The sequence below is a fragment of the Mytilus trossulus genome, chromosome 14, assembly GCF_036588685.1.
Source record: "Mytilus trossulus isolate FHL-02 chromosome 14, PNRI_Mtr1.1.1.hap1, whole genome shotgun sequence".
Lineage (NCBI taxonomy): Eukaryota > Metazoa > Mollusca > Bivalvia > Mytilida > Mytilidae > Mytilus > Mytilus trossulus.
This window is the reverse complement of record NC_086386.1, coordinates 49,876,269-50,020,447: the sequence shown is the minus strand read 5'-3', so window position 1 is coordinate 50,020,447 and position 144,179 is coordinate 49,876,269. Positions and strand designations below refer to the sequence as shown.

At 32.4% G+C, this 144,179-nt stretch overlaps 1 protein-coding gene across 1 annotated transcript; it reads right to left on the bottom strand.

Annotated features, from left to right (window-relative positions):
- Positions 1 to 36,209: 36,209 nt before the first annotated feature.
- LOC134696014 (uncharacterized) lies at positions 36,210 to 112,088 on the bottom strand. The gene is made up of 39 exons (XM_063557535.1): positions 112,018 to 112,088; positions 107,904 to 107,974; positions 107,225 to 107,311; positions 103,396 to 103,483; positions 102,293 to 102,505; positions 100,736 to 100,907; positions 97,077 to 97,174; positions 96,649 to 96,831; positions 95,398 to 95,495; positions 94,326 to 94,497; positions 93,733 to 93,922; positions 90,796 to 90,899; positions 88,115 to 88,294; positions 81,169 to 81,224; positions 80,321 to 80,474; positions 79,444 to 79,550; positions 78,703 to 78,796; positions 75,083 to 75,195; positions 73,249 to 73,495; positions 70,132 to 70,169; positions 69,077 to 69,205; positions 67,805 to 67,898; positions 66,727 to 66,861; positions 65,654 to 65,766; positions 62,935 to 63,038; positions 62,303 to 62,600; positions 61,729 to 61,814; positions 59,916 to 59,964; positions 59,144 to 59,275; positions 57,265 to 57,510; positions 54,785 to 54,959; positions 53,585 to 53,744; positions 52,297 to 52,538; positions 51,607 to 51,688; positions 45,017 to 45,050; positions 43,201 to 43,257; positions 42,603 to 42,635; positions 39,403 to 39,544; positions 36,210 to 37,093 (listed from the first exon to the last, which is right to left on the bottom strand). The coding sequence occupies exons 2-39, from the start codon at positions 107,967 to 107,969 to the stop codon at positions 37,071 to 37,073; spliced, it is 4,794 nt and encodes a 1,597-aa protein (XP_063413605.1). The 5' UTR covers positions 107,970 to 107,974; positions 112,018 to 112,088; the 3' UTR covers positions 36,210 to 37,070.
- Positions 112,089 to 144,179: the final 32,091 nt, after the last annotated feature.

Genomic DNA, 144,179 nt, shown 5'->3' with positions numbered 1-144,179 from the left:
CAAGACACTTCAACAAAATTGCACTAAACTTGGATTTCATAAGAGCTTTATTTAAACTGTGAAGCAAACGCCTTACAGCTCTGGATACTATACTCTGCTGAGTGCCAAATTTTTAGGGGTAGGTCAAAATGAAGTTGATAACTTGGTTGGTATTGGCTCCCTGATATTTTTCCTAAAAGAATGGGTCTCTAGCACCACTGCATACATTTTTCCTTAGAGGAAATTCTATCAACTTCAATATCCTTTGAGGAAATTTTTCCCAAACACTTTTCCTTAAAGGAAATTTAATGACTCCGAGTTTCCCTTAAGGAAAATTTATGATTTCAAATTAACCTCAAGGAAATTTTATGATTGAAAGTTTCTACTGAGGAAATTTGGGGTCACGAAATTTCCTCAAATGAACTGATGCATCGGTAAATCTTCCAGAAAAAAGGACAGTGTCCATTGGTCTTGCGGTCCTGATTTAATAATTCATGCAATCAAGTTGACACATAATTTTGGAAAAGATTAAAATAAAAATAATTCTTATAAAGTAAAGCGTTTTCCTTACAACCAACTAAATGTCATTTTAGGCATGAAATGTAATAGGAAACACGCATGTATTTCATCTTTGCCTATTTTAATGAGATAAGACATGAACATTCGAATACAGTGTAATAATGTCATGAGAAAGCATATTATATTCAATGTCTAGAAAGACATTCTTTGAAGACTCAGTGTTGATACTGACGCATGCTATAATTTCAAAATTTGCTGGTTTAAAGCATCCCTCAGGGAACTGTCTAGGATTGATAGTCTTGGTCTGGCATCTTCACGAAATTGAGGTAGAATACTAGGCAGCGGAATAGAAGGTCCTCTTCTTTCATTCAATTCAGTTCCTTCTAGATATATTGTCAACCAAAGGGCGTCATCTTCGCCAAGACGGCCAGCTGATTAATATTTTAGAATGTCCTGCTGCAGTGATCTCAATATAGGGAACACCTTTTCTCTTCTTGGCTCTATTACATCAAGAATATTGGGAAAATCTGAAATAAAATAAATTTAAGTTTATATAATTCCATTGCTTGATTTTGCTAATAAAAATTTTAATATTATGTAAATTTCAAATTGATGAAGAGAATACTTTTACCCAATGTCATATTGTATCATATATGATTAAGTTTTGAAAATATAAGCTATAAACCGATAGTGGCCTTGGTTTATGTTAGCCATGGCGGCCAATTTTGGGCAAAACAAATAAAAAAAAACTTTAAATATACTCTAACTCCTAAGAATAATCACTTATACATGTTATATAAAGATTAGCATAAATTGGTAAACAATTATATTGTCAGAATCCTAATAAACTAAGCCCTTTTAATAATAAAACTGAAAGAGAATAGTGAATGTGGTGTGTATTTTATTACTTGCCCTTTTTAGTTTTGAAGGTAAGGAACGTTTGCGTTGAATTTGCAACTAATGAACCGGGTGTCATAGAAGCTCCCATATGGACTTACAAAATATGATATGTAGTTTGCCATTAACACATCAACATGAGCCAACTGGGGAAGTTTCTGTGAAAAGTTACAATTTTAGGATTGCATCTACTAAGTGAACGGTTGAATTCCTTTCTTGTTTTAGTTAAAGTTAGAAATCGAACTAACTTCGGGCTATTTGGACCAAGTAACATATACACCTCTTTCTCTTCTTGATAATCAAATGTCATCTTTAATGTACTATCAATTGCCATATTTTCTGATGCAACATTTTAAACGTCCTCCCCCAAACATATGTTAAATATCAACACAATTATCGATTATGTGTTTGATGAAGGTAAATCCAGAAAAGCGCTTCGGACGCAATAAATTATAAAACGTGTTGTTTTCCATTTTTTACATCACTGGGTCGATAACTCTGCTGGTGGACTATCAGTCCCCGAGGGTATCATCAGCTCAGTAGTCAGTGCTTCGGTACTGACATGATTTAACAAACTTTACTTAAATTGTCTGTTTATAAATTTTTGAAATTATTATGAAACTAAGGTTTCAACTCCCTCAGGCAAAGTTGGCCTTAGACGAATTTGACTATTTATTTTAGGTATTTTTGACATGTAGCTCTTCAACGACGTTCGGTACTTATACATCTTCGGATTTCAAATGTTTGGCTTTGAGCGTTCCTGATGAAGGTAAATCCAGAAAAGCGCTTCGGACGCAATAAATTACAAAACGTGTTTTTTCCATTTTTTACTATAATTCAAATTGTAATTGTACTGATCCTAGGGGAGTCTTGATTGACAAATATAAAAATGTTGTTGTCATCTTTGCCTAATTTGATGAGATAGACTTGAACATTCGAACCTTAGTGTAATAATGTCATGAGAAAGCATATTATATTCAATGTCTACAAAGACATTCTTTGAAGACCAAGTGTTGATACTGACGCATGCTGTAATTTCAAAATTTGCTGGTTTAAAGCATCCCTCAGGGAACTGTCTAGGATTGATAGTCTTGGTCTGGCATCTTCACGGAATTTAGGTAGAATACTAGGCAGCGGAATAGAAGGTCCTCTTCTTTCATTCCATTTGATATATTGTCAACCAAAGGGCATCATCTTCGCCAAGACGGCCGGCTGATTTATATTTTAGAATGTCCTGCTGCAGTGATCTCAATAGAGGGAAAACTTTTTGGCTCTATTACATCAAGAATATTGGGAAAATCGGAAATAAAATAAAACTAAGTTTATATTTTTTCATGGGTTGATTTTTTCGAATAAAATGTTTAATATTATGTAAATTTCAAATTGATGTCGAGAATACTTTTACCCAATGTCAAATTGTATCATGTATGCTTTAGTTTTGAAAATAAAAGCTATATACCGATAGTGGCCTTGTTTTTTTTAGCCATTGCGACCATTTTTGGGCAAAACAAATAAAAAAAAACTTTAAATATACTCTTAACTCCTAATAATAATCATTTATATAAAAATTAGCATAATTTGGTAATGTAATTTCAAAGAATATTTGTTCTTTAAAGTTAACATTGAAAGACAACAATGATGGTAAGCAAGGTCAGTTAAATAATGGACACTAGCATGATTATTCACATGCTATATAATCGTCTTGATTTACTAATAAAATATTCGTATTATCAGCTATGGACCACAAAATTCCCTTCTTTTTTTATACGACTGCCTTTATTCAGCATTTTCATTGACATTTCCATTTTAAGAATCTCATAGGCCTATTTTTATTCGTCCATCTCTGGTCAGTAGAGTCTTTCAAGGTTACTTGAGTGACAACCAAACCTCCTTAGTTTGACCTTAAGCACAGTTATCAGCTTGCACATACAATGTGGGTGGCGGAGAGCCGTTTCTTTTCTGAAAAAAAAACCAATATAATTTTTTATTAGTAAATAAATAATTTGTCAGAACTTTTTTTTAGCAGTTCCATACTTCTTTTAAGAGTATGTTGTATGAAGTTTACTGAAATTAGGTCACAATCTACTTAAATATGTTCACCTAACAACCATTCCATTCCATACATTAAATAAATATTGCTTATATTTTAGCATGAAGGAATCTTAATTTTTTTCAAGCCGTAAAAATTCATACGAACTGTTACAAAAACTATAAGTAGTAACTGTATACAAAGAAAACAGTCTCTGGGCCTTAAAGATTCTGAAATATATAGGTTCTAAAATAGTTAATGCCAAGGTCTTATAGTAATACTTATAATACACCTTATTCTACTTTTGTAACAGCCGTAGACAAAACCAAAATATATTTCAACAAAACCAAAATATATGTCAACAAAACACCATACCATACTAGTTGCGCTTTAACACACAAGCCTTTCGAGGTTCAGTAGACAATGAAATTAAGATCAAAAATTTATTTTTACAAAATTTTCAAATTGTGCGTTTTAAAAAAGTGAGTACATGTACCATGATAGTGATAATTGTTGCCAAGTTTGGTTCCATTTGACTTTAAAGTTTTAGAGAAGATATTGTAAACGTGAACACACAAACAAGAAGTGCCGGGTTAGAATATTTCACTTGACCTTAGGGTAAGGTGGCCTAAAAATAATTAATGGACTTCAAAGATCACGATCTTGATCATATCCCAATATAAGTGAATTATCATTGACACCTATTTTTGATATGTCATCCAGCACTCTCATGAAGCAGTTTATAGTCACATCTGCATCGGGTGCAAATTGGTCTGTCCAGGTGAAGGAATAGGGATGAAGAACACTAGAATTGCACAATACTCCCGTAAGATGGTGATGCATCTTGGAAAGCTTGCAATCTGCCTAAAATAAAATTATTAAATTGAATTAAATTAAAGAAAAAGAATCAAATTAAAATTATGAGATACCAAGACACCATGCACCACTTGCACTTTCATTTACCTTATTAAATTTTTAAACTTCATAATTATCTTTATATATATGTCAAATTATTTACAAGATCATTTGACAATATTACATCTACCCTATCAAGAATGTACTGAATTCAAACAATCACATCTCAGTAAGACTGGAGTTGAAATCCATAACATTTGGCATGTACTTGGAAAAAATTACAGCATATTCATGTTCCATCATCATAAAACAACTATTTTTTACTATTTGTATATAAATTGGTAGGATCACATAATAAAAGTCCTTTGGTAATGCAAGGCTATAGTAGGTTCTATGAGTAATGGGTTATGTTCATTGTTGAAGACTGTACTGTTACTTTAAAGTTGCCTCTATATCATTTGGTGTCTAGTAGTTAGCTGTTTCATAAAATAGTTTCTTCTTTCATAAAGCAATTAGAATTACCTTTGTAACGTTATGGAATCTTGGCAAATTTGTCTTTGCTTGATCCATTCCATCTATAATTAGAGAAAGATATTGATCTGGATCTTCCTGTGCCTTGTTGTTGTGCTTGTAATTCTTCTGTCTACATAATCTGTAATAAGAACATTTTTTTTAAATCGAAGTCAATAAAGTAAATCCTTAAATTGCACAACATTTTGAAATGGAATTCTGATACACTTTGAAAAACATGAAATTAAGGAAATTTTGCTGTTTTTGGTTATTATCTTGAATATTATTATAGATAGAGATAAACTGTAAACAGCAATAATGTTTAGCAAAGTAAGATTTACAAATAAGTCAACATGACGGAAATGGTCAGTTGACCCCTTTAGGAGTTATTGCCCTTTATAGTCAATTTTTAACCATTTTTCATAAATCTTAGTAATCTTTTACAAAAATCTTCTCCTCTGAAACTACTGGGCAAAATACTTCCAAACTTTAACTGAATGTTCCTTAGGGTATCTTGTTTGTAAATTGTATCCGAAGTTATGATCTATCAACAAACATGGTCGCCATTGCTAAAAATAGAACATAGGGGTCAAATGCAGTTTTTGGCTTATAACTCAAAAACCAAAGCATTTAGAGCAAATCTGACCAGGGGTTATATTGTTTATCAGGTCAAGATCTATCTGCCCTGAAATTTTCAGATGAATCAGACAACCTGTTGTTGGGTTGCTGCCCCTGAATTGATAATTTTAAGGAAATTTTGCTGTTTTTGGTTATTATCTTGAATATTATTATAGATAGAGATAAACTGTAAACAGCAATAATGTTCAGCAAAGTAAGATTTACAAATAAGTCAACATGACGGAAATGGTCAGTTGATCTCTTTAGGAGTTATTGCCCTTTATAGTCAAATTTTAACCATTTTTCGTAAATCTTAGAAATCTTTTACAAAATTCTTCTCCTCTGAAACTACTGGGCAAAATACTTCCAAACTTTAACTGAATGTTCCTTAGGGTATCTTGTTTGTAAATTGTATCCGAAGTTATGATCTATCAACAAACATGGTCGCCATTGCTAAAAATAGAACATAGGGGTCAAATGCAGTTTTTGGCTTATAACTCAAAAACCAAAGCATTTAGAGCAAATCTGACCAGGGGTTATATTGTTTATCAGGTCAAGATCTATCTGCCCTGAAATTTTCAGATGAATCAGACAACCTGTTGTTGGGTTGCTGCCCCTGAATTGATAATTTTAAGGAAATTTTGCTGTTTTTGGTTATTATCTTGAATATTATTATAGATAGAGATAAACTGTAAACAGCAATAATGTTCAGCAAAGTAAGATTTACAAATAAGTCAACATGACGGAAATGGTCAGTTGATCTCTTTAGGAGTTATTGCCCTTTATAGTCAAATTTTAACCATTTTTCGTAAATCTTAGAAATCTTTTACAAAATTCTTCTCCTCTGAAACTATTGGGCCAAATACTTCCAAACTTTAACTGAATGTTCCTTAGGGTATCTAGTTTGTAAATTGTATCCGAAGTTATGATCTATCAACAAACATGGTCGCCATTGCTAAAAATAGAACATAGGGGTCAAATGCAGTTTTTGGCTTATAACTCAAAAACCAAAGCATTTAGAGCAAATCTGACGTTGGGTAATATTGTTCATCAGGTCAAGATCTATCTGCCCTGAAATTTTTAGATGACTCAGACAACCTGTTGTTGGGTTGCTTCCCCTGAATTGATAATTTTAAGGAAATTTTGCTGTTTTTGTTTATTATCTTGAATATAATTATAGATAGAAATAAACTGTAAACAGCAATAATGTTCAGCAAAGTAAGATCTTCAATTAAGTCAATTGATAAAAATTGTCAATTGACCCCTTAAGGAGTTATTGCCCTTTAAAGACTGTTTTCACAATTTGTTCATCATGTTGACTTACTTTAAAAAATCTTCTCCTTTGAAACTGCTGTATCAATTTCAGCCAAACTTAGGCTAAATGAGTTTCAGAGTATCTAGTATAAATTTTATATTTTATTTCCTTGTATGTCAAGAAACATAGCTACTATGGCTAAAATAGAACATAAGGAGAACATGATTATTTTTTTTTGGCTTTTGAAGAAAATAGGACGATCCAAAAAACATTTAAATAAATTGATAAGCCAACATAATCATTGATGAGAGATTTAACCAAAAGAATTAAGGTGAGCGATTCAGGCTCTTGAGAGCCTCTTGTTTTAATTTCAATTAGTTCATGTAGATATAATGGACATTGTTTATTAATAATTTTATATACCTCTATTGCTATCATTCTAATTCTTCTAATTTCTAAGCTTGGTAATTTTGATTTAATTAATAATTGTTGATAGGTACTACCATAGTCTTCATATATAAATCTTAGGGCACGCTCCTGTATTTTCTCTATTTTTCTGGTGTTACAATCACCACAGAAGTGCCATATTACAAGACAATAATTAAAATTTGACATTATAAATGAATAATATATAGTAAGTTTACCTAATTTTGTTAAATGTTTACCAATACGTTTAAGTACATGTAATTGTCTTGATGCCTTTTTACAAATGTTGGGAATATGGGCATCAAACTTAAGTTGATAATCAATTGTTACACCCAATAATTTTATTTCTTTTTCACAATGTATAATATTACCATCTAAATTAAATGAAATGTTTTATTTTCAGTTTTCTTGCCTATGGCTACTGCCTGAAATTTGTCAGGGTTGGCCTCCATGTGATTTAGACTGAACCAATTTATTAGCTCTAAGCTTTCTTTTTCTAAAATATTTACCACCGTGTCTATATCAGAGTGTGAATATGATAAAGTATTGTCATCTGCATAATTATACATTGAACTGCTTGAAACAAAATGAAAATTCAAGAAAATGTTAAAAAGTGCAGGTCCTAATATAGAGCCTTGCGGCACACCTTTATATATATCTTTCCAGGTACTAATATCTATACAAACTTTTACACATTGTTTTCTTTTGCTTAAATAGCTGTCTATTAAGCTTAAAGATGTTTCAGATAACCCATATGTCTTTAGCTTTACAATTCATAAATTATGAGGAAGGCAATCAAAGGCTTTCGAGAGGTCCATCAACACAGCAGCAATATATTGATTAACATCAATAGCCTTCTTCCAATCCTGAATGATTTTCAAAAGTGCTGTCTGGCAGCCGTATCCTGCTCTTAAGGCAGACAAATATGGGTGAAATATATTTTAAAAATTAATGCACTAGATGAACATAACTATCATAAAAAGAAGCAATTAATTTTCCCCATATTAACACATGATTAAAGTATAAAGGATCTTGTTTCTTTTCTCAAAGTCTGTTCATAATTGTAAAATATATTTATGCTTGCATCAAAGAAAGTTTTAAAATACCGTAAATTCAGAAATTATTGCATGCATGCCATTTATTATTTCGATTTTGTCATTTTAGACTAAAAGACAACTTTAAAAGTTTGCGATATTAAGAAAAATCCCGTTTAACTTATATAATTGATTTCAAAATCTGACGTTCAAATTATTATGATTACAACCCTGTCGCCTTTTTTGCAATGATTAAAACATCGGAATAATTTCTGAATTTATATATAGTAAACGAGTTAGCCAAAATGATGCTGGTAAAACAAATTCTGCAAGTCCAGGTGAGCAGTTCTCATTTCTATTATCTTTTTCATTTCATTGGTTAGATGGCTTCTTTAATAGCGCTGTCTTACATTACTTGTCCGTTTTCAAATTTTCAAATTATTATTGAATAAAGGTTTCAACTCCCTCAGGAAAAGTTGGCTTTAGATGAATTTGGCTACACATTTTAGGCGTATTTGACATATAGCTCTTCATAGGTTTCGGTACTTATACATCTTCGGATTTCAAATGTTTGGTTTTGAGCGTTCCTGATGAAGGTAAATCCAGAAAAGCGCTTCGAACGCAAGAAATTATTAATCGTGTTGTTTGAAAATTTTTACTTCCATATTCACTTAATATCAAGGTAAATGATTTACTTTCCTCATCCATAGTGAAATGAATTATTTTAAGGTGATTGCTAATTCCAGCTGCGCATCGGAGACTATACTCTCTCTCGTTCCCTATTGGAAAATCTGCGGCAATATTAGATGTAAGCAAATCGGCATGATTTGGGCATTGTAAATTTTTGCCTTTAGCTCTCAATTTAGAGGAAAAGATTTAAATGTTTGGAATGTAACAACTTTTTATTACAATTGAACCAGATTCTACTTAAGATGTTAAAATTAAACCATCTGAACTTCCAGCCAAGAATATTTGAGTTGGATGTATAGCAAGTCCACTGCGCTCAACACAAATATTTTTTGATTCATCAGGTTTTTTTTAAATTTATATATTTCAATAGTTGTATCATCTTCAAGAATACCTTTTCTAGTGTGCCGAGTATAGAATATTACGGATAAATTTAGCTGTAAGAAGTGACTGGTTTCGTTTGACAATAGATCCAAAATTAGATGCTGTAATTATTTTTTTTTCTCTTAGAATGCCAAAGACCAGATTGTGTTTGTAAAATTGTCAAACTGTCATTTTTTAGTTTTTCGAGATTATCAGAAGAAACATCATCAGTAACACCTATGGCTTCTGGACCATAAGCTTTGCGAGCTTTCGTTCAATCGAACCTACACCTTTTTGTTCAATCGAACCTGTTGAATAATAGGTTTAGACTTGTGCCCCCAACACACTTGGTTCGGATATGCATCCAGATGTTTGCGAGATCGGATTTTCTAGCAATCATGCATAAAAGGTTTGTTACGTCTTTTATGATGTGCTGCTCAACATTACTGTATGCTATCGTGATACCAAAGCCAGCCTGTTCCTGCACTGAAATAGATGCCCCTCACTCATGTAATGTATTTGTTGGCCAATTAACTGTTCTTCAATACCTGATTCAGATGTGTTGGTAGATATTTGTAGAAATCTATTATCATCATTTGTAGTTTGGAGCTGCTAATTTTTGCCCAACAGAAATCAGAACATTGGCTATGGTTGCCAAAAACATAGTTAGTTTTCTTATGGCATTGTTTTATCAATTGTTTTGCACTTACAAGTCAAACTCAAGTATTTTTTGTCAAGTGATGTTTTCCTTTATAGAGTGGATTATCTGGTACCAATTTTTCTAGGTTTGATCTTAAACAGTAACAAAGGTGATTTGCACATTCCTCTTTTGAAACAGACCGTCCCCAACCTGGTACTTCTTTGATTCTATCAAAAACAGAGGAATCCCCATCCCTTATCAGTCTCATATATCCAAGTCCGTGTCTGTTTTCGGCCTCATGAAACCCTTCCAATAATATGTCACTCTCCATCTCCAATGTTTGAAGCAAGTGGACAATGTTTCTTTTTAAATAATTATAGCTACATCACCATCTGCATTGTACGAATGTTTATATGTTCTTTAGACCACCAACCATCTGCTATATCTGCAATTTCCGGAACTTCTTCATGGAAATCATTTCTTTCAATAGCTAGACGCCTCTCTTTGTGGCCTGCAATCATCATCTGTTTATATAGAACGCTGTGCCACCAATTTCATATCTATCTCCGTTTCAATTGCGCTAAAGGACGGCTGTGATAACCCTGAGGAATTTAGAGTTGCTAAGAACTCATTTAGAGGTGAGACAAGCCATTGCCGGTTACCATAGTGCCACAAACTGCACGTACATTAATGTCATATCTTTTAGATCCTGGGACCTTTGAGACTGCTTTCAAGCCTAAATTTCTTAACTGGACACTTTGTAAGGATGGATAAAAACTCTCTCTGTGATAAAACGTCGCATTCACCAAATGAAAAACTGTGTGAACGATAAACCAAATTCCGTTTTCAGTGACAAAGATGCCATGAAATGTATATAATCTCTTCTTGATAAGTATGGTGTCGTTGCTGCTGACAAAGCTTCAAATAATATTGTAAATCGTATTACTAGGAATGTCTTGAAAAAGAATTGAGTATAAAGTAGCAATCATGTACTCCCACATACAACGACATATCATTTGACAAGGATGACATTTTAGAAAATCATCCTTGTCAAATTATAAGTCCTTCATGGCTTTAATACACATTCCAATATTGAACACCAAATCAGAGGACTTAGATATAGGAAGATGTGGTGTGAGTGCCAGTGAGACAACTCTCAATCACAATAACAATTTAAAAAAAGTAAACTATTAAAGGTCAATGTACGGTGTTCAACACGAAGCCTTGGCTCACACCGAACAACAAGCTATAAAAGGACCCCAAATTACTATTGTAAAACCATCCAAACGGGAAAACCAACTATATAAAAATAACTAGAAATGAGAAACACGTTTAAATTACATAAACAAACGACAACTACTTTACATCAGATTCCTGACTTAGGACAGGTGCAAACATTTGCAGCGGGATGAAACTTTTAATGTATCCAAACCTTTTCCTTACTTTGTTAACTTACCTTGTTTGTATTGGATACCAAAGCTTCATAAAATTCCGTACAAACAACGGTATATTGCTGGCTCATCTTCATGTTCCACTAAAGAATGTCCATCAGATTGACAACATATTTGTTGAGTTTGGAGGTAGACATTTCAAACAAATTGTCGGTATTCCTATGGGAACAAACTGTGCGCCTCTTCTTGCCGACCTCTTCTTGTTTTCATATGAATAAAATATTGGACAGAGAAACAAACGAATAATAGCCAACATAAGGTATCAGGTTAAAAATTAAATACGCCAGACGCTGACATAGATGATTTATAGATCAAAATGTTTTAATTTTTCTAGACACTCATGTCCTTTTGGTCCATTTGCTACAGTGTTTTTTGTTTTGTTTTCTTCTTTAGGTCTCCTGTAGGTTTGTAGTAATGTCAGCAATTGCTTGCAATGGCATTTCTAATTCTTGCCGCTTTCTAATGTTCATATTACACGTCGGCTGTTCTACAATATGGTGGACCTAGTATATGTATAGGTGCATTCATGTGTCAATGGGGTCTGGTCTATACACCGGTATTTTTTAAGCAATAAGGAGCGTGTTGTTTACTATGGAATTCTTCCATTTTTGTTACACTTTTAATAAAACTTGAGAGTTGTGTGTGACATGTCGTCTTCGGTAATGATTGTGTGACTATTAACTAATAATTTCCCCCTTAAAAAAGAGAAAAAGAAATGAAAACATGAACATCGTAAGTATTATATAACCTTTACTTTAATTTCATATGAATTTGACTGCAATATGAAAAAAGTAAAATTTCAAAAATAACTCTAACTTATAAACGGAAAGTCCCAAATAAACAGGCAAAATCAAAAGCTCAAACAAATCGAACAAAAGGACAACTTTATATTCCAGACTTGGTACCGGCATTTTCCTATGTAGAATAGGGTGGATTATGACATTTCATGTCCATTCGTTTTTTATGCGTTTTGTTATTTGATTTTGCCATGTGATAATGGGCTTTCCGAAATGATTTTCTTCTTAAGTTCAGTATTTTTGTTATTTTTACCTTTTAACCTGGTTTTATAGCTAGCTTAACATCTCACTTGTATAAAATTGAGAATGGAAATGGGGAATGTGTCAAAGAGACAACAACCCGACCAAATAAAAAAAACACAACAGCAGAAGGTCACCAACAGGTCTTCAATGTAGCGAGAAATTCCCGCACCCGGAGGCGTCCTACAGCTGGCCCCTAAACAAATATATACTAGTTCAGTGATAATGAACGCTATACTAATTTCCAAATTGTACACAAGAAACTAAAATTAAAATAATACAAGACTAACAAAGGCCAGAGGCTCCTGACTTGGGACAGGCGCAAAAATGCGGCGGGGTTAAACATGTTTGTGAGATCTCAACCCTCCCCCTATACCTCTAACCAATGTAGAAAAGTAAACGCATAACAATACGCACATTAAAATTCAGTTCAAGAGAAGTCCGAGTCTGATGTCAGAAGATGTAACCAAAGAAAATAAACTAAATGACAATAATACATAAATAACAACAGACTACTAGCAGTTAACTGACATGCCAGCTCCAGACTTCAATTAAACTGACTGAAAGATTATGATTTCATCATATGAACATCAGGCACAATCCTTTCCGTTAGGGGTTAAGTATCATACCATCATAACATATATGAGAAGAACATACCCCGTTTCATGCCAACAACTGTTTTTAGAATAAATGTGTTTAGTTCCGACGCAAAGACCTTATCAGTGACTCAATATTAACGCCAAAATATGCAACCTTTAATGACTTGACAACAGTATCGTAATTATATCCCTTCTTAATAAGTCTATTCAAAGGTTTTGTAAGTTTCTGAGGTGAATACTGACACCTTTGTGCATTATAAAGAATATTTCCATAAAAAATCGGATGTGAAATACCTGAACGTATAAGAAGTCTGCATGTTGAGCTATATTTACGAATGATGTCTTTATACCGATTATAAAATTTAGTAAATGTTTTGACTAGTTTGTGATATCGAAAACCCTGGTGTAATAATTTTTCTGTAATACATAAATTTCTCTCGCTAAAATCTTAAACATTGTTACATACACGAGCGAATCGTACACGTTGAGATATATAAACACCGTACGATGGTGACAATGGAACGTCACCATCTAAAAACGGATAATTAACGATAGGAAATGAAAAATCATCCCTTTTATCATAAATTTTAGTATTTAGCTTTCCGTTAGTGATATAAATATCAAGATCGATGCCAGTTGCATAAAACACGTACATCTTCACTGTAAAGGCAAACAGAATTCATGGGCTTTTTTTTTTTACATGTTTAAATTTATTTTTACTGGTATAAAGGCTTTGAATATTAAATATAAATTCATTGCAATATCCAACAATGAATAAGTATAAAAGAGACTCGTCAGATGAAAACTAGAAACCCGCCAAAAATGCAAGATCTTTCAATGCCAAATGGTTGCAATTGTTCGCATGGCTTACCTTTGAAAGTATACGTATGAAATGCCATGTTCTGCACCATCTGCCAGAAACACAAAAAGAAAAAAGAATTTTGTATTTACCGGGGCCTGCAACTTTAGAAAGTCCAGCGTAGTAGAACATGTAAGTTCCAATGACCATGTTTAAACCTTAAAGTATCATGATGCAGCCAAAGACAACAAACTTAGGACGATGATAGAAAAGGTTTACGAGAAAACATATGATGCCATGACAACACTATTTAGAAATGCGTACTACATTGTTAAAAAAAAATTACCTATCGACAAGTACCAGTCCCTGAATGAGCTGTTCAAGATGAATGGAGCACCTATAACATCGACAATGTACGAAGAAGATACAGCTTGCTCTGAATTCATCAAAATTATTTCCTCCTAGATTGAGCATCTTGGGTTTGCAAGATGTTAAAGACAGTCCAGCATTCTTAATAATGATAGACGAGTCCAATGACCTACACAGAAACACTTGATATTGTACCTCAGCTATTTGAAAGAGCTATTTGAAAGATGGAAAACTTAAGGTCACCTTCTCCGAACTGATATACCTTTACGGTATGGGATCCGATGGTACAACTGTCATGATCGGTAAACACGCTGGTGTATTCCAGCTTCTAAAAGAGAACAGTCCATTTCTGATAGTGATGCATTGTGTTGCCTATCGTGTAGCCCTAGCGTGTGTTGACCTATCCGAAGATATTCCAGATATTGTAGAGAGCATCATCAAAACAGTATACACTTATTTCAAAAGATCACCAACCAACCTGTCGGATCTCGGAACCTGGCAAACGATCCCAGACGATCCACAGCTGAATCCAATAAATGTAAACAAAGTCCGATGGTTATCTATGAGCCTCATTAGACAACTTAAGAAGATCTTTAGTTTCGCTTATCCGTAAGGTGACAGTGATATAGTTGCCAGTCCCATGGTGCATCACCTGACATCTTACAAGTTCCTCTTCCTGAGTGATATATTCAGCAAGATCAAAATCCTCAGTAAGGCATTGCAACAGAGAGAGTTTATAACAGCACCGTTCAACTGCAAGTTGACGGGTTCCTGACTGCCTTATCAGCCGATTACCTCACTGACAACCATCTTTTGTGCAACTTCTGTCTCAGTTTATCCTAACAGCTGAACAAGAGAACTTCAAAGGTATATACTTCAACTGCTTACCAAGAGATGCCCACCTTTCTGACACATTTGTTCATTTGGTATCAACTCTTACTGAAAACATAAAAGACAGATTTCAAGATATTCGAACCAGCATCTTTTCAAGTCATCATTTCCGACTTACCCAACTACGGAACCAGTCAACTGTCCACACTGACAAGTCATTACACCAGTTTTGACGATGGCACCACCTTATAAGAATGGAGTACTATACAATATATAATTTTCAACAACTTTAGACAACTGAGCTTATCAAAAAAAGTGACATCAATGAAAGTCCAATTCTTTAACATTGTCAACTTAATTGAGATCGCCAGTGTCCTACCAGTTTGTAGTGTAGAGTGTAGGCGTGGGTTGTCTAGGCAAAACCTTACAAAGACAAATCTCCGATGGAAGACCAGCACCGATACTCTGGATCAGCTGATGCGCATAGGGGATGTTCCTGGAAAAGACTTCGGCCCAAAACAGGCATCCCGTCAGTGGCAGTCTAACCGTCAAAGACAAGTGTACCAAAGTAACAAACATAATGCTTTCTCTAAGCTATAAACATTAGATAGACTAATATTTACTCTGTGTATTGATGTGTTACAATTAATAGACTGTCATTCGTAGAGTATTACAATGTTTTGCATTCAATTGATGTAATATTGTGTACAAACTTCTATTCCGATAAATTGTTTATTTACTTTAAATCATGAACTATGATTTTTCTTTTAATTTAAGCAACTTTATAGGGTTATTGCATACGACCTCAGAGATGCGAATACCCAACCACCAAACGTCTCCTCGTGAAGTTTCGAACTCCGGTACATCACCGTTACTGTTACTTCAAGGTGCAGAAATTGAATGTATTTATTGAATATCAATGTTTTAAGTAGGGAAAATTTAACATATATGCTTTAGTTAGCTATAGGAAGATGTGGTGTGAGTACCAATGAGACAACTCTGCATCCAAATAACAATTTTAAAAAGTAAACCATTATAGGTCAATGCATGGCCTTCAACACGGAGTTGTGGCACACACCGAACAACAAGCTTTAAAGGAAGCCAGAATTACTAGTGTAAAACCATTCAAATGGGAAAACCAACGGTCTAAGTGATTCAGAAAAATGTGTTTTGCTGTTCCCTTGACATAATCGATGCGGGTATTTTAACATATTTCAATTCATGAAAATTCAGAAAATATCTTTGCTGTTACTGGAAAAATAATTGATATATATAGATTTACGGTTTCAACATTTGGTATTACTTTTAGCTCCAAGGCTTTACACAAAAGTGTTGAAACCTATGTATGCCCTTTTTCGACAGAATGGCTTCAGATTTTGTTATTGTATTTAATTTAGTGATTCTCCATGATGAATCAAGATTACGAAAAATGCCCTAAAGAAGCCTCAATAATGGCTCATGTTATTGAAAAACTTGGTATTACAGTCAATACACAAATTCTGTGGTAATTCTAATTCAACGTATAGTTTTCTTTGGTTTACTTAATCACACTGACAAATTTAGAGTCTTTTTGATGCTCTCCAACTTTGACCTTGTTTGACTTTTGAACTATTGACTGGTTAGCACTGATGAGTCTTTTTTCAAAATACGCATACAGTCAGACTGTACATGTACGGTCTGTGTGATTTTAAGAAGGTAGTTAAGTTAATTAAATACAAAAATAAATTACAGATCAACATATATATATTAACTGAAATTTCGGATTAATATAATTTCCATTGTAATGTGAATAAAAACTATTTAAAAAAGTCGTGTTAATTTAATATGTTAATCTCCTGTTTTTAGCATGCCAGCTATAGGTTAGACTATACTTGCTCATGTTTTATGAACTTGTCTATTTAAAAAAAAAAGAAATATCTATGATTCTAAAATATTATCACCACTTACATGTATTCGACTGGCGATCTCAGATTGTTCTGGATTTGAATGGTTATCACGTGTTATGTATGTGTACAGAAAATTAGGTATAATGAACAATGTATGTATATTTCTTTCTATCTTGTTGATAAATTATTACTTTATCATTTGTGTGCCTCTTTTTACAGTGTTAACTGTATATAGTATCAATGAAGTTATAAATAGTTCTTATAGTAAAATAAAGAGAACAAAGATGGTGGTAAGTTGATATCACAAAATTGTGTATGTGTTTAAACACAGTTTGATATGCGAAGTGAAAGTCGCGAAGTAAAAAAATATGGATCTGCCTGGTTTTTAGTGACAATAAGAATAGATTTTCAAATCCAGTTCAAACCACAGAGTTTGAAAACCGCATAAATGCAAAATACCAGCAAAAACTAAAAGTTCTACTTTCTGGAGTGTAAATGTTTGGCACACACGGGTTGAAAACAGAATCTGTAACCCTATAATCGCTACTGCACATTATACACATGTGTTCCGATTGAAATATGCAGATTAACCGCAGATGGACTTCTGAATGTCAATATTTATAATTGAATGCAGGCGCGAGGATAGGTGCCGATATCCACCTAAAACACTTATTAACTAGACAAATGGACTACAGCATAACTTAAGAGAGAATGGTCGTTCTAAAGTATTGTTTTCTGCCAAAAAAATACCTCCTTGTTTTCGACGTTTCGAAATTAGAAGGCATTAGATGCAAGAATGGAAGAATTAACTCCTGATGGTATTATTGTCATATTTGTTTTAAATTTTTTATTATTAATGTAAAAATATACACCTATTCTACGCTATGGCATAAAAAAATCAATGATGTTGCCCAACATCCAGTGAGAAGTATTAGATGCACATTCAAGATGCGATTCAATTTTTAAAATATAATTGACAGAAAAAAGCAGTCACATACTATCTTGTTGAGAGTGCATGCTTGTTTTATACATCTACCTTAATTAGTTTTTCAAACAATTTACTCTTATATATATAGGAAGATGTGGTATGAGTGACACTTAGACAACTCTCATTCCAAGTTACAATTTATGAAGTGTCTCGAACTTATAGATTTAATCATGATTTGTTTATCATTTTTCTTACAATTATCAAAACTGTATTTGTCTGATATCCCAATGTTTTATCTCAATTCGATTTGGTAAATATACTCTATTCTTTTTCATATGATGATTGTCACTGTTCGTCGTCCGCCATGTTTGTCGTCCGTTGGTCCGTCTGTCATAACCTTTTCAGTATATTTGTTTGCTCATTCTAATGACCAACAATTAAAATAAAGGAGAAAAAATACTTTTGCAATTAAATATTAATTCAAATATTCAGTGGTATTTGGGGAAACCTTAATACAACCCGTTTGTTAATCACCGCAAAATTGAATCGAAGCAAATTACCCATTGCAAAGATACTTCAAACCCAAATGACGTTGTTAAATTGTTAAGCACATATTTGAACTAAACTCCGAGTGAAGGGTCCTTTTACAGAAGGCCAATCAGGAAAATGGGTTTGAAAAACGAAGGAACTAAATTGACTGCACAAGTCTTTGGCGTGAATAAACCGTCTACATACATTAAACTTATGTTTGATAAAGCAGGAATATATTGTTCAAACCGTAACATTTCAAACCATTCAGGAAAGGTTTCATGTGTAGCACCCTATGCAATAGTGGTTTTGATGAATCGGCAGTAAAATCACGCAGTGGTCATCGTAGTAACGCGGTTGAGACATACACAAGACAGAGAATAGAAATAAGCAGAAATATGAGTGACTCATAACAACCCTATCTCCCAGCTGTAGCTGATGACAAGAAAAATATACCTAAGCAAGCAATATATTTTGTTCGCACCCGACGTACCAAAAAACGCAATCCAACAATAATGAAAACGAATTGATTATGCATGTATCCAAGAGCGTAAAGCGTTTGAAATTTGTCTCCAACGATGGCAAAGTTATGTCATTTGACATGTAAAATACATTCAACGTTTTTCAAATTGTGTACCCTTGATGTTAAAAACTATGTGTATGTTAGACTCATATATAGATATAGGAAGATGTGGTGTGAGTGCCAATGAGACAACTCTCCATCCGAATAACAATTTAAAAAGTAAACCATTATAGGTTAAAGTACGGCCTTCAACACGGAGCCTTGGCTCACACCGAACAACAAGCTATAAAGGGCCCCAAAATTACTAGTGTAAAACCATTCAAACGGGAAAACCAACGGTTTAATCTATATAAACAAAACGAGAAACACGTATATATTACATAAACAAACGACAACTACTGTACATCAGATTCCTGACTTTATATAATGAAGGTAAAAAGAGGTAAAATATTTTAAAGAAATAAATTTTAATATTTCATATAAAACTTAGGAATCTTCTATGTAATTGTAAAAAATAACTAATTCTTGTATAAAGCTTTTTGTATAAATATATAATGAAGGTAAAAAGAGGTAAAATATTTTAAAGAAATAAATTTTAATATTTCATATAAAACTTAGGAATCTTCTATGTAATTGTAAAAAATAACTAATTCTTGTATAAAGCTTTTTGTATAAAAAAAAAGATATAATTAGAAAGTCTTTAATATTATGTAACTTTTAATATATAAGTATTAGATGTGAAATTCTTCTTATTTGACACTTAGCGACATAAATAAGGTTTGACAGCTTAAATTCTTAGAAGTATTTCCTTTAGCAAATATATCTGATTCTTTTCTATTGTTCACCTAGAATTCAATCTAACCAAAATAATCGGATTCCCGTAATGGTCGTAAAAACAAAGTATTAAGTTATTAAAAATAGTAACCCCAAATTATGCAAAAATGAAAATAGGGTTAAAGAGATCTAACCAATAAAAACGGTCCTTATAAAAATAAGTATTCTAAAAGTCATTTTGATTGGTGAATAAAACAAGTCCAACCAGCACGTGTTCTTAGGGTTTAAAATAGGAAACCCTAAGGAATGAAACATTAATTTACTCGTATGGTTGGACTCCAAATAAAACAAGTCCAACCAGCACGTGTTCTTAGGGTTTAAAATAGGAAACCCTAAGGAATGAAACATTAATTTACTCGTATGGTTGGACTCCAAATAAACATATATTGACATCTTTGTTTTATTCACCAGGAGCCTCGAAAGAACGCAAACGATAGTCCCCCAATTATCGTAGGTAAATAGAGAACACAGACATGTAAAACAGCAGACCAACAAAATATATAACCCTTCAATGGGAAAGGGGAGGCAACTGTCTTAGTCTGCGCTTTCCCCCTCTTTCCCGCACAACAGAAATGGTGGAGGCAAGTGAAAAGATTCACGGTACCCGTAAAGCGAGTAGTTTCCCGAAGAATTATAGTGTATTTGAAATTCGAAAAGAAAATCAGTGTGTTAAATATATTTTAGAGGATAAACAAGAAAGTAGTGCGGAGAAAGGAGAATCGATAAAGGAAAATCGAAAAAGGAAACAGGAGAATAGAGATGGAGCATTTAGAACGGAGAAAGGAGATTGGAAAAAAATGGAGAAAGGAGACAGGAGAATGGAAAAGGAGCATGCAGAACGGAGAAAAGAGAAAGAATAAGCAGAATGGAGAACGGAGACATGTGTAACATTACGGAGCTTAATTCGGACATTGATTCTGAACAGTGGGATTTAAAATGAACTATGTTGTTTCATTGTTTGTGTATATATATTGTATATATGTTCTATTGTTAAAAAAATATGTTTCTTAAATAGCAAGTAAGTTAGTTAAAGAATATTAAAAGAAATAAATCAAATAGCAAATAAGTTTAATTTGAAGTTAAAATAGATAAAATAGCGAATGTACTCAAAAAAAAAAAAGATAAGATAATGAATAAGTTAAAAGTATTAAGAAAAGAAATCTATGTAAGAATTGGGTTAAATTGAAAATATGGTAATTGATAAAGCTAAATTTGAAAAGAAATGTATAAATTGAGATAAACGGAATATGACTTATTATATTCAAGTGCAAAACTATGTAAAAAAGTATTGATAAAGAAAAATATTTAATTTGGAAGACTATAAATGGCAAATAAGAAACTAAAATAAGGATGACTAATGTAAAAGAAAACAAAGCAATATGAGATGAGAAGTAAAATATTTATAGTTAACTGAATAGAAAATACAAAATATAGAAAGTAAGAAAAAGTCACTTAAAGTAACATTGAAATGTAATATCAGAGAAGTTAATGTTCAGGCGATTCAAATTCATTTAACGTAAAAGAGTAGAAAGAAATACCCTTGTTTATATGAGAATCGTAAAATAATGCCTTAAACTTTAACCTTCAAAAGATAAAAGTACAAAAAAAAATAAAATGCGTAAGAAGAGGTTGGTTGTTTAAAGACTTAAAACAAAAGGAAGCTAAAAAAAATGCCGAAGTAAGGCACAGTGTCCTATAAGAAATAAATAAAGAGAAATTTAAAGAGAAATGCACGTGTGTAAATGAATAAAATGTTGGTAATTTGTGTAAGTTTTTAATGGTTCTATAGCGATTACGATAAATGTTGAGTAAAACATGTGTTTTAAGGTTCCCGTATGTAAGAATTTAATGTGAGTTTAATCATAAGAATTAGGACGGTACAAACCTAATTTAGTGCTAAATATGTTGACCTAGCTAGTCATCATGTAAAATCTTGATTATAGCAAACATAATGTATTCTAGCATAAGCAAATCATTAACCATAATGTAAAATCTTAACTGTAATCAAATGTTTTAGAAAACTATCCATTGTAAAACAAACAACAAATCCGACTAAAGTAATATAATAGAAAATGATGGTATGACTTGCGGTAGTTCTGGAGTAGGAGCAAAGTACCCAGGAAATGAGCATACTCCAGCGAGAGGAAATGACTCGGGTAAGTTTGGAGTTCGAGTAGACTACCAAGAAAAGCGGGCTTACCACATATAAGAAATAGAAAAATAATGATAATAATGATAATAATAAAATAAACAAAACAACACCAACACTCCTAAAATACAGAATAAAGAGATAGAAAAATGTATAATATTAAGAATAGCATTGTTTTTTTTTAATAAGAAAAATAAGAATAAGAATATCTAAAACGTAATAAGTCATCTTGGTTATAACAACTTGTAAAACCGATATATACATTATCAACTGATCATAAGCCACAAAGTCAAATAGTCAAATCCAGTTAAGAGAATATTTAAAAAAAAAAGATTTTTAAATTTAAACAAGTTTTGAAATAAATAAATTAAAATGTAAAATTGCGGAGCAATTTCTTCGAACAACAGGGATATATAATGAAGGTAAAAAGAGGTAAAATATTTTAAAGAAATAAATTTTAATATTTCATATAAAACTTAGGAATCTTCTATGTAATTGTAAAAAATAACTAATTCTTGTATAAAGCTTTTTGTATAAAAAAAAAGATATAATTAGAAAGTCTTTAATATTATGTAACTTTTAATATATAAGTATTAGATGTGAAATTCTTCTTATTTGACACTTAGCGACATAAATAAGGTTTGACAGCTTAAACTCTTAGAAGTATTTCCTTTAGCAAATATATCTGATTCTTTTCTATTGTTCACCTAGAATTCAATCTAACCAAAATAATCGGATTCCCGTAATGGTCGTAAAAACAAAGTATTAAGTTATTAAAAATAGTAACCCCAAATTATGCAAAAATGAAAATAGGGTTAAAGAGATCTAACCAATAAAAACGGTCCTTATAAAAATAAGTATTCTAAAAGTCATTTTGATTGGTGAATAAAACAAGTCCAACCAGCACGTGTTCTTAGGGTTTAAAATAGGAAACCCTAAGGAATGAAACATTAATTTACTCGTATGGTTGGACTCCAAATAAAACAAGTCCAACCAGCACGTGTTCTTAGGGTTTAAAATAGGAAACCCTAAGGAATGAAACATTAATTTACTCGTATGGTTGGACTCCAAATAAACATATATTGACATCTTTGTTTTATTCACCAGGAGCCTCGAAAGAACGCAAACGATAGTCCCCCAATTATCGTAGTTAAATAGAGAACTCAGACATGTAAAACAACAGACCAACAACAATACATATTAACCCTTCGACGGGAAAGGGGAGGCGACTGCCATAGTCCGCGCTTTCCCCCTCTTTCCCGCATAACAGAAAGGACAGGTGCAAACATTTGCAGCGGGATTAAACGTTCTGTAGTGAAAATCCTCTTACCAGATGATTAAAGTAATATTATTATTATTATCATATATTTAAAATTTATAGATAGACTCATTGAAGACTCCTTGCAATTAGGTATGATTTGTATGCATCTCCTTTAATCTTTTCTGTGAGGGAGTCAAATTTTAATAGATTGTTTCATTAAAATTTTAATAGAATAAATATTTTCATATTGTAAATGAAAAATAATTCTATTCATTTGAATTTAAAACGGAAGCGTATATAGAGCAATAAATGTTGTTTCTGTTTCTGTTAATTTGTTTGGATGGCTTAAGGGTGAAATAATTGCATGGATATACTTTATAATAGTACCAAAATTTGACTTGATTGCTTGTAATTAATTACCTTTTGATCCTTGAAAAGTGTTCACATTTATTAGATAGTTATGTACAATACAAAGTTAATTGTTCATGACGAAATAAAGAACATGGTTTTACCATGAACTATGAACAATAGGGTCTCAATTCGACACTTTGATTGGACGAGGAGAGGCGAGAATGTTCTAATATTATATGAACATAAAAAAATATTGCTCACCGAATTAAAGTTTGGGGGAAATAAAACATAACGTGGGAGGAAAAGGATTCAGAATATTAAGAAATTTACTAGAAAAGTCGTCAAACCAGCGGTTTACTTGTGAGCAAACTGATAGAACTAAAAAAAAATGAGAAATGAGAAAAATCTTTTTTTCAGGATTCCGACATGATGGCTGTTGATGAATTGGTGATTACTAATTGACATTATAGCTGATCCTCCCGATCAAAGTATTTGTATTGTGACAACAGAAGACGGACAAATGACGACTTGCGACATAATACAAAAAAATACTGGACAGAAATTATAAAAAAAACAATCTTTTGAAAATATAATGAGAACATATAAAAATCTTTTGAAAATACAATGAGAACATATAAAAATAGCTTTGTTACTGTGGAAATTCCAGTTGCTGATAGGGTATAGGGATATTTTACACGGTTACTATGTAGGATTTGTGATATTAATGGTGAAGATGCAAGTTTGTACAAATTGTTTATTTGAATCTGGCGTATTGAACTCTTGTTACGATATGCAACTTTTGACACGCAAAATTGAAACAGAACATTCATGACATTGGAAAACTGAAAGAATTCCATTGCCCGCTGCCGCCAAAAAAAAACCAGCTTTTCTCTTGCAAGCCAGAGATGCAAATGCAAAAGAACATGCATGAACAGAACACGTAAATGGAAAAAAAACTGACGTTCCTTGTGGATTTTTCACTTTAATTTAAGAAAAACTGGCTCTTAAGGTTCTTTTGAAAATGATTTTTTCATTTGTTAATGGCATTTGGCTGTTAAGACTTTGAACATATTTTATAAAGAAATATTATTGTAACAGGTAAAAAGTTAACCAGTGTTATACTGTTATTAATTGGATTATATTGTAAAACTATTTGTGCTTATGTTGTACTGTTATACCAATGTCCTAGGTTTGGGGAGGGTTGGGATCCCGCTAACATGTTTAACCCCGCTACATCATTTATGTATGTGCCTGTCCCAAGTCAGGAGCCTGTAATTTAGTGGTTGTCGTTTGTTTATGTGTTACATATTTGTTTTTCGTTCATTTTTTTACATAAAGAAGGCCGTTAGTTTTCTCGTTTGAATATTGTTTTACATTGTCTTATCGGGGCCTTTTATAGCGGACTATGCGGTACGGGCTTTGCTCATTGTTGGAGGCCGTACGGTGACCTATAGTTGTTAATGTTTGTGTCATTTTGGTCTTTTGTGGATAGCTGTCTCATTGGCAATAATACCACATCTTTTTTTTTATATTTGGATTGTTCGTATATAGAACTTAAAATCCTAACCAGGTTAATGTGACCAGGCTTTTCATCATAAAGCAAATTGAATAGGCTTCCAAACTCAGTTTATAGTTTTTACTTGAAACGAGCGGATTTTTGTTTTATGTCACTTAAACGGAGAGTCAAAACTTGAAATTTACGGATTACGAGATAATAATTTAAAACAAAACTTACTTACTTAGAAACCAAGTTGTCGGACTGAGATATTAATATGCTTCTTTATATCGTATACTCCAATTTATTGATTGATGATTGATTGATGATTGATTGTTGGTTGCTTAACGTCCAGTGGCAAATATTTCATGCATATTCAGGACGAGAACAAGTTCACAATAAATACAATAGGTAGGCTGATACAATAGAGGCCATCTGGGTCGGTGAAATTAGGACTGCCACCGGAAAAGGAGGGTTTATTGGATAGGGACAGAAATTTTGCCTTGCAACAGGCCATCTATGGACCCCTCAGAGAGTTGTTGCAAGGGTTCTTAACGTGCAAAGAGCGTGGCACTCTCTTTACACGAGGCAGCGGATTTAACGTCCCCCTTCTGACCGGACGTGACTGCGAACTTGATACATCCCGCACAGCAAAACGGACGCCCCACTTCGGCAAGCGTTTTACTGCCGGTCGGAAGAAAACCAAGTGACCATATTTCTATACCCCAGTCACCCTTGGGGATTACTCAAATTGATGAAATCAATAATGGTATGAAACAAAAGAGTGGAAACTCGTTTTGCGATTACAATTTACGCAACTCCTAACAGTCTCAGCGTACTAAAGAAAAAGTTAAACAACAGTTTCGAGTTTTAGTATTTATTGGGAACTTTTCTTTTTATATTTGATATATTAGCAGGGGATAGCGCGAACGCGGTCCCACACACTAAAATATTGCGTACCCGAGTTGCCCACATGTTGGGCAATCGCAGGCTTCAGCCTAACGGATGCTACAACAGAAATGTTCTGATCACTATGCAAGGAAGATAGAACCTATGTCTCAGGAACCACCAGTTTGGACACCATAGAACCACCTGCCCGGAGACAGAAGCCTAGAGGAAGACCTCTAACATACATACACCATAGAGAGATAAGTGCACAGGAAGCAATGTTTAGAGTAACTGGATTGAGATTTAGAGCAAGCTCAAGGAAAATTCACCTGTTGGTGAATATCCATGTCGAATGAGCATTCATTTGAAAGATCTGGTTAAACAACAAAGTATAAAGTCTTCAAACAGAAAAATGCAGAATAGTGAAAAGAAACAAACTAAAGTGTTCCAGCTCCATGATAAATAAAATAAGTTCCAACGACAATGAACGCTACGAAATATTAGATTCAATTTTCGGTTCTACCGGACTTAAGACAGCCCAAGATCAAGATGAGTTTAATGAAAAAGCAACAAACATCTCTGTCGGTTATCCAAACTTCAACACGTACTTTCACAATACATATATATAAATGTGAATTAAAATATTAAAAAAAATATATATTTCAGTAACTTATTTAAGTATGAACATCAAATAAAAATCCCACATTAGATATATTGCTCTGGTAACAAATTTATAACAAAATACATGTACACTTGAGAAAATACTTCTTCATTCTGAAAAAAAGTATTAATAAGATTTCAACAACAATTCATTTATAAGTATCCAACTTGACAAAACTTGTCGATTAAACACAACAGATAAAAGGATACCCGTGTAATCAGTTATGTAATTGACACGTGTCAAACGGTTCATTGATTTTTGGCTTCATTGATTTTTGGCTTATCAAGGAAAAACAGGCACGTGTCTAAATAATGTTGAATATCTCGTTTATTTATAATTATTTTCTATAAAATTTGAAATTTATGCATCAAATATCCATTTCTACCATAAAATGAAAAGAAATAACATGTAACAGCACTCCATCTAGTCCTTAGTGGCATGTGCTAAGTCCTAATTAGTGCACCAAGAACTCCTTAGCAGTGTTTAGACTAAGTTAATTAAAACTAAAAGATAATTTGCTTGGTGCATGGAAAGATAGGAAAGATAATGATTCTGTAGACCACATGACAATTATTGGCATCAACACTGGTGAAGATGATATTTGGCAAACTTTTAAAATCCCGTAGCGCAAAGGGACGCCACGCTTCAGTGAGGATTTTATTGCCGATTGCAGAAAGACCAACGGTGACCATATTTCTATTTACCAATCACCCTCGGGGTTCTACCATCTTTATGAAGCCTTCAAGTTCGGATACACATTGAAACGAGATATAAAAGACAAGTGTCACCTTTCCAAGTATACAATTCTTAGAAGATTTGCAAAATCAAGCAGGAAACAATGATTGGATACAAGGATTTCAATACCACTTCCCAGTGGGAAGACTTATTTCTTTATCATTATGAGGCTGACTTCATGCAGGAACTTCTTAGGAAGAAAAATAAGTTAGCAATATCCTTTAACTCTACTTTCCGCTATATCTAGATTCTAGATGATGTTCTTTCACTAAATAATTCAAAATTTGGTGACTATGTGGAACGCATCTTTCCCATTGAACTAGAGATAAAGGATACTACAGATACAGTTAAGTCGACTTCATATCTTGACTTAGGGACGACATCAAAAGATCAATGAAGGATAAACAACTTCATTCAAGTTGTTTGTGGGGGGGGGGTAAACTTGCTGTAAGTTTTGTTTATCCTACATCGATTTTACATATATCTATATGGGTAAATCAATTTTTCCCAAATTAAGTTAAGAGGGGGGTAGGGGGGTCAGTAAAAAAACTATCTGAATTAAGTTTTTATCCTACATTGAACTTTTGATGTCGTCCCTTACATCTAGAAATTGACAATGAGGGTCGGTTGAAAACAAAACTTTACGACAAAAGAGATGATTTCAGCTTTCCAATTGTGAACTTTCCATTTCTAAGTAGCAACATTCCAGCAGCACCTGCATACGGGGTATATATCTCCCAATTGATACGATATTCCCGTGCTTGCATTTCCTATCATGATTTTCTTGATAGAGGAATGCTGCTCACAAGGAAGCTATTAAACTTAGAGTTTCAAATGGTGAAGTTGAAATCATCCCTTCGTAAATTTTACGGACGCCATCACGAGCTGGTTGACCGTTATGGAGTAACCGTTTCCCAAATGATATCGGATATTTTTGCTTACGTCGAAACTACAATCCCCTTCCCTTTCATGAATGTGACCTACCGAATTAGACTATTTACCGGATTTGATATCACATGAGCAACACGACGGGTGCCACATGTGGAGCAGGATCTGCTTATCCTTCCGGAGCACCTGAGATCACCCCTAGTATTTGGCGTGGATCGTATTGTTTATTCTTTGGTTTTCTATGTTGTGTCATGTGTACTATTGTTTGTTTGTCTTTTTTATTTTTAGTCATGGCGTTGTCAGTGTGTTTTAGATTTATGAGTTTAACTGTCCCTTTGATATCTTTCGTCCCTCTTTAAATAATAAAAAAAAAATTGAAGATTATTATTTTGTTAAATCGACACGGAAAATAAATTAAACCGAAACAAACAGATGTACTAAAACATTGATAGTCATAAGGGTGGACATACCAAGCTATATTTAGTTTGGACACAAATTTCCTTAGAAGTTGGAACAGTTTGAAATATGACTTTTCAGAGGAAGTTGATGTGTCTCATTTGTGTCACCATAAAAGCTGCACCAACCCTAAGTACCGCCTTGTATCAATCAAGACCGTCCAATAAAGTGTAAAAAAAAAAAACACAAACCCTACCTAGACTGTTTGTGTTGAAATAGTAAAGCAGTAATTGTATTTAAAGATAACTAATATCTTTTCTCAGCAAGCAAACAAATTTGCAGAGAGAGAATGGTCAGATTAAAATATAAAACAAATAGCTAAGATGGGCAGTTAACAAAACCAATACCGCATTGCATTTATCAATTTATAACACCGAGTCCACCTTTATCATACCTGTACAAGTAACGATAACCTGCAACTGGTTTGCTATAAAAAGTTCAGGTAAAAATTTAATCTTGAATATCATCCGAAATCGAAATAGTTTCCGAAATACTTTTAAGGAATAGTTTTTATATTTTCACTTGAGAAATAAAAGTGTACTATCAGCACAAGAAACTAGTATATAAAATTAATGTGAAGTAGACAATTAATGTATTTCACTATGATATCTATAGTTGTTTACATTTGTATGCATTGTGATATAATATAAGACTTCGCAGGTTCATATCATTTACTTTCAACGTTTTTTATCGGATTTTTTTTACTATCAATGTTGAACAGCTGAGTCTTATAAAATCTGTCTTTATTTTCACGTAGCAAAAATTTAAATATAAATAATCCACTGCCAAAACAGATAGAATTATTAGAAACAATGGATCCCCTGTAGTTGGTGATCGCAATACTGGTATACAAATTTTGTACCATTATTGTATTCCAGTATTGTACCAGTATTGTGTTTTTTTTTTGTAATAAACAATACATATAGGTAACCACTCTTTTATTTAATGTGTCACATAATGCAACTAATTATGACATGACAATCATAAGGTATTTAAATAATTAGACATATAGGTAGTTAAGCACTAAATACTAATAATAAACATTATGATATTAAATACTGATATATATTATATATGATAATGTTCTCTTAACACTAATAATAAAATGAAAGGATGATGTATAACAATTGTTAAATAAAAATTCACATGTTTAAATGGTGATACACTGCAATTGTCATCAAGAAAAACTTTAAGTCTTTTGGCTACCGTTTCACAAAAGGTCGACCAATATAGAGCTTGTTCACACAATTTTCTACAGTTAGAAACCTTATTTTGCCCTCTAGATTTCCTTTCTAGTTTTGATGTGATCTTGTCCTTCTGTCACCATACTATCCAATCATTTCTACCTCGGGGTTTCAGCCCTTTAGTAGCGATTTTATTATAAATCATTTATACCTTGTGATCAAATGCTTTGTTGTATACAATGTTAGATTATATGTCGTGTTTGTTCAATTTGTCCTTCTATCACGTATAGCCCTGTCTGAAAATATTGAGTTGTTGGCTCGTTTACGTTGAATAAACCATTTACTTTTTTAAACAGCAGATTGTATTTTTTTTCCTCTGTTATTTTCTTTTTTCCTTGTTAAGCTCGGCAAGGTTAAAATCTTTTCAGGACATGTTCCCTAACAATAAAATGTATACGTAGATTTTTCAGGATTCTTGAATGTAGTGTTCAAGAATCTGCTTACCGATTTCATATTAATGCATTTGACCACATACATCTGGCATTAATTTACAGGCGTGAATAAGATGAGACCCTTATTTTAACCTAAGTGTTTCACCAACTAAATTTTATGGCGTTGATTCTCTGCATACAGGGCTACATGCCATATGAACCAGCAGTATCGGATTCGATTTTTTAACTGACTGTCTAAGATCAAGATTGATGTACGATTTGTATGCTTCATCCAGTGCAAGTTGTTGCCAGTTTTTCCGGTAATTTTGGTCAAAATGAAACTGCTCCTTGTCACCTGGGTAATTAAACTTAGACTTTTTGTGAAAACAAAACTAATGTTTGGGAAGACTCAAGTACATACGACAATCACCTGCATGAAAAGGTATAGTTTGTCTCTTAAATGCAACAACCAGCACTTATCTATTTGAAATCCGAAAGTTTAGACCAAATGAATGCAAGAGAAACATGAATAAAATCATGCAAAAACTTGAAAGTGTTGGTAGTGTTGTGTAATTTTTCTGTAAAGACCCAAAATATTCCTAAAGAAGTTCTTCATGTTTGTAAATCTTATTTTCTTCTAGTCTTTTGTTATTCTTTTAGCCTCTATTATCAGTTAACCCAAGTCTTTCAAGATTTGAATTGTCAACTCCAGAAAGATTCTCACATATCTAGGAGAAATAAATGCATTTATCTAAAGTGTGTGCAATGCTGGAAAGTTTTTCTTTGTGTATGTGTGTGTTTGTTTGGCAATTTCTTATAATTTTCCATCGATGTATGTTTCAAACGGACACTTAGGACCATTGAGGGTTAATCTGTATATTCATTGTTTTACATGTAAAACAGACAACATATATATATCGTCTAAACATCAACCCAACAATGTTAGATCTGTAAATTTGCTTTCGCAAATTTTTGGTTCTTCCCTCGCCGGGATTCGAACCCATGCTACTGTGATATATAAATATATGTTCACAGTGTTGGAACGGAACTATACGGTTTTATAATGTTTTGTTCATTCGGGAGACGGTCAAGCGGGGCTCCGACATTAATAAATTTTATTGTTATATGCATATACACATTCATGGGTCTTCAATCTGTCGATACCTTTATCTTGGAATTGCACAATGTCATGTTTTTCTGTAACTGTGTATGCCGTCTATGCACTAAATCCATTGGATGTTGAATGTGTACTGATTGATAATTTAGTCTTAGACGATGATTTTTATTATTAGTTGTTACTGGCTTTGAAATAGCTGTCAGAAATTGCGATAACTCTGAGATATGTACAAGTGCCCGGCCACGTCAATTTGTCTTTTTATCTATCAGTCCGATGAGTTAAGCCTTGTCAACTGATTTTTATAATTTGTTCCTATGTTGTACTATGACACCACTGTCCCAGGTCAAGGGGTCCCGCTAACATGTTTAATCCCGCCACATTCTCTATGTATGTGCCTGTCAAAAGTCAGGAGCCTGTATATCAGTGATTGTCGTTTGTTACGGGGACTGTTATAGCTGACTATACGGTATGGGATTTGGTCCATGTTAAAGGCTGAACAGTGACCTATAGTCATTATTTTTTGTCATTATGGTCTCTTGTGGAGAGTAAGAAAAATGGAATGGACTGCTGAGACCCTTTAGCTCGTTATTAAAGATATGCCTTATACCTCATTCGAAAGCTTTTAAAGAGAAGAACCTAATTTAAGGTATATATTCGATATGTTCCACAACGCATATTAGAGGAGTAAAGAAAGACCTCAACATCGAAATACGCTTGAACATTAAGACAGCTTATTTTGAATAATGGAATGGACTGATGAAAGCCGTCAGCCCCTAATCAAGGCACAATTTATACACCAAATTAAAGCTTATTTATAGCGGAACAAACTTAAGTATAAACGTTATGTGCCGCAATGACCATTTAAGGGGTTACGGATGACCTACATGTAAATGTCAAAATACACGAGAAAATAAAGAAATGGCCAACTTAGAATAAAATAATTTTGGATGTAACGCGTCTTCTGATTGACTGACGTCGTTTTGTTTATCATCCCATAGAAAAAAATTTGTCAGGTGACCAACACGTCTCAACGTTTTTTCATGATTTTCTTGGTTTGAAATGGAATTAAAAATTTAATTATAAGAAATTACTGGGTTTTTTCTACCTATTCGAAATAACATGAAAAAAAATGTGGTGCACACTACGCGGTTTATTCAGTGTGCACCACATATTTATGTTATTTCTTCATAGACAGAAACAATATTACAGTCATTCCTTAAATAATGAAATGGATATTTTGAATAATGGAATGGACTGTTTCGACCAATTAGCCCCTAATTATAGATATAGCTTATACCTCATTCGAATGCTAATTAAGAGAGGAACAAGGTTTATATATAGTCAATTTGTTCCGCAATGCATATTAGAGGAGTAACGAAAGACCTGAACTTAAAATACGCTTGAGAAACATTGAGAAAACGATAAAGAGAGGATCAAGGGTATATAGTCAATTTGTTTCGCAACGCATATAAGAGGAGTAACGAAGGACATTAACATCGAAATCATGACTAAGATTTAGCAGATAAGTCAGTTGCCGAAATAAATGTTCGTTTATATGTCGATAGAACAACTTGATAAGCTCGACTTGTCACGTTTTTGTGGTCAATGCACTCCAAAATTGCAACACGTTATTCTGTTGACAAAACCCTTATTTGAATCATACATTTTTACAAGATCACACCATAAAGAATATATCGTTTTTCTTTTTAACATTAGTAGTGTTAGTTTTTTTTTTCTTGTAGGATATTTTATTTTCCCTGATTCTGTGCGTATATAATGCCCGTCTTGTAAGAGTAAACATAATTATAGTATTTCAGTTTTTAGACGTTGTCAAGACAAAATATCTTGAATAATATACATATCCGTGGTCTGCGCATTTGAATCAACACATGTTTCTGAATATATCTTTATTAAAAGCAAGAATTTGGCAATGTACCTTTGATAGACATGACAAAAGAACTCATTATAATATAAAAAAAAATATGAAAAACATTTTTCTCAATATAGTTGACATCTGAATAAAATTTGAAATCGTGGATGATCGTATGCAGGTCAGATAATAGGTATAATAGAAGCAAACACAAATGGTATGAATGACAAAGCTATAATCATAATTGATTTAAAATATGCAGACAAACAATGACAATCTATTGATGTGTCCCCTGAAACAACAATGGTTTTGTAAATGAAAAATAGCTGTAAAAAATACACTAATATAAGTAAGTTACAAACATCATTTTAGATAAACACAAAAAGTAACATCCTCTTGTTGGGTGTAAGTCAGGGTTTCCCCTTGATCAATTATTTTTTTCGCCACCTCTATCGCCAAAACAATATATTTTTCGCTAAGTAACATAAATAAAGTTTCATTTAAAATTCACCTTTTTTCTACCCCCACTCCCATTAATAAGATGAATTTGTCCCATTGTGCCTAGGATTATTTTCTCAAACTTATTTTAAGAGTCTACATTGTAATGAATAAACAATAAACATTTACTTTAAAACAACAGATTGTTTTTTACTTAAAAGGGAAAACAATTCATTAAAATTTAAATGACTTTTCTAAATGAGAGGGCCACTATGCTTTTAATCATAAATAAGATATAAGTCCTGGAATATAACAAAATTCATGGACATGTTTTGATAATATAATACCAGACTTAGTATAGTTTTCCGAGAAACCCGGAAAAATGTAATGGAGGAAAATAAATCAAAATTTTTCTTTCGCAAATGACGATTTTTTATCGCCACAATTATTATTTTTTCGCAAATTGCTGCGACCGCCAGAGGAAACCTTGGTGTAATTGCTATTAATGGGACATTGGCTGTAAAGTTCATAATTGCCGACTTTACTAAAATCTCATATTCAATTTATAACTTCGTTTTATACGAAGAAAAACAAACAAAAAATCCTACGCATGGACTCGTTATAAAATATCAAAATTCCATGTGCATCTGAAAATCGATGCAATCTAATTAACCATCGGGATGATCTCATAAGAATTTCAAAGTTCAGATGACCTGATGAAAACACAACTGACATACAAATAGTCAGGCTTTGCAATAGCATAATGACTTGCAATTGCATAATGACGATGTTACTAGGTCTCTTTGATTACATGTAATAGATCTTAAATATACGTATATCATCGGGTTACTTGTGTTTAAAAAAGTCAACAACAGAGATTGTCCCGGTGGCTGACTTGTTTACGTTTTAATCTTGACATTCTTTTGTTCTTTTTAAAAAAAAATTAACTTCAAGTCAATGCGTGGTCAATCCCTTATCAGAAGGTCGAATTATATTACACATTAACACGGAATAAAAAAAGCTTTGAATAAAAAGCAAATACTACAACATCGAGTTTTGCTATTACTGGGACATTGGCTGTAAAGTTTATAATTACCGACTCTACGTAAATCTCATATCCAATTTATAACGTGTCTATCCGTTTTATACAAAGTCAAACAAACAAAAAATCATACGCATGGACTCGTTATAAATTATCAAAATTACATGTGCATCTGAGAATTTTTCGAAAATCTAAGGATTTTTTTACCCCAGGAGTAGATAACCTTAGCCGTATTTGGCACTACTTTTTGGAATTTTGGATCCTCAATGCTCTTCAACTTTGTATTTATTTGGCTTTTTAAATATTTTGATCTGAGCGTCACTGATGAGTCTTATGCAGACGAAACGCGCGTCTGGCGTATAAAATTATAATCCTGGTACTTTTGATAACTATTTGTTAGCTTATTATGACAAAATTGAACTAGAATGATAAGTTGTAGATCAATATCCTTTCACAATTCCGCTTTATATGTTTGACTTTTATTTTTTGTAAACGTTGTAGCTAACACCCCTTTAAATTATATAAAATGTTGGAAATTTACTGAACTCGTACATATCATAAACAATAATAACAATGACATAAATGATCAAGTTATAATCAAATTTGATTCAAACAATGCATAAAACGTTTTTTTAAACACTGAAAGCTATCAAAAAGTTGAACAAATTACATAGAAAAAAAAAGCAAACTACGAATATGAATACAATTAAATCATTATCATCAAAACACATATAGCTAATATGAATACAATTAAATCATTATCATCAAAACACATATAGCTAATATGAATACAATTAAATCATTATCATCAAAACACATATAGCTAATAAGTACATCCATCCTTTCCAGATGAATTTGAATTAATGTTTATATATTGTAGAAAATCAACTGAAATGGAGGTTTATATACATACATATAATTGGCAATTTTGTCCCCTCAAAAAATATAAGTATGATGACATCAACATTTCTTTTTGTTTAATTTCCGACGAAAAACGGAACAGCAACAAGGAAATAGTGGAAGCAATATATTTTTTAGGGGTCTACGAATATATCACAAACTATCTATCATGTCAATAGAAGGTTCATAAACTATGTGAAGTCAAACGTTTTGATCAATATAATAATATTTTACAAGACCTTCCAACAAGTGAGCATTTTCGCTAGCTCTTAATTAACATGTTCTTATTAGGAAATGCCTGTTTCAATTTAGGAATATGCCAGTTGTTTTCTATCCTTATGAAGTCTTTGTTGAGCTATTGATTCTGCCATTTGATAAAGAACTCTCCGTTTTGAATGTTCAGTATTTTTTTCTCCCTCTTTTTATTCACCTAATATCATCCTATCTTGTTATAGTTGTTTTCAGTTAAAATATTTTGTTTAATACTTTGCATGAGGAGAACTAAATGAAGAATGATAGTTTCATCATTATTGTTAACAATGCTTGCACGTTTGAGCATGTATCAATTTTAAAAACAAATGTAATTTTCATTATAACATTCGAGGAAAGAAGAAAAATTGTTATAATAATTTTATAAGATTACGGTATTATAGTCGTGTAAATGACATGCTTTCTTTCGGTTTATATTTATTGCGTTATTCTCAATGACATTTTTACTTTTACCTTCTTGAAAAAAAAAATCTTTGTGTATTTTTGTTCTTTCGTGGTGTTTAAAATTTCCAACACTTTTGTTTTTTCTTAGTAAATACTTATAAAATTGCTGTATTTACTTATAGAACATATAACAAAAAATCAATAAGTAGAATCCAATAAAATCTGACAACATCAAACGCTACCTATCAACGGAACCAGTGCATTAACCTTTTCAATATTCCTGACTAGATACAGGCATTTCCCATAGAAAATGGTGTGTTAAATATTGTTAAACTTTGTGTGATAGCTTGCCAAACCTCCCACTTGTATGAATGGCATAAAAGCATTGAGGAAATTCGGACAAAAGTAGGCACCAGGCCGTTCAAAAAGACAATATTTAATGTCAGATTATGAATAGAGATGACTGAATGGTTGATATACAACACTGCTCTAGTCTGTTTTTATGATAACAGAACAACTTCCATTTCACGATGTCATATCGATATTTATATGATTACCCTCATTAAGTATCGGATATTTTAGAATGTTGAGAAATTTTGAATTGTGAGATACAAAGTTATTCAGTCTTAAGATTTACGTTATAGATACTTGTACCATTTACTCTTTTATTTAAATTAATTTAACACCTCTAACATGTCTAAATCGATTGTAGAAAAATCACCAATTTAATCAGAAATACTTATAACTTTAAAACTAAAAACGCCTTGTAAAAATTACTTGGATGTAGTTCTTTTTACTCACAAACTGTGTTTTCATAAATACTGTTAATTATTGGCTGAAGCTTGTAACACTATAATCAAGCAATTGCACATTAGACTTCAATAATGGCGACAAATCGTAAAATGCATACATAGTTTGCATTGGTTCGACTAGATTTTTTACTTGAATTGTATTCATAACCAGTGATGATTTCGTCCTGAAATGTAAAAATAGTTTATGTGCAATTAATACATATGTCTGTTTAATTATATGTTCGAACATGTGCATATGTTATCTTTATTGGATTTCATTTCTTTGAAAAGGATAAATTTTCATGTGTTGGATTAATTTGGTAAATGATCAGTAATTTGTTCATATTGCGTATTTATTTGTGTAATTGAATATAATGTACAGATCCTACGAAAATGGATTTCTGGTCCTAAATGCATTCACAACCTTATTGTGCTAAATAAGCAGAAAAAAGCCTCAACTATTTATTAATCATCTTCAAATATTCCAGATTAAACTTATCTCTCAACTGTTTTAATTCGATTAATGAGTGTTAAAAGGAAAAGACGCACGAATGACGTACTAGAACCTGTATATTTGACGAGTTTTTACCTTGACAAAATATCATTGACATCAATGTATAACCAAAAAAACAACCATGTTTATACTTTAGTGTGATGAAACAAATGTATAATCGCTCCAACAAAATGGCAGAGAGTACATTATGTTTGTTTTGGTTTTATAATATAGTGCATAATTGAGTTTTTTTTTAAAAATTACATTTAATTGTTCAAATGTATTGAAGTAACTAAAAGTGAATTCATTTTTATCGAGGAATTGACACTTATAGAACAAAGAAGATGTGGTATGAGTGCCGATGAGACAACTTTCCATCCAAGGCACAATTTTGTTAAAGTAAACTATTAAAGGTCAAAGTACGGTCTTGAACATTGAGCCTTAGCTTAAAACACACAGCAAGCTATAAAGGATTCAAAATTGACAAGTGTAAAAGCATTCAAACAGAACAACCAACGGTCTAATCTATATTAAAGACAATAAAAACAATAACAATCAAAACCAAAGAGTAAACAAAGACCAAATGACATTTACATCAGTTATAAATAATTATAAAAACCGGGAGTGAAATCAGGTGCTATGGAAGGGTAAGCATTTCCTGCACCGTATACGGCACCCGTCGTGTAATTTCTTTGATCTGTTCGGTAGTGATGAAAGGTTATTATGACTGAGGAAGAATGTTAGATATGATTTCTGACACACTTTTGTCATAATGGCCAATCAGCTCATGATTGCGACCGCAGAATTTCTTGAGTAATGACTTTAATTTGATTGATTCATAGTCCCATCTTAGCAATTTTTCAGAAAGCAGTATTCCTCGTTCAACATAATCAACGTACTTTGAGCTAGCCCTAGAGTAACGTATCAATTGAGACACATATATTCCATATGCTGGTGCCGCTAGGATGTTGCTACACAGAAATGGAAAGTTGACCTTAGGAAAATAAAAATCATCGCGTTTGTCATAAATTTTGGTATTCAACCTACCATCAGTAGTCATTTCGAGAAAAAAGGTCTAAATATGAAGCAGATTTATCTGTGTCGGTAGTATCTTTAATTTCAAGTTAACTTGGATATATTAAATTTAAGTGATCACTGAATCTATTATTATTAAGAGACAGTACATCATCAATATACCAATAGGTGAAATTAAAAGACTGTGCTTATTTCTTTTCTCCTTTCTCATTTGTTTCTGTACAAGCCCTTGGAGCAATTCTGCTTCATAGGAATATAGAAACAAATCTGCAATTGGTACCCATTAGGATTTCAATAGTTTGTTGGAAAACCAAACCTCCTATTCAAAAAGTATGTTGTCAATTAAAAAGTCCAGCATGGCAGTGATATCCTTGTCGGTGTATATGATTGTTCACAAAGTAAGCTGAATTCAAGCCCCAAAATAGATATTCAAAACGTTAGTTCCCTTTTTGTTAAAGAAACATAAGCTGACGAGTTCTTTCAGTCGAGCTTTAAGTTTAGTATGTGGAAATGTGGTATAAAGAATTGAAAAAAAATCAATGGTTTTAATGTTGGTATAATGTTTTAATGATTTAGATTGTAAATTCACAAATAACTCTTGAATTTTTCAGTATCCACATCTGATTAACTCTACGTCTTGAATATACCGTTTCGGAATATCCATGAAGTCCTTATTTGACTGCAGTGAGCATGGCAGTTTAAAATGAGACACACTTATGAACCACATTAATACACGACAACTACTGAACATCACATTCCTGACTATAGATAATAGAAGAAGTGGTATGAATGTCAATGAGACAATTATCCATCCAAAGTCACAATATTAAAAACATTGTAAAAGTAAACCATTATAGGTCAAAGTACGGTCTTCAACACGGAGCATTGGCTCACCCCAAACGGCGTTATGAATGCATTATGTTCATTATGAATTGAAACACCATTTGTAAAATTAATTTTACTTACTTCTAGTATGTCCAGTATATTCCTCTGATGACACAGACTGACTGTCAGAATCATCATCTGATGAAAATGTAAAGTGATGGTGGTCGTCTTCATCTTCCGTGTGTTCTTCAATTTTGTGTACAGATTTGGCAATTTTAGATAACTTAAACGAAAAAATATAACATACAGTATGTATATATATGTAGGCTGTCTTTATATTCAGAAAAAAAGATATGTGTATTATATATGATTAGTTAAGTAAAAGAGAACCATAAATAGTTTACACATTTACAGAGGGAAACAAGTATGCTATTGCCGATTTCCTGACTATTTTGGCGTTGGATTTTTTCAATACTGAAACTTTTTTCGTTTATCAAATTTGTTTATAATTTTGTAGTGAGGCGTTTAAACTTTATTGATATAATAAGCACGAAATGCTTTCTCCTAAGCGTCTACAAAAAAGTATTTTAAAGGCAGGCTGCACAAAGAACAATGCACATAAAGCTTTGATTTCTAACTGAAGTAATTTATATGAGGTTTTAAGACAGCACAGGTGTGCTTGTTGGATTCATGATAGACCGCAAAAAGAAGATCTGGTATAATTGCCAATGAGACAACTATCCACAAAAGACCAGAATGACACAAACTATAGGTTACCGTACGGCTTTCAACAATCAACAAAGCCAATACCGCATAGTCAGCTATAAAAGGCCCCGATAAGACAATGTAAAACAATTCAAACGAGAAAACTATCGGCCTGGTTTATGTAAAAATAAAAAATGAACGAAAAACATATATTTTACACATAAGCAAACGACAACCACTGAAATACAGGCTCCTGACTTGGGACAGACACATACATGAAAAATGAGACGGTGTTAAACATGTTAGCGGGATCCCAACCCTCCCCTTAACCTGGGACAGTTGTATAACAGTACAACATAAAAACGGACTATAAAAATCAGTTAAAAAAGGCTTAACTCATCAGATGGACACAATTACAAGTGGACATGACCTGGTACGTGTACATCCCGACACAAAAAGACACAATGAACAGATCTGAGAGTACTCGCAGTTATCTTACAGATAGTTCAAAGCCACTAACAACTAATAAAAAAAAAATCATGCATCTTAGACTAAACAATCAATCCGTACACATCTAACATCCAATGGATTTAGTGTAAAGACGTCATAAACAGCCAGAGAAAAACATGACCTTGTGCAATGCCAAGTTACAGGTATCGACAGATGGTAGATCCATGAATATGTATATAACATACTAGTCTAGTGATATTTAGTTAGCTTTTAATCTACTGATAACAAAATCAATATTTATACTAATAAAAACAATATTCAATGATCTTATTACAGTGTTGAATAGGTAACCTTTTAGAATAAGTTTATTCAAAGGAACGACAAGTTTACATAGATCATTTCTAAATTTCCGGGCACGGTTAACAACATATCCGTAAAGATGAGGATGTGCTATCTTGTTTCAAATGAGGTACAACCAAACTTCAAAACCAAATCTTAATATCTATTGAAAAATTTAGTAAAGGTTATAAGTCCTTTCTCTGCTAAATCATGTTTTATTGGAATTAAACATCATTAGCGTGCAATGTATTGGTATTCGTTATCTAATAGACTATTGTAGGGTACCATATTATCATACGAAGTTGTTAGATATGTAAACTTGCATATAACATATTGGACTAGTATAAAAGTACTAAATTGTCAATGGTAAACTAACATCATTTAAACATCAGAACGTTTTATACGGCTGAAAGTATTTTGGATTCCTATTTTATTATTCTATTCTTCTGTTGATTCATTATTAATTGTTATATATAAATATCCACGAAAAGGCAACTTTTATTCCTCAACGCACGAATATTTATATACGTGAAATTAAATGAAACCACTTACATGTAACACAGAAATACTTTTCATTGAAATATCGAACTCCCATGTCGTCAATATTTAGATAAAGAGATAATACTTGTTTATTGTTTGCTATAAAGATAAAGGTTTGTTCGCTCAAATAGTTCTAAGAGTTTAACGAATAATGTATGCTAGTTAAATAATCCCGATCCAAAGAAAAAATTGTATACATGTACCTTTCAATAAGATTCGATACACTGTCCCCTTAGATAGGTTGCAATACACTGTCAACTTACTTTGATCAATAAGATTAAGTATGGAACTTGGGACGTATGTGTGCGCCGAAAACATACCGTTTACTTTCCAGAAACTACTATTTACTATACAAATTTATAAATGAAATAGCTAGGTCAGTCGTCTTCATGATATAAAGAGTTTTGAATTATGAAAGATTTGTACACTTTTGAAGCAAAATCCTTATAACGTTCTATTCAAATAAAACATAGTGTTGTCAAATAATTTAAATTAAGGCTTTTGAATCAACAACGGGGAAAAAGTCTATAAGAGAGTTACTTTTAGAATAATAAAAAACAGAAGTTTATTATTTTCTAATACTTTCTTTTACAATATGGATCATTTCATGATTAGAATAACTCAATAGCGTTTCAAATAAAATTACTCATAATTTCTTAGTATCATTCTTTAGTTACTGTAACATAATGATACGGTTGATGAATCACATATTTTTCAGTCATTCTATTTAGCTGCTTCTTTTTTGTCTTTAGTGATGTAGATCCTTTTAACTTGAGAACAAATAAGTCTACGAGTGATACGTACTGAACGACTTAAAAGTAGCAACACAAATGTATTGCAAACAAAGCACTTTGCTCATTAACCTGGATTATAAAACTGGCACCTGAAGATGTATAATTCATTGCATAGACATGGCAATTTAAGTCGTAAAGGGACCAACACAGACACATAATTGGCTTGAATGTGAATTTGATGAACCTGATGAAAATTTAAATAAGCCCGTACATTCAATAAGCTATGCTTTACATTTATAATGTAGCATGTTGACTACGATCGTATTATGATTATTCAAACGATGTGTGTTTACTCTAGTTGCAAATGGGATAAATGTCATGAAACAGTTGATTTAATTTTTATCTTAGCAAAACAAGTGTTTAAAGAATATTAGGCTTTGAGTGGCCATTCAAACATGGCTAATACCTGTTTGAAAATGTGATTTAAATATGAGTTATTATGTAAAAGACAAAAGAACTCAATGAAAAGACTCCATAAAACTTAAAACCAACCATTGTCTTTATTCCTCTTACCTTTTTATTCATATGGTGCAGACTACCAATTATCTGTAAGAAGACAATACTATCATAGGATATGATTCAGATTAAGTTACTGATAACTTCCATCGTTACCTTTTTTCAAACGAATGTTCTTGAAAGAGTTTTTAAAAGGTATTCTGCAATAATCATACAGTTTTGTTTTTTTAAAACATGTTTCATTACTATCATACATTTATCAGCCATCAAATGTCCAAATTGAATTGAAAACAAATTTTGTATTATGTATTGAAGACAAGTTATAATTCTAATGCAATTCTTTTGTAACAGTTATTGTTATTGGATGTTGACAATATTTTTAAGGTGTAACTTCCACGTCCTACTTGTCCGTAACTAAAAAATCCTCCATTTTGAATACCTATTTTTGTTTGTTATGTAATTTCTCACAAAATAAACATGAAAGTTACATTTTGAGACTCAAAATCTTCGTTTGGCCAACATTGAATACTTTCTGAAGTGAAGGAATATCAAAATAGGTGTAATTCTTTGCCTTCATGAATATTATGAATGACATGAAACTAAGAGATATAGGAACTTTTACATCTTGCGTCGACTCAGATTATGTTAAATATACCTTTTCGTTCTGTTTGTCTCTTTTTTTACTATTGTTATCCATTTGTCTTTGTAGCATCTGTTGGACAAAAACTGTCAATTAATTCTACTGAACAATTTTAGGTATTTAGAACATAAGCACAATATTTAACAAAGAAATTGCCTTATAATAACATATGATTGAAATTTAAAAAATTATAACAAGAAAGAAGTCAATTTACCTACTGATATAACACATGTTTGATGGAGAAAAAACAACAACAGGTAAACGATTCTGTTTTCAAATCGTGTGGCTCAGAATATCTTAAATCTTATGTGTTTGAAATGTTTAAGCTTAAACGCAATCTGCTAAGTCAAGCTCTTTTCAACTGTAATTTTTATGTTTATGTTGTAAACTGAACTGTAAGCTTTTCAGAGGGAATGATTCCGACAAATACGTTTAACCCGCGATAATCTGAATGTGTCTGTTCAAGGGCAGGAGCCTATGTTTTCATTTGTTACATTTACTTTTCACTTGCTTCGGTTTATATTTTTCAGTCTCTTGGTTTTCCTGTTGTTTTTTTTTTTAATTGTCATTACCTTTTGACGCTGTTCATGAGGTAATAAATGAGACAAAAAAAATTCAAAACATGAATATGATCATCGAAATGTAATATCAAGTTTAGTCCGAAACAACCCTGAACAATTGATTAACATAATTTGCATACATTGACCACATACATGATGTATTGGTTAACACGAGAAGTAAAATGGTGGTCTGGTTAATAACTTTGAGACAAAGCGTAAACAAGCAAATATTTCAACATGATGTCAAATTTCATCAAAGCTAATAAAACTATGGACCGCTAAAGGTGCGTTTAATAAAACACTTTTCCATGCCGCCCCAAACATTCGTAAGGTTGGTTCCATTACAAAGTCGATATCCACTTACACCTAAACATTACTAACAGAATAGTTTTCTAACTACTAATAATAAAAAAGCCTACTTTTGAAAAAAATAGCATAACATTTTACAAATGAACTTGACATCAGCAGCTGTTCAACAGTAAAATTACCGAAAGTGATACTATCTATCAAAGGCAAAAAAGTACAATAACATTTATTGAAAAATTATTCTACACAGTAATGCAGTTTATTTTTTTATTTCTTGCAGATTATATAATTGAACGTGCAAATCTAGCCTACTGCGTTTTATTCATTTTCACAACGCGTAGGCATATGACGATAACCAATTATCTTCTGAATAATCAGTCTTTCATCAAAACTTAGAACGAAAGAGGACGCATGTAAAAAAATGCCAAACGACATTAAAGTGAAAGACAGTTTTAACAATTTCAAGGACCAATCTTCTATCTTACATAATCATGCCATTGCGAAATCCGAGAAAACGCAAATGCACATTTCAGTTTATAAAAATATATTTGAATTTTAGTATGAATAAAATAACAAAATAACCAGAAGAAACACATTGTTTAAAGAACTATGTCCGTTGAACAGTTAATTCCCTCCATCTTTGAACGACATATGAGATCAATAAAATGGTTCAACCATATTTAGCATTTAGACCGATAAATACAAAATGTATATGGTTAGATTTCCAATGAGAAAATAATCCGTCAGATTCAGCTATAAAGACCCTGTTATTACACATGTGAAACAATTCAAGTAAAGAAACTTTTTGAAGACGTTTGCAATGAGTTTCGTTTGAGTTTATCTACGTTAATAGAATAAAAGAATTGTGTGTGTCTAAATACATCGAACAGAGACATCTCTCTCTCTCACTCTATCTCTCTCGCTCTTTCTTGCGTTCTGTATTTCTATCTCGTTTAAACGTTTACCGTTATCCTGTCAAACTCAGTAAGGTCTATGTCCCTGAAAAAAATAGAATGTATTAATAATCATTCATTCATGCTATTATATGAGGATACAAGTACATTTTCATTGAACTTTAAATTATTTAAATTCCATTGTGGCATACAATAGATTAAAGAAAAACTGCTGATTTCTTTTACAAACAATTAATTTGTTAATTCATAGAATGAAGTAGAATAAAAAACTATTGTGCATTTTCTGAAACTTTAAGGTCTTTTTCTATAAATTACACCAGTTCATGTCTCCCTACACTTATACTAATTATGTTCCCTATTTAAAACAAATTCATCAAACCAAATTGGTTTAGGACAATCTGTTATATTGCATGTATTATCATCAGGTTAACTGCGCTTAGTTTGTTTTTCTGATTTCGATCCTCAATACTGTTCAACTTTCCACTTGTTTGGCTTTTTAAATATTTTGATATGAGTGTCACTGATGAGTCTTATGTAGACGAAACGCGCGTCTGGCGAACTAAATTATTATTCTGGAACCTTCTCCAAAACGGAGTAGTATGGTATATATTTTGTGTTTATATGCTAGTGCTTTTCGTGCTCCGTTTGGTTAGGCAGCAACCATTTGATTTTCGGGGGGGGGGGGGGGGGGGGTCTATGGATTTGTTTGGGAAAAAAGGTTATTCCAATTTGGAGAGAAAAAAAAATTGTTTGTTTTTGACCCTGAGAAAAAAAAATTGTTTGTTTCACCCTCAGCTGTCACTAGATGTAATGCTAACATTGAAAGACAACAAATATATTCAACTTGTCGCCGAAAAAAATCCATTTATGGATATAAATAAGTGATTTCTTTTTATCATCCTACAAATCGGAACTTGACTTGATGTTCGGGTCGAACTTTTTAAAATTGATTCCTACGTTATTAAGACATGGTCAATTTATTTTATGTCGAAAAGCCGTGATACAAATGTATGAAACGTCATTAAGAGCCAAGCAGAGTTCATTTAATCTCTTCATAGTAATTACACAAAACACATTTTACTTGCTTTTTCATCTCAAAAGAATTACTTTTTAATTCAAATGACATTTTGTGCAAATAACTATTGTCTGTGGGTACCATGTTTATAGTCAATTTGACACCTTTTGAATTTGTTAATCGTTATCATTCGATCTCGACTTGACAACAGTCATTACTATTTTTTCTTCTTCAAAAAACTTAATTCTACGACTTTTTGTACGCAAGAACGTGTACTTTTTTGCTGAAATCACGAAAATTGATATACCCAGGATTGGAAGACCTTTCACAGTAGTATAGGAAAATATCTATCGTTGAAGATTGTTTATTTCCGTGAACGAAAGTTTATATCATATGACTGTATTGTCGTTATGTAAAATGGTCTTTAACGTATATATAGCTTCTTGTATAAATGTATCTTTCCTACAAACAGTATGCTAAAAGACTTTCTTTGATATGGATACCAAAATATAAAAACACAAAGAAGATCAACTTAAGACGACACAACCCATACTAATGTTAAATGAAATCCTACTATTAACTATGAAATAGACTTACGTGTTTTATGCTAACTTAACACTTCGCAAAATAATATTTCTTTCGTTAAGGCCTCGGTCACACCTAAAGCCTTGCTCACACCTTACCGGATACGCCTTACGGATGAAAATAAAAGTTGTCTGTTGACAACCGTTGGGATTCCGTTGAGGTACTGACCAACTGAAACGGACGCCTAACGAATGCATAACGGACATGCAACGGACGAGAAACGGAGACGTACCGGACAGAATGGATGTCGAACGTACATCCAACGGACGAGTACCACATAAAACGGACACCAAACGTAGTCGTACCGGATAAAACGGATAAACAAGATATACGAAAAAATTAAAGGCGACAATAATAATGCATTTAAATCGCATTAATATTGAAAATGCTCTGTGTAACTGGTTTTAGTTTGTTCTTCAAAATGCCACTAAAGGGCAGAGTCTGACCTGAATTACAGCTGCTTGATTGTGAAGATGTTCCCTCATTGTAAGATCGATTATGAATAATAAGAATTCATGAACCTTAAGAAATCTAATTGGAATTTTTCCGTTTCAGATCCGTTCATCATCCGTTTTGTCCGTTATACGTCCGGTAGAAGTCCGTTTCACATTCGTTCAACATCCATTTTATCCGTTAGACGTCCGTTAGATGTCCTTTGGTTATATTATAGTCTCAGGGGACTTCAACGAGAACCAACTGAATACCTCTAACTCTAAAGTAAAAGCACTACTAAACCAGTTCAGCCTAACCCAAATGATAGATGAACCATCACATTTTACAGAAAATTCAACTTCACTGATAGACCTAATAATGGCAAGTAATGTAAATGATATTTCGTACTGTTGCGTTGGCCCACCGCTGACAGATCAAATTCGGTATCACTGTCTAGTTATTGGCTTTTTGAACTTCTTAAAAACTCCACTTAAAACTTTTAAACGTAAAATATGGTTATATGACAAAGACGATTACGAATTATTTAGAAATACTCTAAATGAAGCGGACTGGAACACGATTATAGCATCCGACATTGTAGACGAAGTAACTGAGAATATAACAAATACGATACTTCAAGCAGCTGCTATAAGTATCCCCAATAAAATTATTGCAGTTCGAAAAAACAGCCCTGTATGGCTGAAAAATGATATTAAAAAAATGATTAGGAAAAAAAATAGAATTCATAGAAAGGCTAAAAAATTTAATAAACAATCTGACTGGAATAAGTTTAAAAAAAATAAGAAACAAAGTCACTGGATTTGTTAGAAAATCTAAAGAAGATTACAATAATAACCTTATAAACAAAATTATGAATGGTAGCCCGTCTAGCACTAACTGGTGGAAAACAGTTTAACAATTTTCTGGTATTAAACCAAGCGATAAAGGTATACCACCTATCGAACTAAACGGGACATTAATCTTTGATGATATTGAAAAAGCAAATGAATTTAACTCTTACTTTGCTTCACAATCTAAACTAGACGACATAGAGACCTATTACTTAAGTAACCTTAACGATGCTGTTAACAACTTAAACGAAATTGAATTAAATGAAACAGAAATTGATGATGCCTTAAATGTTCTTAACCGTCTAAAGCATCTGGATTTGACACGTTAAGTCCAAGGTTATCAAAAGAAGCTTCATCGATCATAAAATATCCTCTTTGCAAATTATTTAATCTGTCGTTAAGGAAAGCTGAATATCCTAGCCAATGGATAAAGGCTAATGTCATACCTGTCTTTAAAAATAGATCACCAAACGAAGTAAAAAATTACAGGCCTATATCTCTTCTAAGCGTCTTATCAAAATGTATGGAACGCTGTATTTATAAACATATTTATAATTACCTAAGACAGAATAATATTCTAACGCAAAACCAGTCTGGCTTCACCAAAGGGGACGCTGCTGTAAATCAGTTAGTAGACATTGCGAATGATTTTGGTAAAGCTTTGGAAAGTGGCAAAGAAATACGGCTTGTGTTCTGTGACATAATTAGTAAGGCGTTTGATAGAGTTTGGCATAAAGGTCTTCTCATTAAATTACAGAGATATGGTATATCTGGAAAACTACTTAAATGGATAGAAAATTATTTGAATGGGAGGTCTCAAAGAGCAGTTATAAATGGTTCAAATTCTGACTGGTCATCTACTAACGCTGGCGTCCCACAAGGTTCTATATTAGGTCCCCTTTTGTTCTTGGTATTTATTAATGATATAGTCACTGCTATTGAAGCCCAAATTAAGCTTTATGCTGACGATACAAGTCTATATTAAACTATTGATAACCCAAGAGGGCGCTGAAATTTTAAATAGCGATTTAAATAAAATTCACGAATGGTCCCAGAAATGGCTTGTAAAATTTAACCCCAAGAAAACTGAAACCATGACTATTTCCCGTAAAATTTCAAAACCTTACCACCCACCTTTAAACATGAACAACGAAGAACTATATGTAGTTGAAAAGCACAAGCACTTAGGAGTCTAATAATGGTTCATGGAATGTCCATATTGATTATATTGTACAGAAATCATACAAAAGACTTAATATATTAAGGAAAATAAAACACACTTTAGATAGAATGACCCTGGAAAAAAAATATGTCGTTTATAAGACCTATTATTGAATATGCTGATGTTATCTGGGATTCAGGAAATCAATCTTAAATGAATAAACTTGAAAATATCCAGTTGGATGCTGCTCGTATAGTTACAGGTGGGACTAAGCTCACCAGTACGTCGATGTTATAATAAGAAACGCAATGGGAGAAACTTTCAGATCGAAGAAGTAACCACAAATTAATATTGCTTCATAAAATTGTAAATAATAAAAAACCCAAATTATTTGCAAGAGCTATTGCCTGGCTATGTCTGTGGTCGACACGACCACAGTACAAGAGAAAGTAATAATCTTTTACATGTTAAATCACGTACAAAACTTAATTCTGATTATTATCTTCCGTCATCCATCAAATTATGGAATCATTTACCGTTAAGTGTTAGAAATTGTGAATCTATCTCTCTATTTAAGAAACAAATTTGTAATCAGAACGATCGCGTCCCTTTATACTTTTATGCTGGATGTAGAAAAGGCCAAATTCTTCACGCGCGACTTAGAATGAATAGTAGTTCTTTTAACTGTCACTTGTTTCCAAGAAACTTAGTTTCTTCCCCTAAATGTCACTGTGGTGACTTAGAAACTAGCTCACATTTTTTATTATTTTGCCCACTATACTCGGACATAAGACAAGAACTGATAATGTCATTTGGAAGCCTAAAATTAACGGCACTTATGAACACCGAACTTCTATTAAATGGCTCAGATACAATTTCGAATGAAGAAAACATTAGTTTATTTCTCATGGTACAAAGGTTCATTATCAAAACTAAAAGGTTTACAAACTAATGACTCACACAATTAACCTGTAACAGTTCGTCTTATCAGTTGCATTTTTCTTTACTTTTCAGTTCATTATGTAACTCACTGACAATATCGATATTTTTATTATGTAACAGAGCATGTAGTTTTGATTTATTTGTGTATAATGTATTTAATTTACCAAGGGCAAGGAGACCGATTAATATAAGCAATTGTTGCTTGTTTCTGGATCCTTATTGTGAATATGTGTTTATAATTTATACTTGTATTTATCATAATAAAATATTGTTTACACTAAGACCTTTGGTGAATTTATCTGCCAGACCTTCAACGGATGTTTAACGGACACGTAACGGATACAAAACGGAAACGAAACGGACGAGTATCGTACAAAACGGACGCCTCACGGACGTCCAACGGACGTTTTATTCGTTGGACGTCCGTTCAAAGTTTTCAACAAGCTCAAAATTTTCAACCGGACAGAACGGACTACAACGGATAAAACGAAAGCTTAACGGACATGCAACGAATATGGACGGACGCCTAACGGATAAAAACGGTCGATGAATGGATTGACAAAAAGTTATCCGTTAGGCGTCCGTTCGAGCTATCCGGTAAGGTTTGACCGTGACTTTACCGGATAGCATGACGGACGCCTAACGGACGAAAACAAAAGTTGTCTGTTGACAAAATTGTTATCCGTCGGGAGTCCGTTGATGTACTGACCGAATGAAACGGACGTGTAATGGATGCATGACGGACACACACCGGATATGCAACGTACGAGAAACAGACATGTACCGGTCAGAACGGATGTCGAACGTACATCCAACGGACGAGTAACGCATAAAACGGACACCTAACGGGCGCGTTCAGGATAAAACGGATGAACAAGATATACGGAAAAACAAAGGCGACAATAATAAAACATGTAAATCGCATAAATATTTAAAATGTTTCTATGGAACTGGTTTTGGTATGGTCTTCAAAATTCCACCAAAGGACATGGTACATGTCTGGCCTCAATAAGAACTGCTTGATTGTGAAGACGTGCCTATACTCTTAGATTTATTATGAATAATAAGAATTCATGAACCTTAATGGATGTATAACGGACACGTAACGGATACAAAACGGAATCGAAACGGACGAGTACCGTACAAAACGCACGTTCAACGGACATGCAACAGATATGGACACACGTGTAACGGATAAGAACGAACGTCTAACGGACATGAACGGATTGAAAAAAAAGCTATCCGTTAGGCGTCCGCTCGAGCTATCCGTTAGGCGTCCGCTCGAGCTATCCGGTAGGGTGTGACCGAGGCTTTAGTATTTAAAAATTTTAATACGTATCACCAGCCCAGTAGTCAGCACTTCGGTGTTGACATGAATATCAATTATGTGGTCATTTTTATAAATTTCCTGTTCATAAAACTTTGATTTTTTTGAAAAACTAAGGATTTTCTAATCTCAGGCATAGATAACCTTATCCGTATTTGGCACAACTTTTTGGAATTTTGGATCCTCAATGCCATTAAACTTTGTATTTGTTTGGCTTGATTTTGATATGAGCGTCACTGAAGAGTCGTATGTAGACACAACGCGCGTCTGGCGTACTAAATCATAATCCTGGTATCTTTGATAACTAATTAGTAGTTGTTAACTCACCCTTTTGCATGTAGTGCACCATTGCCCTCTGCTTCCTTTGTTGTTTTCAGCTTCAAATCAAAATTTGTATTGTACAAAAAAACTGAAATGATATCAAGATTAATATATTTCTCCAATGAGTTAAGAAAAAGTATCCCTACAAATAGTTTAATATTATTCTTTTATAATTTGCATATTAAGTAATACGATGATATGGTTGGTCGATAGGACTTCCGGTAGATGATCTTGACGTTGGTTATTTTTCGATAGACGACGTTGACCGAACTTCTTTTCGTATTGGACATTTATTTGTTTGTGACTGAATTGGTGGAGTCTATACACCAATAAATTTCGTTAAAATGGCTTTTAATCCTATAATAATTCTCAAATGATTAAATTGATGAAAAAAATACCCTATAAGCAATCTCTCTTGAAATCAAATAAATCAATTCAAGTTTTTTGTAAGTGCATCAAAAGAACAGTTATGTGAAATGAATTATTAGCAAATGATATCACAATTCATTTTGATTTTGCTGAAACACGCATGGTGAATTAAATTGGCAGTGTGAACTTAAAATAAATAGAACCATGTATAAACTATCATTAGCTATACACGAACGTAATGATAACAGTGTACACGTAGTTACAAAGATACCAAAAGATACTATTCAAATAACTCGCCTTATTATTTCAATAATATTTACATATTACCTCGTACGAACATAGGTCGATGGTTAAGGATTGATTTATCCCTTTTTCTATTATCACGGTCACGCCATTTTTTATACCGGTGACTGCTGTACCAAAGAATGGCATGAATGATTGCTGCTGGTAGTACAAGCAATTGAAGATGTACTGGAAACACTGTCTTGATGCTGTATTCTTCAAGAAAGTCAGTTTGAATTTGAGCCCAGTAAAACTCAGATTCTTGATGAACTTTTTGAAATGTATCACTAAGAAAAACAAAAACAGTCTAATACTTTACGGTTGAGGTGTATTAAGTGTATCTGTGGAACCGGAGCTTATGTCCTTATGATATTCGTTGACTTTTAAAATACCATTAGGACCTAAAAGCTACAGTTCCGTAGATACATTAAGTGTTTCCCTTTACATACCGTAAGTCTGTTTAACCCCTACTATGTCAACAAATAAAATTTTCCGAATTAAATAAAAATAGCGAAATTATTGTGTGCGTCTGTGTTCAGTCCTGAAACATGAGAAGCATACACACTTTTCATTAATTGTTTCTAAAACAAGGAAACAATGTTTATTTTTATTTTATCAATTTAAACTTGAGATGAATTTTATGTGTCAAATAATAAAATTGCATTGCTGGATTAAACATGATGTGTCATATTTAACAATTGTGTACAGTACTTTGTATTCATTTTGAAGGCATACAAGAAAGTAAATAAGTGCAATGTATTATCCTGTCCTTAAGATTTTTTAAGATTGTTTAATTGAGAAGGGTATATCACTTTGTTTCTGTTATTTTGTTCATACATTTGACCGTTAGTTTTCTCGTTTGAATGGTTTATATTGTAATTGTTAAGTACTTATATCGTTCACTATAGAAGAGAGAGGCGAAAGATACAAGAGGCACATTTAAACTCATAGATCGAAAATAAACTGACAACGCCATGGCTTAAATAGGAAAAAAGAAAAACAGACAAATAAAAGTACACAAAAGTGAAGACCGAACATAAAAAACAACATGCGCCCAACCAGAAAATAGGATAGACCGAGGGGTTTGCTCATTTTAAAAGCCATACCGTAACCTATAGTTAGAAGCTTCTGAGTCATTTGGTCTCTTGTGGAGTGTTGTTTCATGGGCAGTTATACCCCACTTTCCCATTTCATAGCTTTCCTTTATCCCTGAACAAACGCATTGCCTTTATAGTTTTCGATAAACAGATAAAGGTCATCCTGATTCTTTATCACTGCTTACTTTATGTTTGATTAATTTGGTTTTAAAGTAAAGGATGCGTAATACATTTACCTGTACATAGCTATCAACAGATTCAGGAGTAGGATTACTGCTATTAATCCGTACAAAGCTTTCAAGTAAGGAGCAATGTACACACCAAGCATTTCTGGACATCGCTGTATATCAGTATTTTCATAAACTGCTTTGTTAAATGTGCAGTGCGGTTCAGATACTGAAATAACATTACATGCATTTGAATAAGCAAATATTTAAAATTATCATATTTGTTTTAAACTGATTGCCTTTTATAGTCTAAACATAAGATTTACTTCTGTACATTCGTTATTCAATATCGGTATTTTAATATTTGTGTTCTTAAAATTTGAATGCCTTGGTATCAAACAGTAAAATCACAAAAATACTGAATATCGAAGAAAAATAATTTTGGAAAGTCCCCTATGAAATGGCACAATCAAAAGCTCGAACACATCAAACGAATCGATAACAACTGTAATATTCCTGACTTGGAACAGGCATTTTCTCATGTAGAAAATGGTGGATTAAACCTGGTTGTATAGGAAGCGAAAACTCTCACTTGTATGACAATCGCATCAAATTCTAGATCTATTATATTGACAACGATATGTGAACAATCAAACAGACATAGTAGGTAAAAATGTCACAAGTAGCGTTACATGAGTCAACATGGTGTTGTAATCTTAATCACTATAAAAACAAACCAATATGTATTACACATGTCAAAGAAACTCAAAAAGGCATATTGACAAAGTACATTACCAAAAGTGAAAGACAATAATACAAAAAGTATCATATAACAATAACACAATGACGAGATGTGTAAGTGTAGAGACACGTCATATGTTCACACCTAACTTGATTTATGAATGTACATATTTGATGCTGTCACATACAACACTCAATCAAAGTTCATCTTAACTTATTGAAACCTTTATTCATCAGCTTCATTTACAGTGCTAAAAAAAGTATAATATAATAATGTTGTGATCATTTAATGATTAATATATTTAAATCACTGTAATTCATACAACTCGGATATGTTATAACTTATCATTTGAAATTAGCTTTTCTTAATCAAATGTTATTATTTGTTTAAAGGTCAATCGTAAAGACCAGTTTTGTGCATGTTGACACTAAATAATGAGCGACGGTAAAATGTATGCAGATATGGGTTGCAAAACCATTGTTAATTTGTTTAATTAAGGCCAAAACAAATTCTTTATTATTACTTACGTGTGCCACTATCTAGATTGAGTTCTCCAAATAACATCCAGTAACCATTTTGTATAATCTTTTCTATCTGAAGCCAGCTGAACTCAGAATTAGGATATAGAAGTGCATAAAAAGATATGTTGTAACACATCATTATGACTACCAAGATCATCATGAATGAAACAGTATCCCGAGCCTGCAATGAATATGATACCGTTAAATACATATACATGTATGTGTTGAATAGTGTATTGTGTTGAGTTCGTTGTCGGTCAACCAATCCATGACTCAGATCCTAGAACTCAGTACACTCGTATGTCTACATACATTTGTTGGCCTAATCTTCGTGTAAAGAACACAATCTTCGTAATGAAGTCTGATAAAAGTGTTAACATGGCCATGGACGATCGAAACGTACTAAATGATATACATAATGTATAATATGTCTATAATATTAAAATAACGAGGTCCAATTTGTCAGTCGTCATGGGATAAAAACGACAAACCAAATAATTTACCTTTATATATAGCTAATATATGACAATGGTGTTAATTAAAAATGACACACCTCTAGAGCCATTTGTTTTCGACATAATTAATATTGCAAATAATTAAAAAGTTCCGGGTCGAATCCGATTCCGATACAAATAATATATTTACCTGTTACCTATTACCTTATCTGTATGTTCCGCATTTTACAGGCTCACCACCATACGGTGTATTTAGAATTTTGCTATAAACACGGATTATCATAAAAGGGTTGACACTAACAAATTCACTCAATTTCAAATTGTTCCCTGTTGTAGTATCTTATGACTTTCTAAGATGACAATACGAATACTAAAATCTGGACTCCATAAGGCGTATAAATGCAGTTTTCAGTTTCTTAGCCAGCATGACGTAAAACAGCGAATCAAAGAATTAATCTTTATTTATAACTAATAAAGGGCAATGCTGTTGATAAAAAAAATAGTCCATTCCCGCCCTGTTGTTTTCCAAACAATTGATATTATCCAGGTTGACGTGTTCCAACCGAAAAAAATTGAAAGCAGAGAAAACTGTACATCTTATATTCGGTATGACTTATCAGATGACAATACCAAAACTAAAATAAGGCTTACGCAAAGTTATATACTTTAATTAAGTCACGGACCCGCGATATCACGGGTGTTTTCTAGTATGCCTTAAGATAACAAAACATATTAATTATTCCTTTCGTGTACAAGCAATCGGTGATATCCCTGCTGGAGGACTATAGTTTCACAATGTTACACTTCCTTAATTGTCAATAATGTGGTAGTGACATGATTTGTTTTCATTGGACTTATTTCAAAATTCTTTGTTTGTTATTTAAGATATTACTTAGAAACACAGCTAAACTCAATCAGGATTTAAGTTTTTCAATTAATCAACATTTTGTAATATACATTTTTACACACTTGGCTATGTATTTGTTTGCAGAATTGTGGAGAAAATCGCTTAAGTTACACAAAAGTATGTTATAAATAAATAATGGAATTTGTCAAAAAATAGTTTTGAAATTTTTATATTTTCTAAATATATTTTAAGTAAATACTTTATCAAAATTTTATGAAAATTAAAAGAACCAAATTAATTTTAATGAGTGTGTTGGGTACCAACTTAAATGAAAAGTAATTTTTAAATATATTTGAAAGTGAAATTAAATCAATTTTGCAATTCTCATTTTCATGTGCTTTTGAGTGGGTACAACATAACAAAGTGTACATCTGTTTTATAGAGGTGAGACTCTAATGCATTATTTGTTTGTTTGTTTGTTTAATCAAGATATTGTTTGTATCGAAATTAATAAATTTCAAAGATAATTTTAAAAGGATAATCAAGTTTGAAGAGATACTGTAAAAGCAAGATCAAAACAACAATAGAGTTAAAGAAACTGAACAGCTTGAAGCACTACCTATATCATGTACGAGTGCTGACGAAAATTATAATTCTATATTAATGCTGATTCAGTGATATCACTATCAAATAAATGAGAAATTGTGTTTTTTACGAAAAAAATAAACATATTCAAAGCAAAGGCTTCACATTAACCACTAAGCGTACTTTATTGATTTAATAGATTTCATGTTAGCATCAACATATCTAGTTATAAATGATCGGAAATGAAGTTCTGGAATATCGTTACAGCTAGGACATATATGTATCTACCTAATGTAAAGTGGCGAGTAGAAACATGTAACCTTGCACACAACATCGATTTAACGTATGAAAAACGTATGTATGACCAAACTATAAAACATTCAGCTGAAAGACGCTTAAATCAGCATGTAAAAAAATTAGCAGGACGTGGCATGATATATCTATATCACGACCACAAAATATACACTGTCAGTAAGTTCATATCTGAGAGCACTCTCAGTTTCTGGCAGCTAGTTGAAAACTAATTACAACTAATAAGAACATTATATATATAAATAAGATCAATTGTAGTGTCATTTGATATTGATATTGATGCATACCATTTTTCTGATCATGACTAACTTTGGTCCTAACATTGCTGACATGCAGAACAGATTCAAAATTCTGATTGATAATAGTATAAATGCTGTAACCAATAAAACTTTCGATACATTTCTAAACTGTGACTCTTGACCTAATTTCAACATCATTCCAAACGCATAAACTGTAATCGACAGCCAATCTAATATGTTCCATAAATCTTTTGCATAATTTTTCCATTGTTTTCTTATGATAGAAACGATTTGCTGAAATGAAACATAACAATTAAAATGAAACAAATGTTATTTTTTCTACATACATGGGCAGAGTTTTAACTTCTTACTATATTCTATATTTTGCAGTTACAAAAGTTGCTCAATATAGAAAGAATGTAGCCCAAAAAAAAGATATTATGCCAAATGAAGTCATTAAACGATCTCCACATATATAGTCATAGTCAATTATTCCTGTAATATAATTAAACAAGGTTCAATTTCCGATATGCATTACTTAAACTAATAACGGTCGAGAACTTCGGTAATGTAGTCTTGTTAATTGAACATATATTTGTGAAAATACATTGTAATTACTTATTTATGTTGATACTGATATACATGTATGCAACGTTTTAAGAAATCTGTTACAATATTAATACATGGTCATTTAAAGACCCAAACTATTTTATTGGTATTTTTTGCGACAATAACGTAGCACTTAACAATAACGGGGAATCACCCGATATTGTGTTCAAAGAATGTTTTGATTCCAGTTTAGAATAACTATTTTTCTATTTGGCTAATGTACTTTACCCTAAGGCTTTAAGAAGTCACGTGACTATAAGAACTGTCAATCGAAAGTAACGAAGGTACACTGCATGTCCAATAAAATTATACAATAGTATTTTGATTTAAGCGATCTTTATATATACTATTTATTGAAACTACATATATATTACGAGATTCCTTCACTTTCGTCTTTGTGATAAATCAATTTATCAAATCGCATTTCAATGAAAAGTTTCAGTTCTGACGCTACACATCATTTTTGTCAACTTGTTATTGGCGACACGAATATAATGTTGTTTCAAACTATGTTGCTGTACTTAAGCAGCACTTTTTTGTGGAGAATACCTTTCCTGGTAACGAGCTTGCGTAACTATCATTCATTCATAATTACTGAGATTTTGTAAATTTAAACATTCTGTCACCAACAACTCTACGTTCATTTTATATTTTTTTTATTTTTGAAAAGATGCTTGTTTATTCAAAAAAAATCCTGCATTCTTTTCCCTAAGTTACCAAGGATTCAGACTTAGGATTCCTATTTAAAACCATCTGCATGGAAAGCAGGGGCTGAACAGCAGGTCAGTCTTTTACAAGAAAAGGTAGTATATCAACTTTGTACTTGTTTGGCTTTATAAATATTTTGATATGAGCGTCACTGATAAGTCTTATGTAGACGAAACGCGTGTCTGGCGAACTAGATTATAATCCTGGTATTTTTGATAAATATAATTAAAAAAATATATGACAATAAATGAAAAAGAACATCTTTCTAAAATGTTATAATAAATAATAATATAACATTATAGGACCATAGTAGGTACTATCTGTACAGAATATCAATACTTATCCTGGTGTCGATGGGATTCGGTTCACATCTAGCGGATTTTAATATTTTCAGTGGACTATTATTTGTATGTTTTTGTTGTTGCTTTGTTGCTCATTCTGCTGTCCGTTTTTTTCGATATATTTATTTTGATAACCCGCTTTATATTTTCTCCTTTTGAGTTTTGATTTTAACATTTATTTATTTTTCCTAAAACTATTTAACCATTTTTTCTCGTATTAACGATAATCAAATATAGGTGAATTATTAAACAATTATTAAGAAAATAACCTGCTTGCTTTCATCCACTAAAAAGCTGACCATCCATACTAATATAAAATAGTCCGAGTAGGTAAGTCCGTCATTACTGTAGTCAAACAGCAGCATGTATGCATATGCAGTATTGAGTGTTAAGAAACCAAGCTGCAACACAAATCAGAGAAAATTCAAATTCTGTCCATTTTACCATAACCTTATAATCCGAATTGGATTAAGTAAGTTTAACAACACAAAATTTAGTTCTACTTCTCCACTTCAAACATTTCACTGAATTACAAAAAAAAAGCATGAACATGAAACATCATTAGGCATTGGTAAAAAAGATAAACAGGTCAACTATTTCTTACTAAGAACTTTTAAAAGTGATATGATTTGTTGCTCTAGTGGTCTTTAATTTTGTACTCTATTAAGCCTTTTTAACATTTTTTTTTTATTCAAGCGTCAATCAAGAGTAACATGAAACTTTAATTCTTGTCTTTCTGATGAATTTATATACAACACTTTTGTCATATATGTTTTGTGCACACAGTGTTAACAATAAAATATGAACTTGAATCCGACTGTCAAACAAGTGAAAGGTTTAGTAAGCTATAAAACAAGGTTTAACATTTAATAAAGAAATTTCTTATTTGAATTCTCTTAAATGTTCGGTTTTGTGTTGGTTTACCTTTTATAGATATAAACAAATTTAATTAAACCACAGAAAATATCGCAGATAGAGATATAAGAGCTATACTTGTAATTATTGAATTGGTCTACTGATATGTAATATAAACTGTCATACCATATGCATGAGTACTTTCATGAACGGAAGTTTATACTTCTTGTAAAACCTGAAAGATTTAAAAACAGAGTTAATCTTCTTGATAATGATTTAAATATAACTAACAGTGGACTGTGTTTTGCGTTCAAATAATGATATTCTGTGTATTAAAAGATGCCTTGAAGTTTGACAGATACAATGTGTGAAAGGTACTAGACATGCTTAAACAATTGTGGTTTTAAAGGGATAATAATTACATTTACATAACGTTTAGCAAATTTGCTATGATTTATTTCATGTCTTATCGTTTGTAGTTTTATTTTCTATTCGTATGTAAAAATAAAGATAGTTAATCACCCAATTCAGTTATATGATTCTAGTTTAAAGCACCTATATGTACAGGATTCATTTGTTTTTAAGTTTAATTCTGAAGAAATAACTACTAAGATAGATAATACATTTGACTATGCAATTACTAACACAACCCCATAGAAATATTCTTGTAATTGTTTAAAAATATCAAATAACAAAATTACAAAACTAATCTCGATGTGTATTCAATTTTTTTTTATAATGTAACTGCGATGTCACTTTTCGTGGCGTTGATACATTCATGTGACGCAAAGTTCGTAATAAATCTAGTATGTTTTATTGTGTAATGTCTTACATTATTTTAAGTATTCGTTGTTATTCCGTGGTTAACATGTTATAATGTACTTTCTCTAATTCTATGGAAATTTATCCCTTTCCGAACCTATTTTATAAAAAAATTTAATCAACGTGTGGTTGCTGGTGATCTCAAAAGATCATTGGATGAATTTAAGGGTCATGACCTTTTTAGCTAACTGGATGAATCAAAATTTGATAACAGGTGTTAATGAAATTGACAACTTCGTGCAATGTGAAAGGCACTCGAAGGGAATTTTCGGTTCACAAAAAAAGAAAATGTCTGTTTAATCATTAGAGAAACAGATTCTTACATTGTTACTCGTGGATTATCGGCGGCTCGGACTTTAAAATTGATAATTTAACTATCTCGATTGGATAAATCCGATAATCCACTGGTATCAATGTAAGAATCTATATATAATAATAATTTTTTTTGTTTCTCTGTCCTGAGAGTGTATATGGATTATTGTGTACTGTATTCGTGTCCTGTTATGGTGTCATTTTACAAAACAAATGTTTTAATGTGATGTTAAACATTACCATAAACCGCGATATTTGGCTAGCCACAAAACCAGGTTCGATCCACCCTTTTTTTTTTAAATGTCCTGTACCAAGTTATGGATATGGCAGTTGTTTTCAAATAGCTTGTTTATATGTATGTTGCATTGTCGTTTTGTTTGTTGTTGCACTTCAGTATTTCTCTTGTTTTGTTGTTTTCTCTTATAGTTGATTTGTTTTTATCACTTTTATTGTAACCCGGATATGTTTTCCTTCACTCGATTTATGACTTTTGAACAGAGGTTTTCCAATTTTGCGTTATTTATCAAGTGTGTTCTGAACTGAGTGTGTAAAAATGTCTTGAAATTCGAGTTCGATATTATATTTTAATATTTCTCATCTAGGGATTAAGTACTATTTTGTTGTGTCAATGCTAAAATTATTGACATTCGGGTTTTTTAAATTTATATTTGGGGTTAAAGTTTTCATGGCGAAGATAAAGTACAACTTATTACTCTGAATGAACTTTTTGTTTCACCAAAATTCTGCGGTTAGCAAATTTCACTTGTTGAAAAACAAAATGTTATTTTCCGTTTTATAGTAACATGTAACATATATGTTTAGCTACTACTACTACTATTTGGAGAAAATAAAACTGCTCGCTTACCAAATTAAAGGACCTTCCTCCATACTTATCATTAATAAAGGCAACAGAATTATGTGCACAACAGCAAGAACAAAGAAGCACACACTCTAAATAAAGAAATATAAATAACTAGATTAGAAAAAAAATATGCAGTCTTTTTTCCATAGTATCTTCTCTTTTCGACTGATCTTAACCTCACTTGTTTTGATTATAGTAGTTTTCAAATGAGTTACTTCGAGCATATTAGAAAAGTTTAATTTTTTATAGAACACATTCATCTATCTTCAAATTTACCACTGTATCGCTAAAATACATGTATATTTAAAAATCAATACATCAGTTTCAACTTCTTATAATAATTTTAAATGTGATAAGATTTTTAATATATAGTTAAAAACAGCATTCTAGTGACACTTTATGTTCTCCTAGATGGTAATATATTTATGTTTCGTTGTGCTATTGATTGCAATACCCTTTAATTTGTTTTGTTAATCAGTGGACTCATGTTCTTATGAAGTCCTTACTTTTGATTAAGCGTCCATACAGAAATATTCATTGTAAGCCATACTGATTGATGCTAAAATCTTAAACTAACCGTTCGAAAATTTAACTTCTCTGTACCGTACCACATTTCATTTAAGATATTTTTCACTGTAGGGTTGTCAAGGAAAGTCTTATTTTGAGTCTTGATTGCATCCTCTATATATCCATGATTTACCAAAAGCCGTCCAGCATGGTTAATATGTTCCCCTAATTCTTTTTCTACTTTGTGTTCTGAATCATCATCATGATCGTGAAATTTTTTGTCTTTTATTGTCATAGACTTTTCCTTTGATTTCCTGTCAGCCACACAAATACAGCTGGTTATTCGGATAGCTCTCTGGGTAATTGCACTTCAAATAAAAGTTAAAGTGCTTACACAATTACAGTATTGATTCGAATATTCATAGGTGTCAAAATGCAAGGATATAAGTTATAGATATAACAAGATATTAAAATATGATGTTCATATCATTTTTTTTTATGTCAATTGTAATTCATTTTACAACATTAATTGCCAAAAGCAAGTGTTGAGTAGTAAATTAATAGTGTGAAGGAAAGAAAATTAAAATATGTGATGACCATTGATAACATGTGTGTGCGCTTCGATATTAAAGCTCTAGTATAAAGGATAACGATATTAAAAATATTTATTATATTTTGATTTATTGACACAGTTTTCATTACCTTTTAAATCGTTGCAACTTTTCTTTCAAGTGTGGACTTGTTCTCCAGTTCTTTATTTCATCTTCTAATAAGACACATCCAATGAGAATCTGACGAATTCGAATCTAAATTTGAAAAACATGATAATTAAATAGACTTTGTAATAATACTGTTAATATGCAACGTTTAATTTAAATATATATTGCTGAATATAGAAACAAAGATTAATAGTTCGTCATTACAAGGTATAATGTATTTAATCAAATGCTCACACAGTATCTATACATAAACACATGCATATGAATACAGCAAATTATGTTGGAATATATTAAAGAACATAAACCAAAAAAAATAATGTTATTGTAGGTTGCACATTTTTAAATATAGACAATGGAATTTGCAATATAATCTCCTTTTGCAGCTAACGCTGTATTACGTTTACTATGGGGTCCTTCAAAATATGTCGTAGAGCGGAAAGTTGATATGCTCTACATGTTCTTTGTTATTCAAAGGTCAAAACAGTGCATTGAAGCATACGTTTTAACATGTAAATGCCCCAAACTTCAGTTTTAAGAGTTTAAACTAAAATTATCTCCTATTCCAACCTTCATTTTTAATCTGAATCATTATTAATTTTTCACCGGTACCTTGTGGTTTCATACTGGTTACATTCCCAAGTTATTTCTATACGAGACAGAACAGGTAGATCTTATCTTGGGACATCTATGTATAGTATAACTCCCAAAAAGAGGCCTGGCTTGTTAAACAGTTGTATAAACAAAGTTCAACCAATAGTATTTCAATTTTGTATCATGTATACAGTCAGTTAAATGTGGTTCTTTGAAAGAAATCTTTATAGAAATTGTATAATGATAATTTACGCAATTTTTTTTTGTTTAATCAACAATGCCTTTATTTTTCCAGGTGCTTATGACTAATGTTCAAATAATTTGAATGTTATAGAAAAGTAACTGCATTAAAACCAACACGTCTATGACGTCAGTAAACAAGTTTTTGTCTTTAACGGTCATGATGTTCTATAAAATGATTGAAAACAAATATAACGGTGCCTCGGGTGTCTTCCTTAATCTTGAAAAGCAGATAACAATTGGACTAGATCTTTTATGAAATCTATATTTTGAAAGTAATATGTAATTCAAGAGTAACACATATATCATAGCAAATTATGAGTTTTTGTCATATTTTTGGCTGTATTTTTTTTTTAAACACAAAAATGTTGTTTGATTCTTTTTTTTCTCTCACTTTGGCTAATAAGGGGAGATAGCTTATATATAGTAGAGGAGATAACTCCGATGAAGTTATTTTACAATAGAAAGTGTCCTGAATATACAATGAATATAGTACGAAAAACCGGTTACCCCACTTTTTTTCTCTTTCTTATGTGAAAGCATATTATAATAGCTACTTTCTCACATTTTCCAACTAGTATATGTGTATAATATAGTAGCATGAGTAAGTCACTATGTCTGAAATGAAGTACAACCAGCTAGAAAGAAATGAATGCAACTAGTAGTGCACAAGTAAACGGTTTCGTAGTTCCATAGACATCATATTTATGTTATTTTTAAGATACGGTATAGGTGGCACGGTAGTATTTTCATTTCAGAATTTAGGTTGCTGTTTTCGGTAAACTACCTAATGTGTCTGAACGGTGTGATTGAACAAAAAATATAGCATCAACTAAGTATAATTTCCCAAACTAAGGGACGAATCGGTTGTAGAAAAATATGAAATAATTTTACATTCAGATGTCAGAAAATGAATTTTTGACAATTTATTTTAAGTGTGTATTCACTGCATGATAAAAGACCTAAAGCACTAGTGGCCTTAGGTTTTTCAAAATAGCAAAAAAGTAAACGGTCATGTTTGCACCTCTCCTAAGTCTGGAATCTCATGTACAGTAGTAATTTTAACGTGTTTCTCGTTTGTTTTATATAGATTAGACCGTTGGTTTTCCCGTTTTAATTAATTTTCACTAGCAATTTTGGAGCTCCTTCAGTGTATTTTATCCCTTATTGGCCAGGAAGTACTACAACATGTATAAAGCAAAACCTGGTAGTACGACAAGCGATAAAAATGTTTCAAAACCATTTTACTTTTGTCATTTTTATACATACAATAATTTAGGAAGATAATATAGATATTTACATATCTGTTAAGTTATTCGTTTAAAGTTTAAAAAACAGACGTTAAAATCAGATAATGATTTCAGTATAATGATTCAATTGAAGTGCATGTATGTTCAAACAACTGTCTTTAAACGGATAAGTGTACACAAGAGTATTGCGTGAACCTGCCATTTATCATGAATTATAATAATGTTGATGTTCATTGCGTAATTAAAGCATCAAAGCTAAAATTTTACATAGGAGTATCTAATGTGCGAATATAATCATCCTTTTCATTTGTTTACAAACTTGACATATTTTTTAAGCGATTCTGAATTTGTTTTTCTTTTCAATATCATGAGATGAAAAATTATGTGAATCATACAATTGCTCCTTTCAATCTTTCAATGCATGCTCAATAGGTTACTTGTATTTTGTAACATAATAACACTTTTATAATGAATTAACAAATACTTCTCGACATGGTATCACTATTTATTACTTAAGTAACATCAGAGAGGAGAACAATTCTTTCTGAGTTACACAGTCTTTTTGTATGAATGTAATGTCATGTCAAAATATAAATAACTTTGTTAATATTTCAAACTTACACATCCTGTTTCTATCAGCTGCTGTGCACCATTCCAATACTGTTTTTTCAAAAGGGCGTATAGAATAAGGCCATACAATTCTGACGTTGAGACGTCTAGTTCTATTTTGCGTCCTGTTTAAAAAGAAGACCACATCAAGGCACATGTATGTTTGTTGGTAGAAATCTACCGAAAATGAGACAAATACACTAATAATAATTACATAATACTGTGTATTTTTATGTGATAATGTGTCACTAACGATGAAGGTTAGTGCATGTTACAACATTCAAACCTGAAGCATTTGTACATGTTATATGCACCTGTCCTAAGTCAGGAGCCAATTTTGGAATGGTTGGCGTTTATTGTGATTCATATCTGTTTCTCATTTTTCGTTTTTTTACACAGATTAGACCGTTGGTAAACCTGTTGGGAAACCGTTTTACTCTAGTCATTCTGAGCGCATTTAATAGCTATCGGTTCGTTATTAACCAAGGCTTCGTGTTGCATGCCTTACTTTGGCCTATAATTGTATACTCTTTACACATTAAGTGATGATGGAGAGCTAGGTGTCTTAGTGTGACTTATACCACATCTTTTTATTTATAAATAATAATGTTTCAATATATAAACAACAGCAGGAAATAACCAATTAATGTTAAAATCACACAACATATATCAATTAATTCACAGCATTTACCCTATTCGGGTTGTACTCTTGAATGTTCAGATAGCGATCTTATCTAAGTGTGACCTAAACACATTGCAAATATATTTAATCTGTTGTTTATCTCCATGCATTTTGGCTTTAAAAAATGGAAGAAAAATCTCAACACAGAACCAGATAGTGAAAACGCCATGTATTTATTAATCCAATTACTGCAGCAAGATCGATGTATATATATATTCATCTAAAAGGCGCAATATGTAAATGTCACTTGCTTAAACAACTAGACAAAATATTTTAAGTCCAGACGTTGGATCCGATTAGACTATTTGAATTATTTATTTATTGTAATATTATGCAAATGTTAGTGTGAATACTAGAACAGAGTAACTTGCATCGAAATGTACTGGAAAAAGAACACACTCACTTTTTTTCTTTTGTTTGGCCTTTTTAAACATTCTTTTTGTTATTTTGGTTCTTATTTTGTTTTCGTCATCTGATGAGCTGCTGTCTGTTGAGGATCTTTTATCACCTGCTGTGTCGTCTTGTTCTTTTTCTTTTTCTTTGACAAAACAAAAACAACATCAAAGGTGTCATTATTGTGAATCGACGTTAAGTTTTTTTAAATGATTTTTAGAATTAACAACCAAATAAGTTGATGGTGTTTCAAAATATGCAGTCATTCATTCATAATTTGGAATTTTACCTATACATAAAAAAAGGTCTAAGGTTACCTTTTCTTGCCACTTGATCATTTGTGATATCATTCACTCATGTGAGGTTTGCATTTGTTGGATCTGGTTTCTTTAATTGTCAATGTTCAGTTGTGAAATTCAATATCCTAGTCCGTCTATGTTATTCTATTTAACGCAATATTACGGGCAACAATATAATGGAGGCACACCGAAAGACTTTACTGGTCATAAAAGATCGTTGAAAGCCTTTTATTATTATACAAAGTATGTTTATCAATGTGTATCCTACCATAGAGGTTTTCTTAACTCTTTTTGGTTAGAATATGATATTGGTCAATATTAAACAAACAGAGGCAAAAATACATTAAAGGCAATGAATTTCACACTAAAATCTAGAAAACAAACTGACAACACAATGTTAAAAAGACTGAAAGCAGCATAATAAACAAAACATAGGAAACATTATGATGATCTTAATTGCTAAATAGAAAGGTTTATTATGCTCCACAAGTGACCAATCGTCTTATTCATGTAAAAACACAACCGGTGATAGTTCGGCAGTCACATTCGGGGTGATGGTAATGACCTTGAGAACATATCCGTCGTTATCTGTGACAATCCTTGTCATTCGTTTATAAAAACTTCAATAGTACAAGTTGTAAAAGTATTGTATCCTCATTGATAGGGTGATAGTGTCTTTTTGTATTTTTGTGATTTTACTTTTTGTACACTTTGGTTTTTGATATCATACTGTGGATATAATAATGATAAGACAATCAAATAAAATAAGTTCAATTACTAAATACATACCTCGAACATGTTGAAAATTAGGAGCTTCGTACGCCATATTGGTCATAGATTTTAGATGAGACCATAGGCCTTTTTTGATTTCTGATGTCATATCCTTTTATAAAAACAAATGTGTTTAACAATCTATACTACTAAAGAAAGAGACCCATTTAATTGGGCCTCAATTCCTCTGAAACCATACAAAGTAGGAAACATTTGTGATATTGTAGTTTTTCTATTTCCTTTAATTGTCTTTGAAACAATAATTTTCCGCAAAAAACGCCAATTTAATCTCTAAATATCTAAATACGGAGACCGTTATCGATCCGTTTTTTTTTACATTTCGCGCATGTTCAGTCGATAAATGCGTGCGAAATCAAAATACTAAAATGACGAGGTCAGGAACTTCGTTCAGGTATCAATACTACTTAGTTCAGTTTGTGTCACATGAATTTACCGGTTGAAGTAAGAAAACCAGGGCGGGTACAAACAAAAAGTATTTTATAAAAGAGAAAACTATACATTTTACTATCTGATCAACCTGATCAACCTTTATATAAGATAATTATACTGATTTTTAAAAGGTCGAGGCTTTTAAAAAAGGCGTTGGTACTTTCATTTAATCACGGATCCACGATGTGGCGAGTGTTTTCTAGTATTTATCAATATAAGTAGATATAGGAAGATGTGGTGTGAGTGCTAATGAGACAAGTCTCCATCCAAATAACAATTTAAAAAAAGTAAACCATTATAGGTCAATGTACAGCCTCCAACAATGAGCCTTGGCTCACACCGAACAACAAGCTATCAATGACTCCAAAATTACTAGTGTAAAACCATTCAAACGGGAGAAAAAAAGAACGAGAAACGAGAAACACGTATATATTACATAAACAAATTACAACTACTGTACATCAGATTTCTGACTTAGGACAGGTGCCTTTTATGTATTCATTTTATTAGAAATACGCTAAGCAAATAAGAAAGAGTCAATCAATCATTGGTAAGGAATACCGAAATCTTTTCCCCAATGTATGATCTTTATAATTCAAAAATAATGGTTTCTTGAATACAAAAATAAATAAATTTTCCGAAACATATGTGTGAGTTTTTACAAAATGTAGATATGACTATCTTTTATCATATGATGCATTAATACATGTACTCTAATTGAAATAATTAGTTAAATTAAAACTATATCAGCCAATAGTGATTATCATCAAACCCACACATGTTTACCGATTTGCCGGACTATAATTGACCAATAACTTACATCGTCTATAATATTCTTACCTCCTCATAAATGTATTCGATTGATCTATGACTGAAAGAAGCTTTGATAAACTCTTTTGGGATTTTCCACTTTCCTTCCTTTAAAAGGTACATCGATAAGGCGTTTGGATACTCTTGAGTATATACTCCCTGAAATTGCATTAACTTTTATTTCCTAAACTTTGATATTACAATATGTATGAGAAGATGTCAAACCTGAAACATTACTAAATAATGATTGTAGTAATCTAAAGCATCGTCAGCACATAATATTATGATAGGATATGCAGTTCAGCAATTTCACCTACCTGTACCTGTGATATCAATTGACTGATACAAAATTGCCAAAACACCTGTAATATAATTTAACTGATAAAAAAATGCAAAAATTCATATTAGGTCAATTTCGCCTGAGAACGTTTACCTCTTAGTTGCTATGAATTTTGTCGATAGGTAAGATAATGATAATATTTCATATACCAGGACGTTTCTGGGCCAGACAATGACACATGTTATACTTCCTTCATTGTATTTGCTATCATATGCATATATTCATTATAAGATGTTAAATTATATTTCTAATGAGACAAAACACATATAACACATGAGATTTTTTGTAGATGAGGAATGAGACTCAATTGAAAATGTTCCTTTTAACCCTGGCTCTTGGATACTATCCGTGACAAAAATTCAGCCAAAATTGGCATCGAAAAACAAATTGTAGAGTGTCTTGTTGAACATTAGTGAACAGTGAATACGATACTATATTTTACAATATGAAATTACGAGTCGCAAATAAACGCTGTTTGTAAATAATGAGATATGTTATGTTCATTGTATTACTACGATCCCAATTTAAAAAAAAATCCAGTAAAAACTCATCTTTATTCAATATCGCGTAACGTCCTCTAGAATTATTTCCGTGGGTGAACACTTTTTAAGAAAGTGCAAATTTACAAAGGCCAAAGCTTCCCGATGAGTGAAGACGGACAATAGAAAATAACTCCATTCCTGAAAAGATTTACGTCACAGGTGTATTATAATCATACGCATATGTACTATTTTCATGTACTTACAAATATACTTTTTTCTAATGAATCTTCTTTCATCGACACTGTAAATATAAAGAAAATAACATAAATATTGCTAAAATCGAAGGGGAAAAAGAAAAGTATACAATAGTACTTTATTTATCTGTTTAATGGACATGAAAATAAAACACGTTGACTTACTATAGTCAGGTCAAAAAGCAGATTCTCATTATATGACAACAGTATATTTGATAGTAAGGTCTAAAACACACTGGTGTTAAATTAACTAAAAATAGTTATGCCTTTTTTGTCATTTGGTTATAGAAGTAACACACAACAGCTGCTGCAAAAAGTACTACAATTTTAAATAATTTATCAATCACCAACAAAATGTTCCCTCTACAGTTCACAAGTCTGATGCAGTTATTGATGAAGTTATTTCGTTCTAACATCCGACCAATTTTGTGTTTACTGCAACCAATCCAAAATACATTCCAGGCATTTTCTTAAAATGTCCTATACCAAGTCAGGAATATGGCCATATATTGTAATATAATAGTTCGTTTCTGTGTGGTTTGCATTGTTGTGTTGTGTATCTGTTGTGTCGTTGTTCTATCTTATATTTCATGTGGTTCCCTCAATTTAGTTTGTAACCCGGATTTGTATTTTTCTCAATCAATTTATGAATTATAAACATCGGTATAGTACTTTTGCATTTATATTCCGAGGTCGGAAATGTGCGATACTTACCACAAAAAAGTCATTATATTTCTAAGATATTCTTGTCTGCATTGCATTACAAACAACAAATACATATCAGAAAGGAGGACTAAACATATAAGTAATTTCATAGTAACCTTTTAGATTTGGAAACTAGAGGCTCTCAAGAGCCTGTATCGCTCACCTGATTCTACTTGGGTTTTTGAAATCATATAAAAAAATATAAAATTTGGCTAAAAGTGACAACACAACCTCATTTTTAAGGAAAGTAACATGTTTAATTTCATTCAAAAGTCATCCACTGGCGGCCATCTTGGATGACGGATCAGCTACAAAGTAACAACACTTGGTCAGCACCTCATAAGGAACATTCATGTCATGTTTGGTTTTATTCCATTCAGTGGTTCTCTAGAAGAAGTCATTTGTATGCATTTCCCATAGGGTCCTATGTTAAACTAAATCCCCGCTGGCGGCCATCTTGGATAATGGACCGGCTACAAAGTAACAACACTTAGTCAGCACCACATTAGGAACATTCATGTCATGTTTGATTTCATTCCATTCAGTGGTTCTCTAAAAGAAGTCATTTGTATGCATTTTCCATAGGGACCTATGTTAAACTAAGTCCCACGCTGTCGGCCATCTTGAATGATGGATCGGCTACAAAGTAACAACACTTGGTCAGCACCTCATAAGGAACATTCATGCCATGTTTGGTTTCATTCCTTTCAGTGGTTCTCTAAAAGAAGTCATTTGTATGCATTTCCCATAGGGTCCTATGTTAAACTAAGTCCCCCGCTGGCGTCCATCTTGGATAATGGATCGGCTACAAAGTAACAACACTTGGTCAGCACCACATTAGGAACATTAATGCCATGTTTGATTTCATTCCATTCAGTGGTTCTCTAAAAGAAGTCATTTGTATGCATTTCCCATAGGGTCCTATGTTAAACTAAGTCCCCCACTGGCGGCCATCTTGGATGATGGATCGGCTACAAAGTAACAACACTTGGTCAGCACCACATAAGGAACATTCATGCCATGTTTGGTTTTATTCCATTCAGTGGTTCACTAGAAGAAGTCATTTGTATGCATTTCCAAAAGGGTCCTATGTTAAACTAAGTCCCCCGCTGGCGGCCATTTTAGATAATGGATCGGCTACAAATTAACAACACTTGGTCAGCACTACATAAGGAACATTCATGCTATGTTTGGTTTCATTCCATTCAGTGGTTCTCTAGAAGAAGTCATTTGTATGCATTTCCCATAGGGTCCTATGTTAAACTAAGTCCCCCGCTGGCAGCCATCTTGGATGATGGATCGGCTACAAAGTAACAACACTTGGTCAACACCCCATAAGGAACATTCATGCTATGTTTGGTTTTATTCCATTCAGTGGTTTTCTAAAAGAAGTCATTTGTATGCATTTTCCATAGGGTCCTATGTTAAACTAAGTCCCCGGCTGGCGGCCATCTTGGATGATGGATCGGCAACAAAGTAACAACACTTGGTCAGCACCTCATAAGGAACATTCATGCCATGTTTTGTTTCATTCCATTCAGTGGTTCTCTAAAAGAAGTCATTTGTATGCATTTCCCATAGGGTCCTATGTTAAACTAAGTCCCCCGCTGGCGGCCATCTTGGATGATGGATCGGCTACAAAGTAACAACACTTGGTCAGCACCTCATAAGGAACATTCATGTCATGTTTGGTTCCATTCCATTCAGTGGTTCTCTAGAAGAAGTTCAAAATGTAAATTGTTAACGACGACGACGACGGACGACGGACGCCAAGTGGTGAGAAAAGCTCACTTGGCCCTTCGGGCCAGTTGAGCTAAAAAAGATAGGCGGAATTCGAACAATAGACTTTATTACAATGTAAGTGCGTGAAAAATTACATATTTTTAAAGTTAAATATGTTTTAAAATTAGTTCTCGAATGAAGCAATAAAAAATCTATTAGAGGCATATTTGCGAAAATGTGCGATTTGAAAAATAAGGAACGGCGAACAGAGTTTACCATGATAACTGGTGATAACTATATAAATATATAATCTTTACGGCATGATTGAAGACCCTTAACAATGGTGTTACTGTCAAATCATAGAAACCTTGTTCTCCTTATTTGATATATCAATCGACTTTGGAAATAAAAAAAAAATGAGAATGTGTAGTATGATTACTTACGAGACAACTCTAAATAAGCGACCTTAATGGCACAGAAATTAACCACTATTAGTCATCGTTCAGCCTTAAACTGTGAGTAAAATCTATGCCGTATAATCAGCTGTACAAGACACAGAAATGACAAAAAAAATGTAAAACAATTAAAATAAGAAAAAATAAGGTATAAATTGTTTACAAAATAATGAACGAAAATCAAATATGATATACAGCTTGCTATTTATTGATTCTTTTTATAAATCTTAAAACAATAACATACCTCCAATGATTAGACAGCAAACGAGAGTATCTAAATTGTCGCAGAAGTTTCCCTGTATCTGTGAAATGAGAGCTATTTCGTCCAGATCATCCTTTCCGTCACATTTCCGTAATTTGTGATCCCTTTGTTTGGATGTCTTTATACTCCATGGATGTTTTAGATCTGTGTGGTGTTCTGTCATTTGTACAATCTTGCCACATGCATACTCCTGGTCAGTAGTTAAAACGGTGACATCTAAGCAATGTTTCTGTTATTTATAAATATATCATGTATATATATCGTTGTATTAATAATCTTTTAAGTTTTCTACATTGTTTACAAATTAAGATGTCATCAACGAGTTATTTCGGGTACGGAATTTTCTGGCTGCACTGACGACTTATTGGTTACCTTCTGTTGTTTTTTTCTAAGGTAAGGTTGTTGTCTATTTGACAGATTCCCCATTTTCATTCTCAAATTTATTATTAGATGAAAGAAAGATGTACATGTATCAACTTTTATTTGCATTAGCCATGGCTTAAACACACAAACAACCAAACAATAGTACACATGACACAACATAGAAAACTAAAGAATAAGCAACAGGAACCCCATCAAAATATAAGGGGGATCTCAGGTGCTACGGAAGGGTGAGCAGATTCTGCTCCACATGTGGCACCCGCCGTGTTGTTCATGTTATTACAAATCCGGTAAATAGTATAATTCGGTATGTCACTTTCATGAACGGCGATGGGATTGTAGTTACACAAATGTACGACGTGAGAACATATCCGATATCATTTGTGAAACGGTAATTCAATTACGGTCCACCAACTCGTAATTGCGTCCGTAAAATTTACGAAGGGTTAATTTCAACTTCACGATTTGGAACTCTTGGTTTAATAGCTTCCTTGTGAGTAGCAACCCTATACCAAGGAAATCATGATAGGAAGTGCAAGCACGGGAATATCGTATCAATTGGACATGAATACCACGTATGCAGGTGCTGCTGGAATGGTGCTACTTCAAAATATAATAGAAAGTTTACAATTGGAAAGCTGAAATTATCTCTCTTGTGACAAAGATTTGTTTTCAACTGACCCTCATTGTCAATCTCTAGATGTAAGTCAAGAAATGAGGCCAACTTAACTGTATCTGTTGTATCATGTATCTCTAATTTAATAGGATAGATGTGTTCATATTATAACCAAATTTTGAATTATTTAGTGAAAGAACATCATCTATATAGCGGAAAGTAGAGTAGGTGTAAACTTTACAGTACTCATTTCTCCTCTGTTCTTTTTAGCGTTTTGACAAAACTTCACCAAAAATATCTTTACATGTTGTCATATATTATTGCATAGCTAAACATTAAAAACGAATATACTTGGTCTATACTTTCTGTCAATAATTATATTATTTTCATTTTCTTACGTGTTGGAGGCAAGGGTATTTATCACTTATCTTTGGCAATCTCGCAAAAGATGACAAGCTGAAATCATTGAGCATTCCAAAACATGCTACTATAGAACAAAATCGAAGTTATCACGAAAGACTTAAGAAATTGGCCAAAATGTAAAACATAAATGAGACTTTTAACATCACCCCTTATGACCATTGACCATAGTTTTAAAAATCTGCACAAGTTTAGCATTGCACGACAGGCCTTTATCAAAGATTAAAATATTTGTTTTCAAAATAACATAAAAAATAGCCCTGAAGTATTTCGGTTCATTCAAATTTAAAATTTACCTGATAGTTACATGATTGTTTCTGACTCGAATATGTAAATGAAAACAAAGAACGATTGAGAATGCATTAATATATAAAGGTGTGATTTATATAAAGTCAGTACCTGTAATCGAATTATAGGTATTTTTGATATAGCTGCACTCTTCAGCACTTCCTTTGTCATTCCGCCATTTCGAAATGATATCAGGACCGGCAATACAGCTTCTCCTTTTATATCTATGTGTTTAAAACATACTGTTTAAGATTAAGTGCAAAGTAAGTTTTAGTTACAACTAATCCAATAAATACGATTTAAATAAAGTTACGGAGTATACATGGTTTAAATATATTTATACTGCAACTAGTTGTGTTAATTTCCTAAACATAGTAACATAGCTTTATTTTGTATAATGTCAATACCATCATGGAACACTTTCACCACAATCAGGGGTTTATTTAGTTATGAAAATATGTTTGACAATTGTGTTACTATTTAAAAAGATATCAACGTATTACATGTACATTGACCTATAATGTTTTACTTTTAATAAATGTTTATGTTGATGGAAAGTTGTCTCATTGGCACTCACACAACATCTTCCTATATCTATTAGTTTAAGTTGCAGTATAAAAACATAATTAGGTCAATGTCATAAAGTATGTATGTACATCAAATGTAAAGACGTTTATGACCGTAAAAGAAAACATAACCCTTTTAAATCTTAAAAAATAATAATAAATATCGTGTAGGACCATGGATGTGCAAACACAATATTAAAAAAAAACACATTTACAGTGTTTGGAAATCCTAAGATATATGTGAGGATTTATAGGGAGGAGGAGAGAGCACGTTCCTTTAGTAGAAACAATCATCTTTTATTTAAGGAAACATGAACATGAGGTCAAGGCGTTATCGCAAGAGAAAGAGAGAGGTACATAAATGATCAATCGACTCATACTGCCTTCTCAATATATTGTATTCTAAAATATGCCGAATGTTCTAGTCTAAACATGTATAAGTTTCACTGATTTACCTATCAAATGAATTGTAGAATACTTCATGTCTTACTATGCGTATAGTCAACATCACCTTGTAGGCCTAGTAAAACCCGTTAACTTAACCTTTATTTTTATTCCACAACAATATTATTGCACATGCTGTTTACACTGGTACAGCTATTTCAGTGGAGATCCCTGTATACTAGTACCTTGAGGAGGCTCGCGAGTAAGATTTTGAGAGAAAATAAAAAAAAAAAACATCATGTTTATTACCTTTAGTAGTTGTTACTTTATTATATGGTACAAAAATCATTCCAAAAATGCAATTCGTTTTGGCCCCAGGTGACTTTTCAAATGTAGATATCATTTTAAAAATTCCAAATTATCTCCCTTTGGTGCAAAAAATGGCATTTAAATTGATTTTTTTTTAATTCGATATTACCGCTGTTCCTCCTATTAGTTCAACAGAATGAAAGGACATTAACAAAAATGTATGCTACTTTCGAAGGCAGATTGTGAGCGTAAATGAACGGTGACCCCATTTTTTTTATTTCATTTTTCTATGAAGTATACGATAAAGTTTATTTATAGAAAAATATAGAGAATTCCTATATTAAACAAAATTTTTAAATTAGACCCGCGAGCTCTCTTAAGAGCTGGGTATCCTCAGGTATGTATTTATATTTTTTTTCAGTATACATTATTTATCATAATCACATAATTATTTTACTATTCTAACTTTGAATATCAAGAAAATATATATATAAATATATATATATACATTGTATATAAAAAAAAAAAAAATATCAATTATTACTGTCTAATACAATGTAGATGTCGAGAATAAAACTAAATAACGGATTATAGAGTGTGTTCGGAATTTGATTTGAGGTTTAATATATTTCTATGTTGTCGGGTAAAACGTTTTTTTTCCCATGTTTTTCTTGTGTGGATTAATAACTCTCACCAAGTGTTTGCCAAATATCAATGTATTAGCTAGGAAAGGTTTGTATACATCAATTTTTTAATTATATAATTAGCATAGTTTTTATATCTTCTGTAAAATCTAAATTAACAGTATATAAATACGTGGAATAAATAAAAGAAACTTTCAGTTTCACATTCAATACTCATTTAAATCGAAAATTAAATATCAACTACCAAACAATTTAAGTACATAGATTTCAATAAATTACATATATCTAGAAATATAAGCAATAATATAGTGTTGTGAAATATAAGAATATATCTTTTCTAGTATTCTTTTTCCATCAATGTTAATAAATTTTTTTAAAAAGATAATCCTTCTTTAAATTCTGACCTAAAACATTATATAGATTGATATTCTTTGTCCTACATTCTGACAAATAGTGTATTTTGCGTATAGTAAACCCAATAGCTGTAAGTAAAAATTTAATGTACATCATCAATTTTATATCCCCAAATTATTTTCTTTAAAGTAAACATGTGTCTACCAATCTAAGCTATCTCAAATATCTACAAATTTTGAAAATTTTTGAAATACTCAGACTTTTTTGTTTACGCCATTGATTACCTTAGCTGTATTTGGCAAACCTTTTAGGAATTGTGGTCTTCAGTGCTCTTCAACTTTGTACTTTATTTGGCCTTATAACTTTTTTGGATTGGAGCGTCCCTGATGAGTCTTTTATAGACGAAACGCGCGTCTGGCGTATATACAAAATGTAGTCCCAGTATCTATGATGAGTTATTAATATATGTTTGCCCAGAACTTGTCTAAAAAGTGGCAAGAAAAAAAAAGTTCAAAGTCTTTTGTGAGGTTGCAAAAATTACAAGTAGAGTAAAGACTTTTTTTCCATTGTTTTAACAAAATTTTGTTTGGAAGAATAAAGTGCAATAGTTTCCATCTGCACATTTTCAATGTATTATCTTTAAATAGAATAATTTTTTTCACATATTGAGCTTTAATTTGTATATTTCATAATTTAATATTCTGTTCCACTTAAAATACCCAGTTGGAACTTCGGTATCATGTTCTATTAAAACTTTATAAATTTACTTTGAAACTTATGTTTCGAGTTTACGTTTGCATTTATTATTTTCACTTATATAGTGAGTTATTTGTCAAAATACAAGTTTTTATTGGACTTTCATCATTTAATATTTTAAACCATTCCGTATGGATTACTTTTCTTAATTTTGAGAATTCAGCTATTCAGTTTGATTTATTTTTTAGTTTTAAACTTATAAATCTTTCCGAAAAGACTGCATTTTCATCAATACTATCATCTATATAAAAGATATTGCTGTGTATCTATTTTTGGAAAAGTAGTGTTTCCTTTTGAAATTTGATCAAGCGATTCCCTTAAATGACTTTCTTTTTACTGGAGATGAGTATGTTTCTTTTGAGTTTTTTCGTCGGCCATCCTGCCTTTCAATTTTTAAAATGAGATGTTTATTTTGGTTTTCAGTAGACTTTTGTGACATTTTTTCAAACTCAAATTTAATGCATATACGACATTTAAGTTCAATAACCATCAATATTTTATCTTACTAATATCCACTTCCGGTTATCATGCGAACTATGACTATTATCAATCTTTTTAGAAGGGACCGAAAACACCGCCGTAGCAAAGCCCCTTCTATCTCGTTAACATAAACTTAACAAAATAACTCATTATGTTTTGTTATGCAACAATGTCGATAATAATTGAATTAAATGCAGTTTTAATGAATTTATATGAAATGACTAGTTATAATATTTACACTCTGACATCCGAATGAAGTAATGAATTTCGTCTTCGTCGTTTACGTCAGTATCTCCCCTATCAAATGTACGGAAACCTTTTTTTACAAGTCCCTAAAAACAAACAATCATGAATCGTACGTTCAATAACTTATTAAAAATGCTAAAACTGAGTATTGTGAGTTTTTAAGATATATATGATCAATTGGTTGATGACTCCGGAGCTTTGTGATTGGTGTTTGCTCGCCTAATGTTTTGTTCAAGCCACTGGTAAACAAATTGGAATCTTAAAAGGTCATTTTGATCAAAATAGATAGCTCATATATTGTTAAGGTATGTTCAATATTAAACCTTACTGAATTTAGATCTGACCAACCTATGTTCAGATTGTTTAGTGGTTTGTTACAACTTGTGTGAAACCGAATCTCAGAAAATGAGCTGAATACCACTAATTTGACTACAAGCAAATATATCGAAAAACGATTGAAATCTTGTCGAGACTTAACATTTTTAGTTTAAAACTTTTCAGATGGTTTTCAGATAATAATGCACGTTTAAAACTAAAGTTCTTATGTATACATATCGAATATTGAATGTCTTGCGTAATAAATCATTAAGCGAATTGGTGTTTATCTGTTGGCACGAAGCATATAAGTTATCATAAGAATAGTGATCTATCTGTTTAAAATATTAGCTGTCTGCTATACATCTAGTTTCGATTATGTCATATTCCAAACCATCTAAAAATTTAAATATAATACCTTGATAGTATCTTTCTCTGTTTTATAGTGTATAAAAACAGCATTTGTGGAACCGCTGTGAAACAGTACTTTTTGTCCTACAACGTGACATGGAAGTTTTGTTTTCTCTGTAAAAATGTAAACAAACATTTTATACATTATTGGTTGCGTGACCTTTTTATCAAATATAAACATAACTAAATTTAAACTATTGTTTTATTTTTGTTATCCTACAGTATTCTTGAATTATGATGATCACAGCCGCAGTAAATGCCGTCATAACGCGTTTGAGTGTCACTGATGAGTTTTATGTAGACGAAATGCGTGTCTGGCGTATTAAATTGTAATCCTGGAACCTTTGATAACTATTGGCTTATGTGGAACAATAAAAGTTAAAGTTCAAAACTTTCAATAGAGATAATTCTTTTTTTTTTGACATTTTGTTAGTGTAAGGTTTGTATATTGATTCTGCAACAGCGACACAATCAGGTCATAGTGGTACATTTTGAAAAATGAATTGAAAATGAGAAAAGTTGAGTGTTACTGCTTATGTAAAACTCTATATGGCAGTGTTTCATTTGTATGGTGACGATATGTTTATGATAAACATTTACAAGCCAACCCGCCTAGCTTATTTATTTTTGTTTAGTTATGCATAGCCGCAATCGTATAATAGTCCGGTTTTAAATTAATAATATGGTTTAATCGGATCAGTTACATTCTGGATAGAATCTGCTTAGGTTCATACTGGCCGGTTAAAATCGACACTATACATGAAATCGATTATCACAATTTTTTTCCATTTCTACGTGGCATCATTACACGCAACCGTATATATATCCGTAGAGAATTTATTAGTTCAAGTATGGTAATTATGAATTTTTATTATTATACTTACTTGCAAAATCAAGTACTTCTTCCATAAGTATCATTTTGTCATCTTTTTCGCCTTTTTCGTCCACATCTGTATGATTTGCAAATATGAGATACAGGCTAGGTTTGAATGTAAGTTTCTTCACTTGCTGGATAGTGCGCCATATATTAACTGAAATCTATATGTATTTGTGAAATTCATTATTAATAACACAACAAGATTGATTAATCTCCATTCCTAATCCTTTACACAATAAGTGGCCCTTCCTGCACTAGAAATGTAGATACAATAGCTCAATAGTGTTCAAAGAGAAATCAAAACAACAAAAGAAGACACAAAGGATGGTTGGTAAGGGACTCACTATTATATAACATACTTTTTTGTACAGTTCGACCAATATATTTGTGTGAATCCATTAATGGGGTGCTGCATTGCTTTCTAAGAGATATCCGACATTTTTGGACATTAATATTCATTTGTGAGTCTGTCTACTAAACTTCGATGACAGTCATTGTAAGTCACATTGGTTATCAAAAGTACCAGGCTTACAATTTAATACGCCAGACGCACTTTTCGTCTACACTTGACTCATCGGTGTTGTTAAGATCAAAATAGTTATATAGCCAAATAGGTACAAAGTTAAAGAGCATTGAGGACCCTAAATTCCAAAAAGCATAACCTCACTGTTTAGAAAGACATATATTAATTAGAAATAAGAATACACGAGATGCCTGGACTTATTTAGGACAATAAAGACAAAAGTAAGCATTTCTGATTTGAAATCAGAAAATAATTCCCTTCCTATTCAACTTTATACATATACATGATCTTTACGTCCTATTAATTTAAAACATAAGTATCAGCAAGATTACCGTTTTTTCAGCTTTACAGTCAGATACAAATTTTACTGCAAAGTAGCCCCTAGAGTCTAAAAAAATAAAAAAAATATGCATTTAATATCTAATATTTATAGATAATGTGTTTTTTTTTTTATAATTTACTTATGAAAAGGTAAAATCACAAAAATACTGAACTAAGAGGAAAATCAATTCGGAAAGTCCATACTCACATGGCAAAATCATATAACAATACGCATCAAAAACGAATGGACAAAAACGTCATATTCCTGACTTTGTACAGGCATTTTCAAATGTAGAAAATGGTTGATTAAACCTAGTTTTATAGCGCTAACCCTCTCACTTGGATGACTGTCTCGTCAAATTCCGATAAATTTACATTGATGCGTTAACTAAACAGACACATATAGTAGCATAGACCTCGTATTAAATGCCGTAGGAACTTAAATAACACAAGGTTGAAACATAAACCATTCGAAGGCATAATATCTATACTATCTTATTTGTCAGGATATCAACTACTCAATAATCTTAAGCTTTCGAGCAAGAGCAAATACTGGTCGGATTGCTACTATTTGACTCTGTACTTTATCAGACACAGTTAAGTTTGTCTCATAGCCTGGCCAATCAAATAACAGTAAGCGAGGTTTGAAGAATGAGAACCACATCGTTTCACCCTTTTAACCCATAGTGATGAAATAGTTGTTTACAGATGACTACAAATAAGTCTAAACGAGGTACAAAAGATACGATAGGGACAGTCAAACTCATATGTCGAAAATAAACTGATAACACCATAGTTAAAAAGAAAAAAGTCAAACAGATAAATAAAAGTATACAAAACACAACATAGAAAACTTAAGACTAAGCAACAAGAACCCCACCAAAAACAGAGTAAGCAGTTTCTGCTCAACATGTGGCACTCGTCGTTTTGCTCATGTTTCTACAAACCCAGTAAATAGTCTCATTTGATAGGTCACTTTTGAAAAAAGAAAAAAGGATTGTAGTTAAGACATACATCCGATATCATCTGTGAAACGATTATTTCATAACGGTCAACTTACTTGTGAAGGCGTCCGTAAATTTAACAAAGGGATGATTTCAACTGAACAATTTGTAAATCGTGAATTAATAGCTTCCTTGTGAGCAGCAACCCACTATTTTAATAGGTAGAGTAGTTTATGCATTGCTTCAAGTAATTACGCATTTAAAATTGTAACGTTGTGTTGTTGGTAATATCTATTTTACAGAAGGCGCTGAACCTGTCCACACACCCGGTCCTTTTCCTTTTTTCTTTCGAATTTCATGCAATTTCCTCTGTGTGCGTCTGTTACTTCGAGGGCATCTCTTTTATATTATATACATTCAAATCATTTCCTGCCAGTTGACGCTGGCGACGGTCATCAATATATTCGTGAAAATGCAGATTTTCTTTTTGTAACATATTGGAATACTAGTATGTGACAAATGGTGTTTTTTTCTCAACGAAAATACACCTACATAAATATAACTGGAAAGATTGATCAGCGTTTAAAAAAAATAGTACTTTTGATGCTCCCACCATTGACAAAAATATTAATAAAAAATGTATTTGAACTGGCATTATTGGATCGTACATATTGGTTTGAATATGATACCATATTGTCCAATTTAGATAACTGTATTTAAAAGATATGTCTCTGGGTCTTGCACATATATAAGTTGACAAATATGATCGTCATTCATTGTTATATAGTCATATTAACATTGTTTAGAGGCAGCTTAATTTTTACTGAGTCTTCTAAAAGTATGTTCCAAAATATCCACTAGGGTAAATCTATATGCAATAAGTAACAGAATTTAAAGGGATTTTTTCCGCAAAATAATTAAATCCACGAATTTATTGTTTTTTTACAAAAAAACATTTAAAGGTTTACATAAGTGCCACCTGTGTTATTCAAAGTCACGTAACGATGTTTTGAATAGACAGTTGGTCTTCAGTTGAGGATGTACATATTGTAATGCTCTAATTCAATGAAAGCATATTTATACATATATCATGTAAAATTGAGAATGGAAATGGGGAATGTGTCAAAGAGACAACAACCCGACCAAAATAAAAAAACACAACAGCAGAAGGTCACCAACAGGTCTTCAATGTAGCGAGAAATTCCCGCACCCGGAGGCGTCCTTCAGCTGGCCCCTAAACAAATATATACTAGTTCAGTGATAATGAACGCCATACTAATTTCCAAATTGTACACAAGAAACTAAAATTTAAATAATACAAGACTAACAAAGGCCAGAGGCTCCTGACTTGGGACAGGCGCAAAAATGCGGCGGGGTTAAACATGTTTGTGAGATCTCAACCCTCCCCCTATACCTCTAACCAGTGTAGAAAAGTAAAAACATAACAATACGCACATTAAAATTCAGTTCAAGAGAAGTCCGAGTCTGATGTCAGAAGATGTAACCAAAGAAAATAAACAAAATGACAATAATACATAAATAACAACAGACTACTAGCAGTTAACTGACATGCCAGCTCCAGACTTCAATTAAACTGACTGAAAGATTATGATTTCATCATATGAACATCAGGCACAATCCTTCCCGTAAGGGGTTTAGTATCATACCATCATAACATATATGAGAAGAACATAACCCGTGTCATGCCAACAACTGTTTTTAGAATAAATGTGTTTAGTTCCGACGCAAAGACCTTATCAGTGACTCAATATTAACGCCAAAATATGCAATCTTTAATGACTTGACAACAGTATCGTAATTATATCCCTTCTTAATAAGTCTATTCAAAGGTTTTGTAAGTTTATGAGGTGAATACTGACACCTTTGTGCTTTATAAAGAATATTTCCATAAAAAATTGGATGTGAAATACCTGAACGTATAAAAAGTCTGCATGTTGAGCTATATTTACGAATGATGTCTTTATACCGATGATAAAATTTAGTAAATGTTTTGACTAGTTTGTGATATCGAAAACCCTGGTGTACTAATTTTTCAGTTATACATAAATTTCTCTCGTTAAAATCTAAAACATTGTTACATACACGAGCGAATCGTACAAGTTGAGATATATAAACACCGTAAGATGGTGACAAGGGAACGTCACCATCTAAAAACGGATAATTAACGATAGGAAATGAAAAATCATCCCTTTTATCATAAATTTTAGTATTCAGCTTTCCGTTAGTGATATAGATATCAAGATCGAGGAAAGGGCAGTGGTCATTGTTAGTATTAGCTTTATTTAAAGTGAGTTCACCAGGATAAATTTCATTAATATACATACTGAAGTCGTCATTATTGAGAGCCAAAATATCATCCAAATATCTAAAAGTATTATTAAATTTGTTTATCAGATGTTGTTTTGATGGGTCTTTGCTTATTTTTGTCATAAATTGTAACTCGTAACAATACAAAAAGAGGTCCGCAATAAGTGGTGCACAGTTAGTCCCCATTGGAATTCCGATAATCTGACGATATACGGAATCCCCAAAGCGAACAAAAATGTTATCTAGTAAAAATTCAAGGGCATATATAGTATCAAAGCATGTCCAATTAACATAGTTTTTTTGTTTATTGCTACTAAAAAATGACCTAAAAGAGTTTGAACATATATATTCACATTCTGATTTTTTGAATGCCCATTTAATTAGGTGTGTGAATTTTTTCTTAATGAGAATGTGAGGCAATGTGGTATACAGGGTAGAAAAATCAAAACTTTGAACAGATTCAAAATCACCAATATAAGCATGCAATTTATCAAGTACTTCCAACGAGTTCTTGACACTCCAAAAGTAATTTATTCCACTATTTTCGAAGGCCTTATTTGAACAATTTATTATAAGGTTTTTAATTGTACCAAGTGTGCTGGTAAGAATAATAGACAATTTAGTAGTTGAACAATGACTTGAAGACGAAATAAATCTATATTTGTAAGGGGTTTTGTGTAGCTTCGGAAGCCAATACATAGTTGGAACTTTCATTGTATTTGGCTCTGCTTGTAAAGCGGAGGCTAAAAGTTTATGTTTGTTACAGATTTCGTTTTCTGAAAATGGAGTCAGTAGGAATGTTGGTGAATTGGTGATTTCCTTTTTCAGAACCTCGATGTAAAATTTACGTCAAACAATAATAATATTATTAGCAGCTTTATCGGCCGGGACAAAAACAAATTCCTTGGCTAGTTCTTTTAGTTTATGTTTGATACGAGAAATAGGTTTATTGTGGTTATTGTTAATAGTAAAATGTTCTTTAAAATGTTGAATACGTATATCAACTATCTTCATTACTGAATTAAAAAAAGAGTCCAAAGATTTTTTGTCAGCTTTTTCCCGTTTTATCCATTTCATACAGTAAGTATGGAGTGAGTCGTGGATGATATTACGACACTCATTCCAATTAATAATTGACGGGGGACGATATTTAGGTCCTTTACTGAGAAATGATTTTAACTCTCGGTCTTGAACGATGTTAAGATCTCCTGTTATAACATGGGAAATGGGTCCATAAATATATTCGGAATTACTGCAATTACATGAAGTAGGTGTATTTTCACTGATATTAACATCTTTACACAATTGACTATAATTAAACACAAATTTCCGGGTAGATTTCTTGTAAATATAACATATAAGAGGTAGCTCAGTATTGTCAAAATATCCAGGAATTTGTTCTTTAACAGAATGGTCGTTAAATATACCGGCAATATTTACAAAATCAAAGCCTTTATTGACATACTTAATTTTAATAAAATGTTTTTTATGATCTTCAGGGCGATCAATTTTGGGAAATAATTTAGAATAACAATATGCCATAATAATTTGAACAATTTCATACTTAGGACTGCTATATGAAATTGTGTTGCATTCCTCCAAAATTTTATTTAACTTATTAACCGGTAACGAACAGAGTTTTGTTAACAGATAATGTCTGCCGTTGTTTTTTGAAATAGAAATTAGGTCCGAAATATTGGTATGATTGGCCCGAAATTTTCTTTGATTGCGATTTGTTCTACAACCGTGAGAACGGTTTTTGCGAACAGTTTTAGAAACAATATCCAAAATGTTAACGGAATTGGTTCTAGATATATTACCAATTCCCATGATATTATCATTTAGACCGAGAGGGTAAACTGTCTGTAATTTTTTAATCCAATTTAATTCAATTATTTTCCGTGATCGTACAAACTTTGAATGCGATTCACCAGGCTGCTTATTTACTACTTCTAAAGGTTGAACTGCTAAATATTTAAAAGGATGGTTGTGCTTCTTAAGGTGTTGGTAAATGATACTTTTGAATTTATTAGGTCTTTTAAAACGATACAGATGTTCTTGAGTGCGTTTTGATAAATATCTTCCAGTTTCTCCTACGTACTGAATACCACATCCCGGTTTGTTTCATGTGAGTAAATAAATAATACTGTTTGTTTTTCAAGTAATATCAGTTTCAAAATTTAAAGAAAATGTGCGACCATTAAACGTGGACCTTACCGTATTGTTGGTGGAAAGACGGGGACATGTAAGTCATTTTTTGGCATGACACTTATCGATAGAAGGGTAACCACGATTTTTATTGTTAAAAATGTTAGCGATGGTAGTATTTTTAGATAACCGATTTTGAAAATTGAGACGTGTAGATCCCCTTTGAACAAGTTTAGTATTTAGTATTTTTCCGTTTCTTAGTTTCATAATGGGTTTGTTAGTGAATTACATAATAAAGGAGCAAAGATTGGCGTCCAGAATATGAACCAGCATACAATAATTAAGTTAAGTAAAAGTGATAAATTTGTTCGGCTGAAAATGTCGAACGCTATCAGTATTAATTACCCGAAAAAGATAGTGTATATAAGGGTATGACTGATGGCTGACCAATTAGTAGAATGGGGCTGAATATTGAAATACTACTTTTTGATAAACATTCCTAAAGTAATGAACTAGAGCAGTTCTCGCTCGGACACACACTCCATAATCTAGTATATTATAAGAGCATAAACCTGAAGCACGGGGAGGCACTCTACTGCCTCCACACGGCACTAAAGACAAACTCTGTAAAAAATAAAATTGAGAATGGAAATGGGGAATGTGTCAAAGAGACAACAACCCGACCAAAATAAAAAAACACAACAGCAGAAGGTCACCAACAGGTCTTCAATGTAGCGAGAAATTCCCGCACCCGGAGGCGTCCTTCAGCTGGCCCCTAAACAAATATATACTAGTTCAGTGATAATGAACGCCATACTAATTTCCAAATTGTACTCAAGAAACTAAAATTTAAATAATACAAGACTAACAAAGGCCAGAGGCTCCTGACTTGGGACAGGCGCAACAATGCGGCGGGGTTAAACATGTTTGTGAGATCTCAACCCTCCCGCTATACCTCTAACCAGTGTAGAAAAGTAAAAACATAACAATACGCACATTAAAATTCAGTTCAAGAGAAGTCCGAGTCTGATGTCAGAAGATGTAACCAAAGAAAATAAACAAAATGACAATAATACATAAATAACAACAGACTACTAGCAGTTAACTGACATGCCAGCTCCAGACTTCAATTAAACTGACTGAAAGATTATGATTTCATCATATGAACATCAGGCACAATCCTTCCCGTAAGGGGTTTAGTATCATACCATCATAACATATATGAGAAGAACATAACCCGTGTCATGCCAACAACTGTTTTTAGAATAAATGTGTTTAGTTCCGACGCAAAGACCTTATCAGTGACTCAATATTAACGCCAAAATATGCAATCTTTAATGACTTGACAACAGTATCGTAATTATATCCCTTCTTAATAAGTCTATTCAAAGGTTTTGTAAGTTTATGAGGTGAATACTGACACCTTTGTGCTTTATAAAGAATATTTCCATAACTCTGTCAATAATACGTGTTTTTTTTAAATTGAATTTTTCTATTATATCAATTGTGTCATTTTATAACATATTAACATGCTTACTTCTCCCTAATGCAGGCAGGTGATCATTGTAATAATAAAAAGCTCCTCCCTTGTCATATTTTAAATCTAGAATCCGATGAGAACTTGGTGTTTCATATTTGATCCACTTTACTTGTACTTCGTTTCTACCTGTGTCTACCTTACAGCCGTCAATATCCATCACGATGCCTTCTTTCTCATCTGTATATATAAAGTACAAATGTAAAATGTAAACTCCACATGGGTCTGAGTCGGTTTAACACTGTAAATATAAATAATAATCACACGCACACACACACTTTATAATATATATATATATATATTAATTGCGGTTTTTATCCAATGCAATCAGAGGTTTGAACGTAGTTTTCAATTTAGACTCGGTTTTTTTTCTTTGGGCTGGTATCATATTTTCCCTTCGGTTTATATTATCCGTTCATCCTATATTGACTCTTAAAATTCAAGAGTTTATCTAAATATGAGGGTACTTTTTATATGGCCTTCCAAATACCGTTTCGATCCCTAACATCACTGAAGAGACATTTATTGTCGAAATCCGGATCTGGTGTACTAAAAATATTGACACCTCATGTTTGTGGCCACAAGTTTATTGTTTTCTGTTTAACATTAAATCTATATTAAGATCCATTTTGTTACATCTTGTGATCTATTTTATTTGGCAATCGCCAATGGCAGTCAGCAGGGTTATAGAACATCAGTTGTTCGACCTGTTAGTCAAATGCGTTTTGTTTAAATAAACTTTTTAACTTTTTTGGTCTTTTGGAAAATGTTGTTTGTGCTGTTTTGAGACCCTTCTACAACGAAATTTGTTTTACATGCACACGTATAAAAATTGCGGTTTTTATCCAACGCAATCATAGGTTTGAACGTAGTTTTCAATTTAGACTCGTTTATATATATATATACAACTCGTCTAAACATCAACCCAACAATGTTAGATCTGTAAGTTTGCTTTCGCAAATTTTTGGTTCTTCCCTTGCCGGGATTCGAACCCATGGTACTGTGATATCGTGACACCAAATCGCCTGCACTGCAGCCGTCCCGCTAGACCAGACGACCACCTGGGCTCTCAATAAAAGAGCTTTCGACGTCAGTGTTAATCTAGCGGCGTACTACAGTACATGATATATAAGGCATGAAGATGTTATATATATATATAGATATAAACGAGTTCAATTGTTGTTTAATGTGTTAATGTTATTATATGATATTATATTGGGAAACGTCACTCTTTTATGAAAAGGCCTCATATCACACAGGCGGAGAAATATGCAACACGATGAAATGTACATTGATTTTTCTCTGTTGAAATTCGCAATCGATGGTGAACGAATTTGCATGTTTGAGAATGAACTTAGATATCAACAATAAGCATAAAACATAATGATTTATAGTTTTCAGACCAAAAATATTAACAAGTGCAATATGTATTTTTTTATATGAAAATTGCAAAAGAAATAAGTTTGAGTCGTTGTATACATGTATTGAAAACAAGAACAGGTTGAATAGGTCGTATGGATAATTTATTATAATTTCTGAAATTTCTATTTGAATATTCATGAGGAAAAGTGATATCATGTCAGTGACTGTATATGACTGGTCAAATAGAACGAGTGCAGTATAAATATATATATAAAGTGCCTAGAAAATCAATCTAACGATGTTAGAGTAGATTTGATTCGTAACTTCCTCCCCGGCGCCGGGGCTGGAACCTGTACTTTTGATTTATAACTTCTACGACAACACCGCCTAGCATTGCGCAGAGACCTTATTCCCTCCTCTAACTCTAGCTTATAAAAATAAGCTCACGTTTTGGGAGGTGTTACCTTGTCGTAGGAATTAAACAAGGATCTCTGATACAATACACGAAGTGTTCTTTTTAGTGTACAGAAATGATCATCTACTCATCTCTTCAGTATAATTACAGGATGCTAATCTATTTTTAAAAGCATACAATCACTGTAAAATAATATATGTATATCTCTGCCTATGTGTAGTGACAACTGCAAATTATACCTTGTCCATCGGATTTCTTATGATTAAGAAATACCAGGCGTTAGAATATGATTTAAGTGCCTAGAAAATATACATAGCTACTAGAATGGTAGTTAATAACAATGGTTTATGCCTTCAGTTCTATTTTGTTTACCATAACATGAGGCGATAATATTTGTTGTCTGAACTGCTTCTTGTTCAACTCAATATCCTTGTTTTAATTTCTCTATAAGAAATACATTGTTAATATTATGATAAGAAATATTAGGTAAATTTCGAAAAAGTTAAACATATCCAGAAACCTCAGCAATACCGTACACATCATACAACAGTATAGTTTAACTGGTTTTTTTAACGCCCTATTCAACTAATCAACAACAAAGTACTGTATTTATAAGCAAGTTTATAGTACTATTGCAGAAAGCTACTGATAGATAAGGATAACAGTCTTCGGATATTATATTCGCAAAAAGTTAAACAAATTAAACTGGAAATGTAGATTGCAATGCTCTGCATAAGGAATTAAAAAAACAAAAAAGTTATTGATAATTATAATTTTATACAATTCGAAATAATGCATGTATGGTATACGTAGCCAAAGATTTTTTTCATTTTACCATGGAATGTACATTTATATACATGTAGTTACGTATTTATTTCTATAATAGTAATACAAAAACAATTACCTTCTTTTACTTGAGCTACTTTAACAACCTTTGCATCTTTAAAAATACCATAGGACTGCCGTGCGGTATGCCTTGGATGTTCTCTTGAAGTCTGCATATCTTCTCTGTCAAAATTTAGCAAATCAGTAGTACACATTAGAAAACGTGTTATAAACAGCATTATTTTTATTTACATGTGTAAAACATGACATATCTATAGTATAATCCTTTTGTGTGTCGCTTCTCCTCTTTCCACAATACAATTATCGTCATGCCTCTGTGTCCTATAGGTACAGTGCATAGTCGCATTTGTTATTCATTTTTATGATTATAGAGATTGAGTTATTTTGGGAGAAAAACGAGAAAAAAAGACATCCAGATATTTTTCCGTCATTGGACAACATTTTAAGTCAGTTAAGACTTCCGGTTTGCTTCTTTCTGTATACTTTGAATATACATATACTACGAAAGTGTATTTCCTATCTGTTATCATTTTTAAGTTTACTATCCACGGCGGTCACAGAGTTTATTACATAGTGTGGATGAGTATAATATATTAATGAACGCCGTGGATCGATTAATTAACTGAGAATTGAAAATAAGAAGCAAATACGTTTTATTTATAGTAATGAATGTTCATAATATACAGATAAGCGCTGAAATTATTCATGTCTTATTAAAATTAATAGAAAAAATGGGAATTTTGAAAAAAGGACGAGCCGGGATAGAAAAAAAAATTGTCCTGTCCCAACGTACCTGTGAGATTTGATATCATTTCTGAAACTCTCCAATCAATAAATATTTTACAAAAAAAGAAGATGTGGTATGATTGCCATTGAAACAACTCTCCACAAGAGTCCAAAATGGCACAGAAATAAACAATTATAGGTCACCGTCGGCCTTCAACCTTTAGCAAAGCCCCAACCGTATAGTCATATTCAAAAGGCCGCGAAATAACAAAATAAAACGATTCAAACGAGAAAACTAGCTGCCTTATTTATGTACAAAAAAATGAACGAAAAACAAGTATGTAACACATAAAAAAAAGACCACCACAATACGGTACAAGTTATGTATAAAGACAATAAATTCATATTTCGATAATAATAAACATAAAATATCTCCCCCTTTAATAATAATCCAAAAGTGAAAAGATTAACACGTGAAGTATATTTTTCTTCAATCACGTCAGGGTACGATTATCTGATCACACTAAGACACCTGCACGATTTTTCTAAACGAGCAATATGTGTCAGGTAGATTGTATCCAATAATGAGGATGTAAAAGTTAGGGTCAAATACGGTACAAAATTACGTAATTATAAATGTGAATGATTTGCAATTATATATGCTTATATTGTAATTTTTTCTATTTGTAATTGACTAAGAATCAGTTGGATTATATTATAATTTATTAATTTATGTTTCACACACAAATTAAACTAACAAGTACATGTACTAACAAAATTTGTTATATACCGTAACGGTTAACGAGGCCGGGATAAGGTACCGGTATTTGATGTATCAACTAAAAAATGTGAAAAAATATTAATAAAACATGATTTACCTCCAAAAACAAAGAAGACCACCACTGAATTACTGGCTCCTGACTTGAATGTTGATATCATACAAAATGTATGTTCATATTGAAATTGAAAGGGGAAAAATGGAATTTTGGAAATAAAGGAGGAGGAATAAAAAAAACATTTTCCTGTCCACAGTACCTATCACTTTCTTGTTTTTTATTAAATCTTTAAAAAAAATCTTCCTACAACACTTTACATACTTTTAACCACGCTCTGAATGCCCGCGATTTCGCGTGTGTTCTACTATTTTTTTCTAAAAGTTTGTGATTTTCTTGTTTAACATTTTTTTCTTGAGTTAAGTCATTCCAGTTGATGTTTTATAATGTGTATTTCTATGTTGTAATGTTATACTACTGTTTCAGAAAAGGGAAAAGGTGTGATACCATTAAAACGTGTCATCCCGCTGCAATTGTTTGCACCTGTCCTAAGTCAGGAATCATATATACAGTTGTTGTCGTCTGTTTATATGATTCATAAGTGTTTCACATTTTTCTTGTTTTTTATGAAATTAGAACGTTGCTTTTCCCGTTTGAACAGTTTTACGTTAGTAATTTTTGGGACCCTTTATAGCTTGATGTTCGGTCTGAGCCGAGGTTCCGTGTTGAATACCGTACTTTGACCTATAATGGTTTACTTTTATAAATTGTGTCCTGGATGGAGAGTTGTCTCATAAACAATCATACCAAATCTTCCTATATCTATATAGTATTCTTTTATTTGTGTTTAATATTATGTCTGTTTTATTGATATTCATTTGATGTGACTTTATACCATACATCCCGTCATTGTGTCATTGTTTTATAATAATCCTCGTATTCTTGTCTTTCAATTTGCTAAATCCAATGTGCTGTGTTTATATGCCTTTTATGTTTCTTAGATACATTTGTCGCATGGCTCTGTACTTATACATCCCATAAATGTGTTATTTTGCTAGGGTAAATTAGTGTATACATATCTTTAATTTTTTTGATTACATGATTTGTTTATATGACTGTTTGTTCATCTTTTTTAAACATATATTTGTTTTTATATCAATTGAGATTAGCACATAATGTTGACTGCTGATCCCAGCATTGTCAATATGATGTATTTGATGTAACTATCATACCAGTGAGAGGTTAAGCTAGCTTTAAAACCAGACTTAATCCACCATTTTTTAACATCAAAATTGTCTGTAACAAGTAAGGTATATGCCAGTTGTTATCCATTCGTTTGATGTGTTTAAGCTTTTGACTTTCCCTTTTGATAAGGGGCTTTTCTTTTTGAATTGTCCTCGGAGTTTAGTATTTTTGTGTTTTTACTTTTTTTCATGTAATATTCAAAATAATAAAAATACCAATAAATATCATGCAAGTCATGACATGACTCTTACCTTAAATTAGCAGCAACACATCTTTGAAATTTATGACCAAGATCGTGTTTGTCAGACATGTAGCAAATATTACACAAATCAAAATCATGGCACGTTATACATTTCCATCTGATACCGCGTATGTACTTTTTTTTGTAGTTTTTTCCATCATTTGGGCAACAATCACAAACATAACCTTTGTGTTCAACTCCTGTTTAAATATAAATCACTAATCATTCGAAGTAATCAACGTCAGAAAATATGAATTGTCTTTTTAATGCATACGGAACTCTATCTGACATTCCGCCACTACTATATGTTTTAAAACCAAGACGAATTCAATGGCGATAACAGAAATGAAGCTATTTTAATCATTGTAAAAGTAAACAGAAGAGCTAATTTAAAGGAGAGATCAAGTGTGCTTTAAGTGATACGTCAAAATATTGAGTCGAATAACAGGTTTTCCACTAGAGTAATGATGAGTAAACTCTGTGTTCCATAAGTAACTGTTTAGGAAAGACACCAAATTTATCATGTGTTTACTTGTATGTGCTCAAAGACCTAAAGTCATACATGTTATTAAAATTTAAGTGACCTTTGTCTCATTACAATACCTAATGGTCCATTGTCAAACAGTAGTAAGGAGGTACTTGACAAGTTATACTCTTCTATATTTCCGTTATCCCATTGTACTAATACATCATGTTTATGTGTAAGCATGTGTCTACTTTTTACTGCTTTTTCTTGTACTGGTATTATATATTCCTTTGCTTTGAAATCTCCAACCTAAAGGAAATAACAGTTATTGCATTATGTTCGTTGGCTATATGCGGCCTTTGTAAAAATCAAATTGACAGATCTAACGCTGATATATTTTTTACATATCAAAAAAAATACATTGAGATCTGATTGTTCATTTATCATGAAAATGGAGTCAAAAGATACATAAAAAATACTTGAACTTATTAATCATAAAAGAACTGACATTGCCTTATCAAAACATAAAAATAACCAAAAGACATTTTTTGAATTTACAAAAATAAAAACCAGAAAACAAATTTGGAATAGTCCCATGTAATCCAAAACAGAAATTGATCCTGATCCACACGTGGAATTCGTCGCGTTGCTCGTGTACGTATATATACATGAGTATATGTCTCGGTCGGCAGGTCAAATTTCAGGAAAAGAAAATCATAAAATCATTTCCCTCGTCATCTGTAAATGCATTTTTGTAATAACTGTCAACCAACTAGTGATGGCGGTCGTCAAATTTCAAACAGTTGATTTCGAGCAAAAAACAACGAATACAATGTTTTAAGTTTTGACTGACGCGAGTTGAGATCGACACAAATAATCTCCCGAATTCAGCGAAAAATTAAACATGAATACAATAATAAAATAACGAACAATACAAGATTGATAAAAGCTTACCTGAAAAATGTACAAACTATGGCGGGTTTTAATCGGTGTTACGCACATGCAAAGCTTTTCGCTTGCCTTGATTTAACACGTGCAATCAAATATACACACACAATATGAAATATGAACGTTAGAACTGGCTTCAGGCTCACCAGTAACCTGAGCAAATAATGAAATAAAACGTAAACATGGTAAAGTAAACACGATAATATTTTCATTTTGGACAAGATACTATTTCTATTTGAAGATTTAGTTATTTAAACTTACATGTGTTACTGTTCCTACAAATCCATTTCCACCATCTTGGTCGTTATAATCATCCCATCCAGGACCTCTTACAACTCTTGCACCTTTCTGTACATTTTCTGTATTACAAATTATACAACAAAAATGATTGCTTGCATAATTTAAGCGTCATTATATATATTATTGAAGGATTAATACATAGCCTTTTCTATGCAGGTTTAGATATACTCCCTAAACCCCTATATAAGCAAGATGGGTTATTTATCTGGGTCGAGGGTTGATACCATGGCAGGAATGGAAAAGGTATGATATTCTGTCATATTTTTCTGACACATTGTTTTTTTAAATCAGGCAATTAACATATATTCTAACCTGCTTGAGACAAGTACTTATATTTTTTTTACATTGTCCAGACTATATGTGGTTATTCTTATAATGCAACTCTTACAACGTTTGCTTTTGTATGTGTTGGATGTTATGTGTTAACAAACGGCACCGGAATACTAGAAGTTACTTGCACGTAGGCACTAACATAAGTTTTTTTCACGAGAGGTCCTTGATACGGTTTATAAGCCTGGATATAAATTAAATGCAAATGTACCTCCGCTTGTTATACATATGCAAATACGATCATATAAATGCTACTTATACATGTTATATGATGAAATTATATTATTGATATTTTAATTCTTAATCTGAGAACCTCCATTTAAAATGTGTAAATGTACAATACTTAACATAGTTTTTCTGCATATGTACTGATAGTAAGTTCACGTCTTATTGACGGACTATAATAGTAATACCTTGCTTTGCTTAGGCTTTAAACGGTATAACTGTTTTTGAACTAGACAGGTTTTATGGAAAAGAACCACGTCCGAAAGGGAGATAGCGTTTTAAAATAACAATAGAACAATATAATTGATTGAATTCCTTACTACGATATTCTGAAAAATAGGGAAAAAAGGTACACCGCCTTATAATTGAGCAATACTTAATATCAATAAATGCATGTCGTGCATTGTCGACATTGAAAAGAAAAGAAAAAAGTAAACACGGGGGTCAACAAATTGAATGTAAATGCAAGCACTGTGACTACGGATTTAGCTATACTTTTTGAAACTTTTGGATTTTAGCTCTTCATCTTTTATATAAGCTTAAGATTTCAATTATTTTGGCCACGAGCATCACTGAAGAGACACGTATTGTCGAAATGCGTATCTGGTGCAGTAAAATTGGTACCGTTAATGTTATTAAATATGTTCGTTTACTCACCAAATATTGCAATTGGCAAATGGTCTTCGTAATACATAGGACCTTTTGCTGCATCTAAATATTTTAAATCACACTGTCCATTTCTACCAACGCGGTACCTCCCTTTTACATTATCATTCCATTTTACGATTGCATCAGACCTGTATGTTTCGATATCGTGTTCGATGTACTTTACTACTCGGCCTAAAAAATGGCACATTGAGAGAGATTTCAAATTAAATATACTGCAACCGTTTCTTGCAACCGTCACATGTTTAAAACTAACAAATTGAGTAAGCAAAAGATGTAGACATATAGTATATACAAGTTGTGTTTATTTGCTGTTAAAAATTGTGTTTATTTACATTCAAGTACAATGTAAATTTCATCCTGTGTCATCGTATCATTGTGATATTGTATGATTTAACATATTCATGACGATAATTTACCTTTATGTTTAGGGTCACTATGCAGGTGAACATATGCATTTGGCTTAATACCCAAGGCTCTTGTGAATTCCTGATTTTCCCGTGGTGGCATTTGTTCTCTAAAAATGAATTTTAAGTATAATTACATCTTGTATAAGAAAACCAGATTTTAATTGGTTGATAGCCAGTGTATTTTTCGCATATCTTCATTTGTTTTCCTCATTTCAAACGAATTTACCTGTTTTTCTCCACTAACGATGAATTTGACTCAAATACCATAGTATTTGCCATTTTAGATATTCCTTTTTTACCCTCTCGAGCATCTTTCCACAAAGTTTTTTCTGATATAACGTTACATAAAAAAGCAAACTAACGTGAATAAGTGCATGTATAATTCCCGCGGTTCTATGATAATATCCTGTTATCCTCAAAATTATGCATACACATTTTAATGAATAATAGCTTTCAAGTAAAAAAAAATATCGTCACCTGTACAGAGAGTTCCATTTCAAAGCTATTCGATGTAATTAAATAATTATATCATGTTATGGAGGGATATTTGCGAACAATACCAATTTTTCACAAATATCCCTCCATAACATGATACATCTGTTCGTTATCTTTAACCAATCATTGAATAATAAATAACATCATCGCGTTGCGGAAGCGGTAGTAATTAGAGCAGCAGCTTATCCCGTGTTCATTTTTTTCAATCAAATATGTTAATTAAAATGTTTATGATTTGTTACGTACGATAAATTTTGTTCCGACAAACCGATTGAAAACAGATGTATCGGTGAACAAGTTAATACACCCACTGTAAAAATCTGTCTCCTTTCAACATTATAGCAAAGTATACAATGAACACAAAACCGGGATCGACGCTATCGTTTTAGATTATAACATGTGTCGGTAAGAATAACTTGTATACATTATTTTAACTTGACAACTAAAGCTTGACGCCAGGTGCGTTGAAAACTGATTGGTGACTTTGTGTTGTTTTCTAATCTTTGATCTGGTTGTTATCTCTATGATAAATTACCCCTTTCCATTCTGAATTGTATTAAATGATTAAGTAAAAGAGAAGGGCGAAAGATACGAGGGACATTCAAACTCATAGATAAAAAATAAACTGACAATGCCATAGTCAAAAAAATAAAATGACAAACAGACAAGCAACCGTGCACAAGACACAACATAGAAAACTAAAGACTTATTAACACGAACCCCACCAAAACTGGGAGTGATATCTGGTACTCCAGAAGAGTAAGCAGCTTCTGCTCCATATGTGGCAACTGTTGTGTTGCTCATGTTTTTACAAACCAAGTAGATAGTTTAATTCAGTATGTCACATTCACAAAAAAAAAATGGAACAGGATTGTAGGTTCGACATACGGAACATGTCCGATATCATCTGTGAATCGGATAAGTTCAAGTTTAAATTTCGAAAATTTAAATAAAAACTAGGAGTTAAACTCAATCGCAATATACTTGATTCGTGAATATATTTCCTTTCGGTGCTACTTAACGGGGATTTGGAAGTCTTCAAACGAGTCAACTGAACTCTTAAATGTTGATGTTAACAGCAAATCTTTACTTTTATACACAACATAATTTAAGAATAATGTGTTATTATTAAAATATAAAACATACTAAATCTACACAAAATATTAAAATAAACTGTAACATAACAGTACATATCTTTCTACATTTGATGACTTACATATAGATTTCTACACTGCAACAAGTGTATTATGATATGTTTCCACTCGAGACAGTTAAATTTTATCATTTAAAGCGCGAGGCTTGCCGGGCATTTTAGATAATAACATTTAACTGTTGAGAGTGGAGAAATATCGTAATACACGAGTTATAGTGTCGGAATCTGTTTCTCTGGTGACTTTAATCTTTCTTTTTCATAGATTTTCAGAAACTTGTGTTCTTTATATATGCTACGTCATCGGGCAAGGTCGCCTTTTTCATGACACAATGGGCAAATTGAGAACAAATCCAAACATTTTGACGTCGTAATCAAATTTCGACTAATCATTTGCCGAAAGCAGATTTTTCACTAGTGAGGAGAAATATTGTTCTCACACCGGTCAGGGAATGTGAAAATACCACAAAAATTCGAGAAAATGTAATGCATAATTGGCTTTCTTGGGGCTACTCTTTCACTTAAAAGAATTTGGCTTTATAATGTTTTAAAACTTATCCAAATATGAGACAAATGAATATTTCAAACCAATTAAAATATGAAGAAAATAAATTAAAACTTTGAAAACGATAGAAATTCTCAAAACGGTTCGTAGCAAATGTTCCTGAGTCGATCCCCAAGAATGAACATATTTTTTTCACGGCAGGAATGAACCAATTTCCTGGGGCGACCCCCAGGAATGAACCAATTTGTTCCTCGACCGGAATGAACCTAGTTCCTGTGGCAATCCCAGGGAATGACTCTATTTGTTCCTCGACAGGACTGAAACTTATTCCTGGTGGGATCCCAAGGGATGAACCTATTTGTTCCTGGGTCATCCCAGCGTCGAGAAAAATACTACTTTAAAATACAGATTTGTTTCTCGACAGGAATTAACCTATCTGATGAATTATTGAATTTGAGGAGTATGATTCCCTTGGAATTAAAAAGAAAAAGGTACATATCAATTCCTTTTTAACAAGAGGTAAACAAATGTTCATATATTTAAACTAACAAACTAGAAATATAAAAGAAAATATAACAATGTCTTAAAAATACTCTTTCTATATCATCAACTTTTTGTTATAGCTATATTTTTGACTAGAGTGCATTGCATAAAAAACACTTTATCAGTTTGAATAAAAAAATAAAATAAACAACTGTTTGACTTATTTTTAAACAGAAATACCAAGAACTTGCAGTAAAAATTCATTAATATTGACTGCAACTAAATGTAACACCTTCAAATACTTAACATATTTTTAACACACATATCAAAACATGTAGGCTAAAAACCCAATTAATGCACATGTGTAGTTGGGGATGGTGGGTGATATAGCTGCTTGTAATTGCATTCGATACGTCGATGCCTTCTCTCAATTTCATCAACAATACTTTACCCCCCCCCCCCCTCTAGGGCACTATTACTAATAAGCTACAAATAAATGTTATGTAATTGCGTAAGAATATACTAGGATAACTGCCTTCTGAAATCGTTTATTACAGATGCATTGTATTGTGTATAAACTTTAATTTAATAAATCAAATTTCCAAATATATTGGGTTGTGACCTTTCGATAAAAGGAAATGGAAAGTCATGTTATCAATTTGAAATTCTCCCTCATACTATTAAAATTACCAGGTAGCCTTAACCTGTAGGACTAACAGTCCGACCAATTTTGATTGACGAAAAAGTATAAGCAGACTCCTATGTCGTTAGCACTTTTTGTCTCCAACCTTGACAATGGTTGGAAGGCATTTAACAGTTTAATTATTTTTTTCAAATGTTTTACTGAAATTGTTTTTTATTTTGCTGAAATTTTTTTTGCCATATGCAATGTAGTTTAATGCGGACTATTAAGTTTGACTAAATTCTCTTTTCTGTATTTATCCAATGATTGCTTCCTATTGTAATAGCACTTGCATGTACATAATTTTAAATACGCATGTTATTGTGTGTTAACTCAAATTATAATTTACTTACCCTTTTGAATCGGTACTGAGCATTCTTTTGAATTTATGAGTATGTGCATGGACATTGCTCATGTAGCAGTCAGTACAAAGATCATAATCCCGACAGATCTTACACTTCCATCTCATTCCGCGTAAAGGGTGCACGCCACACCCATGGCAATGGATTTTAGTATGCTTCACACCTTAATTCAAAAGAGAAAATAAGTTTAGAAATCTAAATACTCATGAGTGTATTTTTAAGAATGTTTTCATTTAGTAATTGAATGAGTTGACAAGATAACATATTATACTGTCACCTATAATTTGTTTGTAATTCAATAGTCTGCATTGTGTGTTTATGAGAATTATTAGAAAACTGACACTATTGTGTTGTTGATGACCTAAACTTCCTGTTCGATTGTGTCATACTTGAACATATCTAGAGAAGAGACAAGACTCTAGTTGTTTATTTTAATTACAAAAATACCGACGTCCAAGAAAATATCAAATGGGAAAGTATATTATCAAAAAGCAAAACAATCAAAGGCTCAAACACACTGAAAGTAATGATAAGAGACACTACTCTAATTTTGTTTTATCAAGTTTACAAAAATACCGACGTCCAAGTAAAAACCAAATGGGAAAGTATCTTATCAAAAGGCAAAATAAACAAAGGCTCAAACACACTGAAAGTAATGATAAGAGACACTACTCTAATTTTGTTTTATCAAGTTTACAAAAATACCGACGTCCAAGTAAAAATCAAATGGGAAAGTATCTTATCAAAAGGCAAAAAAAAAACAAAGGCTCAAACACACTGAAAGTAATGATAAGAGACACTACTCTTATTTTGTTTTATCAAGTTTACAAAAATACCGACGTCCAAGTAAAAATCAAATGGGAAAGTATATTATCAAAAGGCAAAATAAACAAAGGCTCAAACACATCAAACGTATGGAAAACAACAGACATACCCTTATTTAAAAAAAACTACATTCACAGAGATACTTCTTACGCCTCTAAGATAGTACGTTGTTCAATGTATTCAATTTATGATTCATATAAGGCAATTTTCAATTGTTTTTACTTTTTGTTAACTATTTGTCGGGTAAATAGTATCCTGATATATCAGAAAATCATTGAGACTACTTGAAACTATAAAACATATAAACTTTTCGAATATTGCATTTTCTCGAAAATTGGGTACTGTATATTGTGAGCAAATAGTATTATAACAGACTTGAACAAATCAAGGTATAATAGTTTTCCTTTTGTAGTAAGATAAAACATTATGATAAAAGGTAATTTTAACACGAAATGTGTATTGACATCCTCAAATAGTGATGTCTTTTATTGAAATCAAAATTGGCAAATAATGCAAATGGTACATGTATTGGTGTACATAAATATTGTTTTTGTACCGTTTCATATAATATTTAAGACCGAGCTTCTGCACATTATGAATATTGTGTATATTCAAGTAATTGTTCTACTCTGTTCTCTACAGGAATGATTAACGATACTTGATGACATTATGTTAAACTTGCACTACGATCTCTGCGTTTAGCCTTAAGTCGTCTTATCATACCTGTTTGTGCATTATCAAATAACAGCAAATCAAACTGGTCATTGCTTCCTTTTTCGAAATTATCATTTCCACCACTGTCCCATTGCACTTTAACATCCCCTGATTCAGCTATATCTACTATAGTTCCAATTTCGCGGCCATGTCCAAACTTGTAATCACTCTTAGGTTTCCAGCTTTGTGGTCTCACAACTCTAAGTCCAACTTCAATTTTTTCTACAAAATAAATCAGTGTATCGTTTAAAAAGGATATACGTGTAGTATTAAATATTGTGCCGTCTTGATATCATGCAAGGGGTATGATTCCGTATCACACGTGATAAAACTGTAATCAACGCTGAAACAGTAGACCATAGCATTCTCTGTCAGAATTGATATCTATGACGATATAAAACAATTCGCCCAAATCCTTTAAGAAATTCTCTAAAATATAAAGACGAAGTGTTTTACTTTAAGTTAACTGATATGCCATTTTCAGTACGATGTATAATCAGTTTTCTATTTTTTAAAGCAAAAATAAAGCTGTAACAAATGAAATTGAAAAACAAAAATCATAAAATTGTAAGTATACAAATAAAAAATGAAAAGAAAAAATTTCGTAACGTTAAATAGAAATTGCATTCACAAGGTATTGTCTAACTCTGAAGTTACAAATTAATTTTCAAGGCACGACAAAATGTTACATAACATAAACTCACTATTGATGACATTCTGATCAAGCTAATAATATGGTATACTAACATCATATTAACTGACAGTTATACTTCATTTTAACTTAAGGTCCTGCTGGTAAACATGCTTCATATAGTTGGAGGTCCGCAAATTGAAATTGAATAATCGAATACTTCATTTTGGCATACATGTAATTCATTGTAGTTCCTGCGAAGCTCTTATTTTATGGATTGACCAGATCATATTTGGTGACTTACTAAAAAACTTTTTTTTCTGTTAAAACATTTTACAGACTATAAAAAAACATCTTTTGGTTAATTCTAATTCTAATGATGAATACATTTACATTGATGAATAGATGTTTAAAAACCATTATAACTTCAGAACAACCTTAATCAGAATGTATATTGTACTTAGCTAGACGATTTCCATACCTCCAGCATATCTCTTGAGAACCTTGTAACCATGAAAGGTCGAATACTCTGACAACTTTTCATCCAAATGTGGATCGTTTTGAATTTCCTGTTATTGAGATACATATATGTTTTAAATGTAAAGCTGTAAAAAAATAAGTTATAGCAAAAAGGAATATACATGAGACATATTTGCAAAATGTAAGACTAATTAGATATTATCTTGCTAAAACAAATGGTTCACATTCTACGAATGAATACGATAAACGACCTAACAAACAACGCCGATCGTACTTAAATTGATAACTAGTGTCATCGACTAACTTAGTAAAATGGTTTATTAGAAAAGTAAGGATCTGCATGCAGTATTAAAATTACCGAATTGTCTTGGTTACAATCGTCTACAAGACAATACTAGGCATTGACTACTTCAAGCGTAACAAACTTGACTTGTACGTATATTCATGCAAACAATGCAGACACAGACGACTAAAGATTAGACAACACAAATAAAAACTAAGAAAGAATAATCAATACCATCGTATTGACTGATGCGAAATGATCGATGAATTAATTGTAATTAAGCTAAACTTTCAACAAAATTGGCTATTCCGTGACGGAAATTTTTATTAGTGGAGGAAATCACGGTGCATGATTTTATTGTATAATAGTTACATTAGATTTATGTTTCACGATTATACGTTATTCTGATTGGTTAACTGCACATCACGTGTTATTCATAAAGCAATTGCATAACTCAATAAAACTTTTCATTCATGATGACACGAAGTCCCACAATAAAGTGAACAGGTGAATTAAAGAAAAAAAATGATAAAATTCATGTTTTTATGATCCTACCTAAAAAATGTATTTATAAGTATTGAATGCTTCTTTTTGTAATTTCATAAGATTGTAAAAGCGTTGATCGTGCGCACATTTTTAAAATGTACTTCGGTCAACCCTTTACACCCCAATGAAATTACAGAAAGAAGCATTCAATTCTTATAATTACATTTTTTAGCTAGGATCCTAAAAACACGAATTTTATCATTTTTTTATTATTTAATTCACCTGTTCAATTATGTATAACTTGGAGTATGAAGGATGGGAGCAATGAAGCCTCAGGCTCGAGAAGATGTAACTATAGCATACATTTCTCGATGTGCAACGAGGCATCTCAGTTGAGAGAGTTCGCTTCTCAGTTTCAATATAATAAGCTTTTCAAAACATTAGTTTATATTGATAGGTGATCAATAAAGGCATCAAAAGAGAAAAATATATAAAAGTCAAAGTGCTTGTTTTCGAGATATTAGACATTGAAATTTTAGCGGGTAAATGTTTTCTCTTAACTTTTCATAGCTTTATCATTAACCAATTTAGGTTCTCAAAAACTGTTAGAAAACAACAAAAATATTATGAGACTTTTACAGATGGCTGATCATTATACATGTAAAAGATTAATAAAAAGAAAAATTTGGGTCAATGGACATATCATTTTAAGGCATTCAAATGGATAAAACTAGAGGATTCCGAAAATCTGACAAAAATTCAAAACATGACAAGCGAACATCCTTAAACGTGGTCAAAATCCTTAACATATAGATAAAACGTAGCTATACCTTGCTATGACTACTGCGGCTTTTATCTGTGCCAATCACGATTCAAAGATTGTTTTTGCAACAAAATTAATAAGGATTGGCAAAACAAAAATCAAAATAGGGACTTTTGGAAAGATTTGTTTAATTCTTATAGCTGTATCTCAAACTATGAGTTGTTCACTATTGCTGATTCTTTGTAGACAATAGTATCAGAATTTACCCTTGTGTTCAGTACAATGAAAACAATAACTTTGAACTATTTCCTCAGAAAACAGTACCTGTTTGTCTATTCTTAGGCTTTGTTTGTTTTGTTCATTACAATGCCAAAATATAACATTTATAAGACTGAAAAAAAAAACGCTATTGTCTTATTTTCCACTATACAGTATGAGGATATCTTTTATAAAGACATGGTAACAAATGTACATAAATGTATCATTTTACAAGTGTCAAATAATTGTATTCATAATCTGAAGATTACATTGATAAATTTCGAGGCAATGATTCAACCATTCAATGGAAATTATTGGTATTTCCTTCCAAACGTTGCATGTTATGTCAAACATCATACAAAATTATCCTTGAAAAAGGAATTTTTATCTGGCCAATGCATGTCAGGCATATAAAATGTTCACACTATCCTTTGAGCTTTCTTATTTAATATTTTATATCAACTAGTATAGTTTGATATATTGGCATCACAATTTACAACTTTATTATCATATTGTTCTTTTTCTTTTTCAATAGCAAATAACTTTAGTTAACAATGAGCAATACTCCTTTGCCTTATCCTTTGACACGATAAAGCTATACAATCTGTCATGATATTGTTTGTTTATCTTAATCATAGTCAACATATTAGATTAACTTCATGTGCAGAAATATGCAACAAAAGTTTGCTTTTTATTAAAAATGCATTTTTGCAGAATGTTTCAAACAATAATATTTGTTTTACTATTATGTTTTACAATTCATATTTCTACCAACTCAACTGTTCGTTAGTGGCATGTTACTTGCTCTGCAAGGAACTATTCATTAATTGCTTAAAGGCAGACTCTATATGTCTACACGAACAAACGTTCTTCCTCGATTTATTTTAACTACCTATTTCTGGTTATGTTTGCAGTGATATTTCTGCTGGCTTCTCAAATATTCAGATACTAAATATCAATCACATAATTTATATTATTTCTGTTAATGTTTCCACTGTAACCCAGTTTTGTTATCTCACCAAGAGCTTACTCTGAAGCATTGAATGGCTTACTATATTGCAGAAATGCATATACATATTCTGTACATATTCTTGATAGTTTCAACAATACTGTATGTTCCTTTGGAACTGTTGTCACATTTGTGACACACCAAGGACTTATACTTTTCAAATGCACTACATTTGAGTTGCTTTTACTGGAATTTCTAATAAATTGTACGTCACTATGTGGGTATATTATGGCAAGAATATATAGTACACCTTCGTACATGTTGAACTAACCTCGAAAATCAAGAAAGATATTTTACTCGTATACTTCTGCGTTCTGTATACAGATTCATTTGAAATAACTACAATAATTTATCATTTTATTTATACGAAAAGATGTAAAAATGTATTTAAATGCAAACAAGTTCGGTCTACCATTGATTACGTGATAATCACATGTGTGTTTCACAAAGTCAGAAGAAAGGGATATCTATAAAACACGATGTAGTTAACGAACTTGACACAAGGTAAAAATATTTAATGTTTATAAAAATGTGTTTAACCTGCACATCGTTCACAAACTCTACAAATTCTGGACGTCGTAACAGATCAAAACGAGTATGACACCTCGCTGCTTTGAAAAATAATATATTTGACACAGGTTTTAGCCGCAGTATTTATAGCAAGGTATGTTATAACGTCATAGTTAGGTCAAGGATTTCGACATCGAGAAAGAAATGCTAACGTTACATCCTCGAAGAGCCGAGAACTTCTGTATCGTTCATGACTAGACCATATCTTTAAATAAAAACTGTGGTAATGCAAAGATTAAATTTAATTCTGACATAAAATATCCACGAACCAAACTGATATGAGTACGTTCATGAAGGTAGATGTGTTGAAGGAAAGTATCACGTCACAAATAGCCGCGATAACACAAATGCATTCTTATTTGCTATAATGTCTTTACAAATATGCACCTTTTCATATCACTGAATTAGAACTGATCCACAATGTAATATACAAAACTTCATTGCAATTTTTATTAACCTACTTTTTTCTGACTGTTTGGGTCTTCATCTCTATCAATGTCAGAGTCGTCTGAGTCGTCAGAGTCGTCAGACGTGTTACGATTATCATTCTGCAAAATAAAAACGTTTCAGCGAATAATGCACGTGAACAATTACTTAAATATCTATGTGTATTGACAAGTTTTAACTTATATTTTCGTTCATCGTCATTGTTCTCTCATCAACGTATTTAAAAAAATTATTATGTCGTTCGTATACTAGTATTCAACAACAGAAAATAAAGCACCGCTTATGTGGGTAGGAATCCAATTTAAAATCAAAGCAGATATAATAAGTCAAAATCACAATGCGTTTTATCTATAAACTATTTTACTCGGGAATAACATCTGTCAACTATCCATTCGATCGTTTTTTTAAAGATACTTGTAAATATAGAAAAGAAGATATGGTATGATGGTCAATAAGACAACTATCCACAAGGGAGCACATGACACAAAAATGAACAGCTAAAGGTCGCAATGGCCTTCAGCAATGCGCAAACCCAAACTGCATATTCAGCTATGTAAGTTTACTGATGTTTCCGTTCATCGATTGTCATAAGCAAACAGAAGACAGTGTTCTGGTGCCATTGATTCAAAATTGGTACAATTAATAGCAATCTGTCAATTGTGCTACTGCAGTTGAGCTTAATTAAGGTAGCACCTCATTAGATAAAAAAGCAATTTTTTCTATCAAATCAATTGAAGATCCAGGAGGGTCTGTTTCCATTTTGTCTGAAATAAAAACAAAACAACATAAATTATATTTGATGAAAACGTATGCTTGTTTGCACACTAAGCAAAAGACGCTTCTTTTAACCCGTGGATCAACTTGTCAGGGGGATTTATTCTTAGATTTACAATAGAGGCTGTTTCAGAATTTTATGTATGGCGGTCCTCAATTAACCGAATGCATTCTTAGACTATTAATTAAGCGTTTTAAGTATCACAACAAACTGCTCAGAGTATGAAAAGACCAGATTTTGTGCTCGACCAGTAAAGTCGTGCACACATTTTACTCGACTAGTCTCGTTATTGTCTCGACAGTACATTACTTAACTATACTTAATTGTATTCGACTAGGTCTCGACTTTACTTAATTAGTCTGATTCAGTACTTGATGATTTTGGTGTAGTCTGAAATGGTCTCGACCAAGACTCTACAAGTCTGGACCTGTCTCGACTAGTCTCGACTAAGTCTCCACCAGTCTCGACCTATCTGGACCTTAAAATTTTGTCTTGACTGGTGTAAATCAGACCATCTAACTAAATTAAATATAGATCTTACAAAATTCCAGTTTATTTGGTAGTTTGATTCATTGCTGTTAAATGAAAGAATTTAATTAATAGGTTAACACAATGATTAAGTTCAAATAGGCAATCAACTTGAATTTTCATCAACCTATGCAGCTATCTTAGTAATATATTGATCTTACTGAATCACAGGTCATTATGTAGTTTGGTGTATTGCTGTGAAATTCAAGAATGAAATTAATCTAGGTAAAAAAAAGCTAGGACTGGCAGTTAAGACAAGATTTAGATAGTACACTTTAAAGGTTTTTATAATTTTTTCAAGTCAACTTGGATTTTTATCAAACTATACAGCTATCTTGGTATAATATTGATCTTACTGAATCCCAGGTCACTTTGTAGTTTGTTGTATTGCTGTCAAATTGAAGAATTTAATTAATCTAGGTAAAACAAAGCTTGGATTGACATTTCGGACACTATTCAGATAGTACTCTTTAAATTTTTTTATAACTTTTTCAAATCAACTTGGATATTCATCAACCTATACAGCTATCTTAGTAATGTATTGATCTTACTGAATTACAGGACATTGTGTTGTTTGTTGTATTGCTGTCAAATGTAAAAAGTAAATTAATCTAGGTCAAAAAACCTAGAATTTGCAGTTCGGACTATATTCAGATAGAACACTTAAATCTTTTTATAACTTTTTAAAATCAACTTGGATTTTCATCAAACTATACAGCTACCTTGGTAATATATTGATCTTACTTAATCCCAGGTTTTTATGAAGTTTGGTGTATTGCTGTCAAATTTTAGGATTAAATCAATCTAGATAAACAAAAAAAAGCTAGGATTTGCAGTTCGGACAAATTTCAGGTCCAGACTGGTGGAGCATTGGTCGAGACCCTTTCAGACTACATCAAGATCATCAAGTACTGTATCAGACTAAATAAGTAACGTCGAGACATAGTCGAGTACAATTAAGTACAGGTAAGTACTGTCGAGACAATGTCGAGGAAAATGTGTGCTTGACTTTAATGGTCGAGCACAAAATCTGGTCTTTTTTTTACTCTGAGCAGTTTGTAGTGTATATGACTATTAGTTGTAATTGTTTATATTATTAAACCCATGCTAAAATAAAGTGTATCTTCCAGCCAAAAGTATATATCACTACACATCCAACATATGTTGTGTACAGACGTCATATAAAGTCTGAGAAATGCATGATTTCTTTGCAATGAGAAACTTGAAAATTTAACAATTTCTATTTACTGATTAATCTTTTTTTGTAGAAAATGTTGAAAATCATGCAAATGGAACAATTAACATTCTCTTTCGTGTGCTCGAACAATAAATGAAAAAAATGTCACGTTAAAAGAAAACCCGATATACTTTTCATTCCGCCAAGCGATTTACATACGTGGTTTAGTAGATTCAACTAACGTAGCCTTGCTATGTCACTTAAGTGGTCTTGTCAATTAGAAAATGGGAGAAAGATGAAAAACTAGCGTCAGGGCAGTTAATTCATTATTAAAGCACACAATACACAAATTAAAAAAAGTCAATCCATTATTGGTGAATGTTTGTTGTTTTGTAACAAACGTGATACATATTAACCATGCACCGATTTTCTGTTAATTGTAACAAAATCCCGCCAAATATCTGACTTATGACACATTATACACGAAATCACTATTTACAAAGAAATATTACATGAAACAAATATTCAACCATTTGAATCGTGATGTTTCTTTACATTACGATTGATACAGTTGATGTTATCATTAGGCGTTATATTGATTAAAGTAAATTATACGTCTTATACTAATAAAATAAATATATCAAGTCAAATATAGATTCATATTCAAGAGTGACATAAAAAATGTCATTAAGTACATAACATAGCGCAAGGGTTAATGATTTTCGGTCACGAGATGACTACATTTTTAGTAAAAATGTCCCGTTCTAAGTCAGGAACATGGCATATACTATCAAACAGTCCGTTTATTTTGGAACACAATAACTACAAAAAGTTTGTCCGCATTAATTTATAGTGCCAGCATGTTCTACTTTTTTCAATATAGTGATACGTAACCAACTTTCAGTAGTATTGATACCTCTGGCAGACTTGTACAGCAAAATTATTGAACCGCGTCAACCTTAGTTCCTATTTGCACGGAAACATGTTAATCTATATATCTTCATGATAATAAGTAATATTTATGTCAGGTTGTATTGTAAAAAAAAAATGACAACAATATTGAAACGCATTGACTACAAAATTTTGTCCGCATTAATTCAGAGTGCTCGCATGTCCAACTTTTGTTCATAATATTGATATGTAACAAAATTTCTGTAGTTTTGATACCTAAGGCTGACCCCTTTTACAACATTATTTGATTGTATCAATCAACACTGACCATATTTGAACTTTAGTATTCAGATACATATGGCTGCATTAAAAATCAGACAGTTTTTGTTAATGTTAGAATGGATTGTACTATTGCACAAATGGAAGAAATATTGGTAAACAATGAATGCAAAATCATTTCCGCACTAATTTTTGAGTATCAGCATTTCATCCCTGTATTCCTAATATTAAACATTGTTTGTCAACACTGACATGTCTGAATTCATTTGTACTTTATAAAAAAAAGTATATATGAGGTTCTCTTCTGGGAATAGGATGTTGTTAATATAGTATGTCGGTTGATATATTTTGTGTGTAGCTTAACGTCAAGTGGCAACTATTTCATTCAAGTGCACAACGAGCATATTTTTGGGACGTCCCATATATCAATTATATTCGGCAAACACAAATTTGTCGACAAATCTGACGAAATTGTTGATAGTTATACAACACCTTATGTATTCGGACACTGTACAATTGTTGTTAGAATATTTTGTGGAAAACATAATCGTAAATATAATGTAAACAAGATGAATTATGATGAAATATCCATGCATGTAATGCATAAAGTAAAAGGAATTTGCTATATAGGCCTTCTGGAAAAAGAGAACAATGCGAATATAGTATACATATGTACAGCTCAAGTCTAATATGAAAAGTCTTCAACCAGTAATCTGTCATAATAAGCAGACCTGTCCTCAGGTCTGGTCAATAGCAGACTTGTCCACATGTCTAGTTAGTAGCAGCCTGTCCACAGGTCTGGTCAGGAGCAGACTTGTCCACATGTCTGGTCTGGAGCAGACCTGTCGATAGGTCCACCACCGAAGAAGTTAACTTGCTTTTCTGCTCAAAAATTCTCAAGTTAACTTGGAAAGCAGTCAACTAGTCTTTTCCAAGTTAACTTCTATCAAGACTTGTATCACACCCATTTGAATGTATGCTGATGTGTTTTTTTATATCTTTTACAGTTCAGTACTAGTGTTTTTGTTAATACGTTGTTTTTCTCTTAAAGTTTATTTGTTTCCTTGTGAACTTTGCATGAACAATCTTTAAGAATTTATGGTAAGTATAACAAAATATACGATGATAAAAGTAAGTATACTAAAATGGCTACTTACTGCATCTATTTCCCGAACGTCAGACAAAATGAAACCATTTGAATCAACTTAACTAGTATGCATAAACTTCTTGGAAAATATACGGAAATACCAAAATGTGTCATTCAAATATGATGATATCTGTTCTCGCGAAATTATATTTAAAATTGCTCTAAGTAGATCTATAAATAACAGCGTGAGAATAAAAATATCGTTATTAAGTAATTGAAAAATATTTTTTAATTAATACGAGCGAAAGATACCATACCGCAAACTAAACAATTAGAAAAATGAACAGCACCAAAACCCATAAAGAACCTAAGTTAATAAATCTAAGTATTTGGATTTTGAAAAACTTTAATATCAGATCAACTATTTTTATTTTATTTTCGATTGAAACACGCATTCGGATTAAATGTTTACATTATAATATTTTAATTATTCAATTTCCACTTTTTTGTTTATTTGTCAATTTAGAATTTGAGGAAAATATAGATGTATATTGTTTTGTCTTTTTCAACTGACTAGCATTGAACCGGCTATTTATAAACTATGAAGATGTGAAGATATGGTTGTTAATTTCTGTGTATTATTTGGAAAAGAGTTGTCTTATTGGCAATAATACCATATCTAATTACTTTTTTTATATCAAATGTAGACATACGGTATCATGGTTATTGCTGTAATACAATTTTTCAGTCATAGTTAGACAAAAAAAAGAGGGAACATTCCACATCAAAACTACATATATTCACTTTGTCTACATATTTGTCTCTTTGACACATTCCCCATTTCCATTCTAAATTTTAATTTTACTGTAGACCATGTAAAGCAGTGATTAGTGTTATATTGTAAAACTAAAAACGTGGTGTACAATAAATAGTTGAGTAATAAAAGGTCACAAAACGACTTACTATTACAATACTTTCAACTTCTAAAACTAGAGTCTCTCAAGAGCCTGTATCGCTCACCTGATTCTACCTTGGTTTTTGAAATCATATTAAAAAAAAGATAAAATTTGGCTACAAAGTAACAACACTTGGCCAGCACCTCATTAAGAAAGGAACATTTATGCTATGTTTGGTTTCATTCAATTCAGTGGTTCTCTAAAAGAAGATTGTATGTATTTCCCATTGGGTCCTCTGTTAAACTAAGTCCCCCGCTGGCGGCCATCTTGGATGATGGATCGGCTACAAAGTAACAACACTTGGTCAGCACCTCATAAGAAACATTCATGTCATGTTTGGTTTCATTCCATTCAGTGGTTCTCTAAAAGAAGTCATTTGTATGCATTTCCCATAGGTTCCTATGTTTAACTAAGTCCCCCCACTGGCGGCCATTTTGAATGATGGATCGGCTACAAAGTACCAACACTTGGTCAGCACCTCATAAGAAACATTCATGCCATGTTTGGTTTCATTCCATTCAGTGGTTCTCTAGAAGAAGTTCAAAATGTAAAATGTTAACGACGACGACGACGGACGCCAAGTGATGAGAAAATCAATCATACGCATAAAAACCTTTGCTTTGTAATATGTTGATGAACAGGTTTTAATTGATTTTAATAGTTTTTGCATTGTTAAAACAATCTTGTCAATTCGTTTTTGATGCGTTTTGTTATTTGATTTTGCCATGTGATTATGGACTTTCCGAATTGATTTTCCTCTAAGTTCAGTATTTTTGTGATTTTACTTTTTTTCACATGTTTATATTTGTGTGTGTACTTCCCAATACGAAGCAGCAGTTGCATTGGTCCGGATAAATGATTTTGAATCTTTGCCTTTATTTGGGCTAGTTTTTCTTGATATTGAAGCAATTTGTGTTAATGTAAGAAATGTGTTGCTATTATAACCAATATTCTGAGTTTGTATTGTTACAGTGGCTGATATGTTTGATTGCAGTTGAAAATTTAAAAAAAAATTCGCACATTTAACCATACATATTTTCAAAAGTTTGATATAAGGTGGCCTTTGATAGATCTCTGTTTAGTCTTTTAGATGTTGTGTTATACCCTTGCATCGATAGTAATAGAAGTTATATTTTCTAAGTTATGCGTCATTTTGTGTGTTTTTAAGTTTTATAGTAATGATTATGGGTACTGACTTAGTTTTACATCTCATGCTCGTGTTAAAATGTTCTTTTATTTGTCCTTTTCAAGAATTTTCATAACTGTTTAGTCTATTTCGGTAATATCTATTTGACGTTCTTTGGCACTTATTCACCTCGTCAGTGTGTTACTGTGCTATGGCAAATTTTTTGTTAATATGCTTTGTCTATTTGCCTAAATGCCTTTTTGTTTATCTTTTTCGACATATATATGTGTTTTTATAGTAATTAAGATTATGATTGATTAATGATGCAGTGATTGATTCAGAACTTTTTATATAGGACGGGATATTGACTGACCTAAGACAGGGCCCGCTTCAGTCATATTTCAGTGATTCCCTATATAATCACGCCCCCTTTTACACTCGCTTGAAAACTATTTTGACTGCTCTGTCCCTATGTTTATATTTCTTCCAATCAGTGTCTAATTGATATTTTTGTACCTGTCATACATGTGAGAGTCTGGAAAGCTATACAACTCGATGTAAACCAAACTTTTTTACATAAGAAAATGTCTGCACCAAGTCAGGAATATGACATTTGTTTGATTTTTTTTTTTTTAATTTTGCTTTTTATCTTGTCATTTATTTGATTAAGGACCTTACGTTTTGAATAATTGCCTATGGAAATATCTTCACATTTTTGATTTCGTTATATACTTCTTAATAGTGATAAACATGACTTAAGACGGATTCTCTCCGCTTTTCAAACTTCATTTAGACAAAGTGACGTATCAACTGACCAAGTAAACTATCTTTTAGAATTAGATTTTGTTCATTTTAGCCTATTTCAAATATCATCAAATATTCTAAAAAGGCACTATCCATTTATCACGTAGTTAAAAATTTTTCAGTAATTGACTTGTGACAGATATTTTTTCAGTGTTGTACTGTATTTATTTATTTCTTATTCTTACTTATACATGTAAATTTACAAATTGGCTTTTAAAGACTTTTTAGGCCCTGTTTAACAGTAAACAGCTAAGTCATGTTTGAAGACCGTTGTTGTTATCATATGTATTTTATAATAAATTACTCATGAATATCTGTGTCAACAAACGTTCAAATTCAATCGATTTAGAATAAATATTAACCAGATGTGCGATCGATGACATCATAATTATATTTAGCCTATGTATAAACCTATTGGTTTCTTTTTGGATATTTTTTTTTTGGTATTTGAATTTGATACATTTATTTGTCCCTTTTTCTTTTCTAAGAAATTGTTGTGACCATTTTTGAATCATTGATCGCTATATATATATGTTTATTATTAATGAATAATTTGTAATAATGTAAAAAGCTTTTTTTGACATAGAGCTCGATGGCACGTATTCGCAATTTTGAACTGGATTATTTTTTAATTGTATCCTTTACTATATTTTAAATTGTTGAAAGGAAATAAAATTGACATGTTTTCAGCCTTCTAGACAATGGTGCATATATTTTTCAATTATATTTCTTTGTGTTTGTTTTAATACATCTCAGTCAAGTTATATCAAATCAAATCTACACTCAACTTTGTGTTTGGTGTAAACGTGATCCTATCTTTGTATACGACATTTTACTAGTTAAAAATAAAACAATTGAATCTTATAATGTAAATAATAAACATAAAACATGTAAAGACAAGTAGGGATAGAATTGCTTCGGTTTTTAACAGTGGAAGTTGATTAAGTAATTTACAATTGACAAGGAAAGATTTGTTAGTAGAAATGCTTTACTGACAAGCTACGTACTAAAAATTTTAAGTGCCACACTTGAAAATTGATCCATAGTCTACTTTTGTTTCTATCTATTAATAGTCGATTTCCGTAAAAATATAGTATACTATGTTATCGTATATCACACAAGTATCCAGAATCTAGACTGAGTACTTTGAAATTAAAAAAATGCATACAATTGACAGATCGACTTATTAATTAATTGGTGTTTTACATAAGTTCAGTATTATTGTGTTATTAAATGGTGGTCAGTGGTTTTTTTTATTGAGGAAGTTGGTAGGCCCGGAGAGAGCCACCGACTTTCGGTTAATAACATTGGAAGAGCGAAAACGAGATAATAGATATAAATGGATGCAAGTAACGTATCTAGAAATCCTATTGGCTTTTTGGTTTTTTCAATGTAATTCATTATTGCATATTTCGTACAGCCATAAAGTATTACGATAATGTTGAAAGTTGTGCTTAACACTTATCGATCATTCAATAATGTTTGCTTTCCTTAGTTTCCGATGTATCATGGTCTTTTCACGATTTTTTGTGGGTATTTTTGTTGTTGTTTTTATTGATTTTAACTGATATGTTTAACTCTCTCTATATATGTTTATGGATAGACAGTTTCATAAAGTGTAATTTTTCAGAGTGATTTCAAAATACTTCTAAATATTTCTAAATGTAAAGTCAAACGATAGACAAATAATGGCGACTGATGCATATTGAAAGATAAGTTCATGCACTATGGTGATTTTACATGTTTTTTTAAACTTAACTTACATAAGCATCTATCTGTTATATATTTTGTACACAAAAATATATGTTTCGTAAGACTATTGCGTAATATAGAAGCATGTGGTTAATCTATCAATGAAAAGTTTAATTGACAATAAATACTTAATTGTTGCTTTCAAAAGGGTTAAAATTCATACCTTCTCCCTCATCTCATGAATGGGGCAAAAAAATATTTATAATAATCCATCTATCTGATCTATAATAAATTTGAAAATAAAATGAGCTCAACATTTTGCCAGGGCCTTTCTCATATCTGGCCAATCAGATTTAATTGTTGGATCTAAATCATTTAAAAAGGAAACCTTTAAGATTCATAACGACAGTTCAAATCTTTTTTTAATAGTCTTCATTAGCTCTACTGACTAGACTGTCATAAAAGAGGGACGAAAGATACCAAAGGGACAGTCAAACTCATAAATCGAAAATAAACTGACAACGCCATGGCTAAAAATGAAAAAGACAAACATCAGCACAAATTTCTTAGGCGATCTGAAATTATTTCCTAGCCACTAAAACTTTGAATTGGCCACTGAAATTTTATATTTGGTGGCCAAAAGGCAACCAGGTCTGTAAACCTACTTTGGGAACAGCTGTCAAATTTAGAGTCCTTTGATGCTCTTAAACTTTGAACTTGTTTGGCTTTTTACTTATTTTGATCTGCGCGTCACTGATGAATATCAATTATATGGTAATTTCTATAAATTTATTGTTTGCATAAGTAGGAATAGTTCAAAATACTGAGCATTTTCTCACCCCAGGTATAGATAAACTTAGCCGTATTTAACACAATTTTTTGGAAATTTAAGTCATCAATGCTCAACTTTAAACTTGTTTGCCTTTAATCTTTTTTATCTGAGCTTCACGGATGAGTCTTATGTAGACGAAACGCACGTCAGGAGCATTAAATTATAAGCATCGAACCTTTGATAACTATAGGACCGATGAGAAAATTGACAAAATTCTTGATATTAATAATTTGATCTTTCATGAGAAAAGCATTACCATCACGTTATTTGCAAAACTGATTGGATTGATTATACATGCAGGTAATGCCGTTTTACAAGGACCTCTACGTTATAGAAACTTAGAGCGAGATAAGGTAGATCTTAAAGGGTCAAATGATTATGATAAATTCATAAATCTGTCTGAAAAAAGTTAATTAGAACTTAATTGGTGCTAAAAAAATGTACGAAAGTTAAACGGAAAACCTATTAAAAAAGACAATGTTCTGTTCTGGATAGATGCTGATACCTCTCTAAAAGCTTGTTACGAAGAAAAAACAGTTGGTGGTCGTTGGACACATCTAGAATCCATTTGTCATTTTAACTTTTTTAAAGTTAATGTCATTTTTATTCTTTAAAAGCTTTCTGCTCAAATTGTAGTCAATGCCACATTGGAATTAAATCAGATAATTCTACAGCCTTATATTCCATTTATAGGCAGTATGACAGCTGCAAAATTTGACACTGTAGCCTTTAAATATACAGTAGACCTGGTGTTTAGATGGAGATACCTTTCTAACAGCTCAGCACATACCGGGAAAACTAATTTACAAGGTGTTAAATTATCGAGAAACTTTTCTGATAATCATGAATCGAAACATAGTGAATCCATCTTTAAGAGGATTTGTTCACAAATATTTATCCTATGGTAGATTCGGGGAGGGTTCTTAATTTAAGGATTATGTACCCTTGTGTTAAGGTTCATCATAAGGAATTGAAAAATATGGCCGTGTTTACACCTCAAAAATTACTATGAGTACAGACAAACTGGTACATCCAGGAAAGTTTTAAGGCATAGCAGGAACTAGATATATAAAGTTATACGAAGTCTACGTTTCAGAAAATTAAAAACTTACCTGGATTTTCATGTCCAGTTTTTTTCAGTCTGCAGAAGATAGCAAAATAAACAAACACCCGAGTTTCATTTGATACGGTCGCTCAATTACACAGTTTAAATCACCTATTGTTTACAGGTGTCTTTTGTCCATACATTGTCCATTTAAATCAATACTACTCACGACATTGATTATATGAGGGCAGCTTCTCAATCGTTTTCACTACTTAGTTAATTTTTGCACCTCCTGCAGGAACGAAAAAAACTGGAAGTCAAAATCTAGAAAAGTTTATAATTTTCTAAAACATAAAATGCATTTAAAATTTATATATTTAGTTCCTGCCATGCCTTAAAACTGTTGCAGGTGCATAGGTTAGTCTGTACTCCGAGTAAAATTTGGGGTGTAAATACGGCCATATTAGCCAAAAGGTTATGATGAACCTTAATTCCATGCTAAACATATGGACATTTTATAGAAAATCCACAGCATTTATCCTTGTACCCTCATATTTGGCAATTTCATGATTAATATTATTGCATGCAGTGCTAGCATTGATTTCCTTAAAACAGGTTTATTAATGTAGCTATTTGTTAAAACAAAATAAAATATGGACCAAATCAAGTACAACTTTTAGGGTGCGCTCGACTTTAGTGACTCAGCACGAGGTATTTTGGAATTTACAGGTTGCTTATAACTTTTTGTAAAAAATAAACACTAGCACATCATAGAAACGCAAGGATTCTATGTTTCAAATTTAATAACAAAAATCTCTGTATTAAAGGCTGTGGATTTTCTATAAAAATCTTGGTTTATTTGCAACACAACAAAGTACTCTTTTTCTATTGAATGCAATGAAACAATAAATAATAATGCGTTGCATCAAGTTTCCTCTTGGTTTATGTACAAAATGGCATATATCTATTATTCATTACATCTGTAGTTTTGATACAATTTAAGTTTGAAAAATTCGTAAAAAAATGGCTACAGAAGGGGTCATAAATCTTAAACACATAGGACTTGTTTGATAATTTGTCAAAATGTAGTTTTCGTTAATATCATTTTCAATTTTTTTTTAAAAGTGTGTCTGACAATACATATATAACTCTACTTTCGAAATAAATGAATTGTATATGTTCCAGACCATATGAGTATTTTTACCGTACGTGTACGGTCCTCATCGTATGCGTACTTTCTCTAAATACTCATATGGTCAGACTGTACGCATACTTTCTTAAATACTCATATGGTCAGATTGTACCATACTTTCTCAAATACTCATATGGTCAGACTGTACGCATACTTTCTCAAAATACTCATATGGTTAGACTGTACGCATACTTTCTCAAAATACTCATGGTCAGACTACGCATACTTTCTCAAAATACTCGCATGGGCAGACTGTACGCATACTTTCTCAAAATACTCATATGCTCAGACTGTACGCATACGGTCTGTATGATTTTAAGAAGATGGTTGAGTTTATTAGATACAAATATATATTTCAGATCAACATTACTGAAATCTCGGATTAATATAAATTTCAATTGTTATTTGAATAAAACTATTTAAAAAAGTCGTGTTAATTTAATCTGTTAAAACTCCTGTTTTAGCATGCCAGTATTTATACATGTACATTAAATTAAATATAGTTCACTGAATTGAAGTTACTTTTCATCATTGGCTAGAGGTAAAGTGGGGTTGAGATCTCATAAACATGTTTAACTTTAACCCCGCCGCCATTTTGCGCCTGTCCCAAGTAAGGGGCCTCTGGCCGTTGTTAGACTTGTATGATTTTTAATTTTAGTTTCTTGTTTATAATTCGGAGTTTAGTATGACGTCCATTATCACTGTACTAGTAGACATATTTTTTAAGGGACCAGCTGAAGGACGCCTACGGGTGCGGGAGTTTCTCGCTACATTGAAGACCCATTGGTGGCCTTCGGCTGTTGTCTGCTCTATGGTCGGGTTGTTGTCGCTTTGACCAATTCCCCATTTCCTTTCTCAATTTTATAACGTGGGAAGAAAAGGTTATAGAATATTTAGAACTTTACTAGTAAAATCGTCAAACCAGCGGTTTACTTGTGAGCACACTGATAGAACAAAAAAAGTTTTGATCAATGGGAAAAGTGATTCAGCGGGATTTCGACATGATGGCCGAAGATAATTTTATGATACTGAATGACATTATAGCTGACCCTCCTAAGGACGGCAATTTCACTGTGAAATCAGACGAAGGACAAATGACGACTCAAGATATATTACGAAAGATACTGGACTAAAATTATAAAAAACACAATCTTTTGAAAATACAAGGAGAACATATAAATTAAAAATAGTGTTGAAAATATGCAAAGATTGAAAAAGATAGCTTTGTTACTGTGAGAATACCAGTTGCTGATAGGGTATCGGGGGATCTTCAACGGTTTTTATATAGGCTTGGTGATATAATGGGTAAAGATGCAACATATAAGATCGACAATGTACGAAGAAGATACAGCTTGCTCTGAATTCATCAAAATTATTTCCTCCTAGATTGCGCAGACCGTTTTGCAAGATGTTAAAGACAGTCCCGCATTCTCTATAATGATATACGAGTCCAATGACCTACACAGACACACTTGATATTGTACCTCAGCTATTTGAAAGATGCAAAACTTAAGATCACCTACTCCAAACTGATATACCTGACCTTTACGGTATGGGATCCGATGGTGCAGCTGTCATGATCGGTAAACATACTGGTGTATCCCAGCTTCTAAAAGAGAACAGTCCATTTTTTTGATAGAGATGCACTGTGTTGTTTATCGTCTAGCCCTAGCATGTGTTGACCTATCCAAAGAGATTTCAGATATTAAATTTGTAGAGAGCATCATCAAAACAGTATACACTTATTTCAATAGGTCACCAACCAACCTGTCAGAGCTCGGTACCTGGCAAACGATCCCAGACGATCCACAGCTGAATCCACTAGATGTCCACAAAGTCCGATGGTTATATATAGGCCATGCATTAGACAACTTAAGAAGATCACTAGTTTCGATAGTCCATATGGTTTTAGACCAAGGTGACAGTGATATAGTTGCCAGTCCCCTGGTGCATTACATGACATCTTACAAGTTCCTCTTCCTGCTCCACTTCCTGGGTGATATCTTCAGCAAGATCAAAATCCTTAGTAAGGTATTGCAACAAAGAGAGCTTATTACAGCACCGTTCGACTGCAAGTTGACGGGTTCCTGACTGCTTTATCAGCCGAGTACCTCACTGACAACCATCTTTTGTGCCACATCTGTGTCAGTTTATCCCAACAACAACTGAACAAGAAAACTTCAAAGGTATAGACTTCAACCGCTCACCAAGAGATGTCCATCTTTCTGACAAAGTTGTTCATCTGGTTTCAACTCTTACTGAAAACATAAGACAGATTTCCAGATATTTGAGGTCTTCACTATATTCGAACCAGCATCTTTTCCGGTCAACATTTCCGACTTACCCAACTACGGAACCAGTCAACTGTCCCCACTGACAAGTCATTACACCAGTTTTGACGATGACACCACGTTACAAGAATTGAGTACTATAAAATATATAATTTTCAACAACTTTAGACATCTGAGCCCTACTGAGCTAATAAAAGAAGTGACATCAAAGAAAGGCCAATTCTTTAAAATTGTCAACTTAATTGAGATCGCCAGTGTCCTACCAGTTTGTAGTGTAGAGTGTGAGCGTGGGTTTTCTAGGCAAACCCTTATAAAGACAAATCTCCGATGCAAGACCAGCACCGATACTTTGGATCAGCTGATGCGCATATGATAAGTGGGTGTTCCTGGCAAAGACTTCGGCCCAAAACAGGCACCCCGTCTAACCGTCAAAGACAAGTGTACCAAAGTAACAAACATAATGCTTTCTCTAAGCTTATAAACATTAGATAGACTAATATTAACTCTGTGTATTAATGTGTTACAATTGATAGACTGCTATATGTATTGAATATTTATAGACTGTCATTCGTAGAGTATTACAATGTTTTGCATTCAATTGTTGTACATGTAATTCAGTTCAAACTTCTATTCAGATAATTTATTTATTTATTTTAAATCATGAATTTTATTATTAAATTCAATTATTATCACTATACCAGACTCTTGTTATTTATTCAAAGAAAAGTTGATATAGTTTCCCCTTTTTGATCCGCATATCGTAAACCAGGTGAATACACATTTATCTTGTTGTGTATAAGGTAATCACATTCACTCATCCAGACAGCAGCAATTTGAACAATCCAAACAATATCTTGTACATGCAATAAGAAACTCAACACAGTTTATTAACTGGTTGACATAACTTTATTTCACAATGATGAAACATGCCGGAATAATTCCTCATTTAATTTAAGCAAATTTAAAGTGTTATGCATACGACCTCAGAGATGCGAATACACAACCACCAAACTTCTCGTGTAGTTTCAAACTCCGGGACATCACTGTTACTGTTACTTCAAGGTGCAGAAAATTTAATGAAATTATTGAATATCACCGTTTTAAGTAGGGAAAATTTAACATATATGCTTTAGGTTTGATTCAGAAAAATGATTTTTGCTGTTCCATTGACATGAACGATGCGGGTATTTAAACATATTTCAATTCATAAAAGAAAATTCAGAAAATATCTATGCTTTTACTGGAAAATTGATTGACAAAGATTTATGGTTTTAACATTTGGTATTACTTTTAGCTCCAAGGCTATACACAAAAGTGTTAAAACCTATTTATGCTCTGTTTTGACAGAATGGCTTCAGATGTTGTTATTGTATTGATGATTCTATATGATGAATCAAGATTACGAAAAATGCTCTAAAGAAGCCTCAATAATGGCCCATGTTATTGAAAAACTTGGTTTTACAGTCTATACAAAAATTATGTTGTAATTCGAACTCAACGTATAGTTTTCTTTGGTTTAATTTATCACACTGTCAAATTTAGAGTCTTTTTGATGCTCTTCAACTTTGAACTTGTTTGACTTTTTAACTATTGACTGAGCGTCACTGATGAGTCTTTTTCAAAATACGCATTCAGTCAGACTGTACATGTACGGTCTGTATGATTTTAAGAAGGTAGTTAAGTTAATTAGATACAAATATATATTACAGATCAACATAACTGATCGAAATCTCGGATTAATATAATTTCATTGTAATGTGAATAAAAACTATTTAAAAAAAACGTGTTAATTTAATCTGTTAATCTCTTGTTTTTAGCATGCCATCTATAGGTTAGACTATACTTGCTCATGTTTTATGAACATGTAAAGCCCAAGGCGGAGCCGAGGGCTTTAAATCTTCATAAAACATGAGCAAGTATTGTCTGACCAATTTAGAACATACTTACCTCTTCAAGTAATACAATTAGACTTCTTCTATCAATATAAGCCTAATTTCATTAGTGTAAAAGCTTGAGGCAAGTCACTCATTTACAAAATGCATTAATGTAGCACTTTTTATGAAAATAAAAAAATACTGTATGAACATTTTAGAACAATAATTTTGCAATTCATTCAGACATTATCCTTCCAAAAAGTGCATATAAGACTGGAAAATAGTTTCGTACACTGATATCCAGCAGGTAATTGAAGATGCAATCAATCAAATAACTAAAAATAATCATCCCAGGTTAGGGGGAGGGTAGGGATCCCGCTTACATGTTTAACCCCGCCACATTACTTATGTATGTGCCTGTCCCAAGTCAGGAGACTGTAATTCAGTGGTTGTCGTTTGTTTATGTGTTACATATTTGTTTTTCGTTCATTTTTTTTTATATAAATAAGGCCGTTAGTTTTCTCGTTTGAATTGTTTTACAGTGTCATATCGGGGCCTTTTGTGATATGACATAGCTGACGCTGTGGTGTAGGCTTTGCTCATTGTTGAAGGCCGTACGGTGACCTATAGATGTTAATTTCTGTGTCATTTCGGTCTCTTGTGGATAGTTGTCTCATTGTCAATCATACCACATCTTCTTTTTTTTTATATATAGTACATTATATATAGAAATTGTTTAAATAATTAAAACACTCATAGTAATTAAGAAATCATTGAAATGATTAAAATCAATCATAGTTTTTAGTCTATCGTTTCTTTGCATTTATCTAAATGATTTAACAAAAGCATTACAATTAAGCTATTGTTAAGAATTGAGTGAACAATATTAATCCAACTAAACAATTCTAGTAGTCTTTATGTAATGTAAAAGTCTTAAATAACTTGTCTATTTTTATAAAAAAAAACTTTTGAAATATCTATGATTCTTATATATTATCACCACTTATATGTATTCGACTGGCGATCTCAGATCCCATTAGTATAGCTTTGAATGGTTTTCACGTGTTATGTATGTGTATACTTGTGTACAGAAAATTAAGTATAATGAACTAAGTATGTATATTTCTTTCTCTCTTGTTCACCATTGTAAATTATATTTATCATTTGTCTGCCTCTTGTTACAGTGTAAACTATAAAGAGTGTTAATGAAGTTCTAATATTAAAATAAAGAGAACAAAATTGTGGTAAGTTGTAATCACAAAAATGTTTGTGTGTTTAAACACAGTTTGATATGCGAGTTATAAACAAGTGAAAGTGGGTAAGTCAGAAAATATGGATCTGCCTGGTTTTTAGTAACAATAAGAATAGATTTTCAAATCCAGTTTTAACCACAGAGTTTGAAAAGCGCATAAGTGACAGAATACCAGCAAAAACTAAAAGTTCTGCTAACTTGAGTGAAATGTTTGGCACACACGGGCTGAACACAAACTGTAAACCTATAATCGCTACTGAACATTAAACATGTGTTCCGATTAAAATGAAATATGCAGATTTACCGCAGATGGACTTCTGAATGTCAATATTTATAATGGAATGCAGACGCGAGGATTGGGTCCCCATATTCACCTAATACACTTATTAACTTAACAAATGGACTACAGCGTTACTTAAGAGAGAATGGTCGTTCTGAAATATTTTTTTCGCAAAAAAATACCTCCACGTTTACGACGTTTCGAATTCAGAAGGCATTAGATGCAAGAATGAAAGAATTAACTCATTATGGTATTGGTAAGTCATATTTTTTTTTAAATTATATTATAATTGTAAAAATTAAACACCTGTTCTACGCTATGGCATAAACAATCAATGATGTTGCCAAACATCCAGTGAGAAGTATTACATTCACATTCAAGATGCGATTCAATAATTTTTTAAATATAATTGACAGAAAAAAGCTGATAGTGCATGATTCTTTTATACATCTATCTTAATTATGTTTTTTCCGAAAAATTTACTCTAATATATATAGGAAGATGTGGTATGAGTGACACTTAGACAACTCTCCATCCAAGTAACAATGTATGAAGTGTGCAGAATTTATAGATTTCATCATGATTTGTTTTTTTCATTTTTCTTAAAATTATCAAAACTGTATTTGTCTGATATCCCAATATTTTATCTTATTTCTATTTTGTAAATATACTCTATCCTTTTTCATATAATGATTGTCACTGTTCGTCGTCCGTCATGTTTGTCGTCCGTTGGTCGTACCGTCATAACAGTACAGTATATTTGTTTGCTCAGCCCAATGACCAACAATTAAAATTAAGGAGAAAAAGTCAAATTTAAAGATAAAAAGTACTTTTGCAATTAGATATTAATTCAAATATTCAGTGGTATTTGGGGAAACCTTAAAACATCCCCCTTTTTTACATAAGTATTTCAAATTCAGTTTTCTTTATTTTTCTGATTTTTTTTACTTTTGGTAGGAATTCATATGAGGGCAGATCCCGTATCTATTGATGACGAAAGGATGTGATGAGGGAAATGAATTTTTAGTATGAAGACATCTGAGGGTCTAAGTTTTGGAGTGTTCTATTACATCTGTAAACTCTTTGGTTTCCGTGGAATGGATAAAATTCGAGATTTAGATGCTTCGCAATGTAACATGCTTATTGATTTTAAGCTGTTTGAAGTTTTTCGGTCAGGTATTCAAAAATGTTCAAGGGGAAATAAATCACCGCAAAATTGAATCGAAACAAATTACCCATTGCGAAGATACTTCAAACCCAAGAGACATTGTTAAATTGTTAAGCACATATTTAAACTATACTCCGAGTGAAGTTTTTTTTTTACAGAAGGCCAATCGAGAAAATTGGTTTGAAAAACGAAGGAACTAAATTGACTGCACAAATCATTGGCGTGAATAAACTGTCTACATACATTAAACTTATGTTTGATAAAGCAGGAATATATTGTTCAAACCGTACCATTTCAAACCATTCAGGAAAGGTTTCATGTGTAGTACCCTATGCAATAGTGGTTTTAATGAATCGGCAGTAAAATCACGCAGTGGTCATCGTAGTAACGCGGTTGAGACATACACAAGACAGAGCATAGAAATTAGCAGAAATATGAGTGACTCATTACAACCCTCTCTCCCAGCTGTAGCTGATGACAGGGAAAATATACCTACAACAAGCAATGTATCTTGTTCGCGCCCGACGTACCAAAAAAACGCAGTGATGGACAAACGTAAACAGCCATTCATTAGACCGAAAAAAAAATATTCGAAGAACAAAGTAAAGGTCCTGAGGTTCTTTTGCTCAGCAAGAGGGCTGACAAATTGACCGTATGCTATTACCATCAAGACGGTTTTTTAATGAGGAAGTGGATACCCCCTGATGCTACCAAAGAGAAGGAATAGAGAGTGGTATACCAAGTGGTGGTGCCTAAAGTTTATAGGCAATGTATTAGTGGTCTTACAAATGACACCCCTTGGCTTGACACTTAGGTATAAAAAAAAGACTTTCCTTTAGATCTTATCCCAGGAATAGATGACTTTAGCTGTATTTGGCACAACTTTTAGAAATTTTGGGTCTTCAATGCTCTTCAACTTTGTACTTGTTTGGCTTTATAACTATTTTGATCGGAGCGTCACTGATGAGTCTTGTGTAGACGAAACGCGCGTCTGGCGTATTAAATAACAATCCTGGTACCTATTTACAGCATTTCTACTGCCCAAGACTTAGAAATGATGTCGCAGAATATAATCTCATTGGTTGATATCTTTGGCGGAAGTACATGTGATACATCCTCATTCTTTCAATTTCCAAGCTATGGGAAGGTCGTGCTTCATGTGTTGTCGGCAAAGTTACAATATTCTTTAACTTTTACTTACATTTGCCTTGGTGGCAATATAGCCTTTGTGGCTTTAAGACCTTGGTGGTCATATATATATGCCTAGGTGGCAATATACCTAGGTGGTAATTTATTTATGCCTTGGTGGCAATAGACCTAGGTGGTCATTTATATATGCCTTGGTGGCAATAGACCTAGGTGGTCATTTTTATGATATTTTACATTTGCCTTGGTGGCAAAGTCGAATTGGAAATACTAGCCTTGGGGGCGCCAAGACCTTGGTGGTCATTTATGTTCGCCTTGACGTCTTTTTGATAGAACTAGATGGTAATGTTTGACCTTGGTGGCAAAATGCTTTGGGATTTAGACCCTGTGGTAGTTATTATCAACCCATGTGGTCAGATATTTGTTATGCCGTGCGCCGGTTAAACGCAGGGCAAAGCGATAATGCTATATAAAATATATGCGGAAGAGGGGGCTCTGGCCATTTTGGAAAGCTGTATAGTTGAAAGGAGAATAATAAATTGTTTATAGGGTAAATAGTTTCTTTTGTTACTTTTGAGTGTAGTGGACTTTTTATTGCTTATGTACTTATATTATTTGCAAAGATCCTTAAATGATGACACAAACACATCATATAAAGATGTTTGCACATAATATAAGGGAAACTGCACATCATATAATGATATGTACACAAGTATATTTGCACAGCATATAAGTATATTTGCACATCATATAAGGATCTTTCAACATAAGATAAGTATATTTTCACATCATATAAGAATGTTTGCACATGATAGAAGTATATATGCACATCATATAAGTATATATGCGCATCATATAAGTACGTTTGCACATCATATAACGATGTTTGCACATCATATAAGGATATTTGCACATCATATAAAGACGTTTGCACACCATATGATGACAAGTGCACATCATATGAAGGTGAATGCACATCATATGAAGGTGAATGCACATCATATAAAGGTAAATGCACACCATATACTGAAAAATAGGCATAATAAGACAGTTTTGGCGTTCCATACCCTTACACATGTACGGTCATGAGCATACGCGTATGACCTACAAAATATGGTCCGGAACATATATACAAAAATAAAAGGCAACAGTAGTATACCGCTGTTCAAAACTCATAAATCCATGGACAAAATAGAGATCGGGATAAAAAACTAAAACCGAGGGAATCGCATTAAATATTAGAGGAGAACAACGAAATTAACACTAAAATGTAACACGCACAGAAACGGACCGAGCATCAGACAAAATCCCACGAGAATAACAAATATAACATCAAAACCAAATACATGAAATTTGGGATAGACAAGTACCGTGACACGTCTTATCGCAATGTGAATTAACATTAAAAAAAAAAAGAGAAAACAAACGACACAACGTTAAAATGTAAAACACACAGAAACGAACTATAATATAACAATGGCCATATTCCTGACGGTACAGTATGGTCTGGCTTGTTAATTACTAAACAAGTATATACTCATATGGTCCGACCATACGCGTACGGTCAGACTATACGCGTATGGTACAAATACTTATATGGTCTTATATATGTGACGTACATTGTATAATATTTTCTGACGTCAGACACGCGAATCAATGAATGTATTTGTAGAAAGATTTTTTTTTCTATTTATTATTGTTACACGATGATGACTGCTATGCCCATATTTATTATGTCTGTTTAGTTCACACATCATTGTAAATACAACGGAATTTGATGCGACTGTAATCAAAATGAGAGGGTTAGCGCTATAAAACCAGGTTTAATCCACCATTTACTACATTTGAAATTGCTTGTACCAAGTCAGAAATATGACAGTTCTTTTCCATTCGTTTTTTATGTGGTTTGTTACTAGTATTTGAATTTGCCGTGTGATTATGGACTTTCCGAATTGATTTTCCTCTAGGTTCAGTATTTTTGTCATTAATTTTTGCAATATGCTAATAAATGTATACACATATTTTTAACAAAGTATTTATTGCTATATGTTAATGCAAAGTAGCAAATCACGAGATATTGTCTGTTCTCGGTGAAAAAGAAGGTGCTTCACCTATTTAGTTATTAAGCTATATAGCTACATGTATAACCAATTACAATAAAAGGTTAAACTGATGATTATGGAGTAATTAGGGAGAAGCATCTCTCTTTAAAAGAGGGACGAAAGATACCAAAGAGACAGTCAAACTCATAAATCTAAAACAAACTGACAACGCCATGTCTAAAAATGAAAAAGACAAACAGACAAACAATAGCACACATGACACAACATAGAAAACCAAAGAATAAATAACACGAATCCCACCAAAAACTAGGGGTGATCTCAGGTGCTCCGGAAATTGTGATAAAACTATGAAGAACTTATTTTTCTCACTCTCAATAAAACAGGTTTTTTTTTAATTTCAATAACAAAAACAACCCGAGTCATAATTTTTCTTATTTCCGTTTCAGATATTATTCCAATTTTAATCGGAGATAGCAAATTAGACTATTTTTAAAGGTAAGAATCCTTGATAAGCTCTAAAATGTTAATGTATTGATGCATTTCAAATTACAGGCAGGATATTGAAAATGAGCTGATATGATAACTGTTGCTATAGCGTTGGTATTAATCATAAATGTTTTTTTACTGATCTTTTTGACTCGAAAATTTTTAATCAAACCATGAGGCAACTGTTCGATAAGAAGGACTGCAGACTGTGCTTGACATTATTTTAAATGGTCGTTATTGGCATCATACAACGTTTGAAGTACTAATGATTAATTAAAAACCTAATGTTCATCTCTCACTAATAAAGGGTTTTCAATGGAATACATATAAAAAATAATAAATAGAATTACATGAAGGTTTTTAAAATTTAAATTCATTGTGTTTTAGTTATATGTTAAATATGACATTCACAGCAGTTAAGAGTGGTTTTTAATGTTGAAATAACAGAATTTCAGTGGTAATTTTTTTTGGGGTTTTTTTTGATAAACTCTACCTTTTTGCATTTCCGAGTCAAAATTCAAATTAAGACCTGAGAAATTTTAATGCCTAATCAGGGTCTGTCTATTGTAATCAAATGTTATCCTCATATGTTTTATCCAGTTTCATGAGTTTAACATGTTAAGGTATATGGAAGAAATCAATTATACCTAAACATAATATTCAGCATGCTAAGGTTTGATACATATAACTGCAAAAGTGTCATTGTCGTGTAGTGTTGAACTAACTTTTGTCTTCAAAAATGGACAAAGATACACACAGAAAGTCATACTGATGAAAATCAGACAAGAACATTTGGAACAAGAGGATGCCACAACGACAGCAAACCGGATGTATTAACATTTATTTGTGTCCTGCCAATATCACAAGAACCATTACTGATGAACGGTGGAAGTAAAAATCATCAATATCAAACTTGACCTCCATTTTGTCATCAGTATCTACATATTAAAATTTGAAAAGCTTAGGTTGAATGGTTCATGGGTGGATTTCAATATCGGTCAATATTCCTAATATCCCTCAACTGGAGGAACACAAAAATTGCGCGTAAACAAAACATGTCTGCGATAAAGGAAATGGTTTTATTTTTAACAATTGACCGACAAATAAAGAATGCAACACTTGCAGACACGAAATATAATATAACAATGTTAACTTTCCTGACTTAGTATATAATATTTGAGATCAAAATAGCAAAGAAACCAAACAAAGATGAGAGCATTGATGACAAAAAAAATCCAAAATGTTGTGCCCAATACGTTATAATTATCTACCTGACCGTAACCATATGTGTTAATTTGCAAAATAAAGGACCATAGACAGGCCCGTAGCCAGGCCCGTAGCCAGGAATTTCCAAAGGGGGGTTCGTTTGACTCACAAACTCGACTTTAACAGTCACAATTCGAACAGAACATCGACTTTAATAGTGCTCAATAGTTTTCAAGGGGGGTTCGTCCGAACCCCCCTGGCTACGGGTATGATAGAATATATATATATGTGTAACAAAATTGCAGTTATTTAATGTATGCAAAAGTATTGAATTTTCAAAGAACTTATTGTTTGAAAAAAGAGATGTTCTTCCACCAGCTAGGAGTAGTAGCACGAACAGATTTTCGGGATGTACTTACTTAGGGAAAAATAAATCACACTTCGTATCCAGAAAATGTAACCGCATATGTGAACATGTTTCAGCTTGGATCTTATTTATTAGACATATCCAAGTTTTAAATATTGACTATGGTACAGATGAAAACTTTACCATCACCGCGCCTGTGTAAAATCTATTACGCCCATTGCTTCAACTTCCTCGCTTGTGCAACAAATATTTTTCCTTGTGAAAAGAAATCACAAGACCCAAAAGCACATTAATCAAACGTGATAGTATGTTACATGTACTTAAGTCCCCGATATGTAGAAGATGTACAGTTTGCACATCTGTAAATACAGCTGTTAAACAAGCCACACTCGGAGATATATCATATTCAAAGATGTTTAAATTTGTTGCCCTACAAGTTCCCAGAAACGATATCTGTTTCATTTCAAAGAGAAATATGTTGGGAATGTCATCAGTACCGGTGAAAAATGAAGGCTGAGGCAGACTGAAAATAAAAGTAAGGGTATTACAGTTTTAGTATAGCTTTAGAAGGTCAGGGCATATAAATGATTAAACATGTTAAAATATGCCTAACAGCCCTATATTTTGACCTTTAAATAAAAAAATAGTGCTTATCAATTTTCTGTTCTGAGATATTAATTAGTGCAAACTATATTTGGTGAAAAAAGAAAATATATAGAATTTTACTAAATCTGGTGTATCTCAGATATTTTAATGAAACTAACTCGGATATAAAATTTTACAGATATTTCATTAAGATTGAGAAAATCCAGGGCCTTTCATATGATGCTGTCAATTCACCATTCTTAAAATGTCTTGTACCAAGTCAGGAAAAAAGCACCTGTTACATTATAATCCGTTTCTATGTGTGTTGCATTGCTGTTTGTTTGCGTTTCACTTCAGTGTATCTGTTATTTGGATGTTTTCCTTTTATAGTTGATGTGTTTCCCTCAGTTTGTAACCCGATTTTTTTTTCTCTCAATCGATTTTTTGCTTTTCAACAGTATCATACAATTGTTGCCTTAAATAAGCATTAATTGGTAGTATACAGTATGCAAAGTATACTTTTAAAGCACTGAATGCAAAATAGATTCATAATGTGTGAATATAATATGTAATTTTAATTGTTTATATTTACTCTCTGCAGCCATTGAAACTCAAAATTGATGATACTTGTTGTCAAGAGTAATTTTGTCCTGTCCATCCCCCAAAAGAAAGCTTCGAAAAAGCCAGGGCCAAAAAAGAAAATAACAACTCAATGCTAGAAATACATAAAATGTATAAAAAAAAAACACCTATCAATAATGTTCAATGTAATAAAACATCAATATTGATAGACACACAAGAAAATTAACAAATGCCTTCCCCATGGATCATAAAACAGATTATTCATCCTGTAAATGCTATGATTTAATTATTGTAAAGGTCTTTTGTTAACAAAACAAACTAGCTGTGCTTTGCATTAATGCAAAAAATAAAGGTATATAATGTAAGTCAGCTTTTTTTTAAATGAATTTATACATCAGACAGTTAACTTCTTAAACACAACATTTGCAAATATGGCTTTGTTTAAACATTCCAGTTCATGTATTAGCTAAGTTATGTTAGACATATGGTAAGCGATGATATTGTTTTAACAAGATTGCTAGTTTTACTATTTGAGACAGAAATTGTGAAAATTTATTAACAAATAGACAATCAATAAGATTTGGACTGGATACAGAGACATTTTGGAATACTTTATATAATTTTAAATGTTACTATCTTTACTTTATAGTATACTGGAATGCTTTCAGTTTGATTCAAATAGGTAATCTTTTCATTGCAGCAAATATGCACAAAGAGTAAGCCGAAAATATTTTAAGTCTTGTTTTTTAATATTCGTAAGAAATTGAAACAGGGATGTGGATAAAAAAAATGTAGTGTAAAACAAAACTTACATGAAGTAACTTCCTTAAGGCTATAATTCTGATGAGGCTTTTTTTATTTGAATAAACGTAATTAATGGTTACAGAAGTCACGACACGCCTCTTTTGTGGAGATATAAAGTATTCATAGTTATTTATATTTGTTGACGGACAGGTTCTCAGATATGATCTGGGCAATGTTACGAGTAAAAAAAAACCAACCAGGATCTGGTGAAACATGAATTCTGAAGCAATTAAAAAATAAATAGGGTAGTACAGAAGTTTAGTATACGTTTAAGGTGGTAGATCTAGGTTTAGGGAAATAACTATTAAAATCATCAGTACGTTTGTGTCGGCCATTTTCATAAATATGTTTTAAGCTTCTAGGATACATAGATTATTTTCAATCTGTTTCAGGTAAATGCTTAAAATGCATTAATTAAACTTGACTATTACAAACGCATCACTGAATTAAAGAGTTATCTTCCTGGACCAAGGTCTACCCCCTTAAACTATTAGAAGGTTGAGGCATATAAATGCTTTAAATATTCCGCACAGCCTTATATACTGACGTTTCAATAAAAAAAAAAAAGGCAGTGCATATCTACTTTCTGTTCGAGTATAATTTTTTTTACTAAACTACATAGCTAAAGTTAAACAGATTCAACCGCTAAGGGAGTTTCTATAGGAAATTGGATTGTCTATATTAAAAAAAGTGACATTCCAATTCTATTTTTATCTAATGACATACAACTAATTGTAACACGTATACACACAGTGTTTGTAGGTAAATCCAATAGCATGTGCAAGTTTCAAGTTCTTTTAACACTTGGATAACGAAATTTTAGAAAGCAAATATCATACAAATTCTCTATCAAGCTAATTCTAAATTTATACATATAAAATATATCACGTCAGTTTGATGTAGTGATACTAGGTCATCATCAAGGCACAGGGGCTGAAAATAAACAAAACAAAATTAATTACAATGATTACTGAACAATATATATGTTTAGTTGCAGGATGATATTCTTTTTCGTCAATCAACAAGTGTATGTCGAATATGTATAATAATACAAATTGGCTGTGCAGTGATAATTAAGCAGTGGATATCTGAACCCTTCAATATGTATCGAGGGATTACGTTAGGATGTCCTTGAGGAGCTATACTGGTATGAAATTATAGATTTATATTCTTTATTTAGAGCAGGATTCATGAACAGTTACAAAATACAGGCAACTAGTAAGCTTTCGGAGTATAAATGCCTACGGTGTCACTTTGTTTTAAAATGGAAGTGGTGGGATGGAAATACCAAAGGGTCATTCAAATTCATAAAAATAAACTGACAACGCCATAGCTATAAAGAAAAAGAATACAGACAAGCAATAGTACACACAACTCCACATATAAATATAAAGACTATACAACACGAAACCTACAACAAAGGATAGGGGTTCTAAGGTGCTACGGAAGGGTAAACATATTCTGTTCAACGTGTCGAACCATTCGTGTTGCTCATGTTAGTACACTACAGGAAATGAGTCTAATGCATCATTTCATACGGTATCAAACCACTAATTTGGACCAGGTCGAAGCATACAAGAAAGGAGTATATATTTTCAACAAAATAGTTCCTTCGCATAGCTGTATCTTTGTCAATAGGTAAAATATATTTCATATTCACTTAGACAACCTTGTCTAAAGATGGTATAAATGCACCATTTCTGAAAAGTTCCTCTAAGACATCATATTATGAAGGCACCACAAACGAATGGATAACAACATTCATATTCCTGCCATGGCACAGGCGTTTTCTTATGTAGACAATGGTGGATTGAACCTGGTTTTAGAGCTAGCTTAACCTCTCACTTGTATGACAGTCGCATCAAATTCCATTACATTGTCAACGATGCGTGATCAAAACAAACGCACAATAAGTAAAAATATCATAAATAGGTTCACAGCAGCCAACATTGTGTTATCGTCTTAAACAATATAAAAACAACAAATGCAACGAAGAAGCACAAAAAGGCATACATCAAATTTTACATCTTCATTTTGCTAATAGTATACGATTGTATTCATCTATGTAAAATCTACCCGTAAAGGATGGAAGGTTTTCAGTACTTGTGTAAAATTGCGCGTTTGATATTCGCACAGGTAGTCATAAAATGATGCATACATACAGAGTCACGTAAAGTAGATATAACAAAAATAGACTTAACAGTAAAAGTAATAAATAAAATAATCGTGTGGTTCAAAGTATGACGGGCTACATAAGTACAGAGTCACGTCAAATTTATATCCCGAAAAACAAACTTTAACAGAAAAAGTAGTATTAATAAATAAAATAGTTTTGTCATTCAAAGTATGACAAGATACATAAGTAAAAGTAAGAATAATGGATGTAATAATTGTGTCGTTCAAAGTATGATGGTATACATAATTTAGATCTCTGAATATAGTTCACATTGGCACTAATATTGATTTTGTCATTAGCAAATTAAAACATAACTAAATTTCATCATCTTTTGGGGCGAGATGTATAGGGGACACAGCCACGTTAACTTTTATTTCTATAGAAGTCGCTCTTCACTATACTACTACCTGTCGATACATTTATTTTTGGCATTGCACAAGTCATGTCTTCTTTGACTATTAATGACGTTAAAATACTAAATCCCTGTGATGTGTTTTAGTCGATTTTAGTCTCTGATGCATGATTTTTTACTATTAATTGGTTTTGGCTTTTAACTAGCTGTCAGTAACTGCGAGTACTCTCAAATCGTATTTTCTTGTTAATTCGACCTGTTGATACTGTTTATAATGCTTTTTTGTCATTTTTTATTTATATGGATCTTGGCTGTATACCAGCTTTGATTATTTGTAATATCTTCAATTTTTCACTTATTCTTACAACATTTGTATAAACTTCAAGATTATAAAAAACCGGTTTTTATCTAAAGTGAACATTGATTGGTTAAATATTTCTCAGTGTGTTTGAATTTGTTTGATAGCCTTTTGGTCATGACTGTTTTTCTCTAATATTTAATTAACTGTGCATTTGTATTCAGATATCGCAGATCAAATTTATTCGTTCTTTGTGTAATCATACGTTTTTTGATTGAGTTAAGTCTGCTAATTGATATTTTATCGTATGTTTTTATATGTTGTGATGTTATGCTATTGTTTCAGAAAAAGGGAGAAGGTTTGGGCCCTTTAAAACGTTTAATCCCGCTGCAAATGTTTGCACCTGTCCTAAGTCAGGAATCTGATGTACAGTAGTTGTCGTTTGTTTATGTAATATATACGTGTTTCTCGTTTCTCGTTTTGTTTATATAGATTAGACCGTTGGTTTTCCCGTTTGAATGGTTTTACACTAGTAATTTTGGGGCCCTTTATGGCTTGTTGTTCGGTGTGAGCCAAGGCTCCGTGTTGAAGGCCGTACTTTAACCTATAATGGTTTAATTTTTAAATTGTTATTTGGATGGAGAGTTGTCTCATTGGCACTCACACCACATCTTCCTATATCTATAAGCAGAAAGTCACGTCAAACGAATATCTGAAAAAACTGACTTTAACAGTAAAAGTAATATTAATAACGATAAATAAAAGAATACTATAACACGTTCTTAAAACGTCAGTACAGCTCACGTGGACCAAGACAAAGGCTAAGGAACTAGAGGCACCCTCTAGTAAATCCAAGCCGTCCCTGAAGAGTAAGCCACCCTCCACCAGGAAAGGCAACAAAAACAGCTGAGTAACCTGCTGACAAAGTCCAACAAACCACCACCACACAAACAGAGACAAGAGACAGCGTAGTTGGACCTGTACTAACACCAACGAAGTACAAGGGGAACCAGTTGGGGTTGTAGTCAATAGGGATATTGTCACCAGTCCCTACAACCCCGACAAGGCCTGCCACCGCCTGGTATTGTATACCTCCACCAATGACAGAGGCAAGCGCAGTAGGATCGACTTTGAAGATGGGTTCGACATCGACCTCCCTACTGCGCACACCACAACACACATCACTGACCAATCCAAAGAGGCAATTCAATCAGCCATGCATACAAGCAGCAAGACCCGATACTCCGTACCAGCAACACCAACGCAGCCGGAGTAAAATGAAGACAAACAGACCGACAGACTCCAGTCTATAGGATAGGTTGCTACAGTCCGCGATATCCATACAGGATAGTCGGACTCTAAACACCCACACATCATCATCATTATTTAAAGATAACCAACATCAGTAAGCAAAATCTAAACTTCAAGACCATCTTGTATTATTTGTGAAGTTGATACGGAATATTTATCAACAAGTTTTTGGTACCTTCCGATTAACCTTTTTTAGAAAAAGGACAAGACGTTCTTTAACATTACCCTGGTCCATCAACTTTCTGCTCAGACTCTGGTGACGTTTTGCAAAGTCTGAATAGGAGCTGCAAGCTCTTGAATACCGAACAAGTTGGGAAATGTATATTCCATAAGCAGGTGAAGTTTGTATATTGCTTCTAAGGTGGGGGAAATTGATAATTTCAAAATTAAAATCGTCCCGTTTGTCATAGATCCTAGTACGGAGATGACTGGGTATGTCAAATTTGAGGTATTAGTCTAAAAATGAGGCGGAGGAAGCCGTGTCTGTCGTCTTTTTACTTTCTAGTTCTGGTGAATATATTAATGGAACCCAATCAGAAAAGTTCGGATTGTTAATGGAAAGAACATCATCAATATATCTGAATGTGAAATAAAATAACCTGGCTTCTTTGATCTTCTTGTTCTGACAAGTGTCTGAAGGAACTCCGATTGATATGAAAATAAGAAGAGGTCGGCAAGGAGAGGAACACAGTTCGTTCCCAAAGGAATGCCGACAATTTGTTGAAAAATTCTACCTCCAAGTTCAACAAATATATTGTCAATAAACTCCAGCATACTGATCACTTGTTCCTCTGTGTAGTATGTTTTTCCCTTTTGTTCCCAATTAACAAAATACGCCTAATTGTATGTCAAAGTGATAAATTCATAGCGTATGCTACCATTTTTATGATGAAAAGCATTGTGGATTATTTCTTTTAGACGGTTTTTAAATTTCACATGGGGAATGGTTGTAAACAAGGTTGAAAACTTTAAAGTTTTTAGAGAATTTATGAATCCACATATGGTTAATACCACTACGCGAGTAAACAGTTTCACAGTATATCTGAAGACCCTCGTTCACTGCGGACAGAATTTTAGTCAATCTAATGCACACACTTTAGTAGAACATGATGAGCAGATGAACCGGCAATGTACCAGCATATTGATCACTTGTTCCTCTGTGTAGTGTGTTTTACCCTTTTGTCCCCTATTAACAAAATATGCTCAACCCTATGTAACCCTAGCGGATGATGAAGATGAGAAAGAATGTCATTATAGCTTCCAGAGGGCGATCTAGATTTGGAAGACTTTTTTTACATTAGGCCGATGGTAACGTTTTTGCCCATGATTACGTTGGTTTCGTAAGGTAGAAGTAAATAAACTCATTACATTAACATCACTGCAGGCTTGACTTGGCAAATATCCTACTCCTTTGACATTATTATTGCAACCATTTGGCATTGCAGAACCTAGTTCCCTTTCCAGAACTGTTCTCTATCTTTTCGGAAAGGAGTACTAAATACAGGGCTATGTATGTGGTGATAAATTTTCTCGATGATGCGTACTTTCATAGATAAAGAGGGATCATGGTCCGGTTGATTAAAATTGTTATAAATAACCCTGAATTGCGGATCTTTATTATCAGTTTATTCAACTTTCTTGTAAAATCAAGAGACTGTCGGTAGGATAGATATAAGATGTAAAACCATTCAAAGATGAAAACATTCGGTCTAATCTTTATAAAAAACAGTTTTGCACCACATCAACAAATGACAGCTACTAAAAACAATTGACAATAAAAACAATTAAAAAAAAATCATAGGAGACCATTTCCATCTTCAATTTTAAAACACATCCCAGGAATTTAGTATTTAAACGTCATGAAGAGTCGTAGAAGACATGACTTGTGGAATGCTAAAAATAAATGTATTCAGCAGAAGGATAGTTAAGAGTTATGCTCTTCATAGATAAAAATGAACATGGATGTGTCTTTATGCATCCCATTTAAAAAGAATGCAAATTTAGTCATTTTTGTTTTTATGACAATTAAAATCGATATTAGTACCAATGTTAATGTTGAAATAGTTAAGTAAAGTGTTAAAAGCAGTAATGCAATATGTTGTTCAATAATAAAAAAAACGCATTTCAACTTAAAACAAAATTAGGGAAGATGAATATTAATGCTTTACATTGCAGAATTTTAAACATAAAGCAGTTGGGCAGTGCATTAGTGGTTTCATAGTTGTTTCATACCTAAAGTGGTGTTGTATTTATACCTAAGACGCAGCGAGTTTGAGCAAATCTTAGCCCTTATGATGAGTATATCGCTTAACTGTCTGTCATCGTTAAAACATAATGTTACCCTAGATATAGATGCCGTTTGAAATATTAGTCGCAAGGTTGCTATCAAATTGGCGTACGTAGTGAAAATATCAATAAAATTGAGAAAGGAAATGGGGAATGTGTCAAATCGGCAACAACCCGCCCATAGAGTAGACAACAGTCGTATACCACCAATGGGTCTTCAATATAGCGAGAAACTCCCACATCCTTAGACGTCCTACAGCTGGCCCCTTAAAAATATGCATACTACTACAGGGATAAAGGACGTCATACTAAACTCCGAATTGTACACCAGAAACTAAAATTAAAATTATACAAAACTAAAAAGTAAATTACAAAAATACTGAACTCAGAGGAAAATCAATACGGAAAGTCCATAATCACATAAAATCAAATATCAAGAAGCATCAAAAACGAATTGACAAGAACTGTCATATTCCTGAGTTTGTACAGGCATTTTCAAATGTAGAAAATGGTGGCTAAAACCTGGTTCTATAGCGCTAACCCTCTCTCTTTAATAACAGTCTCATCAAATTCCGTTATATACTAACTAAGGGCAGAGGCTCCTGACTTGGGTTCAAGCAAAGTCCGAGTCCGATGTCAGAAGATGCAACAAAAGAAAATAAATAAAATGACAATAATACACAGACTAGTAGTTAACTGACATGCAAGCTTCATCACTCAATTAAAAGTTTATGTCTTTATCATATGAATATCAGGCAAAATCCCTCCCGTTAGGGGTTTAGTTTCATAATATCATAAAATATATGAAAAGAACATAATCCGTGTCATGCCATCAACTTTTTTTTTAAATAAATTTGTTTAGTGCCGATGCAAAGACTCTATGAAGTGGTGACGAAGAGGGATAGTCAAACTCATAAATCGAAAATAAACTGACAACGCCATGCATGGCAAAAAATGAAAAGGACAAACAAACAATATAGATGAAGACATAATTTTTTAAATAGTTTAATTGAAGTCTGAAGCTTGCATGTCAGTTAACTGCTAGTAGTCTGATGTTATTTATGTATTATTGTCATTTTGTTTATTTTCTTTGGTTATATCTTCTAACATCAGACTCGGACTTCTCTTGAACTGAAATGTGCGTATTGTTATGCGTTCACTTTTCTGCATTGGCTAGAGGTGTGGGGAGGGTTGATATCTCACAAACATTTTTAAACCCGCCGCATGTAAGCGCCTGTCCCGAGTCGGGGGCCTCTTGCCTTTGTTAGTCTTGTATTATTTAAATTTTAGTTTCGTGTGTACAATATGGAGTTTAGTTTGGCGTTCATTATCACTGAACTAGTATATATATTTGTTTAAGAGTCAGCTGAAGGACGTTTCCGGGTGCGGGGATTTCTCGCTGCATTGAAGACCTGCTGCTGATGTCTGCTCTATGGTCGGGTTGTTGTCTCTTTGGCACATTCCCCATTTCCATTCTCAATTTTTAATTAATAGCATTAAAAATTACAGACACGCAAACAATAGCACACACGACACGAACAGAAAACTAAACTAGAGGCTCTAAAGAGCCTGTGTCGCTCACCTTGGTCTATGTGCATATTAAACAAAGGACACAAATGGATTCATGACAAAATTGTATTTTGGTGATGGTGATGTGTTTGAAGTTCTTACTTTACTGAACGATTTTGCTTCTTACAATTATATCTATCATGAACTTTGCCCATTAGTAACAGAGAACTATATTTGGTAAAAATTTACATAAATTTACCAAATTAATGAAAATTGTTAAAAATTGACTATAAAGGGCAATAACTCCTTCAGGGGTCAATTGACCATTTAGGTCATGTTGACTTATTTGTAGAACTTACTTTGTTGAACATTATTGCTGTTTACAGTTTATTGCTATCTATAATAGTATTAAAGATCACCAAAAACGGCAAAATTTCTTTAAAAATTACCAATTGGAGGGCAGCAACCCAACAACCAGTTGTCCAATTCATCTGAAAAATTCAGGGCAGATAGATATTGACTTGATTAACAATTTAACTTCTTGTCAGATTTGCTCTAGATGCTTTGGTTTCATAGTTATAAGCAAAAAACTGCATTTTACCCCTATGTTCTATTTTTAGCCGTGGCGGCCATCTTGGTTGAATGGCCAGGTCATCGGACACATTTTTCAAACTAGATACCCCAAAGATGATTGTGGCCTAGTAGTTTCAGTGGAGATTTTGTAAAAGATTACTTAGATTTATGAAAAATGGTTAAAGATTGACTATAAAGGGCAATAACTCCTAAAGGGGTCAACTGACCATTTTGGTCATGTTGACTTATTTGTAGATCTTACTTTGCTGAACATTATTGCTGTTTACAATTTATCTCTATCTATAATAATATTCAAGATAATAACCAAAAACAGCAAAATTTCCTCAAAATTACCAATTCAGGGGCAGCAACCCAACAACCGATTGACCGATTCATCTGAAAATTTCAGGGCAGATAGATCTTGACCTGATAATCATTTTTATCCCATGTCAGATTCCTCAAAATGCTTTGGTTTTTGAGTTATAAGCCAAAAACTGCATTTTACCCCTATGTTCTATTTTTAGCGGTGGCGGCCATCTTGGTTGGTTGACCAGGTCACGCCACACATTTTTTTAAACTAGATACCCCAAAGATGATTGTGGCCAAGTTTGGATTAATTTGGCCCAGTAGTTTCAGAGGAGAAGATTTTTGTAAAAGATTACTTTAATTTACGAAAAATGGTTAAAAATTGACTATAAAGGGCAATAACTCCTAAACGGGTCAACTGACCATTTTGGTCATGTTGACTTATTTGTAGATCTTACTTTGCTGAACATTATTGCTGTTTACAGTTTATCTCTATCTATAATAATATTCAAGATAATAACCAAAAACAGCAAAATTTCCTCAAAATTACCAATTCAGGGGCAGCAACCCAACAACCGATTGACCGATTCATCTGAAAATTTCAGGGCAGATAGATCTTGACCTGATAATCATTTTTATCCCCATGTCAGATTTCCTCAAAATGCTTTGGTTTTTGAGTTTTAAGCCAAAAACTGCATTTTACCCCTTTGTTCTATTTTTAGCCGTGGCGGCCATCTTGGTTGGTTGACCAGGTCACGCCACACATTTTTTAAACTAGATACCCCAAAGATGATTGTGGCCAAGTTTGGATTAATTTGGCCAAGTAGTTTCAGAGGAGAAGATTTTTGTAAAAGATTACTTTAATTAACGAAAAATGGTTAAACATTGACTATAAAGGGCAATAACTCCTAAACGGGTCAACTGACCATTTTGGTCATGTTGACTTATTTGTAGATCTTACTTTGCTGAACATTATTGCTGTTTACAGTTTATCTCTAACTATAATAATATTCAAGATAATAACCAAAAACAGCAAAATTTCTTCAAAATTACCAATTCAGGGGCAGCAACCCAACAACCGATTGACCGATTCATCTGAAAATTTCAGGGCAGATAGATCTTGACCTGATAATCATTTTTATCCCATGTCAGATTTCCTCAAAATGCTTTGGTTTTTGAGTTTTAAGCCAAAAACTGCATTTTACCCCTATGTTCTATTTTTAGCCGTGGCGGCCATCTTGGTTGGTTGACCGGGTCACGCCACACATTTTTTAAACTAGATACCCCAATGATGATTGTGGCCAAGTTTGGTTTGATTTGGCCCAGTAGTTTCAGAGGAGAAGATTTTTGTAAAAGCTAACGCCGGACGACGACGGACGACGGACGCAAAGTGATGAGAAAAGCTCACTTGGCCCTGTGGGCCAGGTGAGCTAAAAATAAACAACACGAACCCCAGCAAAAACCAGGCATGATATCAGGTGCTCCGGAAGGGTAAGTGAATCAAAAACTTCGGTAATAAATGTCCTTTCTTCGATTAAGATATTTCAGTTTTTAACGGGAAACTACACACTAGAATTTACGACAAAAGAGACGATTTTTCGTTCCCTATTGTTAATTTTCCATTTTTAGATGGTGTTGCTCCTTTGGCACCATCTTACGGTGTTTATATT

What these genes read in the sequence shown, in the direction of transcription:
- LOC134696014 (XM_063557535.1), bottom strand. Translation starts at nt 107,969, where the DNA reads ATGGAAACAGACCCTCCTGGATCTTCAATTGATTTGATAGAAAAAATT. An exon ending in TCTCAAGAGATATGCTGGAG is followed by an intron (nt 102,506 to 103,395) that starts GTATGGAAATCG and finishes TTTATTTTGTAG; the next exon opens with AAAAAATTGAAGTTGGACTT. An exon ending in CAGAGAAAGATACTATCAAG is followed by an intron (nt 78,797 to 79,443) that starts GTATTATATTTA and finishes GTTTGTTTTTAG; the next exon opens with GGACTTGTAAAAAAAGGTTT.